The 144,179-nt window shown below is 45.2% G+C and overlaps 1 protein-coding gene and 1 pseudogene across 1 annotated transcript; one reads left to right on the top strand and one right to left on the bottom strand.

The window, feature by feature from the left end:
• Nucleotides 1-52,771: 52,771 nt before the first annotated feature.
• On the bottom strand, nt 52,772-134,189 carry SH3BGR (SH3 domain binding glutamate rich protein). Its single transcript, XM_044287465.1, is given in 8 exon segments — nt 52,772-53,050; nt 56,102-56,192; nt 58,484-58,570; nt 59,462-59,545; nt 79,260-79,340; nt 127,385-127,447; nt 127,449-127,571; nt 133,973-134,189. Coding segments are annotated over 7 exon segments (543 nt in total). The 5' UTR covers nt 134,018-134,189; the 3' UTR covers nt 52,772-53,050; nt 56,102-56,132.
• Nucleotides 79,730-79,828, top strand: LOC122933595 (annotated as a pseudogene).
• Nucleotides 134,190-144,179: the final 9,990 nt, after the last annotated feature.

Raw genomic sequence — 144,179 nt, 5'->3', positions numbered from 1 at the left:
ACAAGAAGTGATGAAACTGGGATCGAATACTATGCATTAAGGAAACACCCTCCTGAGTTTAGTATCATTGTGTGGTCATACATGATAAATATGTATAAAAAGTATAGGTATGGCAGGGACAATTAGGTTTCTGAGCTGGATTGTCCTCGGTGGGCTGGACACTGCTATCATGCTACTTACTCTACATATGCGAGAGGAGTAAGCATCCTAGGTCACATACCGTTTACATGTCTATCCCAAAAAATAGACACAGAAGGAAGATTTATATGTTTGCAATGCAACATCTACACTACCCAATGCATCATAATAGGTCTATATGTGCCACCGCCATATTCCCTACAGGTGATAAGAAGTGTTCTAGACTTTGTGACAGACTTACTGGCTGATCCAGTTATACTATTGGGAGATTTCAATAGTGTTATCCATGCTGACATGGACAGAATGAGTGTGGGTTCGCAACCTATAGTTGGCGGAATCACTTTCTTTGGAAAATTAATTCAGGAAGTTTTTCTGTTAGATTCCTGGAGAATGAAACGTCCGCAAACTAAACAGTACTCATGTTATTCTAGTAGTCCTGGTAAAGGATAGATCTGATACTGGGTGATGAGAGTATGGGACACTTTATTCAAAGTGTGGAATACTTACCACGCAGAATTTCAGGTCATTCTCCAGTGGTGGCGGCTGTAACTGACTTCTTGCCCTCCCAACAGAGGGGCAATAAAGTATGGAAATTCAACCCTTATTAGCTGCACGTACTGCCAGATATTGGTGGAATTGGGGAAAAACGGAGGGAATTTTTTGTATATAACAGCCCAACAGCCTCTCAATTAGTAGTCTGGGATACGATGAAAGCGTTCTTGAGAGCTGACATAAAATTTTTTTAAACTGAATCTAGGATTACAGTACAGAAGTCATTGAAGGAAGTAGACACTTCAGAGGCGGAGTACATTGTTACTCCTGACGTGACGCTTGAAAGGAATTGGCAGGAGGCACAACAAAAGTTAAATGACAACCTATTACTAAATGAAAGGTTTTTCCAAAAACAAACTTACTATGAAGAGGGAGAAAAAGAAGCAAGCAAATTTCTAGAAATGATCTCCAAAGCCCAACAATGTACAACATATATAGCTGCCCTTAAAAACAAGGAAGGGGACATTCATCACCAGAGCACTCAAAATCATGCACTCATTTTATTCTCCTCTATATGAAGCTAAGATGTTTGCATCGGATGAGGAGTTACAGAGATTCCTTCAACCATTACACATAAACACCCTCTCTGAGGAACAAAGAATCATGTTGGATGGCCCTATTACGATAAAGGAAATGGAAATAGCCTTGAGTGATATGTCCACTAATAAAGCCCCAGGGAAAGATGGGATACCGGCAGAAATATATAAAACATATGCTTCCATACTCTTACCCCAGTTATTGGAAGTATGCAAGGAAGCTAAAGAATCAGGCAGATTAGCGCCATCTATGAATGAGGCCATAATTGTGTTATTACCGAAGCCAGGTAAAGATGTTTTGGAAGCAGACTCCTACAGACCCATATCTTTACTTCCGGGGGATGTGAAGATATTAGCAAAAGTGCTGACAAACCGTTTGAATATGGTAATAACATCTCTTATCCACACTGACCAAGCCGGCTTCATGCCAAATATGTCAACATCGGTGAATATCAGACGATTGTATTTAAATATTCAGGCGAGTCAGGATCACACCTCGAGTGCGGCGGTTGCATCTCTAGATCCGGCCAAAGCATTCGATAGTGTGGAATGGAATTACCTGTGGTCACTACTCAGGAGAATGGGATTTGGCCCTGAGTTCATAAAATGGGCACAATTATTATATACATACCCCAGGGCATCGGTGAGAGTGAATGGTAATCTTTCCGATTCGTTTCAAACATATAGGGGAACAAGACAGGGATGTCTGTGAAGGTTCTCATTTATCCAGGTCATGGTATATCTGTAAAGAATAAATCAAGGCAACTGGACGTACTGTAGATTTCTTGAAAACGTTTCACTCGTTCTTCCAACGAGCTTTCTCAATTCTGAGTGACTGTACAAAAATTCTGGGAATAAAGACAGGGATGTCCACTGTAGCCGCTATTATTTTCAATGGCAGTGGAGCCTTTGGCTGAAGTTCTGAGAACTGCAGTATCAGTGAAGGGTTTTCAATATGGAAATCACGCTGAAAAGGTCACATTATATGCGGATGACTTACTTTTATTTTTAGAGGATTGGGAAACATCTCTTCCAGAAGATATTAAAGTCATAAATGATTTTGGCAAGTTGTCTGGACTGACAATAAATTGGTCAAAATTTGTCGTAATGCCTCTGCCTAACAAGGGAAATTTAACTTTGATAGTTGAGATGGATCTCAGAGTTGTCACATCGTTCAAATATTTGGGGGTGAGAATATCGGCTGATACACGGGAATTTGAAGAACTAAATATGATACCGTTACTTGATCGGTTTAGAAATAAAATACAGGTGTGGACCAAGTTAGCAGAGCCAATCTTATCAAAATTATTCTCATGCCTCAGCTGTTATATCTCATTCACAATGCACCAACACGGATTCCACTTAGGTTCTTCTATTGGGTTAAAGCGATCTTTAGAGATCTAATATGGAAAAAAGGTATCCCGCGCATAAAACGATCTACACTACAGAGACCTAAAACACAAGGAGGATAGCCGTACCAGACCCTTGGGCATACTATATTGCAGCTCAATTACAACACATTAGGGGTTGGGGAGATAGGGAAAAAATGAACACAGCAGGGCAAATAGTGAAACATCTTATTGGTAGACAATGCTTAATATCTGCCTTGGAAGACGGTACTTTTCATAGTAAAGACAACCGATATCAGATACTGGGTGTAATACACAAAATTTGGTGGAAAGCCAGAACTATAGCTAAAATATCTGTATATACGGTGTATACCCCGATATGGCCCAATTATATGTATAAAGAAATAACCAAAGTGTCAGAAACTAGGAAGCGGGAGCGATATGGTCTCAACAGGATGGCCCATTTATTCTCTAATAACACTCTAAAAGAATTTGCACAAATACAAAAGGAGTTTAATATACCGCACAAGTTTTTTTAGCTATATCTACAACTTAGACATGCTATACAAACTCAAGAAAAACAAGAGAGCATTACTCCGACACCAAAACACAGCATTATAGATATTACAGTAACCCATGGAAGCACAAATGGGGTAATATCTCTCCATTATAAAAACCCTCATAGAAATGCGACACAAAAATAGGCCATTGGGATTATATGAAAAATGGAAGACTGATATTGGAGACCTATATGGTATGAAGTATTGCAAAGTTCTCAAATACTGGCGGTGAGCGAGGCACAACGGGTGTCGCAATTATATTTGATGCATAGGGTATACCCAACCCCAGCACTATTGAAGAAGATGGGATACAGAACTGATGATAATTGCCCAAAAATATAATAGGCATAATGCAGACTTAAAGGGAGTCTGTCAGCAGATTTACCCCTTTTTAACAGTTGCCATTATGCTGTAGCCGCAAAACAGACGATTAACACAGTACCTTGATACGCTTTGGTGGACTTTTAAATCTGCCAAAAACGAACTTTGATGAGGGCTCGCAAGTGCCCAGGGCGGAGTCCACCGTGTTGGAGCCCAGGCAGCTCTGCCTCTTCGGCTCTTATCCCCGCCCAGCCTCCTCCTCTGCTCGCCTATCTGTTGTCTCTCCCCCTCAGCGAGATCCCGCGCCGACGCGATGACTTCCTTGGTCGGGGCATGCGCATAAGCTACTGCGATGCCGTGTCAGCAATGGGCATTGCAGTGCGCATGCCCCGGCCAAGGAAGTTATCGCATCGGCGCGGGATCTCGCTGAGGGGGAGAGACAACAGATAGGCGAGCAGAGGAGGAGGCTGGGCGGGGATAAGAGCCGATGAGGCAGAGCTGCCTGGGCTCCAACACGGTGGACTCCGCCCTGGGCACTTGCGAGCCCTCATCAAAGTTCGTTTCTGGCAGATTTAAAAGTCCACCAAAGCGTATCAAGGTACTGTGTTAATCGTCTGTTTTGCGGCTACAGCATAATGGCAACTGTTAAAAAGGGGTAAATCTGCTGACAGACTCCCTTTAATTCATCTAATGTGGAACTGCCCTAAACTTAGGAGATATTGGACAGAAGTGGTGGAATTGATAAATAACGTATTTACGGTAAATCAAATATAGAAGTTACGCCATTAGCATGTATTTTAGGAAGTGTTAAAGTATTGCCAGGTATGGCACACAAAAAAAATTAGCCATTATGCGCATTTTATACCAGGAGAGGAAAAGTATTGCTTTTCACTGGACGGACACAATACCACCAACGCTGCGAGAACTAATAAATAGGATAGCCCCTCTTCTGATATGTGTTTATCAGAAGAGGAGATTTATTAAAACGTTCAAGGTAATATGGTTCTCGTGGATAAAACACTATAATATTACCTAAAAACATAAAAGTGAGATAAAGCAATAATATTGCAAACAAGACTAGACGCTGAGGAAGGGAAGTATGGATGCTTACCGTAAGACTGGTGTGAGAAACGTGATTTTCCGAGGCTGAACAAAGTCGTACCAGAGAAATGTGATTGTATGAGATATGCATAAGGGGGTGTGGAGCTGATGTATAGTGATACGGGAATTACCATGGAACATCATTACTGGACTTTAAAAGGTTGCAAGACTGAAAGGGGAGGGGAAGGAGGGAGAGGGTGGAAGGGAGGGCGGGGATGGGTGGAGGGCTATGTTAATGCAATATTAAATGTTTTTTTTTTAATCTTTAATAAAAATTATCTGATAAAAAAAAACATATAACTGCACCGCACAAGGGCAAATAAGACATAGAAATATTTCCTTGTAATAAACCCTGTTAATGGCTGTGTCACACAGCACTTGCACCCCAATAACAAGAACGGTTTGCTGGAATTACAGAGCTGTATAATGGCAGTTTGGATCCCCAGTCAGTGCAGCAAGGTGTAATAGGATTGTTCCTATTACCCAGGCTGTAACCTTCCCTACTGAACCCTGTTCTACATAAATGCTGTGGAATGATTCCTCCCTATCCTTTCCCTACACCTTGAATAATCTTTCCCTGCACTTGTAAGTCATTTTTTTAGCACAATGAAGTCTTTCCTAGCACTGTCCCTAGCGCCTGCTGATGTCTCTCCCTGCACTCAATACACTGGAAAATAGCAGAATCCAAGATGGCCGAGGCTATTTATAGGGCTGTGACATCACAGGACTGGCTGGCTGCTGATTGGCTGCATGCATGGCATTGTGGGTGATCCCGCCTTCCCAGAGTTCCTTGCTCCATGTCCTCACACGTGCAGCAGCCATTTTTTTTTTTAATCAGATAATTTTTTCTCAATGTACATAAACAAAAAAAAAGAGAGAAAAAATCCCATCAGGAAATACATGAATGGGTGCATACATTTCTATTTGGCATTTAGGAAATTATCAAGGCATTTTCATGTATCACATCCAACTTTTGATACCCAAATTGCAAATCACAGGAAAATACACATTCATCTGTAGTACATAATAACATTGCATTAACCACCCCACTACCTCCCCCCCACCCATCAACCCACCCAACCAGCGATGAGACGGGCACCACCCCATCAAGTCAAGCATAATAGGACAGAGCACCAAGAAAAATATTGCCTCCACCAATATCTCTCCACCCATAAGTTCCACATCTGTTAAGTCTAAGATAAACTATTCATTCAGCACCTTCTCGCCTGGTCATCTTCCACACTTCCCCATTCCTGTTCTGGTTTCATGTATGCTTGCTCCAAAATCACACCTCTCTTTGAGGACACTCCTCCCACCTCATCCAAAAGTTCCATGTGTCAGGCTATATTGCCATAGTGCCATGTGTCCCATATTTTGGTATACTTGGCCAAGCATTGCCTTGCCACATGAAGAGAGCTGTGACCACCATCAAATCATTCCTACTGTGAAGCATGGGGATGGTAACATTATGTTTTGGGGGGGCTTTTCTGCTAAGGGGACAGGACGACTGCACTGTATTAAGGAGAGGATGAATGGGGCCATTTATTGTGAGATTTTGAGCAACAACCTCCTTCCCTCAGTAAGAGCATTGAAGATGGGTCGTGGCTGGGTCTTCCAACATGACAACGACCCGAAGCACACAGCCAGGATAACCAAGGAGTGGCTCCGTAAGAAGCATATCAAGGTTCTGGAGTGGCCTAGCCAGTCTCCAGACCTAAATCCAATAGAACATTTTTGGAGGGAGCTGAAACTCCATGTTGCCTAGCTCCAGCCCCGAAACCTGAGAGATCTAGAGGAGATCTGTGTGGAGGAGTGGGCCAAAATCCCTGTTGGAGTGTGTGCAAACCTGGTCAAGAACTACAGGAAACGTTTGACCTCTGTAATTGCAAACAAAGGCTTCTGTACCAAATATTAACACTGATTTTCTCAGGTGTTCAAATACTTATGTTCAGCAGTGCAAGACATATAAATTCTTTAAAAAGCATACAATGTGATTTACTGATTTTTTTTTTCCTGTCTCTCAGAGTTGGAATGCACATACAATGTGAATTTCAGACCCCTCCATGATTTCTAAATGGGAGAACTTTCAAAATCGCAATGTGTTTAAATACTTCTGTTCCTGACTGTATATACTTTTTTCCAGGCGCAGGATTTTGGCCACGCTGTTTAAAAATTCAGCCCTAGATGGGGGCTGAGGTCTAAGCCAGTATTTAGCTATTAGTCTCCTGGCCTGGAAGAGCAGACACTGCACCCCCAGACGTGAATTACTGTTTTAATGTCCAGCATTCCCAACACACATGCCCTTGGACCAGACGGGACCGCAATATGATATGCGTCTTTAATACAAGTTAGTACGCCTGTCCAAAGAGTCCTAAGCTCCGTAGACTCCCAGAACGTGTATCAGGATTGCTGGACTCTCCCCACATCTAGGGCAGGAGGCATCATTCCTAACCCCGATCTTGAACAAAAAGGATGGAGTCCAATACACCCGGTGAACAAGAAACAATTGGAACATACGCTGGCCCTCACATAATGACAGCTGAGGGGTCCGTGCCAATACTGCTTTACGTTGTTCCTCTGAGATAGAACCAACCACCCATTTTTTTTTACCACTAAGGAATCATGTTTCACAGATTTCACAAACAAGTTCCTATAAATGGATGATATTAATCAACTCGAGGAGTCACTGGTGAGAATGTGTTGTAGCAATGGGACTTTGGTACATGTAAGTGAGATTAACTTTACCTGAGCCTCGAATGCATGTCGTAACTGCAGATATTGATAAAAGGCAGTATGGCAGAGGGCAAACTCATCCCTGAATTGTTCAAATGATTTGAACACACCATCTCTTTGCAGCTGATACAAAAACCTCACACCTTTTCTTTCCCAAGAGGAGAACCATTCCAGGCGAAATATTTCAGATAGCTGAGGATTTCTCCATAGAGGAGTGGCCTGAGTGAAACCCTGTGTCAACAGCAAATCACGACACCTTTGCCAAACCTTATATATAAATGTAAGTGTAGTATATTCCAACAACTTATCGAAGAGACCGCTATGTTCCAAAAGGACTACAGGAGAGTCACTCTCTATGATGTGTGCTATCTCCAAGAGTTCTCCCCCAACCCCTCAGCTGTTGCATCTGCGAGGAAATAAAATATGGCCATGGAGAGGATCCTTTCCTCTCTGTAAGGTTTCTAATCGGATCCTGGCCCGTATTTTTACACCATATCAGGCTTCTAAACAGCCTTTGTATTCTAAAAAAGATCCGTTGTGGAATCCACACAGGGAAGTTATGTAGAACATACATAGGCTTTGGCATAAGAACCATTTTAAGGGAGATTACTTCTACCTATTTCAGACATTGGTAGTTTACACCAGGCATTGACTTTTTCAGACATTTTGTTCAGGAGTGGATCTATGTTATTTTTCACGTAATGCCCGATGTTTGATGAGACCATTATTCCCAAATACTTGAAGTTGCGGGCGGCCTGCAGCTCGGTGGACAAGAGGGAGAGGCCAGCAGGGACCGGGTCTAACGGACTTGTCCAAATTTATGCAGAGACCAGACCTGTCTCCAAAGTCCTGTATAAGGGACATTATGGGGCCCAGAGACTCCTTCACGTCACCCACATATATAAGCATGTCGTCTGCATAAAAGGGACACACGTTCCTTTCTGGCTCCCATGGGGAATCCCACTATTCTATCCAAAGGCCGGATTAAGCATGCAAGTGGCTCAATTGCAATGGCAAATAGAAGGTGGATAGCGGGCATCCCTGTCGGGTGTCCCAGCTCAAAGACTTATGATGTACCACCATTAGCTCTGATCCTAGCTTTGGGGCCACAATATAATAGTTGGACCCAGGATAGATAGGTATTCCCAAATCCCATGACTCGCAGCACCTCCAAAAATATTTCCGTTCGACACTATCAAAGGCTTTGACAGCATCTAGGGATAATATAGCCCGAACTCCTGCCGATTCTGACCGCCTCTGAATATTAAGAAATAGCCGTCTAAGGTTAATCTAGGTGGATTTATCAGGCATAAAACCCACCTGGTCACTATGTATAATGGTTGAGATAACTGCTTGTAACCTATTCGCTAGGATCTTTGCCAGTATCTTAACATCAGAAGTTAGTAAGGGGATCGGCCTATACGACTCGGGGAGAGTCGGGTCCTTCCCAGGCTTTGGCAGTACGACTATTATTGCCTATTTCATAGAAGCGGGCAGTTCACCTTTTTGAAGGGAGTCATTAAATACAGATAACAGCTATGGCAATAGTAGAGTGCTATATTTTTTTTAAGAACTCCGTCGGTAAACCATCCAACCCGGGGGCTTTTTCATTTGGAATTATTTAATCGCTACCTCTAATTCTTTCAATGAAATAGGTTGATCTAAATAGACCGCATGTTCCACTGAAAGGTGCGGAGTGGGGATCCCGCTAAGGTAGTTCGTGATATTTTGGGAACCAGCTGCTAACTGGGACTGATATAACTTTTTGTAGTACGTATGGAATACCGCCAAAATATCAGTATCTGTCGTAACCAAAGATCCATCAGGACCCAGGATGGATAACATTTTTGATGGTCCATCCTGTGCCCGAACGACCCTGGCCAGTGGTCTGCCAGAACTCTCTCCTGCCTCAAAGTATTTATGCTTAAGGTGCAGCAGCCATTTTTCGGAAAAAATGCAATTCGTTACCACGAAGTGTGAGGACATTCGAATTCTGCTGCGAATAGAATTTTTCCTGAAATTCAGATTGAATTCCACTTCGTCAACTTCGATTCGCTCATCTCTAACCACAACATTGGGATACATTGGAGGGGTGGGGGCTGATAGAAAAGGAAAAACTAATCCGCGGTGGTTTTGGGATCACAGTGCAGTATATATGTCAGGTTAGCTTAATTCTGTGAGTCCCTAGGATTATAGCAATACCAAATTTAAATAGTTTTTTTTATACCATTATACTACAGGGTGGGCCATTTATATGGATACACCTTAATAAAATGGGAATGGTTGGTGATATTAACTTCCTGTTTGTGGCACATTAGTATATGTGAGGGGGGAAACTTTTCAAGATGGGTGGTGACCCCCTTAGACTTTTATCTTTGGGGTCATCTGAAGGCAATTGTCTATGCTGTGAAGATACGAGATGTGCAGCACCTGAAACTACGGATACTGGAAGCCTGTGCAAGCATTTCTCCTGTGGTGTTGCTATCAGTGTGTGAAGAGTGGGAGAAGAGGGTTGCATTGACAATCCAACACAATGGGCAGCACATTGAACACATTTTATAAGTGGTCAGAAACTTGTAAATAACTCATGAAATAATAAAGTTACGTTAAAACCAAGCACACCATTGTTTTTCTTGTGAAACTCCCAATAAGTTTGATGTGTCACATGACCCTCTTCCTATTGAAAAAACTAAAGTTGGATTCAAAATGGCCGACTTCAAAATGGCCGACTTCAAAATGGCCGCCATGGTCACCACCCATCTTGAAAAGTTTCCCCCCCTCACATATACTAATGTGCCAAAAACAGGAAGTTAATATCACCAACCATTCCCATTTTATTAAGGTGTATCCATATAAATGGCCCACCCTGTACTTTTACACATTTTGTAGGGGAGGGAGAAAAAAAAACAGCAATATGCAGCAATATCAGCTATATCTCAAGTATATATCACCTCTCCTTTCAGTACAAAGATGGCTGGACCACTTCATATAACAATCAACTACCTTTTGTGTCACCCCTACTTCCTCATAGATTGTAAGCTCTTGTGAGCAGGGCCCTCACTCCCAGTGTTTCAGTTGTATATTAGGCGGTAATTTTGTGATGTCTTTTGTTTTGTACATGAACCCTCTGAATCGTAAAGTGCTGCGGAATATGGTGGCGCTATATAAATAAAGATTATTATTATATTAAATATGTGTATTGTTGTATTTGTTTTTGTAGATTTTTTAGTTAAAACATTTTTAATTAGGATTTTTGTGCTTTTCGAGATTTTTTTTATTTTTTGAGAATTTTTTTAATATTTTTTTTTAAACTTTTTTAGCCCACTAGGGAACATGACGAGGCAATAATTCTATATTACTGCATACTATGCCTGTCACTGTAAGGCCTGTTTTTCTCGGCCTCTGTTCCGTTTTTTTTGCGGATAGGATGGGGACCCATTAATTTCAATGGGTCAGCAAAAGAATGCTGATAGTTCATCCGTTTGTGTTCCACGTCCGTTGTCAGTGTTTCCCTTCAGCAAAACAAATAGTGCATGTCCTACTTTTTTCACATTTGCGGACAAGAATAGGCATTTATTACAAGGGATCTGTGGAAAAAAACGGATCCTCCCCAAAAAACGGATGCCGCATCCTTTTTTTTTACGGACTGCACAATTTGCGGACGCGAAAAACAACTGTCGTGTGCATGAGGCCCTATGCTAGCAGGCATCCTATTATGGTCTAATAGGAATTCAAGAATAGCAGACCTGAGGGTCTTCATTTGGCCTTCGTCTCCCATGAAAATGTATCAACTCAATGGGGTGACGGGAGAGCCTCCTCCCTCTGTCTAGCCTCTTAGATGGCATGGTCATTATTGACCACAGCAAATGAAATTAAGTGGGTAGGATCCTGGCCAGTGCAGTAGACGGACAGCTGACACCCGCTGAAGATGGTGTGGGAGTACTTCCAGTACCCTTTCCTTCCCAGTGTCATATACTTAGGGCACTAGTTTCTTACCTAACAAGCACCAGTGCCATAAATGTACAGATGATGGTGCCAGGGGGTTAATGAGATTTTCGAGTTGAATGACTTTAGAGTTTTATTCTTTATAGCAATGTGTTTACCTTGCAAAAGTAAGCACGCCCTCTTTATATCTTTGCTTTTATAAATCAGGACATCATGACCAATTTCCCAGTGTACACACTGTATTGATACTATCTCACATGTTACATGCCAACGTAGACGGCGTCATTATTTATTCAACAAGAAAACATGCCAAAATCAATACTCCATTCAGAGGTTTGAGAGATGTGGTATGCGGGGGCAGAGGTGTAACGTAACTTGACCCTAATAAGTACAAAGCCCTCTGCTTAGTATGTGCCATGTCATAGGATGTGTGTGTCGGCAGATAAGAACCATTTGGCCCATCTAGTCTGCCCAATATTCTGAACACTGATGTCCTACTTGAACCCGCTCAGACATCAGGGCCCAAAAGCAGACATTTACCCCCCAAATGATAGCAACAAGCTCGAGCTGTTGGACGGATTTCTCTGAGATCCACATCCTGACAAATTTATGAAGTTATAGAAGGATATGTCAAGGATAATACATGTTTTAAGGCTGTAATAAGATATATGAAGGTCTCGTGCAGGCAACACTTATATATAAGACCCCTGAGGGACTGGAAGTGATCCGTGTTATTTAGCAAGCCCCTGAGAAGCCAGTGCAGAGGATGAGATTGATTGTGGTCCTGATCAGATGTTATCTTGTGGTGTGCTCCCTCAGGCCATTGCTCTCTGAGATCGATGCAGTGGAAAGGTGGTTTGAAGAATTAGGTCAGGAGCACAAAGTGTCTACTGTAATACAGACTTGATGATAATATGGCTTGGTGGTTACTGAAGGTGATGGGTGTCTGAGCTGTAGTCCAATATAACAATCCAATAACAACAAGGACAGGCGCACTCTGCGATCTTCCTAATCCCTCAAACTGATGTTAAAATTGAGAGATCAGCAAACATGTCCTACCAGGAGGACATGTCTGAGCCTGAGCACCGCGCCAAGGTTTCATCAAGTAGCTCGGGTCCTAAAACTCACCTACCTGAGCCGTATGGGCAATTACCAGGGGCCAGTGGGCGAATTACAGGAGTGTGAGGTCCAACTCACTGACAACTCACCAGTTAACTCCAGCATCTACCATGCTAGCAATGGGAGGAGGAAGGAGTCTGCGAGTCCCACTCAAGACTAGCTGGTATGGCCCAGGCTTCAGAGGTGCACCTAAATGTAGCCTGTGGATGGAAAACAGGCACATTTAAATTGGAGTTTATACACCTCCATATGCAAGCAAACTAACAAGAAGAGCAATGGTGTTAAACAGGCAGGAAGTGCTCATACCCATATGCAGTTGTGCATATATATATATATATACAGGGGAGCAAATCCTGCACTTGTGGCCCGTTGCTAATGGCAATCCCCAGCAAAAATGCATACAGTGCAGGATGCCCGCAGCGGGCCACAAGTACCTACAAAGTAACATCCTACACAAGATAGTAAATATGTGGATGTGATAACCAATATAACAATCTAATAACAACAAGGACAGGTGCACTCTGCGATCTTCTGAGCTGTAGTCCCTCACTTGCAGCAGGGTCTCTAAAGCTGGGATTTTGCTGATCACTCTACTGTCTTTATACACTGTAGCTTCTTGGAAATAGTGTTCTGGAGAATTTAATGTGGTCCCTTGGAGTTGGGGCTCAGGCATGTGATACTTTACTCCTTACTGTCTTCTCAGGAACTCCCCCTCCTGGCAGGAAGCCCAATCCTACCAAGAGGGGATAAACAGGCTGGTTAGACCTGTTCCTGCCAACCATAACCTTCTCTTGCTGCAAAAAAACTGATTAAAACATATGAAAGTACACAATAATAAAACACAATGAAACATTTGCAGATACCCCAAGGCCTGGAGTACTCCAGTTACATAAGACATTCTAATGTAGGATTAGAAAGGTTCACTGAAGGGCAGATATCATGAATGGATTGACCTCTTGTGAGGAGTGGGGACGTGCAATAAGCAGGATACGGGTAGGCGCTGACGCCTCTTATGCAGTGGGTCAGGATATGGGTGGATAATAGTTTGTAGTTTGTTCGTGACGCCAATTGCAGCATGTGCGCAGGGTACTATCACAGGGCCCTCCCAAGGTGTTATAACGCACGTCCCAGGTTAGGAATGCCAGAGTGGTGTAATGGCTTATAATGTCTCTATAGGTGGTGATAATTGTGTCAATGGTGTCTCCTACCTGGGTACAGCTGGACTCCTGGCTCCTGGCTCACTTGCAATAAATTTGAGTGTAGTGATAGTAGGAGTAATAGAGGAATTTGCAGCAGAAATTATGTCCAGACCTTTAGGTGAAGTTCAAACTTTTCTTTACTGAAGATAACTTGTATCCAAGCAGTATACAGCTTTGGTCTCTGGTCCCAGCAGGTTTTAGCAATGGTTGTCAGGAATAAATCTTCTGCACTATAAATCTGGAGCTTGCAGGCTAATTCATCTGCTTAGCAGCTCTGTAATGGTGGCAGGGATTAATCTTCTGCACTTTTCTATACTTCTGCTGTATGGGGACAGACTAGCTGAGGAGGATATGGCTTCTTCTAGGTCTCTGGACTTACTCTCAGATGGTTTCTCAGGGAATGCTTTCGTCTTGAAACTCTGGAGGTTGTCTGCTTTCTTCTTATCCAGCTGAGGCTGCAGATTCTCAGGCTAGGGAGGTGATCAATGTCTCAGCCGAGACAAGATCCTTGCTTTCTTCCCTATACAGGGGGACTCCTTACACACACACACCCTACCCTTAGCAGGGGTTGGGCTACACTGAACCTAACTTCCTTCTCCTCCCATACTGCAGGATGTGGGAACAGTCCACACCTCCACAGAGGGGGAACTAAGATGGAATAATCCATTCCAGCTTAGATTTACTAAACAAGAACTAGTCCCTTACCAATGCATTGCTGCCACCTGCTGGTAAACATGGAAAATTACAAGGAAATGGAATTTAACATAGGTTTTAGATGCACAGTTGTGAAGACATAATATGACAATGTAATGGCTCTTAGAAGACAGTAGCAGGGTAGAGGCGTGTAGTAACACATCTCTGGGGTGTTACATTCCCACTTACTTTGAGTTAAGCCGCCCTCGGCTTATGCTTAGGGTGAGAGGAATAAGCTCTGGGGTACCCAAATTATTACAAAGTGCTGCATGAAGTACATATAAAGACCTACAAAGACAAACAGAAAACGGCTACCCTGAGGTTCCTGCCCGCATGAGTAGGGTGTATTAATTAACAGTTTCCCTCTCGGTATACCCAGTGAACCAAAGGACTGCACTAAGCAATCACTACTGACTGACTGAAGTATTGTCCACCGATACCAAAGAAAGCATGGGGGTGTCTTTACTCTATAATCCCACCATTATGTAATGAAATGCCCGCAAATAGAAGGGTGGCTTTATCCTGTATTTCCTTCCCTGCACCAAAGTCAAAATATAAGGCTTATAGCACGATCACTATGGTGACTATGGGTAGATAAAATGGCTCTAAGGTTGAGGCCTACACCTAGGCAAAGTCACAGAAGGGGAGGTATCAGCTTCTCCATGCACTTCTGGCAGTTACAAGAGGAGGGTATGATAATCCCATGAAACTCCTGGAAGACACCTCAGGATGGGAGCAATCCTGAACACATAACAAACGAGAAGGAGGGGGCAAAAACTCCTCTAACCATTCCCGAAGCAGTGGGGTTAGCCGTGTAGTTACTAGATCTGCCGGGACTTACCACTTGGTCCTACCCTGGGTACCTATGGGCATATAACACCGGGTGTAGGCCATTAGTATTAAGCGTCCAGATAGGCAGTCCGTATAAAGGGGGGAGAGAACAAGAGTTGTAAAGCAAGACACAAAAGTAAGGTGCTACATATCTTGCTAAATGCAAAAGTTAAGTGCAAGGTCACAAAAAGTGCATGAAGGTCACATTGCGGCACCTAGAAAAGAATACACACAAATGGGCATATAATACTTGAACGTTGCTTCATCTGTAAACTTGAGTGAATAAACAGTGCAATAATATAGCAATAGAGATCCTTTCTTTGGGTGCAAACATATAACGTTGCATAACCTGTAAATATTAGTGCAAAAACATAGTGCATTTTTTAGTGCAATCATACGCTCAAATATGACTTGAGTCCTTTTACTTAAAGTGCTTGATGTAGAATCCTCTGATGTAGAAACACATAAAGGTCAATTGTAATCCAATGGATGATATAAAATGTCATATAAAAACACATAAAACAGTAGCATAATGAGAACCATAGTTCCATCAGGCTCTCAAGTAACCTGAGAAAGGGGATAAAACAATATGAACTGGGGCATAAAACAGTAGTTGATGATGGGGGGAGTCCTCACAAGAGTGGTCATCCAGCTGAGGCTGTAACTTGTAGCAAACGGAAACAATAAAATTAGCCAACAGTTTCTCAGTCTTCAAGACCAGTCTGCGCTGTGGCTCCCATAAGTCTTTATTTTAGAATGAGGAGGGCATTTAGAGAAGGACTTCCAGGTCCTCCTCGCTGCTGGAGCTACTGAATTTCATCAGGGGGCGCTCTTGCCTTTGATAGCTCACTTTAGCAGCCGTAATGGTGCGCCACTGCCCTCTAGTGGTGTATTTTGGTAATGGCTGAGCAGTCAGCCTGGAGAACGCAGTGGTGACTTGCTGCAAGCCTGGGATCCCTAGCCAGTGCAGAGGTGGGCAAAACCTCCAACTGAAGGTGTTCTGGCAGGCAAACCGGGGGTGCCTGTGGTAGCTTCCATGGTAAAATGTAGGGTTGCACCCTGGGGTTAAAGGTTAAGACAGAATTGTTGATATGGCCTACCTGTAGTGTTGGGGGTGCTGCCAGGTCAGAGATCAGGGGCTCTGGTTCTGGCTGGGCCCGTTCCCTGAACCGCATCCTGCCATCTGGGGTCTCCTGTAAGCAACGGACCCTCCGTGCATAGTCTGGCTCTTCCTGCCAGGTCTCTGGGGTAAGGGCAGGGGATAATGGCTTGGCCAGTAAAGTCACTCCTGCGGCAAAGGGGCCTTGAAGGAACTGCATTGGGGTGTACTCCACGGGCAGCTGCGGGCTGGACCGGGGCCTCAGGGAGCAGGACTGCTACTTCCTGGTGTCGCAGGCCGAGCGACCCGCTTCTGGTGCCTCCTGCTGGTCATCTTGGGTGGTCGCAGCTGTCTTTGTAACAGCGGTCAACTCCTCCGAGGACACAGCTGCTTACTGGGCCGGGACGTCAGTCGTTGGCGATGAGGAAGTACTTGGCGGTGCAGACACTTCCAGTGTCTGGACGGCTTGGCAGGTAAGGTCTTCCGCGGGAGCGGGCTTGGGTGCGATGGCCATTTTGGTTGCTGGTTCGGCAGCTGCGGAGGGATGGGAAACCCGGATCTCCGGTGGATGCTTGTCGAAGACCGGTTCCTCGTTGACGATCATTTCTCCCCACTTGGGTTGTGGGAGCGCCATATTCCTTGCGTCTTCTCTCTCACTCAGTGCAGGAAATGAGGGTAGAGCCCAGAGGAAGGAGTCTCCACTCCCTTGGCTCACAGTGCAAAGTTCTTGGTGGGCAGTCTTTAGTTATCCCGCTTCTAGGAGGGCGTAGTCATCATTTTCGCACTCCTGAGAGGGCATTCTTGTATTTTTCCGCTTCCAAAGGGCATGAAGAAGCAGCGCCATTACAGGAATATGGCGGATTAACCCTTGGAGTGCCGGTGCGCACATTTTCAGGGTTTTGGCACAGTTCTTAGATCTTGCAGTACTGTTAGACATACAATTCAATCCTGTTGGCACACAATTCGATCCTGTTCCAGTAACGCCAAATTTGCAATGAGCAGGATAGGGGTAGGCGCTGACACCACTTATGCAGTGGGTCAGGATATGGGTGGATAATAATAGTTTGTAGTTTGTTTGTGATGCCAATTGCAGCGTGCGCAGGGTACTACCCCAGGCCCCTTCTAAGGTGTTATAACGCACGTCCCAGCTTAGGAATGCCAGAGTGGTGTGATTGCCTACAATGTCTCTGTATGGTGATGATAATGGTGCCAACGGTGTCTCCTACGGCCAGACTCCTGGCTCCTGAGTCACTTGCAATAAATTGAGTGTAGTGTTAATAGGAGTAACAGAGGAATTTTGCAGCAGCAATAATGTCCAGACCTTTAGATGAAGTTCAAACTGTTCTTTACTTAAGATAACTTATATCCAAACAGTATGCAGCTTTGGTCCTTGGTCCCAGCAGGTTTTGGCTATCATTGGCAGGAATAGAGGCTACTGCTTTGATCTGTACCTTCTGCTTTGTGGGGACAGACTAGTTGGGGAGGAATGGCTTCTCCTAGGTCTCCAGGCTTGACTCACAGTTTTATTCTCAGGGGATGCTTTCTTCCTGGAATTCTGGAGGTTGTTTGCAACTTTCTGCTTTTTGTCATCCAGCTGAGCTGCAGAGCTCAGACTGGGAATTTTATCAAGTCTCAGAACGAGACTTGGTCCTTGCTGTCTTCCTTATGCAGGGGAAACTAAAACTGGTCCTAACTGTTTTTTCCTCCCTTGCTGCAGGAAGATGGAAACCTCCACTTCTCTTCAGCAGCGGGGCAGAATAGAACAGGATTGTTCCACTCTGAATGGCCATAACATTAAAACTAACTCTACCAATGATGCCGCCACCTGTTGGTGAACATGGAAAATTACAAGGAAATGTACATTTACCATAGTTTTAAATGCACAATTGTGAAGACATGTCATGGTCTTACCTTCTCACTGTTCTCCTTCGTTTGACATGTGCTGGCGGCCATCTTGGTTTCTGGGTTTCTTGTAGCCTCCCACCCTGCGGCTTCTCCTTCCCACTGGGAGGAGCTGGATGCCCAGCTCATATATATAGGAGGTCTGTGGCTTCAGTTCCTTGCTTGGTCCTCCTGTGTTCACATGCTTCTAAGACTGCTGCTGCTTCTGGTTCCTGATCCTGGCCTCGTCTGACTACCCCGTTGGTTCCTGATCCTGGCTTCGTCTGACTACCCTTCTGGTTCCTGATCCTGGCTTCGTCTGACTACCCTGCTGGTTCCTGATCCTGGCTTCGTCTGACTACCCTGCTGGTTCCTGACCTCTGTCTACGCAAGACCCTGCTTCGGTTTAGCCATCCGTTTGGACTTTTGCTTACAGCTTGCTTTTCAATAAAGCCTTCTTATTTCCACTTATCTCTGTTGCACGTCTGGTTCATGGTTCCATGACATTAGGACCAAGCCATGAATTTTGACGGTACAGGGCCATCCTTGCTACCTACGCTGGTTGCCAGACTTGATCAGCAGGATCACCTGTTGGGTCGGTTCGCTGTGGCGTTGCAAACCCTGCTTGAACGCACGGCTCATTTCGCTTCCGTTGCCGATGGGTCGGTTGTCGCTCCAGGGCCCGCTCCTACTGCCGCTACGGTTGTTGCGCCAGAGTCTACCCCGACACCTGTTGCTGCGCCTGCGGTGTCTCGGGGTATGACCGGTTCTGCCCCCCTTCCACAGCGCTTTGGGGGAGAGCCAACTCAGTGCCGAGGTTTCCTTAACCAGGTGGGCATTTATTTCGAGTTGCTGCCACATGCCTTTCCTACTGAGAGATCAAAGGTGGGCTTCTTGATCTCGCTGCTCTCGGACAAGGCCTTGGCCTGGGCCAGCCCTTTATGGGAGAACAACAATCCGGTGGTTGCCGAGTTTTCCGGTTTTGTTGCTTCTCTTCGGAAGGTATTCGATGTGCCGGCTCGTGCTGCCTCTGCAGCGAAGCTCCTTATGTCCATCAGACAGGGTTCACGATCCGTAGCTGAATACGCCATTGAGTTTCGTACCCTGGCAGCAGAGGTGGGCTGGAATAATGAGGCTCTGGTCGCTGCTTTCTCTCATGGTCTCTCGGATGCCTTGAAGGATGAGGTTGCAGCTAAGGACCTACCAGTGGAGCTCGAGTCTCTTATTTCTTTCCTGATTTTGATTGACACCAGACTCAGGGAGAGACCTTCCTTTAAGGAGAGCCTGCGGAGGCCTTCTAACAGATTGGCGCCTACGTTTGCTGTCCCACCCGTGCCTCCCTCTCCTCCCACGCCTCCTGGGGATGACTTGTCTGGGGGTGAACCCATGCAGCTGGGGTTTGCTCGCCTGTCCGAGGGGGAGAGGGTACTCCGGAGACGCGAGGGCCGATGCATGTACTGTGGTCTCGGTGGGCATTTTCGGTTGGCATGTCCGAACCATCCGGGAAACGCTCGCACCTGAGATCCTGTCGGGGGCAGATCTTGGGTGGAGTCTCCTCGTCCCCAGTTTCCCGTGTTGACAAACCACTGATCACTGTTGTCCTCTCCTGGGTCGGGGGCTCGGTGACGACCCAGGCGTTGGTGGACTCTGGTGCTGGTGGTTTGTTCATTGATAGTGTGTTCGCTGCCGCCAATTCCATTCCTCTGCAGCCTCGAGGTTCCCCACTGGCTCTTGAGGCGATAGACGGCAGACCCCTTCTGCTGCCACACGTGACTCATGAGACCCTTCCAGTGGGGATAGCCATTGGTGCCGTTCACAGAGAGTCGGTCTGTCTCCAGGTGATTTCGTCTCCACACTACTCGGTGGTCTTGGGGTACCCCTGGCTCCAGAAGCATAATCCGACTTTCGATTGGAGATCGGCCGAGATCCTCTCGTGGTCACCGCAGTGTGGGGCTAGTTGCATCCATGGGCCTGTCAAGTTGCTGTGTACTTCCTCGGACTCTCTGTTGCCTCCTGAATACGAAGAGTACCGGGATGTATTCGATAAGGTGCGCGCGGTTGCCCTACCTCCGCACCGCCCATACGATTGTGCCATAGAGTTACAATCTGGTGCCGTTCCTCCTCGTGGCAAAGTCTACCCACTGTCGGTAGCGGAGAATGAGGCCATGGAGGAGTACGTGAGGGAGGCGCTTTCACGCGGACACATTCGCAAATCCTCGTCCCCGGCAGGGGCTGGATTTTTCTTTGTGAAAAAGAAGGGCGGTGAGTTGAGGCCTTGTATCGATTACAGGGGTCTCAATCGCATCACGATCAAGAACGCTTACCCGATACCCTTGATTTCCGAGCTGTTCGATCGCCTCAAAGGGGCCACGGTCTTTACCAAACTCGACCTGAGGGCGGCATATAACCTGGTAAGGATCAAGGCGGGCGATGAGTGGAAGACCGCGTTTAACACCAGGACCGGTCATTATGAATCCTTGGTTATGCCCTTTGGGTTGTGCAATGCGCCCGCAGTCTTCCAGGAATTCATCAACGATGTTTTCCGTGACCTGTTGCAGCAGTGTGTGGTGGTCTATTTGGATGACATCTTGGTATATTCTGAATCCATGGAGGCCCACATTATGGATGTCAGACGAGTGTTGCAACGGTTACGAGAGAACAGGCTGTTCGGTAAGCTTGAGAAATGCGAGTTTCACCGATCCCAGGTAACCTTCTTAGGTTACATCATTTCCGCTGAGGGGTTCTCCATGGATCCTGAGAAGGTTTCGGCTGTCTTACAGTGGCCCCAGCCCAGTGGTCTCCGTGCCCTGCAGCGCTTTTTGGGCTTCGCCAATTATTATCGGAAGTTCATCAGGGACTTTTCTATGCTAGCCAAGCCTCTCACGGATCTGACCAGGAAGGGCAGTAATTTCCAGGTCTGGCCGCTGGAGGCCATCCGAGCTTTTGAGGCTCTAAAGTCCGCCTTTGTGTCGGCTCCGATTCTGTCGCATCCCAACCCTGGGTTGCCCTTTGTCCTCGAGGTGGACGCGTCTGAGACGGGAGTAGGCGCCCTTCTGTCTCAGCGTAGGACACCCGAGGGTCCTCTGCTTCCCTGTGGGTTTTACTCCCGGAAACTGTCTTCCGCGGAGTGCAACTATCAGATTGGTGACAGGGAGTTATTGGCCATCGTGCAGGCCCTTAAAGAATGGAGGCACTTGCTCGAGGGTTCGGTGGTTCCGGTTCTCATCCTGACGGACCACAAGAATCTGACCTACCTTTCTGAGGCCAAGAGATTGACACCACGTCAGGCCAGATGGGCTCTGTTCTTGTCACGTTTTAATTACGTGGTCTCCTACCTACCCGGTTCCAAGAACATCAGAGCGGATGCCTTATCACGGCAGTACTCCGAGCTGTCCGGGGAGGAGTCGATTCCGACTTCGGTCATACCTCCGAATCAGATCCTGGCCGCCATTCGCACCAGCCTGACCTCTCCCCTGGGTGAGCAGATTTTGGCGGCTCAATCTGGTGCTCCCTCTGGGAGACCCAACGGCAGGTGTTTTGTGCCTGAGGAGTTGCGCACTCGGTTGTTGCGAACCTACCATAACTCCAAGGCCGCGGGGCATCCTGGGAAGAATCAGCTGTCCTGGGCTGTTTCACGTCTGTTCTGGTGGCCTTCTCTACGTTCCGACATTGCCGCATATGTAGCGGCATGCTCCGTTTGTGCCCAGAGTAAGTCCCCTCGGCACCTTCCGTTGGGCCTTTTGCAACCCATAGCCACCGGGGAGCGCCCATGGTCATACCTGGGGATGGATTTCATTGAGGACCTCCCTGCATCCCGAGGCCATACGGTCATCCTCATGATTGTGGATCGGTTTTCCAAAATGTGCCACTGTGTTCCTCTCAAGAAGTTACCCTCTGCACAAGAGTTGGCCACGATTTTCGCCAGGGAGGTTTTCCGGTTGCACGGTTTGCCCAAGGAGATAGTGTCGGATCGGGGGAGTCAGTTTGTGTCCAGGTTCTGGCGCGCCTTTTGCTCCCAGTTGGGGATTCATCTCTCTTTCTCCTCGGCCTACCACCCTCAGTCCAATGGGGCCGCAGAACGATCCAATCAGGCCTTGGAGCAATTCCTTCGTTGCTATGTCTCCGATCACCAAGACAATTGGGTTGACCTCCTGCCTTGGGCTGAGTTTGCCAGGAACACGGCGGTGAACTCTTCCTCTGGGACGTCTCCCTTCATGGCCAATTATGGGTTCCAACCTGCCGTGTTACCGGAGGTATTCTCTCCCCAGGATATTCCGGCTGTGGAGGATCACCTTTCCGTCCTACGTGCTTCTTGGGTACAGATCCAGAGGTCCCTTGAGGTCTCTGCGCAGCGCCAGAAACTCCAGGCTGATCGCAGACGAGCGCCCGCTCCTTCCTACCAGGTCGGAGACCGTGTATGGTTGTCCACCCGCAACCTCAACCTTCAAGTGCCCACTCCCAAGCTGGCGCCTCGCTTTGTTGGTCCCTTCCGAGTGCTTCGCAGGGTAAACCCGGCAGCCTATGCCCTTGCGCTTCCTCCTGGCATGCGGATCTCCAACGTGTTTCATGTCTCCCTGTTGAAGCCATTGGTGTGTAATCGTTTCACTTCCTCGGTTCTTCGGCCCCGTCCGGTCCAAGTGGGCAATCGTGAGGAATATGAAGTGAGCAATATCCTGGACTCACGACTGGTCCGCGGTCGGTTGCAGTTTTTGGTCCATTGGCGTGGTTATGGTCCAGAGGAGCGTTCCTGGGTTCCCTCCGCAGATGTCCATGCTCCTGCTTTGCTCCGAGCCTTCCACGCACGCTTCCCTCAGAGACCGTTCCTTACTCCGCGGAGGAGGGGCCCTTGAAGGGGAGGTACTGTCATGGTCTTACCTTCTCACTGTTCTCCTTCGTTTGACATGTGCTGGCGGCCATCTTGGTTTCTGGGTTTCTTGTAGCCTCCCACCCTGCGGCTTCTCCTTCCCACTGGGAGGAGCTGGATGCCCAGCTCATATATATAGGAGGTCTGTGGCTTCAGTTCCTTGCTTGGTCCTCCTGTGTTCACATGCTTCTAAGACTGCTGCTGCTTCTGGTTCCTGATCCTGGCCTCGTCTGACTACCCCGTTGGTTCCTGATCCTGGCTTCGTCTGACTACCCTTCTGGTTCCTGATCCTGGCTTCGTCTGACTACCCTGCTGGTTCCTGATCCTGGCTTCGTCTGACTACCCTGCTGGTTCCTGACCTCTGTCTACGCAAGACCCTGCTTCGGTTTAGCCATCCGTTTGGACTTTTGCTTACAGCTTGCTTTTCAATAAAGCCTTCTTATTTCCACTTATCTCTGTTGCACGTCTGGTTCATGGTTCCATGACAAGACATGAGCAAAATCATATCAGATGACAATATAAAAGCTCTTAGAAGACAGTAGCAGAGTAGAGGAGTGTAGCAACACAACTCTGGGGTGTTACATCAGGGTCTGCAGTAAACCAGTGTGCTTCTTTACTGGAGGAATGCAAGTGCAAAACAATACAGGCGAGGCACTGAGCTGGCTCCTCCAGTCTCCTGCCGGGCAGAAGAAGGTTCTATGCTGAGGAAAGGTCTGAGCTAGCTTTCCCTTTCTCTCTCTCAGAAGACTATTTCCTGGCCAAAATGCTGGTGACCAGGGTCTGTGGCAGAGTATCCCCGTCTCAGTATCTTCTTCTGGTCACTTATGCAGTCTGGCAGAGTCTCTTCTACTATGGAGTATATGGGGCGGCTCAACCTGATTTAGGATTTCTATGGTGCTCCAACTGAGGTTGATGCCCCAAATCAAGAGATTAGGAATGTGGCAGGATTGGTATATATAGAAGGGCACTCAACACATGGAGTCACATCGAAATTGGAAAATTTGAATATATAACTGTAACGGCACCGTTTCTGCAGACAAGGGGTTAAAATCCGTTTAGGCGATATGCCCCTTTCCGAGAGACAGGCACAGCTACTGCAGAACACCAACCTCCCGAACTGGATACAAAATAGCACTCCAAACTGGAACCTCACAAATAGCCGTCAGCAGACGAACAGGAAAAGCATTCAGTCGGCTTACACTCCTGGCAATCAGTCTCCAACAGCATACAGGGAATCCCCCCAATAACGAGACAAGGCTCCGTGTTGAGGGTCTAGCAGTGGTCTGATGTTCTGGCACACCCAGCCTGGTTTTTATTACAGTTTTTCAAATACAGAACAGCTACAACATATCCCCACAATGCATCATGGTTTCCTCCTCTCTGCCTGGGAGACGGCCGAAGACAATCCAATTATCTCTCAGGACAAAGGGGAGATCACCAATACACATGTGGAGACAACAGGACAGGAATCACCACCCAAACACACAATGGCACACCCCCACAGCAAACACAGACATTTAACATATCCCCAGATAGCTCAAGTCTGAGTGCATATCATTAGGTGAATGGCACTCAGAATACACGAATACAATAATATTAGCTATCTGGGTGCCCTCACATAACATACAATTTAACCGAACGCATAATAACATAAAATACAATTCTACAGACAGATTTAAGCTGTGCGGCCGGTCTGTTTTCTCCTTTAAAGTTACTATGGGCCATAATCCTGAGGCAAGAGGCTTTTAAACAGCCCTCTCCAAAACCCAGTGGCGAGGTTGGTTTCGCCACACATCTTCCCCCCCCAGGGAAGACTAACCAGATACCTGACCTCACGCCGGTCGGTACCTGAGTTAGTCTGGCAGCCCACCCACAACCCAATACTGGACCTGCTGAATTTAGTAGCCTGTCTCTGTCCAGTGAATCCACCAAGATTATATTTGTAGCTGGTACTCCCGGTCTCTGAGTTGCTCCCTGGCTTGGAGTGGAGGTTGCTTTGTGGGCAGGGATCAGCGGGACTCTGCCCTGGTACCAGCACTACCATGGAAGAAGCCTGGTTGGAGTCTGGTTGTTGGAGGGGGAAACCGACTGTCTCCCCTTTGGCTAAACTGCCCTGTTGCTGGGGGACAGGAACAACTGTCCCTACCCCCTGTGCTGTAAGTGCAGAGACCACAGTCCCATCTGCACAGTTGTGGGGCTTACTGTCTCCCCCTGGTGCGTTAAGCTGCCGCTGGGGAGAGGGGGTAACGAGCTCCTCTCCCATACATACTTCCAGCCGCTGGGGAGGGCGACCGACCGCCTCCGCTCCCAATACAGTGTCCTGCTGCTGGGGAAAGGAGACTGGGCTCTCTATTCCCTGTAGGACACTCTGCCGCTGGGGGACAGGACCGACTGTCTCTGCCCCCTGTAACTCCGTCTGCCGCTGGGGAATGGAGACTCGGCTCCCAATTTCCAAAAAATCATGCTGCTGCAGGGGGGCAGGAACAACTACCTCTGCCCCCTGTAACTCAGCCTGCCGCTGGGGAGGGAGGACGTTGCTCTCCTCTCCCTGCACTTCACACTGCCTTCCCGGCATATCACTCTGCTGCTGGGGGGCAGGAACAACTACCTCTGCCCCCTGTAACTCAGCCTGCCGCTGGGGAGGGAGGCCGCTGCTCTCCCCTCCCTGCACTTCACACTGCCGCTGGGGAATGAAGACTGGGCTCCCAATTCCCTGCAGGACCGGCGGAGAGACCTCGGTCCCATCTCTACCGGCCACCTGGGGTCCTTCCCAGTAACACTCTACAATATCTGCCCAGCTGAATGGGTCTGGATCTGGGTCTGTCACCTCACCGTCCTGCTGAGCCTTCTCAATGGAGTGGAAGAGATCTCGGTAGTCCTGCTCCAGTTCCCACTCCAGGGTTGCTAGGTGAGCCAGGTCTTGCTCTACCTCATGGGGGTCATCCCACTCATGCCTAGCCTCCCTCTCATAGAAAATGTCCTGAAGTCTGGACTGTGCAGGGCTCCCAAAGTCAGGCTCTGCAAAGGACTCCCATAACAAGCCAGGACCATCAAACTCCTCTCCCTCTGGCTTGTCATGCTCAGCTGTCCAGGGTATAAACTGTGCCACATACCACCAAAGCGCCTGGTAGGCATCCTCCAGCCATAGCTCCTGCCATACCCGGTGCTGTAGTTCTATCACCCATTCCTCCAGGGGCTGCTCTCCCAGGAAGGACATCCGCAGGGCCACTTGCTTCTGTAACCGCTGCTCTTCACTGGGGAGACTCTCACCTCGCTGGTATTGTACATTATCCAGGGCCTGGTACCAGATGCCTTTCCTTAATGCATCCCGGCCATCCAGGTCCTCCTCCTCGTATAACACTGCTGGTTCCATCCTGGTGCTTTTAGGGTCGCTGTACTGGGACATGCGTTGCCCTTAAATTGTAGAATCCAAAGAAATGGTGTCTCCTGTAGCTGTCCTCCTGGCTGTAGGAACGATCCCGCTGCTTGCCACCAATGTAACGGCACCGTTTCTGCAGACAAGGGGTTAAAATCCGTTTAGGCGATATGCCCCTTTCCGAGAGACAGGCACAGCTACTGCAGAACACCAACCTCCCGAACTGGATACAAAATAGCACTCCAAACTGGAACCTCACAAATAGCCGTCAGCAGACGAACAGGAAAAGCATTCAGTCGGCTTACACTCCTGGCAATCAGTCTCCAACAGCATACAGGGAATCCCCCCAATAACGAGACAAGGCTCCGTGTTGAGGGTCTAGCAGTGGTCTGATGTTCTGGCACACCCAGCCTGGTTTTTATTACAGTTTTTCAAATACAGAACAGATACAACATATCCCCACAATGCATCATGGTTTCCTCCTGTCTGCCTGGGAGACGGCCGAAGACAATCCAATTATCTCTCAGGACAAAGGGGAGATCACCAGTACACATGTGGAGACAACAGGACAGGAATCACCACCCAAACACACAATGGCACACCCCCACAGCAAACACAGACATTTAACATATCCCCAGATAGCTCAAGTCTGAGTGCATATCATTAGGTGAATGGCACTCAGAATACACGAATACAATAATATTAGCTATCTGGGTGCCCTCACATAACATACAATTTAACCGAACGCATAATAACATAAAATACAATTCTACAGACAGATTTAAGCTGTGCGGCCGGTCTGTTTTCTCCTTTAAAGTTACTATGGGCCATAATCCTGAGGCAAGAGGCTTTTAAACAGCCCTCTCCAAAACCCAGTGGCGAGGTTGGTTTCGCCACAATAACGATATATCGAACATAATCTAAAGTAGATGACAATGGCAATATAAAATCAGCAACAATAAAAACAAACAACATTCAACGATGTGTCATAGAAGCATACAATGGTAGTCAATGGAGCAATATAGATAATGTAAAAGTGATGTAAAAAGGGGGGTTCCGATTAAAATGTCCAGTACCACAAAAAACGCAGGTCAACACTAGTGTTGAGCGCGAATATTCGAATTGCGAATTTTTTTCTCGAATATCGCAATTTCGAGATTTCGCGAATATTTAGAATATCGTTCTATATATTCGCGAATTCGAATATTCTTTTTTTATTTTTTATTATTATATTTTTTTCTTTCCCACTTCTCTAAAGTTGTTCTTACCTGTCCTTTGGATTCCTGGCTGCTCCAGTCAGTGGCGTTTTCAACTTACTGCTATATTCAATATTAGCTAAATTACAATCTAATCTATATGTGTATTTTACGAAATTTCGCAAATTGCGATGCGAGTAATATAATACGAAATAATCGCATGAAGATTTCAACTTAGCACTGCTATATTCCATACTAGGCTAGAATATGGAATATAGCAGTGCTAAGTTGAAATCTTCATGCGATTATTTCGTATTATATTACTCGCATCGCAATTTCGGCTTTTGCAAATGTTCTTAATATTGCTCTAACTTCGTCTTTTACAATATTACGAATATTCTAAAAGACGAAGTTAGAGCAATATTACGAAATTTCGTAAAATACACATAGATTGTATTTAAGCTAATATACTGCTATAGTAATATTTTTTAATAGTGTACATATTTTACAAAACTTAAGTTCAGAAGAGGCAAAAAAAAATTAGAGGAAAAAAAAGGGATTATAGCACTATATTAGCTAAATTACAATCTATATGTGTATTTTACGAAATTTCGTAATATTGCTCTAACTTCGTCTTTTAGAATATTCGTAATATTCTAAGAGACGAAGTTAGAGCAAATCACGAAATTTCGTAAAATACACATATTAGCCTAGCCATAGTCAATTAGCATAGGAATGTTGCCTTATACTATCAAGATAAATAATCGCAATACGCGAAAAAAAAAATCGTATATTATTCGCGATAATTGGAATAATTACGAATATTCGATTTCGACGAATATAACACAAAAATTCATTCGAATATTCGCGAAATATCGCGAAATCGAATATGGCACCTCCCGCTCATCACTAGTCAACACCACATCCAGATTTAAATATTTCTGCTGTTCCGATTTTTTATCGCCATTCGAAAATGTGGGACGCCACAAAATGGTTTTACCATAGACGGCCTCAGATTATACGATTATTCACCACGATATCATTGAAAGTCCTCACACCTGCAGATTTAGGAACCTAATCTGGATGTGGTGTTGACCTGCGTTTTTTGTGGTACTGGACATTTTAATCGGAACCCCCGTTTTTTACATCACTTTTACATTATCTATATTGCTCCATTGACTACCATTGTATGCTTCTATGGCACATTGTTTATTGTTGCTTGTTTCATTGTTGCTGATTTTATATTGCCATTGTCGTCTACTTTAGATTATGTCCAATAAATCGTAATATATTGGAAGTTTCCGATTTCGATGTGACTCCATGTGTTGAGTGCCCTTCTCTTGTACTACGCACTGGTTTCTATATGCACACAACTGCTCTCCGTATTTGCAGTTTTTAACTAAAGTAGAACCTTCTAGTGGGAGGGGCGGTTCTATGAGTATCCATATAAATGGCCCACCCTGTATATTGGAGGCTTTGTGATTGTGTGGACACTTTGCTTATGTCCATGCAATCATCCTTAATGGTGGGCGGCTGTGATTGGCCCTGGAAAAAAAATACTAAAAGCCCCGTTTTGTAGTTGGGTCCAAATTGATGGAAGGCAGGGCCAGCAATATCATATTTTGGAACATTTTTCGACCCCAACAGAGACAAATACCACAGTGAAACACAAAATACTTCCAGCAGCACAAAATACATCCGCTAAAACTTCCACTGGCTGGCCCCCTGGGCATCGGCCCACCGGGAAATTTCCCTGTAAGGTCTATGGCCAATCTGCCCCTGGATGTTGTGATTAATAGCAATCACACCATCACAAGGGAGGGGATCTATTTGCGCCCGATCATCAGCCATAGTTATGGTTGCCACTTTCATCACCATAAATACCATCCAAGGTAAAAAAAAAGGGTGGTTTTGGGGATGCGGTTTGACAGAAGGTCTGATTACACATTTGTATCTATGAACTATTCATTGCTCGCAAAGTGTTTGCAATGGCCAGGTTGGAGGTGTTGTCCAAGACAGCACTGGATCCCCCAGACACCATTGAGGTGTTGCCACATGTTTCTGCTATCTGGAGGGGATGGTAAGACATGGTGCAACCCAATGGGAAATACATCAAGAGAGTCAGGGTTTGCACTTTGCAGTAAACCAGTGTGCTTCTTTACTAGAGGAACTCAAGAACAAAACAATACAGGCGAGGCACTGAGCTGGCTTCTCCGGTCTCCTCTCTGGTAGCAGAAGGTTCTGTGCGGAGGAAAGTCCTGAGCTAGCTGTCCCTCTATATCTCTCTCAAAAGGCTGATACTCTGGCGAAAGTGGCCCAGGGACTGCAGCTTAGTCCTCGTGTAGCGTATCCCCATCTCAGCTTCTTCTTGGAAGACTTGGATAAGATGCTGGCTTACTTAATATCCGAGTCGTGTCTCAAGGCTTATTTTGAGAGCTGAACATTGACTTATAGGATAGCTGCCTTATATCTGGTGGCATTAGAGGCAGAGCTTGTTAAGAATTTATTTGCATCCCTTCCTTCCTAAAATTCCAGAGGAGCATGTATGGCCTATAAGTCTCCTCACACTGATTAAGGTGCTCTCTCCTTAAGGAGAATTAGTTCCCCCCTGACGTGGACACAGACCTCTCACCCAGTTAAGCCAGTACTCTCTGCTTTGCACTGATGAGGGGCAATCACCCAAAAACAGCTGTCTGCAGATGAGGTGCTGGCTTATTTAATATCCAAGTCATGTCTCAAGGTTTATTTTAAGAGCTGAACATTGACTTATTGGATAGCTGCCTTACATCTGGTGGCATTAGAGGCAGAGCTTGTGTGGAGTTCACACTTCTGTTATTTGGTCAGTTATTTCCATCACTTATTGTGAGGTAAATTTAGGAGTCAAGTCTACTCTTGGAATATGTATCTGATGTGCACCTGCTTTAGGCTGACAATAATTGACCAAATAAGTAAAGTGTGAACTAAGCCTAACAGTGACGCACAGTCATTCTACATCTAACAGAAGGTATTCAAACGCATGTGATTACACTGCCACAACATTAATTAAAAGAACCTTTTTTTCTCACTACTTTATTGTAGTGTTGGGCATGAATATTCGAATCGCGAATATTAATCGCTAATATCGGCACATTGAGAATTCGCTAATATTTAGAATATTCTAGGTTTTTATTTCCATCACTAACCTCCCTTCTTGCTTGTGGGCCAATGAGAAGGCTACAATGTCTTTGTCTGAGCTTAGCAACATCCCTAGCAACCAATAGTAAAGTTGCCTACCCCTTACTATATAAGAATCTCCCCAGCAGCCATTTTCTACAGTTTTTTAAAGTTCTGAGAGAGAGAGCAGTGTTATTACTGTGCTCTGTGCTTTCCACACTACACTAGACAGATAGTTAGATAGCTTATACTGTATATACATAATACAGATGGTGGGAGATAGTCAGTGTAGGTTATATCCTGATATAGTGTAGCTGTTGCAGTGCAGGGTGTTAGGTAGTGTGATAGGGTCTGCTGTCCATACATACATGCAGACCTGCTAAAATGTGAAGTTTCACGTATTGCGCCAAACTATTCGCATCATTAGTGCCATTTAGCGCAATTGCGAATATATTGGAGCACTCTTAATGCATATAAAGCCATTTTTAATGTTCTGCCGTGACAACCATTTTATCCAGTCTCAGGAAACTTCTAGCAGCTTGGAAAATGTAGCAAAAGTGATTATTAGCAAAAGTGTTGCATTACATTGCCGATTTTTTGCAATCAAGAAAATAATCTCTAATTCACTAATTCGCGAATATATGACGAATATTCGCCCAAATATTTGTGAAATATCGTGAATTCGAATATAGCCCCTGACGCTCATCATTACTTTATTGGCGCTGCTTGCATGTTCTTATTTTGTTCCAGTAAAGAGTCATTAGGAGACATGCAGGGATGCGCAGCATGTTTATATTTTTTGCTTTACTGAAGGCTGCTGTATGCTTTTTTTTTTTTGTTTAGCTGGGGATTAGGTAGGAATGTTGGTGGCCTGCACGATGATGCGTGGATCCATATATGTGACCTTCCTGTCATTCAAACGCACAGTAACTGTTTGTCACCACCAGACATCTGAGAAGCTCTGACAGATGTCTTTCAGAACCTCCTCCTTGAGCTTCCTTTTGTTTTGCTTTCATTTTCTCATCTCGTTAGCCTCTCTCAGCTGTCATGTAGTTGCACTGATTGCATCCCTTTAAATCCCTTCCCAGACTGCTTCACTTTGCAGTTTATATTCCTTCCTGGAGTGTGTGCATGCTGATCCTACTTCTGAGTCTTCTACAGATAAGTTTTGTTCATTCATTTGTGTTTTTCTGTTTGCTGGATCCCAGGTGACCCTGACTCCCTCCGTATCAAGTGTAGGGAGCCGGTGGCCGTGTCCCCTCACTATTATAGGGTGTTCAGGTGTTATACAGTCGAGGTACGAGGATATGCGATCATCTACCATTGGGATTTTCGCATAGGCTGAGCAGTCAGGGAGAGAGCCAGGTCTGATGCAGGGCTCTCCCTTTTGTTCCTTAGTTTTGGATCCAGTGAGTCGGATATTCATTTTGTGTCTTCTAGTTTCCTGTACACCTTCCGTGACACCGTTTTGCTACAAGAAGGGACTAACTCTGCATGTTGCTGCACTGCACTATGATGTACACCAGGATAAATTCTTTCCAAAGTTTAACCCTTTCCCGACATCCACCATACATGTACGGCACATCAGGAAGTGACTTCCTGACAGCTGGAGTACAGGTAAGCGCGCTGATAGGGCGCGCGCAGGAGCTGCGCCTGCCTGATCAGTGGCATGGAGCTGGCACTTTCAGACAGCCGTGTCCCTACTGTATATGCCGACATCGGTGACGGTGAATACACCAACGCCAGCGCTTTAAACCTCTGTATGCCATGGTCAGCACTGACCACGCCATGTACATGGTTTGTGGAGGGAAGGGGCTCCCTCCCCGTTCCCATCGGGTCCCTGCGCTGCGGTTATGGGGACACAATGGCTGAAAAGCATCTGAGCTGTACAATGACAGGAAGCGGCGCAATCGCCGTTCCTTGTCATTGCACCCACTATTTACAATGAAACACGCTTTGTGCGAAGTAATTCTGTAAAATTCGGCGAAGCAGCTGAATCGAATTTTACAATACTCCGCTCATCTCTAATATTAGGTATCATTGCATCCATAATTATTGCCTCTAAAAAAATATCACATGATCTACCATGTTAGATGAACTCCGTAAAATAAAATAAATAAAAACCACACCAAAATAGCCATTTTTTGGGTCACTTTGCCTTACAACAAGTGTAGCAGCAAGCAATCAAAAAGTATCATGTACCCCGCAATGGTACCACTGTAAACATCACCTCATCCCACAAAAAATGCCCACACAGATCGATCAGCAGAAAAATAAAAAAAATACGGCTCGCATTTTTTTAAAATGTTTTTATTGTGTAAGACTGCAAACAAAAAAAAAAAAAAAACTGTCAAAACTAATTTTTTGGTCACCTTGCCTTACTAAGGGTACTTTCACACTTGCGCTGTTGGATTCCGGAACTGCCTGCCGGATCCGGAAATCCGTATGCAAACGGATAACATTTATAGACGGATCCGGATGCGGATGCGGATCTGTCTCACAAATGCATTGCAATACCTGATCCGTCTCTCTGGTGTCATCCGGAAAAACGGATACAGTATTTATTTTTTTCACATTTTTAAAGGTCTGCACATGTGCAGACTGGAAAACTGGATCAGTTTTTCCGGAACACTTGGTGCCAGATCTGGCATTAATGCATCTCAATGGAAAAAAAAGGCCGGATCCAGCATTCCGGCAAGTGTGCCAAATACCGTAAGAGTGACTGAACTGAAGACATCCTGATGCATCCTGAACAGATTGCTCTCAAATCAGAATGCATTAGGATCAAACTGATCAGGATCAAGATGATAGGCAGAAAAATTTTAAAAAAATATGGCTCTCAGAAAATTGTGACACAAAAACTGGATTTTTTTCAAAAATACTTTGTGCAAAAGTGTTAAAACATAAAAAAAACTATATAAAATTGTTATCTCTGTAATCTTACTGACCAGCAGAATAAAGATAATGTGTCATTTTTCCTGCATAGTGTTCGCCCCAATAATAAATCCCAAAAAGCAATGTCAGAGTTGCAGCCTTATCTTTATTCTACTTCCCAAAAAGCTTAATAAAAAGCAATCAAAAAGTTGTATGTACCCCATAATAGGACCAATCATAAAGCTCAGCTGAGAGAAAAATAAAATGTATGGTTGTCAGAAAATGTCTGCACTGGTCTCCAGAGGCTGATCAATAGCAACATGGCGCCCGTAAACCATTCTACCAAAATCTGCCCTTTAAAATCTATATGGCACTTCTTCTCTTCTGATCCCTGCCATGTGCCCATACAGCAATTTACAACTACATATGGGGAGTTGCCATGTTCAGGAGAAAATGCATGACAACATTTTTTATGCTTTTCTACCCCTTTTGAAAATAAAAAATGGGGGATTTTTCTGTGGGTGTGCCTTCAAATGTAAAACCTACCCTCCAAAAACCATATGGCTCTCCTTTTCTTCTGAGCCCTGCCGTGTGCCCATACAGCAGTTTACGGACACACATGGGTTATTTCTATAAACTTCAGAATCAGGGCAATAAAGGTTTGTTTGGTTGTTAACCCTTTCTGCCTTACAGGAAAAATTGAAAAAAATGTAAAATCTGAAACAAAAGTGAAATTTCGCCTCCATTTCCTTCAAATCTTGTGAAACATATAAAAGGTTAACCACGTTTGTAAAAACCATTTTGAATAACATGAGGGGTGTGGGTTCTAAAATGGGGTCATTTATGGATGGTGTTTACTAGGTAAGCCCCACAAAGTGACTTCAACTCAATTGGTTTTTAAAGAGGACCTTTCATGGGTCCGAACATTGTAAGATAACTATCTGGACATGTAGAGTGGCGCACAGGGATCTCACTGCACTTACTATTATCACTGGGCGCCGCTCCGTTCGCCCGCTGTGGCCCCGTTTCCTTCTTCTGCGCTGTATGGTAATTGCTACTATCGGTAAACCAGGGAGGAGTCTGCCCTGTTTCTCCCTGGGCATTCCTTCTTCCTGGCTGTAGCGCTGTCCAATCGCAGCGCAGAGCTCACAACCTGGAAGGTCCTCTAAAAAAAGTGGAATTTGGTAATTTCCTTAAAAATTTTAAAATTTGCTTCCCAAAAATCTGAGCCTTCTAACATCCTAAAAAAAATAAAAGAATATTCACTAAATGATGCAAACATAAAGTAGACATATGTGGAATGTAAAGTAATAACTTTTTATGAGGTATCACTAGCCAGAGAAATAAAAAATTTTAAAATAGTGAATTTTTCTCAATTTTCAGTAAATTTGGGATTTTTTTTATAAATAAAGGTAAAATATAGCAATTCAAATTTACCTTTAACATAAAGTACATTGTGTTACGAGAAAAAAATGTCAGAATCGCTTGGATAAATAAAAGCGTTCCAAAGTTAGTACCACATAAAGGCTCTGTCAGGAAAGTGAAAGTGCCCTGAAGGGGTTAACTGCAGGCTGGGATAGACCGGATTTAAAGCTCTTTATGATTAATCGAAGTGAATCTTTGTGGAAAATTTAGCAAAGCAACCAAATCTAAATTTTTAAAACTTCGCTCATTTCTAGTTCTGTCCATAAATTCCAGTAGCAAACACTGACCCCTGCTGGCCATATTTAGAATTACAACCAAAATGTAATTTGCTGGAGTTTGACCACATTTTTAAAAGTTAGCCTGTTCATTACTTGTATGAGATTGTATGAGATTAAAAAATGTCTGCTTGCTTTCTTGCAGTCTTGCTTTGTGTCTGCTACTGCAGTTTGTCTCGACTGAAGTAAACACGGCTGACCTCAGACGACTTGCAATACCATACACCACCTGGGTACAAGTGTGGCACTGTTTCTGGAAGAAAGCCTTCTAACTATTTTAGACATATGATCATGTTTATCTTAACCCTGTCCATATGTCCTTTGACATATGGACTTCATCAATGGGTGTCCTCTCCTTGGGACTTCACTCTGTGGGGAGCTGCTCCTGCCCTGGTGGGTTCATCCAGAATGGTGTGTCCATCTGTTTCCCTTCATAGTTACATTTTGGTTATATAATATGCCCCTCTATGGGTTGGAATGGCCTCTGGACCGCATACATTTTTTTCATTTGTCAGTTTTTCCCTTTAACTGGGGCATCTATAGGAGACTAGGGTGATCTGTACTGGACAGTGGGGGTCGAACCACTGTGCCAACTACCGTAACCAGTTTGACTTTGGTCTAACTCTAAGGGCATTGTTATGGTAGTCCCCTGGTATTCACCCTTTCACTCATTTACAAGGATCTGGATTTTGCTGCAGGAAACCAACCAGGCCACTACCTCCTGGAGTAGTCTCAGTGTAGTTAGAGGTGACCCCCGGGGGTCAGAAACACCAGTGCCATGTACGGAAGGAACAGACAATACTCGAAGTCAGGAGACAGGCCCAGATCAGGGCAGGCAGAGTTTGTGCATATCTATAAAACATGTGATTGAGGGTGTTTGTGCGGTTCCTGGACTCCCGATCATGTGACCGCTACATCGAACACGTGACTATCGGGAGTCTCGTTCCATAACTCGCGCATGCGCAGAGACATACGGGAGACGCCACTCATCACACTCATACTGCCAGATGGATTCTCTGCTCAGGTGCATGGTAGGTTTTAATTGAAGTACACAGCTGAGATTGCTATGCTGATATATTACTGAATGTTGTCACTTTAGAGCACGATTGGGTGAATATACAAGGCGAGGGTTTGACCTTTCTGTGGGACAACCCCTCAACCAATCCGGATTGAATGATACACCTATATATGTATTGAAGTTCACTTGTAAATCACATGTAGCTTGAGAAAGACCTATGTGTCGAAACGTTGCTGTATTTTTCGGTGTGATTAAACACTAAGTTTGGATTCAAGATTAACCACCTCAGGACCGCCGAAACGCAGGATTGCATCTTGGCGGCGGCCCTGCTATTCCTCCTGGACGCGCCGATGCGTCCTCTCGCCAGACGCGAGATTTCGAGCATAGCCGGCCTGCACATGCGCAGTGCGGGCCGGGAATCGGCAAAGGAGAAGTTCGTCACCAGCCTGCCAGCCAATGATCATCGCTAGCAGGCTGGTGACTTTAGAAAAATCAAATCAGAAGCCATATAACACCTTATATTTATAAATATAGTGTGTTAGGGCTGTTTCACACGAGCGGATGCCGTGCGTGACATCCGCTCCGTGAATGACAGCCAAGACCCGATGCAGACTGCAGAGGCACGGAGCAGTAACATGACTGATAACGCTCCGTGCCTCTCTGTGATCTCTTTACTACGAAATCACAGTGACAACTTTATCTCACTGTGATTTCGTAGTAAAGAGATCACAGAGAGGCACGGAGCATTATCAGTCATGTTACTGCTCCGTGCGTCTGCCATCCGCATCGGGTCTTGGCTGTCATTCACGGAGCGGATGTCACGCACGGCATCTGCTCATGTGAAACAGCCCTTAAATGGCTTCTGTGCTCCTCTGCTGGTTCCTTTTTGTCGCTTGGTTCCAGCAGAGAGCACACATCAGAGTGAGTACACCAAACACTACACACTTAGCCCCAGATCACCCCCCATCACCCCAATTAACCCCTTGATCACCCCTGTCAATCACTAGTGAAAGGGAAAAAAGTGATCAGTGTAAACTGTCACATTTTTATTTTTTTTACTATTATTGGCGGTTCGGTTTTATGTTAGTTTAGGCCCCTTGGTTAGGTAGTTAGCTTCAGTTAGCGCCCAGCCCACCGCACCGCAGTCACTGATTCGCTAATAAGCATTGGTACTTTTATAGTATCTGTAAGTGATCAGAACTGATCACAGTCAGATATAAATTAGTATTAGTGTCACCTTAGCTCGCCCTCCACCCAAAACGCAGTGTTTGCCCGATCAGGCCTGATCGGTCGCCCACACGTGATCAGGCCCACGCCCGCCCCGCCGCAGTGACAAAAATTATTTTATTTTTTTATCACTGCACAATTACTTTACAAGCTCTGCGGCGATAAAAATCAGTTTTGATATTTTTTATCAATCGCAGCGGCTTCCTGTACTTCGCTAGCCTCCAATTTGTAAGACAGGCTTGTTTTTTTTCTTGGGTAGTCTCAGGGAATACCCCCTAAATTTAGTTGACCAAATGGCAAGTAAGGGGTATTCTTCTGAAGAGGCCTACAGGCTTCTGACCCAGTCGGATGAGGAATGGGAACCCTCATCTGACGAATCCAGTTACCCGGCCCCGTGTTGCTAGACCACAGGTTGCGCAGGATCCGCTTCAAGAGCAGCAGAGTGGGGCTGGCGCTGTCGGATTACGTGGTGAGGCATACACCAGCAGCGCAGCCCTCCCTGGACCTAGTACCAGCACTGCTGTAGAACATGGTGAAGTGGAGAGCACCAGAAGGGCAGTTGAAGCTGGTAAGGTGGCACGTGCATTAGTTCCCTCATCGCAGCCACCACACAGACAGTCCCGTAGAGCCCCTAGAGTCCCTGAGGTGCTGGCAAACCCTGATTGGCAGCCCCCAACCTCAGCCGCACCAGTAGTTCCCCCTTTCACTGCCCAGTCTGGAGTTCGGGTTGAGACAACTCAGATCGGATCGGCACTGTTTTTTTTTTAGCTGTTCTTGACTGCGGAGCTCTTGGACTTATTCGTGGCAGAAACAAACCGGTATGCCACTCAATTTATAGCCGCCAACCCGGGAAACTTTTATGCCCAGTCTTTCCACTGGAAACCCGTCCAAGTTTCCGAATTTAAAACTTTTCTGGGCCTTCTCCTCAACATGGGCCTGACAAAAAAGCATGAATTGCGGTCATATTGGTCCACAAACCCAATTCATCACATGCCCATGTTCTCTGCTGCTATGTCCAGGACACGATTTGAGACCATCCTGTGTTTCCTGCACTTTAGTGACAACAGCACCTCTCGTCCCAGAGGCCACCCAGCTTTTGACCGGCTCAACAAAATTCGGCCCCTCATAGACCACTTTAACACCAAATTTGCAGATTTGTATACCCCTGAGCAAAACATCTGCATAGACGAGTAACTGATACATTTTACCGGTATAGGGTCAAATTGTATAAGCTCTGTGAAAGGGCCACAGGCTATACGCACAAATTTCGAGTCTATGAGGGTAAAGATCAGACCCTGGAGCCGGTCGGTTGCCCTGACTACCTGGGGAGCAGTGGGAAGACAGTTTGGGACTTGGTGTCACCCTTATTTGGCAAGGGGTACCATCTTTATGTGGACAAATTCTACACAAGTGTGCCCCTCTTCAGGCATTTCTTTTTAGAACAGATTGGCTGCTGTGACACCGCGCGACCTATTCACCAGGGCTTCCCCCAACTCGTCTTGCAAGGGGGCAGAGGGCTGCCTTGTGTAACGAAGAACTGCTTGCGGTGAAATGGAGAGACAAGCGTGCCGTTTACATGCTCTCCTCCATTCACGCAGACACGACAATCGAAATTGAACGAGCAACTGGAGTCATTGAAAAGCCCCTCTGTGTCCACAACTATAATTCGCTCATGGGAGGGGTGGACTTCAATGACCAGATGTTGGCTCCTTATTTACTTTCCCGCAGAACCAGACGCTGGTATAAGAAGGTGTCTGTATATTTAATTCAATTGGCTATGTACAATAGTTTTGTTCTCTACAGTAAGGCTGGGAGAACAAGATCCTTCCTCAAATTTCAGGAAGAGATCATCGAGAACCTCCTGTATCCAGGAGGTTCCGTGGCCCCAACCACCAGTGTAGTGAGCCGTCTACACGAGCGACATTTCCCCAATGTCGTTGCTGGTACCTCAAACCAAGCGCCACCCCGAAAAAAATGTTGTGTCTGTAGCAGGAGTGGAATAAGGCGTGACACCCGCTATTTCTGTCCTGACTGCCCTGACCACTCTGCCCTATGCTTAGGGGAGTGTTTCCGGAAGTACCACACACAGGTACACTATTACTATAAGGATTGCGTGACACAGGACAGGCACACAGGGCTCTTAGGGCCCTTTCACTCACAGCTGCTGCAAACCTCTCCTTTCACCTGGGACAAAGTGCATAATGTACTTCGCCACATCTCTGGGCGATTTGCGCTTTGCACATTGTCCCATGGGGAAGAAGAGGTTTGTCCTATGAAAGTTAAAAAAATTAAAAAAATCACAGATAAGCAAAAAAGATAATGTTTCAAAAGTTCAATAAAGCTAAAAGTTAAATAATGTCCTGTTTCAAATGTTATATAAAGTTAATGTTAATAAATTTATTGCATTGCGGCCTGTTTTTTTTTTTTTTACCTTCCAGGTGGACCAACCGATCGACCAGCTGCAGCACTGATGTGCATTCTGACAGAAGCATTGCGCTGCTGTCAGATTACACAAAAGTCGGTGTATGCGGCGCTGCAAGACGAGATTTCTCCTCTGCAGTAAAAAAGATACGTTTGCCGAGGCTTATGAGCTGAGGGGCCGTGTTCATATGCTTTGGCAAACATTTTTTATTATAAAAAAAAAAATTCCGGCAATGATTTATTCATCCACATCGATTGATGTGAATTGAGAAATCGGGTTTGCCAGGGCATACGAGCTAAGTGGGTTTGGATGTTGGGCGGAGCTCCTATGTCCTAGCAGATACCTTTCCCCTCCTTTTTTGCACATTTTTTGGCAGAGATTTTTTCATCCACATTGATCGATGCGAATGAAGAAATCTGTGCCGTTCATTTATTTTTTCAGCCCAGAGGCTGAACGGAAAAAAAAATCTCATTACCCGTATGCTCAATATAAGGAGAATAGCAGAAACTCTTAATGCTGGCCATACTTGTAATGATTGCGGAGACCCTCAAATGCCAGGGCAGTACAAACACCCCACAAATGACCCCATTTTGGAAAGAAGACACCCCAAGGTATTCGCTGAGGGGCATATTGAGTCCATGAAAGATTGAACTTTTTGTCCGAAGTTAGCGGAAAGGGAGACTTTGTGAGGGAAAAAAACAATGTCCGCTAACTTGTGCCACAAAAAAAAAAAATTCTATGAACTCGCCATGCCCCTCATGGAATACCTTGGGGTGTCTTCTTTCCAAAATAGGGTCACATGTGGGGTATTTATACTGCCCTGGAATTTTAGGGGCCCTAAAGCGTGAGAAGAAGTCTGGAATCCAAATGTCTAAAAATGCCCTCCTAAAAGGTACTCATTGGAATTTGGGCTGATTTGCGCACCTAGGCTGCAAAAAAGTGTCACACATGTGGTATCGCCGTACTCAGGAGAAGTAGGGCAATGTGTTTTGGGGTGTCTTTTTAAATATACCCATGCTGGGTGAGAGAAATATCTCTGTCAAATGACAACTTTGTATAAAAAAATGGGAAAAGTTGACTTTTACAGAGATATTTCTCTTACCCAGTATGGGTATACGTAAAAATACACCCCAAAACACATTGCCCTACTTCTTCTGAATATGGCAATACCACATGTGTGACACTTTTTTGCAGCCTAGGTGCGCAAAGGGGCCCAAATTCTAAAGAGCACCTTTACGATTTCACAGGGCATTTTTTACGCATTTGGATTTCAAACTACTTCTCACGCTTTAGGTCCCCTAAAATGCCACGGCAGTATAAAAAAAACACAAGTGACCCCATTTTGGAAAGAAGACACCCCAAGGTATTTCGTGAGGGGCATGGCGAGTTCATGTAAAATTTTATTTTTTGTCACAAGTTAGTGGAATATGAGACTTTGTAAGAAAAAAATTAATAATTTTCTAGGAACTCGCCATGCCCCTCACGGAATACCTTGGGGTGTCTTCTTTCAAAATGGGGTCACACGTGGGGTATTTATACTGCCCTGGCATTTTAGGGGACCTAAAGCGTGAGAAGTAATTTGGAATCCAAATGCGTAGAAAATGCCCTGTGAAATCCTCAAGATACTCATTGGAATTTGGGCCCCTTTGTGCACCTAGGCTGCAAAAAAGTGTCACACATGTGGTATCGCCGTACTCAGGAGAAGCAGGGCAATGTGTTTTGGGGTGTATTTTTACATATAACCATGCTGGGTGAGAGAAATATCTCTGTCAAATGACAACTTAGTATTAAAAAAATTGAAAAAGTTGTTTTTTTAGAGAGATATTTCTCTCACCCAGCATGGGTATATGCAAAAAGACACCCCAAAACACATTGCCCTACTTCTCCTGAGTATGGCAATACCACATGTGTGACACTTTTTTGCAGCCAAGATGTGCAAAGGGGCCCAAATTCCAATGAGTACTTTCAGGATTTCACAGGGCATTTTTACGCATTTGGATTCCAAACTACTTCTCACGCATATGGGCCCCTAAAATGCCAGGGCAGTATAACTACCCCACATGTGACCCCATTTTGTAAAGAAGACACCCTAAGGTATTCCGTGAGGGGTATGGTTAGTTCATGTAAAAAAAAAAAATTTGTCACAAGTTTATTACAATCATTTTTTTTGTCTACAAGTTTATTACAATCATTTTCCGCTAACTTGTGACAAAAAATAAAAACTTCCATGAACTCACTATGCCCATCAGCGAATACCTTAGGGTGTCTACTTTCCGAAATAGGGTGGGGTGTTTATACTGTCTGGGCATTGTAGAACCTCAGGAAACATGACAGGTGCTCAGAAAGTCAGAGCTTCTTCAAAATGCGGAAATTCACATTTTTGTACCATAGTTTGTAAACGCTATAACTTTTGCGCAAACCAATAAATATACACTTATTGCATATATTTTTTATCAAAGAGATGTAGAACAATAAATTTAGAGAAACATTTATATAGAAATGTAGTTTTATTTGAAAAATTTTACAACTGAAAGTGAAAAATGTCATTTTTTTTGCAAAAATTTCGGTAAATTTCGATTCATAACAAAAAAAGTAAAAATGTCAGCAGCAATAAAATACCACCAAATGAAAGCTCTATTAGTGAGAAGAAAAGGAGGTAAAATTTATTTGGGTGGTAAGTTGTATGACCGAGCAATAAACCGTGAAAGTAGTGTAGTGCAGAATTGTAAAAGGTGGTCTGGTCATTAAGGGGGTTTAAGCTAGGGGAGCTAAGGTGGTTAAGAGTGCCGTGACTTTCCTGAAGTTTTTTCTATGTTTGATGGGTCCCTGAGGCCGGGACCTGATGCCACGAGCACCGCCGCCATATCATGGACTATTTGTTCTAGTAAGTGGTGCTGTCTTATTCAATTTTTTATGTTATCTATAATACAAATATGAGGTCAGAGCAGGCATATAAGCAGACAGAGAGAGAAACTTCACCTTCACTAGGACTAGAAAACACTAGAATACCTAAAGCTCAGGCAAAGGGATGGAACCAACAGCCCCATATAAAAAGAAGACCTGATGAGCACCTTCGTCAACAGCTGGACAAAGAACAAGAGTAAAAGATTAACCTGAGCAGTACCACAGAGAAGATCACTGAGCACTAGCTCCAATACACACAGGGTGTGTGGAGCGACACCTGTGCCCATCTGGGATAGTGGAGCAGAGGCAGGCACTGGCCTCCAGGGTAACATGGTCCAGTGTTTAGGGCACTTTGCAAAAGCAGCCAGCACCTAAAAAACTTCACTTTAGTTATGTATATTTTTTATAATTCCACCCAAAGGCTAGACTTCCCATTACATCTGGAAATGGGGAGGGCCTTGTATCTCTGCTCCTCTCCTGCCATCTCTGTGGTACAAAAGAGCTCTACCTTGTGGTAAACATACCAGTATCTCAGCAGCCTGGACCAGATAGGAGGGGGCCAATAGCAGGTCACAGCAATACAAGAAGCGCTCAGTCCCACAATGTGCCCACCCTCTCTAGGACCTTGAGAAACTTACAGTGCCTTCCAAGAGTATTTCATCCTCTGTGTTTTTCCTGTTTTGCTGCAATATAGTCTGAAATTAATATTGACTTTTGGTGGGTTTGCACCATTTTATTTATACTTGCTGACAAGTTAAAGGTACAGGATATTTTTCAGGTTAGCACATCTACACACTGGGATTTTGCGCTTTCTCTTAAGCAGAACTACTACTTCCTACCAGTTAAATCTTTGTGTTGGTGTCCAGGAGGCAACAGAATCTCCATTCTGGGCTGTTTAGTTCACTGTCTGCTGGAAGGTGAACCTCCATTTCAGTCTCAAATCTCTGGCAGACTGAAACCGATTCTAATCTAATCTACTCTCGCTCTGTATTTACTGCACCTGACATCCTTAAATCCTCACCAGTTTTCCAGCTGCTGACAATGAAATTTATCCCTAAAGCATGATTTTGCTGTCACTATATAAATGTGCCATACAAAAAATACGTTGAAAAGCTGTTCGATGTAAAATGTGCTCAAAAGACAAGGGGCCGCTGCCTCCGACTGAGGAAGAAAAAGTTCAGTCTCCAGAAGCGTCAAAGCTTCTTTACTGTAAGAACTGTGAATCTGTGGAATAGACTTCCTCAGGACGTGGTGACAGCAGGAACAGTGGACAGTTTCAAAAAGAGTTTAGATGAATTCTTAAAATAAAAAACATTAATGCTTATGAAAACGTGTAGAAATCTGAGTCTCACTTCCTTCTGGGATTCACGTCTTCACCTATCCCTTGGTTGAACTTGATGGACGTTTGTCTTTTTTCAACCGTTTGTAACTATGTAACTATGTAATATTGGAACAGTGTTCTTGGGGTCATGGACGTCCTGCATTTCAACCACATAGCATTTCCCATAATGTCCTCAAATGACCAGAGACCGTTTTACCATGTGTTTGGGGAGTCTGCAAAATGAAGTTTGCTAAACTCCAAACTTATTTTCTTATGGTTTTCTTTAAAAAGAGTTTCTTTTTTCTGCCTCCTTCTCCATGAAGCCCCATTTAGATGGGGGTACGGCTTATAGTGTCCTATGGACAGAACTTTCCATCTCCTCTGTGGAGTGTACGGCTTATAGTGTCCTATGGGCAGGTCCTTCCATCTCCTCTGTGTAGTGTACGGCTTATAGTGTCCTATGGACAGGTCCTTCCATCTCCTCTAAACAGTGTACGGCTTACAGTGTCCTATGGACAGATCCATCCATCTCCTCTGTGGAGTATACGGCTTATAGTGTCCTATAGACAGGTCCTTCCATCTCCTCTGTGCAGTGTACGGCTTATAGTGTCCTATGGACAGATCCTTCCATCTCCTCTGTGGAGTATACGGCTTATAGTGTCCTATGGACAGGTCCTTCCATCTCCTCTGTGGAGTGTACGGCTTATAATGTCCTATGGACAGATCCTTCCATCTCCTCTGTGGAGTATACGGCTTATAGTGTCCTATGGACAGGTCCTTCCATCTCCTCTGTGGAGTGTAAGGCTTATAGTGTCCTATGGACAGGTCCTTCCATCTCCTCTGTGGAGTGTACAGCTTATAGTGTCCTATGGACAGGTCCTTCCATCTCCTCTGTGTAGTGTATGGCTTATAGTGTCCTATGGACAGATCCTTCCATCTCCTCTGTGGAGTGTACGGCTTATAGTGCCCTATGGACAGGTCCTTTCATCTCCTCTGTGGAGTACACGGCTTATAGTGGTCCTATGGACAGGTCCTTCCATCTCCTCTGTGGAGTGTACGGCTTATAGTGTCCTATGGACAGATCCTTCCATCTCCTCTGTGCAGTGTACGGCTTATAGTGTCCTATGGATAGGTCCTTCCATCTCCTCTGTGGAGTGTACGGCTTATAGTGTCCTATGGACAGATCCTTCCATCTCCTCTGTGCAGTGTACAGCTTATAGTGTCCTATAGACAGGTCCTTCCATTTCCTCTGTGCAGTGTACAGCTTATAGTGTCCTATGGACAGGTCCTTCCATCTCCTCTGTGCAGTGTACGGCTTATAGTGTCTTATGGACAGATCCTTCCATCTCCTCTGTGCAGTGTACGACTTATAGTGTCCTATGGACAGGTCCTTCCATCTCCTCTATGGAGTGTACGGCTTATAGTGTCCTATGGACAGGTCCTTCCATCTCCTCTGTGCAGTGTACGGGTTATAGTGTCCTATGGACAGATCCTTCCATCTCCTCTGTGGACTATACTGATTATAGTGTCCTATGGAGAGCTCCTTCCATCTCCTCTGTGGAGTGTACGGCTTATAGTGTCCTATGGACAGGTCCTTCCATCTCCTCTGTGCAGTGTATGGGTTATAGTGTCCTATGGACAGGTCCTTCCATCTTCTCTGTGGAGTATACGGCTTATAGTGGTCCAATGGACAGGCCCTTCCATCTCCTCTGTGGAGTGTACGGCTTATAGTGTCTTATGGACAGATCCTTCTATCTCCTCTGTGTAGTGTACGACTTATAGTGTCCTATGGACAGGTCCTTCCATCTCCTCTGTGCAGTGTACGGCTTATAGTGTCCTATGGACAGGTCCTTCCATCTCCTCTGTGGAGTATACGGCTTATAGTGTCTTATGGACAGATCCTTCTATCTCCTCTGTGTAGTGTACGACTTATAGTGTCCTATGGACAGGTCCTTCCATCTCCTCTGTGCAGTGTACGGCTTATAGTGTCCTATGGACAGGTCCTTCCATCTCCTCTGTGGAGTATACGGCTTATAGTGTCTTATGGACAGATCCTTCTATCTCCTCTGTGTAGTGTACGACTTATAGTGTCCTATGGACAGGTCCTTCCATCTCCTCTGTGCAGTGTACGGCTTATAGTGTCCTATGGACAGGTCCTTCCATCTCCTCTGTGCAGTGTATGGGTTATAGTGTCCTATGGACAGGTCCTTCCATCTTCTCTGTGGAGTATACGGCTTATAGTGTCTTATGGACAGATCCTTCTATCTCCTCTGTGTAGTGTACGACTTATAGTGTCCTATGGACAGGTCCTTCCATCTCCTCTGTGCAGTGTACGGGTTATAGTGTCCTATGGACAGATCCTTCCATCTCCTCTGTGGACTATACTGATTATAGTGTCCTATGGAGAGCTCCTTCTATCTCCTCTGTGGAGTGTACAGCTTATAGTGTCCTATGGACAGGTCCTTCCATCTCCTCTGTGCAGTGTATAGGTTATAGTGTCCTATGGACAGGTCCTTCCATCTTCTCTGTGGAGTATACGGCTTATAGTGGTCCAATGGACAGGTCCTTCCATTTCCTCTGTGCAGTGTACAGCTTATAGTGTCCTATGGACAGGTCCTAACATCTCCTCTGTGCAGTGTACGGCTTATAGTGTCTTATGGACAGATCCTTCCATCTCCTCTGTGCAGTGTACGACTTATAGTGTCCTATGGACAGGTCCTTCCATCTCCTCTGTGGAGTGTACGGCTTATAGTGTCCTATGGCCAGATCCTTCCATCTCCTCTGTGGAGTATACGGCTTATAGTGTCTTATGGACAGATCCTTCTATCTCCTCTGTGTAGTGTACGACTTATAGTGTCCTATGGACAGGTCCTTCCATCTCCTCTGTGCAGTGTACGGCTTATAGTGTCCTATGGACAGGTCCTTCCATCTCCTCTGTGCAGTGTATGGGTTATAGTGTCCTATGGACAGGTCCTTCCATCTTCTCTGTGGAGTATACGGCTTATAGTGGTCCAATGGACAGGCCCTTCCATCTTCTCTGTGGAGTGTACGGCTTATAGTGTCCTATGGACAGATCCTTCCATCTCCTCTGTGGAGTGTACGGCTTATAGTGTCCTATGGACAGGTCCTTCCATCTCCTCTGTGGAGTGTACGGCTTATAGTGTCCTATGGCCAGATCCTTCCATCTCCTCTGTGGAGTATACGGCTTATAGTGTCTTATGGACAGATCCTTCCATCTCCTCTGTGTAGTGTACGACTTATAGTGTCCTATGGACAGGTCCTTCCATCTCCTCTATGGAGTGTACGGCTTATAGTGTCCTATGGACAGGTCCTTCCATCTCCTCTGTGCAGTGTACGGCTTATAGTGTCCTATGGACAGATCCTTCCATCTCCTCTGTGCAGTGTACGGCTTATAGTGTCCTATGGACAGGTCCTTCCATCTTCTCTGTGGAATGTATGGCTTATAGTGTCCTATGGACAGGTCCTTCCATCTCCTCTGTGCAGTGTACGGCTTATAGTGTCCTATGGACAGGTCCTTCCATCTCCTCTGTGCAGTGTACGGGTTATAGTGTCCTATGGACAGATCCTTCCATCTCCTCTGTGGACTATACTGATTATAGTGTCCTATGGAGAGCTCCTTCCATCTCCTCTGTGGAGTGTACGGCTTATAGTGTCCTATGGACAGGTCCTTCCATCTCCTCTGTGCAGTGTATGGGTTATAGTGTCCTATGGACAGGTCCTTCCATCTTCTCTGTGGAGTATACGGCTTATAGTGGTCCAATGGACAGGTCCTTCCATTTCCTCTGTGCAGTGTACAGCTTATAGTGTCCTATGGACAGGTCCTTCCATCTCCTCTGTGCAGTGTATGGCTTATAGTGTCTTATGGACAGATCCTTCCATCTCCTCTGTGCAGTGTACGACTTATAGTGTCCTATGGACAGGTCCTTCCATCTCCTCTGTGGAGTGTACGGCTTATAGTGTCCTATGGCCAGATCCTTCCATCTCCTCTGTGGAGTATACGGCTTATAGTGTCTTATGGACAGATCCTTCTATCTCCTCTGTGTAGTGTACGACTTATAGTGTCCTATGGACAGGTCCTTCCATCTCCTCTGTGCAGTGTACGGCTTATAGTGTCCTATGGACAGGTCCTTCCATCTTCTCTGTGGAGTATACGGCTTATAGTGGTCCAATGGACAGGCCCTTCCATCTTCTCTGTGGAGTGTACGGCTTATAGTGTCCTATGGCCAGATCCTTCCATCTCCTCTGTGGAGTATACGGCTTATAGTGTCCTATGGACAGGTCCTTCCATCTCCTCTGTGCAGTGTATGGGTTATAGTGTCCTATGGACAGGTCCTTCCATCTTCTCTGTGGAGTATACGGCTTATAGTGGTCCAATGGACAGGCCCTTCCATCTTCTCTGTGGAGTGTACGGCTTATAGTGTCCTATGGCCAGATCCTTCCATCTCCTCTGTGGAGTATACGGCTTATAGTGTCTTATGGACAGATCCTTCCATCTCCTCTGTGTAGTGTACAACTTATAGTGTCCTATGGACAGGTCCTTCCATCTCCTCTGTGCAGTGTACGGCTTATAGTGTCCTATGGACAGGTCCTTCCATCTCCTCTGTGCAGTGTATGGGTTATAGTGTCCTATGGACAGGTCCTTCCATCTTCTCTGTGGAGTATACGGCTTATAGTGGTCCAATGGACAGGCCCTTCCATCTTCTCTGTGGAGTGTACGGCTTATAGTGTCCTATGGCCAGATCCTTCCATCTCCTCTGTGGAGTATACGGCTTATAGTGTCTTATGGACAGATCCTTCCATCTCCTCTGTGTAGTGTACAACTTATAGTGTCCTATGGACAGGTCCTTCCATCTCCTCTGTGCAGTGTATGGGTTATAGTGTCCTATGGACAGGTCCTTCCATCTTCTCTGTGGAGTATACGGCTTATAGTGGTCCAATGGACAGGCCCTTCCATCTTCTCTGTGGAGTGTACGGCTTATAGTGTCCTATGGCCAGATCCTTCCATCTCCTCTGTGGAGTATACGGCTTATAGTGTCTTATGGACAGATCCTTCCATCTCCTCTGTGTAGTGTACAACTTATAGTGTCCTATGGACAGGTCCTTCCATCTCCTCTGTGCAGTGTACGGCTTATAGTGTCCTATGGACAGGTCCTTCCATCTCCTCTGTGCAGTGTATGGGTTATAGTGTCCTATGGACAGGTCCTTCCATCTTCTCTGTGGAGTATACGGCTTATAGTGGTCCAATGGACAGGCCCTTCCATCTTCTCTGTGGAGTGTACGGCTTATAGTGTCCTATGGCCAGATCCTTCCATCTCCTCTGTGGAGTATACGGCTTATAGTGTCTTATGGACAGATCCTTCCATCTCCTCTGTGTAGTGTACAACTTATAGTGTCCTATGGACAGGTCCTTCCATCTCCTCTGTGCAGTGTACGGCTTATTGTGTCCTATGGACAGGTCCTTCCATCTCCTCTGTGCAGTGTATGGGTTATAGTGTCCTATGGACAGGTCCTTCCATCTTTTCTGTGGAGTATACGGCTTATAGTGGTCCAATGGACAGGCCCTTCCATCTTCTCTGTGGAGTGTACGGCTTATAGTGTCCTATGGCCAGATCCTTCCATCTCCTCTTTGGAGTATACGGCTTATAGTGTCTTATGGACAGATCCTTCCATCTCCTCTGTGTAGTGTACGACTTATAGTGTCCTATGGACAGGTCCTTCCATCTCCTCTATGGAGTGTATGGCTTATAGTGTCCTATGGACAGGTCCTTCCATCTCTTCTGTGGAGTGTACGGCTTATAGTGTCCTATGGACAGGTCCTTCCATCTCCTCTGTGCAGTGTACGGCTTATAGTGTCCTATGGACAGATCCTTCCATCTCCTCTGTGCAGTGTACGGCTTATAGTGTCCTATGGACAGGTCCTTCCATCTTCTCTGTGGAATGTATGGCTTATAGTGTCCTATGGACAGGTCCTTCCATCTCCTCTGTGCAGTGTACGGCTTATAGTGTCCTATGGACAGGTCCTTCCATCTCCTCTGTGCAGTGTACGGGTTATAGTGTCCTATGGACAGATCCTTCCATCTCCTCTGTGGACTATACTGATTATAGTGTCCTATGGAGAGCTCCTTCCATCTCCTCTGTGGAGTGTACGGCTTATAGTGTCCTATGGACAGGTCCTTCCATCTCCTCTGTGCAGTGTATGGGTTATAGTGTCCTATGGACAGGTCCTTCCATCTTCTCTGTGGAGTATACGGCTTATAGTGGTCCAATGGACAGGTCCTTCCATTTCCTCTGTGCAGTGTACAGCTTATAGTGTCCTATGGACAGGTCCTTCCATCTCCTCTGTGCAGTGTATGGCTTATAGTGTCTTATGGACAGATCCTTCCATCTCCTCTGTGCAGTGTACGACTTATAGTGTCCTATGGACAGGTCCTTCCATCTCCTCTGTGGAGTGTACGGCTTATAGTGTCCTATGGCCAGATCCTTCCATCTCCTCTGTGGAGTATACGGCTTATAGTGTCTTATGGACAGATCCTTCTATCTCCTCTGTGTAGTGTACGACTTATAGTGTCCTATGGACAGGTCCTTCCATCTCCTCTGTGCAGTGTACGGCTTATAGTGTCCTATGGACAGGTCCTTCCATCTCCTCTGTGCAGTGTATGGGTTATAGTGTCCTATGGACAGGTCCTTCCATCTTCTCTGTGCAGTATACGGCTTATAGTGGTCCAATGGACAGGCCCTTCCATCTTCTCTGTGGAGTGTACGGCTTATAGTGTCCTATGGCCAGATCCTTCCATCTCCTCTGTGGAGTATACGGCTTATAGTGTCTTATGGACAGATCCTTCCATCTCCTCTGTGTAGTGTACAACTTAGTGTCCTATGGACAGGTCCTTCCATCTCCTCTGTGCAGTGTACGGCTTATAGTGTCCTATGGACAGGTCCTTCCATCTCCTCTGTGCAGTGTATGGGTTATAGTGTCCTATGGACAGGTCCTTCCATCTTCTCTGTGGAGTATACGGCTTATAGTGGTCCAATGGACAGGCTCTTCCATCTTCTCTGTGGAGTGTACGGCTTATAGTGTCCTATGGCCAGATCCTTCCATCTCCTCTGTGGAGTATACGGCTTATAGTGTCTTATGGACAGATCCTTCCATCTCCTCTGTGTAGTGTACAACTTATAGTGTCCTATGGACAGGTCCTTCCATCTCCTCTGTGCAGTGTACGGCTTATAGTGTCCTATGGACAGGTCCTTCCATCTCCTCTGTGCAGTGTATGGGTTATAGTGTCCTATGGACAGGTCCTTCCATCTTCTCTTTGGAGTATACGGCTTATAGTGGTCCAATGGACAGGCCCTTCCATCTTCTCTGTGGAGTGTACGGCTTATAGTGTCCTATGGCCAGATCCTTCCATCTCCTCTGTGGAGTATACGGCTTATAGTGTCTTATGGACAGATCCTTCCATCTCCTCTGTGTAGTGTACGACTTATAGTGTCCTATGGACAGGTCCTTCCATCTCCTCTATGGAGTGTACGGCTTATAGTGTCCTATGGACAGGTCCTTCCATCTCTTCTGTGGAGTGTACGGCTTATAGTGTCCTATGGACAGGTCCTTCCATCTCCTCTGTGCAGTGTACGGCTTATAGTGTCCTATGGACAGATCCTTCTATCTCCTCTGTGCAGTCTACGGCTTATAGTGTCCTATGGACAGACCCTTCCATCTCCTCTGTGGAGTGTACGGCTTATAGTGTCCTATGGACAGACCCTTCCATCTCCTCTGTGGAGTGTACGGCTTATAGTGTCCTATGGACAGATCCTTCCATCTCCTCTGTGCAGTGTACGGCTTATAGTGTCCTATGGACAGGTCCTTCCATCTTCTCTGTGGAATGTATGGCTTATAGTGTCCTATGGACAGGTCCTTCCATCTCCTCTGTGGAGTGTATGGCTTATAGTGTCCTATGGACAGATCCTTTCATCTCATCTATGGAGTGTATGGCTTATAGTGTCCTATCGACAGGTCCTTCCATCTCCTCTGTGCAGTGTACGGCTTATAGTGTCCTATCGACAGGTCCTTCCATCTCCTCTGTGCAGTGTACGACTTATAGTGTCCTATGGACAGATCCTTCCATCTCCTCTGTGGAGTGTACGGCTTATAGTGTCCTATGGACAGGTCCTTCCATCTCCTCTGTGGAGTGTACAGCTTATAGTGTCCTATGGACAGGTCCTTCCATCTCATCTGTGGAGTATACGGCTTACAATGGTCCAGGCATGGGATGCTAATAATGTGGTGATATGTGTGAGATGGGGAGGACAGGTGGGAGGTTAGGGATAAAATACTCAAAGAAGGGTCATAGTTTACAAAGTATTTCAGGAAATCTCAGGACAGTGACTTTTCCTATACTTAAATTAGTAAGGACAGGTCTGTATGCACAGGCAGAGGGAGAAGCAGGGTCACCCAGTAGCACAGAGCATTTAAGGAGAGGACTGTACTGGTCTTGCTTTAAGCAGCAATATGTCGACTTACGTTGTTGAGTTAGTCATGACTGGACTATACTTGACAACCATATCATGAGGACACTGGGAATGTGGGTTTGTAAAAATTTCCATTGAGTAGACACAAAACTATAAAAAACACAAATTTTCCAAGTCTCCTTGAAAAAGAAAATCTGTTTTATTTCTAACTTTATTATAAATCATGTCCACAATACCCAGCATATAAGAAATCCTGAGGATATCCAGTGCAATGTTCACCACCGCCAATGATTTCATCCCATGTGAAAATCCCTGGTGAAGTAAGAGTGAAAGTGCCAGAAAGGGGCTTAGCAGGGCCGCTCTCAGTCCTTATGATAGGCCTTGTGTCAAATTTCGGAAAAATTAGATTAGTGGCCGAGTGCAGTTCATTTATGTGACAATTGTATCCAGTGACCTGAAAGAAAAAAAGAGAAGGTTATTTGTTAAAAAACAGACGTCAGTGGTGGAAGAGTCCTGGGGCAAGACCACAACACGCCATGTGTTTGTCACGTGGTGAGGTCCAAAAATTAAACTGTAGCTTCTACATGGTTATAGGTAATATTAGAGAAAAAAGGCCCTGGGACATAAGCAATGTGGGCCATAAAACTCAAATACTGCCATACAGAGCCAAATAATAGTTTTGATTCAATGCCCACACAATACTGCCACATAATCATACAATGCAAAATAATACTTCTATACAATGTCCACACCATACTGCCACAACAATGCTAAATAATGCTTCTATACAATGTCCACACCATACTGCCACATAATCACACAGTGCTGAATAATACTTCTATACACTGCCCACACAATACTGCCACATATGCTAAAAAATATTTATATGCAATGCCCACACCATACTGCCACATAATCATGCAATGCTAAATAATGCTTCTATACAATGCCCACACCATACTGCCACATAATCATGCAATGCTAAATAATGCTTCTATACAATGTCCACACCATACTGCCACATAATCATATAGTGCTAAATAATACTTCTATACAATGTCCATACCATACTGCCACATAATCATGCAATGCTAAATAATGCTTCTATACAATGTCCACACCATACTGCCACATAATCATATAGTGCTAAATAATACTTCTATACAATGTCCACACCATACTGCCACATAATCATGCAATGCTAAATAATACTTCTATACAATGTCCACACTATACTGTCACACCAATGCTAAATATTACTTCTATACAATGCCCACACAATACTGCCACATAATCATACAATGCTAAATATTACTTCTATACAATGTCCACACCATACTGCCACATAATCATACAATGCTAAATATTACTTCTATACAGTGCCCACACAATACTGCCACATATGCTAAATATGTCTATGCAATGCCCACACCATACTGTCACAATAATCATACAATGCTAAATAATACTTCTATACAGTGCCCACACAATACTGCTACATAATCATATAGTGCTAAATAATACTTCTATACAATGTCCACACCATACTGCCACATAATCATACAATGCTAAATAATACTTCTATACACTGCCACACTGTTAATTTTTGTCAGGGAAGTGAAGGTTTTTATGCTCCTCTCTGAGGTTGTTCTTGAGGTTGTCCACACTATACTGTCACAACAATGCTAAATATTACTTCTATACAATGTCCACACCATACTGCCACATAATCATATAGTGCTAAATAATACTTCTATACAATGTCCATACCATACTGCCACATAATCATGCAATGCTAAATAATGCTTCTATACAATGTCCACACCATACTGCCACATAATCATATAGTGCTAAATAATACTTCTATACAATGCCCACACCATACTGCCACATAATCATGCAATGCTAAATAATGCTTCTATACAATGTCCACACCATACTGCCACATAATCATATAGTGCTAAATAATACTTCTATACAATGCCCACACCATACTGCCACATAATCATGCAATGCTAAATAATACTTCTATACAATGTCCACACTATACTGTCACACCAATGCTAAATATTACTTCTATACAATGCCCACACAATACTGCCACATAATCATACAATGCTAAATATTACTTCTATACAATGTCCACACCATACTGCCACATAATCATACAATGCTAAATATTACTTCTATACAGTGCCCACACAATACTGCCACATATGCTAAATATTTCTATGCAATGCCCACACCATACTGTCACAATAATCATACAATGCTAAATAATACTTCTATACAGTGCCCACACAATACTGCTACATAATCATATAGTGCTAAATAATACTTCTATACAATGTCCACACCATACTGCCACATAATCATACAATGCTAAATAATACTTCTATACACTGCCACACTGTTAATTTTTGTCAGGGAAGTGAAGGTTTTTATGCTCCTCTCTGAGGTTGTTCTTGAAGGTCCAGTCCTTGGGAGCCTCTTAGAAATTGAGGGCCCTGAGCAACTGCCCAGCTTGCTACCACCTGAAACTTGAACTACTCTTCTTTATACCAGAATATTGACCTGTGTACATGTTGTGGAGGGGAGTCAACTGATCATACGTGCAACCATTTTTTTTTTTTAGCTATTTTTGCTTTGTTTTATTTGAAAATGTTATCATAGATTTTATTTTACTGCTGAATTTTTAGGAAAACAACTTTCGGGGTCTGATTGTTCACCCTGCACATGCAAAGGTTATTTTTCTTCCAGTGTTATGCCTCATTCACATGCCAGTGTTCAGTCAATGTAGAGCCAGAATCAGATGCGGTTCTAAACACAGAAGAGGAGCAGAACTTTCCCTTATACCTCATGTCTGTGGAGGCTCCGATCCTGGTTTTGGCTCACAATCACTGATGGAAACCACTGACCAGAACACCGATGTGCTGCTATATTACAGCACAACTATGGTCACTGACTACGGCTGCAATGTCTGATAGAAGTCTGTTCACTATCTTATCAAAGGCTTAGTCTGCTGCTCCTCCTACCATGCTTTACACTGCAACTTGTTGCTTATTTATGCAAACAGAAGGCCAGGGATGAGCTCACTTACAGATGCATCTCAATAAATTAGAATATAATCGAAAAGTTCATTTATTTCTGTAATTCAGTTAAATAAGTGAAACTCAGATCTTCTATAGATTCTTTACACACAGAGGGATCTATTCCAAGCATGTATTTATTTTAATGAGATCCTGACTTTTGGGTTTTCATTAGCTGTAAGCCGTAATCATCAGCATTATAAGAAATAAACGCTTGGAATAGATCCCCCTGTGTGTGATGAATCTACAGAATGTAGGAGTTTCACATATTGAATGGATTTTACTGAAATAAACACATTTTTCGATGATATTCTAATTAATTCCATTCGTATATCATTATAATGGTTACAGGCAGGTAATAACCTAAGAACAATGTATCCAGGATATCGGTGAGGATGATGGTCTCCAAACAATACCTGAATAATAAACCAGAGACTGTGCTGATCTCTAGGATTCTTCGTCCTCCTCTTCCTCACCTTCTTCTTCGTCATCTGCTTCTGCTTCCTCCTAAAAGAATAGAGAGAACAATAGTAAGGGGCCCAAAAGTAGAATCTAAGTCCAGGGTCACAGTGAGGAGTGCCATGAGGGGCGCCAATGACCCATGCCCAAGGCATTTAGAAACAGGGCTTGGGCAGCAATGGGCATCACTGGTGACTGTGATGCAGGTACTGGAGGACATTGCTTAGATGTTGGGGCTCTGTGGGGGTAACAGGGCACTAAATGGGCACAGAAAGGCACTATATCAGCATCGTATGGCACCACAGTTTGGTGTTATGAGTGGACTGTATGACACAATTGTGGCAAAAAAATCTGCTCTAGGGCCTCTAGGCAATGTGAAATGCAGTTTGTCGGAAGGGACAGGTCTTCATGGGAAAGGGGTGCGGACACAATTGTGCCACAATTCTGGAGGAAGCCAATCAATAGTTAGTACAGAGAAAAGTATCTATTCTTGCATCACATTTATCATCCTGAGCCACTGTGATAAATCTGGTGCAGGTCTGGGCAAGTATCTGGGCACTGTATAGCACTATCTATCTGGGCACTGTGCAGCACCATTTATCTGGGCACTGTGCAGCACCATTTATCTGGGCACTGTATAGCACTATCTATCTGGGCACTGTGCAGCACCATTTATCTGGGCACTGTATAGCACCATTTATCTGGGCACTGTATAGCACTATCTATCTGGGCACTGTACAGCACCATTTATCTGGGCACTGTACAGCACCATTTATCTGGGCACTGTATAGCACTATCTATCTGGGCACTGTGCAGCACCATTTATCTGGGCACTGTATAGCACTATCTATCTGGGCACTGTACAGCACCATTTATCTGGGCACTGTACAGCACCATTTATCTGGGCACTGTATAGCACTATCTATCTGGGCACTGTGCAGCACCATTTATCTGGGCACTGTATAGCACTATCTATCTGGGCACTGTACAGCACCATTTATCTGGGCACTGTATAGCACTATCTATCTGGGCACTGTGCAGCACCATTTATCTGGGCACTGTATAGCACTATCTATCTGGGCACTGTACAGCACCATTTATCTGGGCACTGTACAGCACCATTTATCTGGGCACTGTACAGCACCATTTATCTGGGCACTGTATAGCACTATCTATCTGGGCACTGTATAGCACTATCTATCTGGGCACTGTACAGCACCATTTATCTGGGCACTGTACAGCACCATTTATCTGGGCACTGTATAGCACTATCTATCTGGGCACTGTACAGCACCATTTATCTGGGCACTGTGCAGCACCATTTATCTGGGCACTGTATAGCACTATCTATCTGGGCACTGTACAGCACCATTTATCTGGGCACTGTACAGCACCATTTATCTGGGCACTGTGCAGCACCATTTATCTGGGCACTGTATAGCACCATTTATCTGGGCACTGTACAGCACCATTTATCTGGGCACTGTCTAGCACTATCTATCTGGGCACTGTGCAGCACCATTTATCTGGGCACTGTACAGCACCATTTATCTGGGCACTGTACAGCACCATTTATCTGGGCACTGTACAGCACCATTTATCTGGGCACTGTACAGCACCATTTATCTGGGCACTGTACAGCACCATTTATCTGGGCACTGTATAGCACTATCTATCTGGGCACTGTACAGCACCATTTATCTGGGCACTGTATAGCACCATTTATCTGGGCACTGTACAGCACCATTTATCTGGGCACTGTATAGCACTATCTATCTGGGCACTGTACAGCACCATTTATCTGGGCACTGTACAGCACCATTTATCTGGGCACTGTACATCACCATTTATCTGGGCACTGTACAGCACCATTTATCTGGGCACTGTACAGCACCATTTATCTGGGCACTGTACAGCACCATTTATCTGGGCACTGTACAGCACCATTTATCTGGGCACTGTACAGCGCCATTTATCTGGGCACTGTATAGGACTGTTTATCTGGGCACTGTATAGGACTGTTTATCTGGGCACTGTATAGGACTGTTTATCTGGGCACTGTACAGCACTATTTATCTGGGCACTGTACAGCACTATTTATCTGGGCACTGTACAGCACTATTTATCTGGGCACTGTACAGCACTATTTATCTGGACACTGTACAGCACTATTTACCTGGACACTGTACAGCACTATTACCTGGACACTGTACACCACTGTTTATCTGGCCACTATATAGCACTTTTCATGCATGACAGTATGACAGGATATTTTTATATAAATATGTTGTTTATGGTCCTTGATGAGGCAGCTCTTATTGTTACTGGTCCCATTTTACCTCCACAGCTGCTTCTGCTTCTTCTTCTGCTTCTGCTCCTTCTTCTGCTTCTGCTTCTTCTTCTGCTGCTGCTGTTTCTGGCTCTTCCTGCAAAAGTTATAAACGATAGTAAAAACATTTAAGGAGGAGTAAACCCAGAGATACATGAGAGTAAACTGAAAATGAATATCCCCACTGTGTTTGCAGGATTGCTATTTTTCTTTATTACTTGTGGGCCTATCACAGGGAAGAATAAAAGGCATTACCAGATAGAAATGTAGCTGCTGTATTACAAAACTAGTGCCATATCTGATGAACAACCATTTCAAAGAGGCCCCATCACCTCTGCTGATATTTCTGTTTTAGTAACTACTTTCATTCTAAATAAAATTCAAATTCTGGAGCATATACCCAGCTGTACCTTTATTACAGACTGCTGCCAATGTATTGATTACCTTCTAGTAGGAATAATAGAGGAACTGCAGTCTGCACAGAGTTATATTAATCGAAAAACAAAGGCTATATTTACATCACATCTGATGGCCTGACATATGCCAGAAGAGTGTGGTATTGACATTCACCGGGCCAGCGTAGCTTTATTTTACTATACAGTATAACATAGTACACTATGCTGTTCAGTGCAGAGGCATCCAGTAAAAATAAAAATAAAATACTGCACGGTATACTTTTAACAATGGCTCCCTATGGTCAATGCATGCCACTGTATGTCTACACGGTGCATGCGTCAGAGCCTTCCATTGGAGGTGCATATTGGGGGAGACATGGAGGTCTCTGCACCCAGGGGCATACCTTTAGGGGGTGAAGAGGTAGCAATCACCAAAGCCACATAAGAAGACCCCAGTATTATAAACGGCATATGGTAGGCGGGGGCCCTGTTACAGATTTTGCATTGGGATCCTGGCGCTTCCACTCACGAATCTGCACATGTTTAGAGATTCCCTTCTAATGGCTGCTCAGTATAATGAATGTATATCATACCAGCTTCTCTTCAGGAGGATTAGCATCGGACTCTTCTTGCTTTTCCTCTATCTTTTCGTCACTTACAGAAGGCGTGTCACTAACCTAAAAAGCAGATGATACAGATCAGAGCAGGATGAAAGTTATTATGGCTGAGTGAGGTCACCTTGCTGTGGCGGGTGGGCTTGTGCAATTTAATCAAAATGCGCACTGAGAACCTGAAAAAAAGTGAAGTGCTTTTTAAAAAGAATAAAATTGAGAGACAGTTCAGGCATTTGAGGATGCGGTGATGATCTTTATTTATTTATTGCTTATTTTTATTATGGGGAATCTGTAAAAAAAAAAAAAAATTTATTTTTAAAAAAAATTATTGATTAATTTTATGATGAATTCAGTCTTTTCCTATGGAGCCCTGCAGGCCTCCATAGGAACTACAGCTATAATACCATGGATTTCTTCACAGAGACCCAGGGTATTAGAAACAACAAAATGGCTCCCCCCCCCATCACCACACGCGAAAGCAGTTTTGGCCCCCGGAGTGCAGCGCGAGTAGGGAAAGCTGTTTCAGATGCCGTGAATACAACTGACCGCAGCATCAGAGGGGTTAAATGTCTGCAGTTGACGTTATCGCCCATTGCAGATATTAGTCCTGGGTGTCTGCCACCAGGCACCCGGTGGCTATGACGCCTGCATCGGAGTGTGCGCCATCTTTAAAGATCTGACATGGAGGCCGAGGCCATGAATGTTCTGGAGAGGGGGCGGAAACTGAACTTCTCCTGCTTTTTTACATAAATCTATGGTATTTTCTCCCAATAGGGGGAGCTGAGTGCAAACAGATTTTTACAGATGCCATTGAGTTTAACGGTAACTATAAATTCCAGTGCCGCCCAGTGTGGGCTACAGGCATCAGGGAACTGTATGGGGGAGATTTATCATTATATTTATGCCAGTTGTCTGATGTAAACACACTGAAAAATATGAGGAAATTTATTACAAGGGTCATTTTTTAAGACGGGTTTTTCTTGAGTCTGCGTTTCCAATAATTTTTGCCAAATTTATCAAAAGTGGAACGTTGCTGGATAAAAAAAACATAACACTTTTGTGTTGAGATGTTACTCCAGTTTTTTCTTTTATGCCAGCTCCCTACTGTAGTAAGGCCTCTTGCACATGAACGTTGTGTGCCCGTGGCCGTATTGTGTGCCCAGGTCCGCAATACACGGGCACTGGCCCGTGTGCACTCCGCATCACGGATGCGTCACGGATGCGGACCCATCACGGATCCGCACCGCAAAAAAATAGAGCTTGTTCTTTTCTTTGCAGTGCGGACGGATCACGGACCCATTTAAGTTGAATAGGTCTCGATTCATCGCGGCCGCTGCATGGACATTGCCTGTTCATTGAGGACCGCAAATTGAGGTCCCCAATGCACGGAATGGATGCACAATGTGCAAGAGGCCTAAGATCATGGGCATAGCTAATGGCTAATGGGACCCTGGTGCAAGAGTTCAGCTTGGGGACCCCCTTCCCTCAGTGCTTTGTGGCCAAGGGCAGGAAGAGCATAGCCTTCGTGCTGCCCGAGGCTAAAATTGAAACGGCACCCCTGCCCCCATGCCAAATTCTTGATTTAACCCCCTTCCCTTGAGCCAGAGGTGTAACTTGACCAGTATGGACTTTCTATAATACTGTTGTCTTCTTATGCACCACAAGGGTCTTTGGGCCCCCTCAGGCTCCTGGGCCCGGTAGCGACTGCTACCTCTGCACCCCCTATAGCTACGCCCCTGCCTAAAATTGTGACTTTTTTATTTTTTTTGCAGCTTTTTAAAAATTCAGTTGATAAATTTGCCGTATACCACCTAACATAACAAACCACGCCCACTTTTCTTACCCACATATTTGGTATTTTTTTATGTGGGGTGAAATCGAAAAAAATTCCACCATGTTTTTTTTTTGTTTCGTTTTTGCTGTCACTGTGCGCCAAAATGACCTTAGTGAGCCAGTACGATCACCATATTTATGTCGTTTTATTAGGTTTAACTCTAAAAAAAAAGTTAAAATTTTTTCTTTGCATTGCTGTATTCTGACACTCATATATTGTTTATATTTCTGTCTAAAGAGCATTTTGAGAACTTTTTGAGGGGACAACTGTAGCTTTTATTGGAACAATTTTGGGGTACATATGACTTTTTCATCACTTTTTATTCAACTCTTTAGAGCAGGCATCCTCAAACTGCGGCCCCCCAGATGTTGCAAAACTACAACTCCCAGCATGCCCGAACAGCCTACAGCTATCAGCCTACAGCAGGGCATGCTGGGAGTTGTAGTTTTACAACAGCTGGGAGGGCCGCAGTTTGAGGATGTCTGCTTTAAAGGTTGAGGTGACCCAAAAATTAACAAGTTAGCCTTTTCTTTATAGCTTCCTGCACACTATAATAATTTTTATCATTCGTTTCATTTTTGGATGTGGGGACACCTGCCATGTTTATTTTTTATTGTTTATGTTATGTGTAAAATTGGGAAAGTGGGTGATCTGAAATTTGTATGTTTTTGTGTTTTTTATATAAAATACAACTTATTTTACTGTCATTTTTAGTCTCCTTAAGGGGCTTGTACGTGGGATCTTTTGATTACTTATATCATATACTGCAATAGTTTAGATAGACTTATATTAAAGGGGTATTAAATGGCATTTATCATGTAGAGAAAGTTACCAGGCACTTACTAATGTATTGTGATTGTCCATATTGCCTCCTTTGCCGGCTGGATTTGTTTTTTTCATCACATTATCCACTGATCGTATCCAGGGGTTATGGCCACTGCTGCAGCACATATGTGCGCTCCCACATCATTTTTCTACAGTGTTCAAACACGACCACCGCTGCTGGATTACAGGGTGGTCGTAACCATGGAAATGAGCAGTGTATAAGGTGATGGAAAAATGAATCACGCCAGCAAAGGAGGCAATATGGACAATCACAATGCATTAGTAAGTGCCTTGTAGTAACTTTCTCTTTGTGGTAAATGCAATTTGCAAACTTAACTTGACTAAACAGGCAACTTACTCTGACAATCTTAAAATAAATACCATGTTGAATATTGAGGGCCTAGTAACAATTTTCAAATAAAGCCTATAGAGATAAACGAAGGATCCGTACACAATAATACCAGAAAAAATATATAAAATATATCATAATATTATTGAAACACAAATAATAAATATAAAGAAGGTATAAAAAAGGGGGGGGGGACACAGATGTAAAAGATCGCACTATACCCCTGCAGTGCAAACACAGACTCTGCCAATCCTAAATAATTGATATAAATCCTCGGCAGTGATCGCCTCTGGCCCCTATTTGGTATGGACTGGTCACAGTTGGTAAAGGTCTAAAAGCACAATTGCAAACCAAGCAACAAAAAACATATAATGATATAATTGATAGTATAATGTAATGAGAGTATCACTAGCTGAACACAATAACAAATGTGCAAAATCAATGATATTATAAATGTATCAAGTCACGATGATAGAGAAGGAATATAACCTAGTGATAACACTGCAGCATAGAATCAAAAATACAGATCATCTGCACATATTACCTATGTCCGGAAGCCGTCTGGTCCACCTGGCCAATGCTGATACCTCGACGCACGTTTCACCAACCCAATGGCTTCGAAGCCTTCACAAGGCTCCGGGCTGCTATAGTGACTAATTGGATTTCCCAGTTCTGATTGAAAAACAGACGTGTATCTAACTGCTCAGATGCTGCGGTCACTATTAAATGTGACATCTGAAGACCGGGATCAAAGTAGTCTCCAATCCCAGTCATTGAGGCCAGGTGTCAGTTGGCATCTACCACGTATGGCGTGGGCTCAGCTTGGGAGCCCATTCCATACACCCTTACAGTTACGTAATTTTGCATCAAGGGGGCATTCACACTACGAAAGGTATGGAGCCGTGCCTGGTACACAACGAGGGGAGTGTGGCATTTTCTGGGCCGTCATGGCCCCTTCAATCTGGGGAGGTGGGGGGGGGGGTGCCTATAGATTGTCATTGGTAAGCTATTAAAGGGAAAGGCCATCAATGCTCTAGTTTCGGAGAACCCCTTTAATAAATTGGCCAGTGGTTCCTCTTCTAGGGTACTCCACAAATATCCCCCCCCCCCCCCCAGTTATTACCCCAGGCCTAAAGGTAGTGAGAGTGAAGTGGTCCCGCTTTACAAGAATTTATATAAAGCACCTAACCATAAGATAGACCATGAATGTAAATTTGTAGAAAGGTCTGTCCCAGGTGTCACTGGAAGAGGAGCCAGGACAGCGAGCAAACAGGGAAATCTGCTGCGTGTCAATTTACGCCGTGGCTTTCACCATTTGCAATGAACAGTGAAGCAAATCTGCTACAAATGTGCATCGATTTTGCAAAATTGGTTACAAAGATGGACATACCCTTTAAATCTTAGGCTACATGCACAGGACAGTGAAAAACGGTCGAGTGACAGCTGTTATTATGACGAGATGGAAGTTTTCAGAACCATTGCAGTCTATGGGGCTATTCATATGGCTGTTTTTTAACAGCCTGTGAATACTGGCCGTCAAAAAATAGGATATGGTCCTATTTATGTCTGTTTTCACAGCCAGACAGACCCCATTGAAATAAATGGACCAGTTTTTAATGGGTCTAATGGGTTAAAATGCCTTTCAGGAATAAAAAATAAATAAAAAATAAAAAAAATATATATATATATATATATATATATATATATATATATATATATATATATATACGTCCAAAGAACAAGGCAGCACTCCAAATCCTCATGAGGGGGTGGTGACCCAAATTTATTACCCAGGCAACGTTTCGGCCTACTCAATGAGGCCTTTGTCGTTCTTTGGACGTATTTACAGTGGAGGAGAAGCCTGTATTCCCTGAGGAGTTGCACCCTATTCACACCGTCTGACTGTGCTGCTGCTCTATCTGTGTTGATATATATATATATATATATATATATATATATAGTGACACAGTGAGGGGTTGTGTCTGGCAAGGCAGGCATTTTCCTTCTAGCATGTGCGGCTGGGCTGATTTCCAGCCAGATGAGGTCAAATACCGGACCAGAGTTTTAGTGCCGGTCCGGGTTTTAGCAGCACCTGGCTGTCCTTAAATAGGCAGCTGGGCTCAGCAGAGATGTCTCTGCTTTTGGGATCTGAGGCTTTGTGCCGTGCTGGAGGGCTGAGAGCCGCATGCTGGGGAAACAGGCCCCCTAAAGCCTGCTGTGGACTACTGGAGGCAGAACTGCCAGAAAGGTGACTTGTGTTATATGAACTATCCATTGTGTGTGAATTAACACCAAGACTGCAAAGTTTTGTGCTGTTTTGTGCAATTACCTCAAGTGTGAATAAACACTGATGTTTTGAGTTAAGAACTTGTATTTTGCCTCTGTACTGCGGCCACTTACCCTATCTACCAGAGCGAAACCCCAATATATATATATATATATATATATATATACTTACCTCATCCACTTGAATGCGCAGACACTCGCTCTGCACTAGAAGGACCAGCGTCATGACCAGGGGTGCACCACCAATGAGACCAGGTGAGGCAATCCCCTCAGGCAGCACCAGGTGGGGGTAAGAGGGGGAAAGCGGAAGGGCCATATGGGCAATGAACGCTTTCGCTGTGGCAAAGAGGTTAGGTTAATATATTGGCATTGGGGAGGGAGGGGCGCCATTTCAGTTTTCGCCTCAGGCAGCAGAAAGGCTAGGTGCACCCCTGGTCATGACGTCACATGTGACAGGTCCTCCCAGTGCAGAGTGGGTGTCAGCGTCTTCAAGTGGATGAAGTGAGTATTTTTTTACCTTTATTTTTTGCACCCAGCAAAAGAGTGACTAATTTACAATGGAGACACTATTGGGGTCATTTTATATACTGGCGGGCACTGCTGGGGGGGGGGGGGGGGGGGATTTCATACATAAGGTGGCACTATTGGGCGGTATTTTATACTGGGGAACACTATTGGGGGGATTTTACACACATGGTGGCACTGTGGGGGACCTTATATATACTGGGGATACTATGGGGGCATTAAAATCTCTGGGTGCATTACATGGGGGCCATTATATATATTTGGGGCACTGTGGGGTGTACTGAGGGCACTGCAGGGGTTGGGATGCTAAAAAAAATGAACTAAAGAAATGTATCCCTTTCCATTGGTCCGTTTAAAAAAAACAAAACGTCCATTAAAAACTGACAAACGGACAGAAAATGGATGCACACATGGATGCAGAATGGCCATGAAAAACTGACAGCGTGTCCGATTTTAACATGCGTTTTTTTTCACTGTCATGTGCCTGCAGCCTTACATGGTCATACATCATCTTCTGGAGACCTGGATGTTATAAAGATACAAAAAGTTAGGCCTCATGCACACAAACGTATTTTGTTTCCGTGTCCGTTCCATTTTTTTTGGCGGCTAGGATGCAGACCCATTCATTTCAATGTGTCCTGCATAAAATGCGGACAGCACACTGTGCGCTATCCGCAATCTGTATGTTCGTTCTGTAGCCCCGCAAAAAACAATATAGTGCATGTCCTATTTTTTTCTAGTTTGCGGACAAGGATAGGCATTATTTCAATGGATCCGCAAAAATAGCAGATCCGCAAAAAAAAAAAAAACAGATGCCATACGGACGTCATCCGTTTTTTTTGCGGACCGCAAAACACATACGGTTGTGTGCATGTAGCCTTAATTAAATAAACTCCAATTGATCATTCTGATGTAATATTCACATGCAGCCACAAGGAGGCGAGCTTGTCCCTCGATACAGCAGAAGCGCAGGAGACATTAGGTCCAGTAAGATGACTACAGGGGAGTGTCGGAGGTTTGCTGCTGGCGGCTTGATCCCGCCATATTTAATCACTCCAGAAGAGACGACCCATTTCATACAGGAATGTGACATATTGGTCATGACTGCGGCTAATCAGGTCTAATCTGATCTGCATGAGACACATGACAGCAGCCATCTGCCAGCACAGATACATGCATATTGTATGACATATAGCCTGTGCCACCTCCTCTGCCATTAGTGAGGCTGCAGCCGTCATACAGTGTGCTGCCTGCTCAGCCCTATTTAATAGGATAATGAATACACGTACATGTTTATACCCCGCAAACCGCAGGAAGGGAATCTGCTTAAAGGACCATTAACCCCCCGGCAGCTTGTTTGTGCCTACATACCACCAAAATGCTTTCCAGAGTGCCCGTATAATACCACCATGACATGCTCACATATTACCATTGTAAAGCATACTACTTCCCACATAGTGCTGCTGTAAATCTCCTATATAATACCATCAAACAGTGACTACAGTCGTGGCCAAATGTTTTTTTGAGATTGACACAAAGTTTGTTTTTCACACAGTTTGCTGCTTCAGTTTTTCTGAAGTTTGCATTATCTCTAGATTGTTAAGAAGAGATAATTGCAAAGTCATTTCTTGCAATGAAAATTTAATTAAAGGGGTCGTCTCACTTCCGAAAATGGCATTTATCATGTAGAGAAGGTTAATACAAGGCATTTACTAATGTATTGTGATTGTCCATATTACTTCCTTTGCTGGCTTTATTCATTTTTCCATCACATTATACACTGCTCGTATCCATGGTTATGACCACCATGCAATCCAGGGATTGGACTGCAGAGGACTAGGGTCCCGTGCCATGAAAATTAGGGTTGTTTCGATACCAAAATTTAGATTCGGTTTCGATACCATGAAAAAGTATTGCAATTATTGCAATACTCGATACCATTCGATACCACGCGAAAAAATTAAACACTATAATATTTTTATAGTTTGGACTTTTCGGACGTGGCAATATGTGATATGTTTATTTATTGTTTATATAGTTTATATGTAAAATTAGGAAAGGGGGTGATTTATACTTAATATTTTGTTTTTTTAAAACTTTTTTTACTGTTTATTTATTTACTATTTCCCCCCTTAGGGGCTAGAACCTGGGATCTTTTGATCCCTTGTGCTATTCCCCCTAAGGCTGAGTTCACACGAGCGTGACAGATTTGGTCCGGATGCGTTCAGGGTGCGTTCAGTTAAACTCGCACCATTTTGCAAGCAAGTTCAGTCAGTTTTGGCTGCAATTGCGTTTAGTTGTTCAGTTTTTTCCGCGCGGGTGCAATGCGTTTTGATGCGTTTTTCACGCGCGTGATAAAAAACTGAAGGTTTACAAACAACATCTCCTAGCAACCATCAGTGAAAAACGCATTGCATCCGCACTTGCTTGCAGATGCAATGCGTTATTAATGCAGCCCCATTCACTTCAATGGTGCCAGGGCTGCGTGAAAAACGCAGAATATAGAACATGCTGCGATTTTAAAGCATTGCAGAACTGATGCATGAAAAAAAACGCTCATGTGCACAGCCCCATTGAAATGAATGGGTCAGGATTCAGTGCAGGTGCAATACGTTCACCTACTGCATTGCACCCGCGCGGAAATCTCGCCCGTGTGAACGCAGCCTAATAGAGCTCTATCAGGGTGAATAGGACTTCACATTCTCCCTGCTGCCCTGTGTATAGTACACACGGCAGCAGGGAGATTACCATGGAAGGCTTCAGTAGCGTCCTGGCTGCCATGGTAACTGATCGGAGGATTACACAGGATTACACTGCTGGGGCTCTGATCAGAAGCTGGCACTGCCACCAATGAGGAGGAGGGGAGGGGACCCTGCGGCCACTGCCACCAATGTTTCTAATACTGGGAGGGGAGAAGGGCGCACTGCGCCAGCAATGTTTCTAATACTGGGGAGGGGGGGAGAAGGGCGCACTGTGATCAGGGAGCTGCGATCAGTGGCAGTTAACCCCCCAGGTGCGGCACCTGAGGGGTTAACTGCGGCTGATCGCAGCGCCGTGTCATAGAGGCAGGGTGCCGGCTACGTGATTCTGCCTCCTCCTGTATTTGTATTAGAAGTTAACTTTCATTAGTGGCGCAGTGCGCCCGTCCCTCCTCCTCCCGTCTCTCCTCATGGCAGCGGCAGCACAGGGGGGAGGAAGAGACTTCTTCCTTCTCCCCTGTGCTGCTAAGGGAACGCAGCCCAGTATCGAAAAAATGGAAATCCCGGTATCGTATCGAAACTGATACAAAAGTATCGATTGGGTATCAAAATTTCGATACCCGAAACTACCCTAATGCCAACAGTAAAGCATTCAGACACAATTCATGTGTGGGGTTCCTTGTCATCCAAGGTAGTGAGCGCACCCACTATTTTGCCTAAGAACACTGCCATGAATAAAGAATGGGACAAGAACATCATCCAAGAGCAACTTGGGCACCAGGACAACTCTTTTAATATGCATCCTTACAAATGTGGATGTAACCAGGATAATTCCATTCCATGATACTAATAATACAGTTCCCCTTAAAATGCAATATTCCCAAATATCCTGAAACTCCTGTGAGTCCTCCGAGTTCTGTGAAGCCATTTCTTAGCTATATATAATTATGTTTCTATGAAAACTGGGTGACTGTCACAGACGTTCCCGCGACAAGGTGGCAGGAGATCGGTGAGACTGGCAACACGTGGTTTGATCTGACATGTTTTCCGATTGGATTCAAATGATGTCTGTGTTGTTTCTGGTGCTTGCCACACCTTATTTCCCCAGGTGTGGCTATTATGGTCATTTAACCTTCTCTATTTATTATTGTTTCTCCCACTATTCTATGCGTTTTTTAGCTTCTGATTGAGTTGTGGATAGCTGGTGTGTGGATCTCGGCTGAGCTTCTGGTGCTGCCATAGCCACTTGAAGTTAAGTGTTTACTTTCCCTTTTGTATTTGTTTTGTGTTATTTTGTGTGTTTCTTTTCCCTGTCATTTGTATTAAGGCCTGAGGGAGACTCCTGTTTGTCCTTCCTTTTGGAGGAACCGGTTGTCTCAGTCCTGACATTAGTATTAGGGTCCTATAGAGCGAGTTAGGACACTAGGTATTCCTGTGTATGAACTCACCTACCTCTGGGGTCTGTTCATACTGGTAGTTAGTTAGGACTTTGATTAGCGTTTTACTAGGAGGTGTCCATCTCCTTTCCCTAGTTTCCAGGCCTTATTTCCTCACCCCTTTCCCTCCTATGTTCGGTGTGGGGTTTCCATCCCACACCCGAACGTGACATTATAAACCACCAAAACAGTCTTTTGTTTTGCTTGTTTCAGTACAGCCATGGATCCTATTGCTGCACTGGCCGGAAGGCTTTAGGGGCTGTCTTTGGAGGTAGCTGACCTCCGCACAACCGTCTCACAGATCTAGAGACCACAGGCTGCTGGTCCTAGTGGTGGTTACCAGGCCTGTCTCGAACCTAAAGTTGCCCTCCCGGACAGATTCTCTGGGGGAAGTGATAATTTCATTTTTAGGGAAGCGTGCAAATTGTATTTTAGGCTACGTCCACACTCATCTGGGGATGAGATTCAGAGAGTTGGTGTGGTTATTTCGTTGCTTAAAGGGGACGCTCAGTCATGGGTTTTTTCTCTGCCGACCAGATCACAGTCTCTCCGATTGGTGGATGAATTTTTCAAAGCTCTGGGTCTCATCTATGATGACCCGGATGGGACCTCCCGGGTGGAGACCAAGCTACGTGGCCTTTATCAGAGAAAGCGTTCTGCTAAGATCTATTGCTCTGAGTTTAGGAAGGGGGCTACGGATACTGAGTGGAACGATCCGGCTCTCCATAGTCAGTTCTGTCAGGGATTATCAGAGAGGCTTAAGGACGCTTTGGCCTTTCATGAAAATCCTGAGTCTCTGGAAGCCGCTATGTCTCTTTCAGTACGCATTGATAGACGCCTGAGAGAGAGATCCAGGGGCCCCACTCTCAGGACGTACTATCACATAACGTATTGTCTTCCTCTGACACTTTGGGTGAAGATTCTCTTGGCTTTATGTCTGGGGACGAACCCATGTAATTCGGGGGAGCTACTCCCAGATCTGCTTTTCAGCGTATTAATCATAGGAAGAGAGTGTGTTTTTTCTGCGGACAAAAGGGACATTTTATCAATGTATGTCTATGCATTCAGCGTCAAAAAGAAAAAAAAAAAAGGGATATCTAATTCCAATCTGACTTTTGGAGGGGTGAGATGAGAGTCAGAGAATGTGCATTTGTCTTAGACTGGTAGTACCCAATTTCTCCTGACTGCCGAGGTGGCGCTAGAGTCCAAGACTGTGGGAGTTCAGGTGTTTATCAACAGTGGGGCAGGGGTGAACCTGATTGATGCTCAGTTCGTCCATATGCACGGGTTGTCACCAAGTGCATTAGAGAAAAACATTTCCATTTTTGCTATTGATTCTGCACCTCTATCTCGGAAGTGTTTATCTTAGATGGTGCATGACATCCGATTAAGAGTGGGTGACTTTCATCAGGAGTTCATTTTGTGTTTTGTGTTGGAGGGTCTCCCTGTTCCGGTGGGTTTACCATGGTTAAGCAAGCACAATCCAACCATCGATTGGCAAGCTAGACAGATTCTGGATTGGGGTGATTATTTTGTTCACAATTGTCTGAATACATCTTTTTTTGCTTTAAAGGGACACTGACAGGCCCTATAAACATATTTAGTTATTCCTATGCAGTCATAGATCTATTAAAGTGTATTCCAATGTTATAAGAGTACCCCCTGTCCGCATTGTAAACCATGTAAAAACAACTTTATATTCATCTGTCAATCACATTTCTTTATGCCCAAGAGGCGTTTTTTTCTCATACCTTTCTGCCCAGCCGCGCCTCAACTGTCGATTCCTACCGCCGCCCAACTCATTATTATTCACTGCGCTGGGCGGCTCTTACATTCCCTGATCCTGTCAGCAGAGAGATTTTCTTGGCCGGCGCAGACGCATTAACTATCAGAATTTCTGATGACATCACGCTCTGGAGTGCTGGATACGAGTGCTTTGGAGGAGAGATCGGACGCAGGCGCATTCAATTACAGGCTTGGGAGGGTGCCGGCGCATGCGCAGATGGTCCGATTGAGGCCGATGCCCATAAGTCTCTATCTATCGGGCATGCGCGGGAACTGACAGGATCGGGGAATGTAAGAGCCGTCCAGTGCAGTGAATAATAATGAGTTGGGCGGCGGTAGGAATCGACAGTTGAGGCGCGGCTGGGCAGAAAGGTATGAGAAAAAACGCCCCTTGGGCATAAAGAAATGTGATTGACAGATGAATATAAAGTTGTTTTCACATGGTTTACAATGCGGACAGGGGGTACTCTTATAACATTGGAATACACTTTAATAGATCTATGACTGCATAGGAATAACTAAATATGTTTATAGGGCCTGTCAGTGTCCCTTTAACCACTAAAACATTACCCTCTTTTATATCTGATTTTGCCAATGTATTTTCTGAAAGTGGATGCCAGGATTTACCTCCGCATCGGGAATATGATTGTCCTATCAACCTTATTCCCGGAGCTAAGTTGCCCAAATCTAGGTTGCATAACCTTTCAGGGCCCGAAAGACTGGCAATGAGAGGGTATATTACCGAGAGTTTGGCTAAAGGACACATAAGACCTTCCAAGTCTCTAGTGAAAACAGGGTTTTTCTTTGTTAAAAAAAAAAGACGTAACTCTTAGGCCATGTCTGGATTTCCTTGAGCTCAATCGGATTACTGTCCGTGATCCTTAACCCCTTCCTTAGATTTCTTATTTGTTTACCAGATTTTTGATGCCAAGGTGTTCTCCAAGTTGGACTTAAGGGGGGCATATCATCTGGTCAGGATCAAGAAAGGGGATGAATGGAAGACGGCTTTTAATACCCCAGAGGGTCACTTTGAGAACCTGGTCATGCCTTTTGGGTTGACCAATGCTCATGCGGTTTTCCAGCATTTTGTGAATGACATTTTTCATCACCTAGTGGGGAGGTTTGTTGTCATGTATTTGGATGACATACTAATTTATTCTCCAGACATGGAGGCTCATCAGGATCATGTTACACAGGTGTTACAGATCCTATGAGATAATAAATTGTACTCAAAATTAGAGAAGTGTGTTTTTGCTGTACACAAGGTGCAATTCTTGGGCTACCTGCTGTCATCTTCAGGTTTTCAAATGGATCCAGAGAAAGTCAGTGCTGTATCACACTGGGATCGACCCGAAAATCTAAAGGCTCTTATGCGGTTTTTGGGGTTCACCAACTATTACCGAAAATGTATTCAGAACTATTCGACAGTGGTGAAACCCTTAACTGACATGACTAAGAAAGGGACAGATGTTTCAGTGTGGTCTGATTCGGCGTTGCGAGCCTTTTCTGCATTTATGGAGTGCTTCGTTTCTGCCCCTATATTGGTGCAGCCGGATGTATCACAACCTTTCATTGTGGAAGATGATATGACAGAGGTCGGGGTAGGAGCAGTCTTATCGCAGGGCCCGTCACCTGGTGAATGGCGCCCATGTGCATTTTCCCCTAAAAACTCTCTGTCGCAGAGAGAAATTGTGATGTGGGTAACAGAGAGTTGTTGGCCATTAAGTTAGCTTTCGAGGAGTGGTGTCATTGGTTGGAAGGGGCGATTCATCCAATCGCGGTGTTCACAGATCCCAAAAATCTGACTTACTGAACCCAAGGCTGGCCTTTGTTTTTCACCAGATTCAATTTCATTGTCACTTATTGTCCTGGGGTTAAGAACGTCAAGGCAGATGTCTTGTCACATAGTTTTTCTGGAGGTAGTGATTTTGAAAATCCGAATCCGATACTGTCGGAGGGGGTGGTGATATCCACTCTTTACCCTGACCTAGAAGGTGAAGGTGTTAGAGGCTCAGGGAGACGCACCGGAGTCTTGCCCCTCTGGGAAATTGTTTGTTCCATCAGAATTGCGTCATAAGGTGTTTGAGGAAGATCACTGTACGGTTCTTACGGGACACCATGGGAGTAGATCCACTGCCGACCTTATCTCTCGTAGATTATGGTGGCCGGGGTTGCGTAAGTGTGTTGAGGACTATGTGTTGGCCTGTAGTATCTGTGTATGCGCTAAGGTGTCCCATCGACCTTCTGGATCTCTACTTCCATTGCCTATACAGTCCAGACCATGGACTCACTTGTCTATGGATTTTATTACTGATCTGCCTAATTCTGAAAAGACAGTTATTCTGGTCGTAGTTGATCGTTTTAGTAAAATGGTGCACTTTATAGCGTTGCCGGGCCTACCTAATGCTAAAACACTTGCGCAAGTGTTTGTTGACATTGTGAAACTTCATGCCATTCCCTCTGACATGGTCTCGGATCATGGGACTCAGTTTGTGTCCAGATTCTGGAAGGCGTTCTGTACTCGGTGGGGGGTACAACTGTCTTTTTATTCTGCTTTTCATCCTCAGATGAATGAACAGACAAAGTGCACTAATCAGAGTCTGGAGACTTACTTAAGATGTTTTGTCTCTGAGAACCAGGAGGAATGGTCCTCGTTTTTGTCTTTGGCCCAGTTTGCCATAAATAATTGCAAACAGGAGTCCACTGGTAAGTTGCCATTTTTTGGGGCATATGGGTTTCACCAACAATTTGGCACATTCTCTGGTTTGCATACTTCCGGTATCCCTGAGTAGGAACGTTTTTCGTCATCATTGTCTTCTATATGGCGGAAAATTCATAATAACATGATGAATATGGGCAACAAGTATGAACGTGTGGCTGACAGGAAACGTATGAATGGTCCGGACCTAAGTGTGGGTGATTTTGTGTGGATGTCCACAAGAAATATTAAGTTGCAGGTTCCTTCTTGGAAGTTGGGTCCAAGGTTTATTGGTCCATATAAGATCACTGCCATTATTAATCCTGTAGCTTTTCGTCTTGAACTTCCTCAGGCTCTGAAAATTCATAATGTGTTTCACAAATTTTTGTTGTAGAGATATGTTGAACCTTTGGAGTCATCCCCCTTGCCACCTGCTCCTGTCATGGTGGACGGCAGTTTGGAATTCCAGATCGCCAAGATTATCGACTCTCGAGTTCTCCATAGATCTCTTCAGTATCTTGTTCACTGGAAGGGTTATGGACCAGAGGAGAGGAGGTTTGTACCAGCATCTGACGTGAATGCCAGCCGTTTGGTGAAATCCTTACACAGGTCTCATCCGGATAAGGTTGGTCCTTGGTGCCCGAAGGTTTTCCCTTTCATTTGTATTTAGGCCTGAGGGAGACTCCTGTTCGTCCTTCCTTTTGGAGGAACAGGTTGTCTCAGTCCTGACATTAGTACCAGGGTCCTTTAGGGTGAGTTAGGACATTAGGTATTTCTGTGTATGAACTCACCTACCTCTGGGGTCTGTTCATACTGGTAGTTAGTCAGGACTTTGATTGGGCTTTTACTAGGAGGTGTCCATCTCCTTTCCCTAGTTTCCAGGCCTTATTTCCTCACCCCTTTCCCTCCTATGTTCGGTGTGGGTTTTCCATCCCACACCCGAACGTGACAGTGACAAACAAAATGGATTGCATGAGAGATCCCACTTCAGCTGTCACCCAGCTTTTCCACAATTCTAAATGGCAATTCCGCCTAGTTATGCTTTGATACATTATAAGAAGAAAAGTGTCCGGACACACATCTTAATCGTTGAATTCAGGTTTGATTCAGTCCTGTTGCCACAGGTGTATAAAATCCAGCCCCCAGCCATTCAGTCAACTTTCCAGACATTTGCGTTCTCAAGAGCTCCCTGAATTCCAGCGTGGTCCTGTAATAGGATGTTATCTCTGCCACAAGTCACTTCCTGAAATATCTTCCCTCCTTGATATTCCACCATCACCTGTGTGCAGTATTATAAAGTGGAATGAATCACAGCAACTCAGCCATGAAGTGGAGACCATGTAACGTTACAAGTGGGGTCGCTAAGTGCTGAGGAGCATAAAGCATAAAAGTCACCAACGCTCTGCTGACTCCATAACGGCAGAGTCCAGACCTCCTCCGCCATTAACATCAGGACAAAAACTGTGCTGTGTCGGGAGCTTAATGGCATGGGTTTCCATGGCCGAGCAGCTGCATGCAAGCATTACATCACCAAGCACAATGCTAAGCATCGGATGAAGTGATAGAAAGCATGTCGCCCCTGGACTCTGGAGCAGTGGAGATGTCTTCTGTGGAGTGATGGATCATACTTCTCTATCTGTCAGTCTGAGGGACAAGTCTGGTGAATGCCAGGAAAATGTTACCTGCCTGACTACATTGTGCCAGCTGTAAGGTCTGGTGGAGGATGGATAATACTATTGGGATGTTTTTCAGGGGTCGGCCCCTCAGATCCAGTGAAATCCAAATGTTTCGGCAGACCAAGACATTTTGGACAATTGTTTGCTTTTAGCTTTGTGGGAACAATTTGGGGAAGACCCTTTTCTCTTCCAGCATGACTGTGCCCCAGTGCACAAAGCAAGACCCATAAAGGCATGGTCGGGGGATTTTGGTGTGGAAGAATTTCACTGCACAGAGTCCCTGACTTGAACCCCATTCAGCACCTTCGGGGAGAACTAGAATGGAGATTGCGAGCCAGGCCTTCTCCTCCAACATCAGTATCTGACCTCACAAATGCTCTTCCGGATGAATGGCCAAAAATTCCCGCAGACACCCTCCAAAGGGGGACCAACTCAATATTAATTCCCATGGATTTAGAATGAGGGGGGGGCGGGGGTCAGTCCGCTCATGTAAGATACATCTCTTTGCAGATTTTTAGGCCTAAACCAGTGGTGTCCAACCATTTTTCGTCTGAGGGCCGCACTAGACTTGGTATAAATTTTGCAGACCGGAACCAGGTAGCTTTGCCAGAAAGAAATGCAAACGCTGTGAGGGGCACGTGTAAGCATTACTACTGTGAAGAGGGCACATATCTAGGCATAACTACTGTGAGGGGGCACATATGTGGGCATAATTACTGTGAGGAGGGCACATATCAGGGTATAACTACTGTGAGGAGGGCACATATCAGGGTATAACTACTGTGAGCTGTGAGGAGGGTACATATCAGGGCATAACTACTGTGAGGGGGCATGAGTGAGCATTACTACTGTGAAGAGGGCACATATCTGGCATAACTACTGTGAGGGGGCACATATCTGGGCATAACTACTATGAGGGGGCACATATCTGGGCATAACTACTGTGAGGGGGCACATATCTGGGCATAACTACTGTGAGGGGGCACATATCTGGGCATAACTACTGTGAGGAGGGCACATATCAGGGCATAACTACTGGGAAGAGGGCACATATCTGGGCATAACTACTGTGAGGGGGCATGTGTGAGCATTACATCTGTGAAGAGGGCACATATCTTGGCATTATTACTGTGAGGGGGCACATATCTGGGCATAACTACTGTGAGGTGGCATGTGGGAGCATTAAGTCTGTGAAGAGGGTACATATCTTGGCATTATTACTGTGAGGGGGCATGTGATGTATACATGTGTGTATGTAGTGCAGTATGTAATTATCACACACTGCACTACATACATTACACACATGTATACATCACATACTGCGCTGTCACCTTCTTCTGCAGGTCTACCTTGATGTCTGGTCTTTAGGCTTCAGTCAGATCCTCCACCGCCATGCTTACGCTGTGTGCCCGACACCACCAGGAGCTGGCCCCTCCTCCTTTCATCTCCCGCCGGCTTCTCCTACAGCAGGGCGCTCTATCGCTTCCAGTGCCCGCCCAATCTTAACAATCAGGGGCGTAGCTAGAAATGACTGGGCTCCATAGAAAAATAAATTATGGCCCCCCCCTCCCGGCTCTCCCACCCCCACATACCTATTGGACCTCCCACCCCTTCTAGAGTTTTCACCCAAACACCCCTCCAGGACCTCCCACCCCAACACAGATCCCCCTTCAGTGTCCTCAACAGATCTCCCCCTTCAGTGTCCTCCACAGATCCCCCCTGCAGTGTCCTCCACAGATCCCCCCTTCAGTGTCCTCCACAGATCCCCCCTTCAGTGTCCTCCACAGATCCCCCCTTCAGTGTCCTCCACAGATCCCCCTTCAGTGTCCTCCACAGATCCCCCCTTCAGTGTCCTCCACAGATCCCCCCCTTCAGTGTCCTCCACAGATCCCCCCCATTCAGTGTCCTCCACAGATCCCCCCTTCAGTGTCCTCCACAGATCCCCCCCTTCAGTGTCCTCCACAGATCCCCCCTTCAGTGTCCTCCACAGATCCCCCCTTCAGTGTCCTCCACAGATCCCCCCCATTCAGTGTCCTCCACAGATCCCCCCTTCAGTGTCCTCCACAGATCCCCCCCTTCAGTGTCCTCCACAGTTTCCCCCCTTCAGTGTCCTCCACAGTTTCCCCCCTTCAGTGTCCTCCACAGATATCCCCCCCACCCAGAGCCGCTTCCTAGCTAATTTATTCACTGCACTTGCCTCTGTGAACATGAAGAGAAGCGCCATAATCTCGCACAGGCGCACTGGCAGAGACCAGGAAGACGGTGCATGCGCACTTCGATGCCTCTGCCAGTGCGCCTGTGCGAGATTACAGCGCTTCTCTTCAATTTCACAGAGGCAAGTGCAGTGAACAAATTAGCTAGGAGGCAGGGCTGGGCGGGGAGATTGCAGTCACAGGCAGCATCGCTTTGCTGATAAAGTCCGGTCACTGCGTGGGCCGCATTTAGCCCGCGGGCCGTAGGTTGGGCATCACTGGCCTAAACATTTGATGAACATGCTGAGCTTGTACTCTTCATCCTTCCTTTATGGTGGCTCCAATGAACAGGCATTAATGGAAGGAAGAGAATCAACAGACCCATACAATCTCTCCCCATCCTCTAATGATAATGAAATTATTCTGCTGATTCTGTCCCAGTCTACACAGCAAAGATGGAAAGTGAGCTCCAGAGTACTGGAAGAATCAGCTTATTGTGCATTATCCATTTAAGGAAAAAAATTAGGAAGTCCTTTATGTGCATTTTTTAATGTTCTGGGGTTATAGTCCTGTGAAGACTGACACAGCCACATCCATAAGATAGGAGGGATGGTGCTGTGGACTGAGGGAGGGGATTTCACTGTACTTTTTCATTATTTTTATGTACGTTTATGGGACTGTGCCTATGGTACCCACCAGAGGGCACTATGCTCATACAAAGGCAAAAAGCGAAACAAAACCCACTGATATTGTGCCATTGTATGAAAATTGTCAAAATAATAATAAAAATGATATTTGAATATATATATTTGAAGTGTATGTCCCACAACGAAATATGACATTTTTCTCTTAGGTGACAAAACGCATAACATTTGTTAATTGGAATGATTTTTATAAAACGCCCCCTGTGTGTGGATATTGCAGTTACATACTCGTTATGGCGCCCCCTGCTGGTCTTTTGATTCCCACTCAGAAAGTCCACCAAATGTGTCCAGTGTTGGTGAGCAGAAGTCTCTTCTAGTGCGTTAATTATTATTGGCTGGATGCACAATAGCAGGAATAACTCCGCGGCCCGTACACCAGAGGATCTGGGAGGAGGGACCGAGCTACTGAGCATGTGTGACCACCAGCACTGGTCACATTAGGTGGACATTCTCAGGGGGAATCAATCAAACACTGCGTCATAACAAACATGTAACTGCATCATCTGCATAAAGTGAATATTTATTCATGGGACAAACTTCAAATGGCTAAAAATTATAACTCCCCACAAAACTATTATTTCAGCCATTTCTGTGCAGCATGACACCAGAGATGATGTTGATACATATTGTATATAAGCTCTTGTGAGTATGTAGAGAAAAATGTGAAATATGACCAAACCAGATGTACGAGAGGCACGGGGCAATCAGGAATATCAATATACTGTAATATAAGAAAATGCAAAAATAATGTTATAGAATATAATGTACCTTTGCAGATGCAGCAGGAGCCAGACCCAGGAACACATAGATTTCATTCCCTTCCTTAGCATCAAAAAAAGACTCGAAGTCCTAAAAAAGAAAAACACCAGACTGGTTTTAAAAATTACATCACAAAAAAGGCTACATGCCCATGGCTGTGCAGTTTATGCAGATTTTCCATTCAATTTTTCTATGTGGATTTTGCACCAACTCCATGCCATACTTGCCCCAGATTTCTCCCTTTGCAATCTGCATGGAAAATCCACACAAAAAATGTATAAGCCTCAAATTGCTACATCCTCACCGCAAGTCAATATCCTCACATTAAAGAATGTACAGTATATGAATTGGAAAATTCTCTATTAACTCTCTCATTAACTTTGCTGGTACTGTTTTAGGCTGCAGATTGTCCGCAAGAAAATCTGCACAGAATGATAAAAATTCACAATATTTGCATGTAGCCTGCCTCTAACGGCTGAATCGCTTCTCGGCGTTTTGGCTAAGATCAAGTGTAGTAACTGTTCTTATCATTTCTGGAGGTTGAATCGGGCCCCTAGAATGTAAGGCAGAGAACCACACAGCATCCCTAGGGTGTACGGCTTGGGCCATTAGTGCCCTATGCTAGGGGACCAAGGGCTCTGCTGGATCTAAGCCAGGGCCAAAAGTGCCCCAGGAGTGGTGACCCTGGGGTGCCTAAACTCACTGGGGGTGGGAGCCCACTGAGTGATGGCACATTTGCATGCATTTCACTTTCTCACATTTTGAGCGCACACGCCTCTATTCTTTGCCCGGCCATCAGGCCTGGCATAAGGTGGAGGAATTTTTATAGTTCTGGCCGGATGTTCGGGCTGAGCGTCAGCACACATTCACTATTAATTAAAAATTTTTGTTCACTGTGTGTTCACTTTCCACGTTTGTTTGTCACAAGGATTTCTTGGGTTGCGGCGTCCTTATGGGTAACCCCTAGAGGGGCTATGTGTGGTTATCTTGGTTCCGTACCCCCCTGCAAAACCCCTTGGGTTCTCCATCCGGGGAGAGTCCAGCGCAGTTGTTGAAGCTCCGTGCCGACACCTTGGGTGGCAGCCGGAGCACAGATTTGGCCAGTGGCGTGCCCAGGGGGGGCGGTGCGCCCCGGGTGCCAGCTCTGACGGGGGTGCCAGCAGGCCCAAAAGCAATGAGCGCCTCCATCAATACAGATGGAAGTGCTCATTGCTGAAGCGCTGACACCCGTGACCCAGTCCCACATACTGCGGCGGGGCAGGGAGCGGAGCGCATAGTTCCCCGCCCCGCCGCCGATCACCGCCATAGGCTTCAGACCCAGTAGGCCTGAAGCCTTTGCGGTAGTGAAATCCCGGCACAGGTGCGCGTGATGATGTCATCGTGCGCGCCTGTGCAGGGACTCAGCAGCACAGTGCCGGGACTCTGCAAGCAAGTGCAGGTAAGTATTTAGCTTTTAGGGTTTCTTTCTTTCTTTCTTTCTTTCTTTTTTCTTTTATGTGCCAACTTTGGGGGACATGAGGGGGCCGGGGTGCACACAGGACAGAGGACGTGTGGGGGCAAACATTTATTTTATTTTATAATGTGGCAACTTTGGGCGGCATGAGGGGGCCAGGGTGGACAGAGGACGGGTGGGGGCAAACTTTTATTTTATTTTATAAAGTGACAACTTTAGGGGACATGAGGGGGGTGCACACAGGAGGACGTGGGGGGAATATGGTGGGATACTGTGTGGCACAGTGGGGGGGCAATTTATTATGGGAGGGATGGCAATGTGGGGGACACTACTGTGTGGGGGACACTACTGTGTGGAGGGCAGCTTGGGGGACACTACTGTGTGGGGGGCAGTGTGGGGGACACTACTGTGTGGGGGGCAGCGGGGGGGACACTACTGTGTGGGGGACACTACTGTGTGGGGGGCAGCGTAGGGGACACTACTATGTGAGGGGCAGCGTGGGGGACACTACTATGTGGGGGGCACTACTGTGTGGGGGAAATTACTGTGTGGGGGGCAGCATGGGGGCCTTGCTATTGGGGAGGCACTGTAGAGGCCAGTCTATTATTTCTGGGGACACTATATAGGGATTATTACCTGGAGCACAATATAGGGTGTTATTATTATTACTGGGGGCACTCTAGGGGACATTATAACTGCTGTGGACACTGTAGGAACATTTAGGGTCATTTATCAAACTGGTGTACAGCAGAACTGGCTTAGTCGCCCATAGCAGCCAATCAGATTCCACCTTTCATATTTGACAGCTCTTTTGGAAATCCAGTTCTACTTGACACCAGTTTAGTAAAGACCCCAATTATGTCTATAAGGGTCACAATTTTTTCAGCAGTATAGTACCTGGGGCATTGGGGGGCACAACAGGCACAGTATTGGGGGTGGCAGCAGGATGACACTGTGGGGACACCAGGATGGGGAGGTTGATGGAAAAATTGAGAAATCTAACGTGTCTGTGTAACAAACTCTGTAGAGACGAGATGCGGCTGAAAGAATTTGTCATGGCGGTCTAACGGAGGAGAAGAGGAAAGAGAAGGTCTACATGACAGGAGATGTCCCTGGATGTAAGAGGTATGTGGTCAAGTATTGGAAGGGGTGCCAGAGAAATGACCCGCCCCGGGTGCCAAACACCCTGGGCACGCCACTGGACTTGGCATACTCCCGGCTTCGGCTACGGGTTGCCTGTTTTGTCTCGGTCTCTTGCAGGAGACTTCTGGCCCGGAGGTAATGGAGGTAAAGGTTTATGGGGGGCCCTTCTCCTTTGGGAGAGGGCCTGTCATGGACTGTAACCTTGTGCACGTTTTTGTGTGGCACGCTGCATGATTTTGTTGCACGGGTTTAAAAAAAAAAAAAAAACTCTAACAGCTGACAATAAATTATAGTTTATAGACACAGAACATAAGTTTTCTAAATACATCAAATTACTATATGATACCATTAGATTATTATCCTGTACCGAGTTACATCCTTTACTATATTCCAGAGCTGCACTCACTATTCTGCTGGTGCAGTCACTGTGTACATACATTACATTACTTATCCTGTACTGATCCTGAGTTACATCCTGCATTATACTCCAGAGCTGTACTCACTATTCTGCTGGTGCAGTCACTGTGTACATACATTACTTATCCTGTACTGATCCTGAGTTACATCCTGCATTATACTCCAGAGCTGCACTCACTATTCTGCTGGTGCAGTCACTGTATACATACATTACATTACTTATCCTGTACTGATCCTGCGTTACATCCTGTATTATACTCCAGAGCTGCACTCACTATTCTGCTGGTGCAGTCACTGTGTACATACATTACTTATCCTGTACTTGTCACGACCATGGTCATGGTCGTGACTCCTGAACCGTATGCTGTTGCCTGCGGTCTGGATTGGTCGTTCAATCACAGGTGAGGGCCGCTAGTTTGCTGTCTCACTTGTGGTTGCCGCTGGCAACATAAGGTATGTGGCAGTAGAGCAGCTGGAGCTGCTTGCTAGGCTCCTCGCTGTCATAGCATGCGGTTGTCTCAGGCAACAGGTGAAGTGTGTGTTTGTGTGTACTTCCCCTTTAAGTGGCCGTCTTCCCTTGCTTTGTGTTGGAAGGGTTAAATCCCTTCTGTGTGTGTGAACACTGGGTGTGTCTGTGTGGGTGTGGCTACTTGGGCCTATAAAGCCTCAGTGAAGATCACTAGTCCCCATTACTAGTGAATATCAGATTTGGATCAATAGAGAATAATGGTGACATTCATCCATAAATAGCACCATTTATTCTTTACTATATCATCCTGGAGCATTTATTATTTAGGGATTTTTAGGGACCGGTTAGCACTAGGTTCGGGGACAGGGAACCTCCACCATCAGGGGGCCGCCCTGGGCACAGCAGACCTCTAGGGATTCTAGGGGTAGCTGGTTCTTGTTTCTAGCCCTGCAATCTAGCGGGCTAGAATAATTTCTCCGTACCCATCTAATTAAGTGTATACCCTGTCACTACGTGTGTTTTTCTTCTTGGGGGCTACTACTCCCCCACTGAGTAATCTCAGTAAATGTAGTTTTTTCACTGTTGGTATATACATACCTATACCCACTTAAATATTTAATAAAGGTATTTTTAAAAGTCACTTCCTTTTCATACATGCCCTTACCTCAAAAACTATTGTGACAATATATCTCATTTAAAAAATTTCAATACGGATAGTAAATTTGAGGGGAATACACCGTGAGGACTACAACCACCCTTATTACCACCGCCATCACTACCTTCCTTTCCTACTCCTTCCTTCCCCTGTTGGTCAGAACGCTGCAGACAGATCGAATAGATAGATCTGATAGATTAGACAGACAGACAGATAGACAGATAGACAGATAGAGAGATGATATTGGGCTCTTTTCACATTGCATTTTGCAGGGTCTAGTATGAGGGCATTAAAGGGGATTAAATACCACAGATTGGCAGCTGCATATGCAGATAAGTGCATGACAATGACGGCCCATGTATAGGAACACTAGACACTGTTGGGGCTGCTCATTTGTCTGTAGGAGGGTAATTGGGGTGCTCAGAGGTTACAAGCCAAAGAGAGTAAAACTAACCCTAAAATGTTCTTCAATTATATAAATGTTAAAAAGTATAAATCTGAAGGTGTCGGCCCGTTAAAGAGTAATGAGGAGGGAGTCGCAGAGAGCGACGAGGAGAAAGCAAAGCTGTTAAATATTTTTATCTCCAATGTATTCACTGAGGAAAATAAACTGTCAGATGAAATGCCGAATGTTGAAATACATTCCCCGTTAAAAGTGTCCTGTCTGACCCAGGAAGAAGTGCAACAGCGACTTAAAAAGATTAAAATAGACAAATCGCCAGGACCGGATGGCATACACCCTCGTATCCTAAGGGAATTAAGTAATGTCATAGCCAGACCCTTATTTCTGATATTTGCAGATTCTATACTGACAGGGAATGTCCCACAGGATTGGCGCATGGCAAATGTGGTGCCAATATTCAAAAAGGGTCCAAATACAGAGCCTGGAAACTATAGGCCGGTAAGTTTAACATCTGTTGTGGGTAAACTGTTTGAAGGTTTTCTGAGAGATGCTATGTTAGAGCATCTTAACGGAAATAAGCAAATAACGCCATATCAGCATGGCTTCGTGAGGGATCGGTCATGTCAAACTAATTTAATCAGTTTCTATGAGGAGGTAAGTTCTAGACTTGACAGCGGCGAATCAATGGATGTCGTGTATCTGGACTTCTCCAAAGCGTTTGACACTGTACCACATAAAAGGTTAGTATATAAAATGAGAATGCTCGGACTGGGAGAAAATGTCTGTATGTCGGTAAGTAACTGGCTCAGTGATAGAAAACAGAGGGTGGGTATTAACGGTACACACTCAGATTGGGTCACTGTCACTAGTGGAGTACCTCAGGGGTCAGTACTGGGCCCTATTCTCTTCAATATATTTATTAATGATCTTGTAGAAGGCTTGCATAGTAAAGTATCAATTTTCGCAGATGACACTAAACTGTGTAAAGTAATTTACACTGATGAGGACAGTATACTACTACAGAGGGATCTGGATAGACTGGAGGCTTGGGCAGATAAGTGGCAGATGGGGATTAACACTGACAAATGCAAAGTTATGCACATGGGAAGGAATAATGCAAGTCACCCGTACATATTAAATGGTAAAACACTCAGTAACACTGACATGGAAAAAGATGTAGGAATTTTAATAAACAGCAAACTAAGCTGCAAAAAACAGTGTCAGGGAACTGCTGCCAAGGCCAATAAGATAATGGATTGCATCAAAAGGGGCATAGATGCCCATGATAAGAACATAGTCCTACCACTTTACAAATCACTAGTCAGACCACACATGGAGTACTGTGTACAGTTCTGGGCTCCAGTGAACAAAGCAGACATAGCAGAGCTGGAGAGGGTCCAGAGGAGGGCAACTAAAGTAATAACTGGAATGGGGCAACTACAGTACCCTGAAAGATTATCAAAATTAGGGTTATTCACTTTAGAAATAAAACGACTGAGAGGAGATCTAATTAATATGTATAAATATATCAGGGGTCAGTACAGAGATCTCTCCCATCAGCTATTTATCCCCAGGACTGTGACGAGGGGACATCCTCTGCGTCTGGAGGAAAGAAGGTTTGTACACAAACATAGAAGAGGATTCTTTACGGTAAGAGCAGTGAGACTATGGAGCTCTCTGCCTGAGGAGGTGGTGATGGGGAGTACAATAAAGGAATTCAAGAGGGGCCTGGATGTATTTCTGGAGCGTAATAATATTACAGGCTATAGCTACTAGAGAGGGGTCGTTGATCCAGGGAGTTATTCTGATGCCTGATTGGAGTCGGGAAGGAATTTTTATTCCCCTAAAGTGAGGAAAATTGGCTTCTACCTCACAGTTTTTTTTTTGCCTTCCTCTGGATCAACTTGCAGGATGACAGGCCGAACTGGATGGACAAATGTCTTTTTCGGCCTTATGTACTATGTTACTATGTTACTATCAGGCTTTCATACATAAGTTTGTGCTGGTGTTTTTTTCTTTACTTTTGCATTTCCAGTGTTTTTTTGCAGCCAGCTCCAGATGTTATCTGAAGGTCTATGGTAGGGGTACTCAGCTTGTGTAGCTAGCTGTCTGGACCCCTCCTCAGGATACAGGTACAGTTGAACACAGTGCTCCCTGCTTCACCGTTCCCCTGCCACCGATGATTCAGTGCTGACAAGAGTTATTCAAAGATGACATCACACCTGCTGCGCAGAGCCACTGACAGCACAGAAAAAAACTAAGGTTTGCTCCTCAACTGTGATGTCTATGATGTCATCACATTGCACCTGCCAGCACTGAATCACTAATGGAGAAGCAGGGAGCTAACAGCAGGGGAACATGTGGCAGGTGAATATTTAAAAGCGGCTCTGTCACCACGATCACCACTATTAAACCAGACATACTGCCTGCTGGGTCTCATAATGCTGATTAAAACGATACCTTTCTTTTGTCTGTACGATAAACAGCTACAGAGAAATCTGCGTTTTTATTCATATGCAAATGAGCAAATTGAGCACCAAGAGGCGGGGCTGAATGCTTTGAGCACTGCTTTGTAACACCCCCTGTGCTCTGCACACCTCCCCTTGATTGACAGGGCTAGATATGCTGAGGGCAGAGCTGTGTCCTAGAGCTGTGTGCTAGCAATATCATATCACTATGTACTATAGCTTCACCACACTGAGATCTGCTCATAAAGCTAATCTACATATTACTTTATTCACACACAATATATGATTATACAGACACCAGTAATTTGTGTTAGCTCATAAGCAGAGAAAAAAAAATACATTTCTATGTGGTAATGATATAGCTTAGAGGTTAAAGGGGTTGTCTCATCATAGACAATGGGGGCATATCGCTAGGATATGCCCCCATTGTCTTATAGGTGAGGGTCCCACTGCTGGGACCCGCACCTATATCGAGAACGGAGCCCCGCAAGTGAAGGAGGGCGCACTGCGCATGCACAGCGGCCCTCCATTCATTTTCTATGAGGCTGGCGAAAATAGCCGTCAGCCCCATAAAAAATTATAGAAAGAACTTATACTTCTCGTGGGACTTAAACCAAGAATTTCTATATACAAGATAGACCACTATACCACTATACTATTCTGTCAGAAAGGGTTAACTGTCTAGCTGGGTGAATCCTACTTTTTTACTTTACTTTGTGTCAGTCATCTAACCCTTATCTCTAAATTACTAAGAAGTCATAAGCACTTATTTAAGCCACATTCTTATCAGTAAGAAAAGAACTGAGCTATAATGAGTGTTTATAATGTCAGAGAGCAGAGATAAGGAGCCCGTCAGATTAGCAGCTGACGGAAAAGACAGAAAATTCGTATCCCTCTATTACAGCAATGATAATGAAGACCTGGCACTCTGTATGGTAGCTTATAGAGTTGCTTTTAATTGTCACATATCTCTGATACTGTGATGTGTTTCGGCAATGATTATGCCTTTTTTACAGTGTGCAAGCACAGAAACAGATTCATTTAAACAGCCCGCCCCAACAAAACAATCAATTACCTGTAGACGTCACGTTACCGTAACGGCAAGGTAGACATGCAAATTAAAGGGGGGGGGGGAAAGGAAAAAAAGAGAGAGAAACTTTATCAACAACAACAGATGTTGCAAGGTCCAATTTGTTCTTTTCATAAATAGTCTCTGAATATTCTGGTAATCAAGATCATTGAACTTCAAAAATACTGTTGGAGATCATAAAACAAGGAATTTAGATAAAGACCTATAAAAAACTATTCAATGCATAGTCGCGATTCAGACCTTTGGGTTCTAGGGTCTGGAGGCGGTATATCAATATGCTTCGCGTTTCAATAATCGGGCATTTCTATTCCCCCCCCACGTCTAGGTTCTGATATTTCCTCAGTGATTTGAAAGCGCAATTGTGCGATGGTGTGTTTCGGTGAATGAAAGTGATGAGGAATTGGTAGTAGTAGGTTGCCTTTTGTAATGGTGGATTTATGTTTGCTGATACGATCTTTCATGCGCATTGATGTCTCTCCTACATAGAGTAACCCACATGGACATTTAAGGATGTAGATGACAAATTTACTGTCACAGGTTAAAAAAAATACCTTGTATTGGAATTTTTTCTCCTGTGTGTGGGTGGGTTAAAAAGGAGCCTTTAGGAACACTGGAGCAGTGCATGCAATTCAAACATGGATAAGTGCCATGTTTTGTTGTAGAGAGCACACTTTGTTTCAGTGTACTTTTATTACTGCCGATATCTGATATTGTCTGCTCTCTTATAACAAAACATGGGAAAATTCTTGAATTCCTCGATTTGCGGGTAAGATTTTTGTACCATGCTCCAATGTTTATTAATGGTTGTTCTTACTTAATGTTTAGTTTTTTTCTAGTGTAATGCTTTAGTTTAAATGTCAGTTCTTGTTCCTCTGTCCATGGCATCTAGGATTGCTCCAAACAACATTTCATTGTATTGTACATTGTATTACATTGTATTGTACAGTGACAATAAAGGCATCTTATCTTACTTTGTTCATCAATGGATGATATTTCACTACAAAAGGTATGCAGGGTTTTTTGTTGGTTTTGTCCTGAGTGTGAGCTTCATAGATTCTATCCCTTTGTTGTTGCAATAAATGTGGGGGATATCCTCTTTGTCTGAATTTCAGAGTCATTTCATCCAATCTAGTTTCACGTGTGATGGAATCACTCACGATACGCTTGACTCTCTGATACTGGGAGTAAGGGAGTGATTGCTTGGTAGAAGCTGGATGATTACTAGTGTACATGAGTAAGGCTACTTTCACACTAGCGTTCGGGGCTCCGCTTGTGAGTTCCGTTTGAAGGCTCTCACAAGCGGCCCCGAACGGGGGCCCCGTACTGCCCTAATGCATTCTGAGTGGATGCGGATCCGCTCAGAATGCCTCAGTCTGGCACCGTCTGTCCTCCGCTCCGCTCAGCAGGCGGACACCTGAACGCTGCTTGCAGCGTTCGGATGTCCGCCTGGCCGTGCGTAGGTAAACGGATCCGTCCAGACTTACAATGTAAGTCAATGGGGACGGATCCGTTTGAAGTTGACACTATATGGCTCAATTTTCAAACGGATCCGCCCCCATTGACTTTCAATGTAAAGTCAAAACGGATCCGTTTGCATTATCATGAACAAAAAAATTGTAAAAAATGTATTTTATTTTTTTGTTCATGGTAATGCAAACGGATCCATTCTGAACGGATCTAAGCGTTTGCATTATAGGTGCGGATCCGTCTGTGCAGATACCAGACGGATCCGCACCTAAACGCAGGTGTGAAAGTAGCCTAAACTATTCAGATCTGTGTTTTTGACATAAAGATCAGTTTCCAATAAACCATTTGCTCCCCTAATAACCCAAGTGTCTATCAATGGGATTCAACATTTGTCAAAGTGAAGAGTGAACCAGCAGCTACATCGCAGTGCCGACTGACTACTGTTACGCCCTCTATTACAGCATCTCAGCTCTGTACAGAAAAAAGGGCTCCATATTTGTAATAAAGACCAATTTAAAAAATGATTTTTAGAACATAATAAGTACAATGCAGTAATAAGAAAAATGCCCCCAAAGGTGTATATAGCTTTTAACCCCTTAGTGACCAGCCTGTTTTGGGCCTTACTGACCAAGAGTTTTTATTCATTTTTTCATCGTCATCTTCCAAGAGCTATAACTTTTTTATTTTTCTGTCTATATAGCTGTATGAGGACTTGTTTTTTGCAGGAAAAGTTGTACTTTTTAATGGCACCATTTTGGGGTACACATAACTTTCTGATTAACTTTTATTAACTCTTTCTGGGAGGGAGATGGGAAAAACAGAAATATTGTCACTGAGTTTTTACGTTATAAATTTTACGACGTTCATTTTTAGGTATAAATAACATAATATATTTATTCTCTGGGTCAGTACGATTACAGTGATACCAAATACATATAGTTTTTTTTTACATTTTACTACTTTTCTACAATAAACCCCCTTTAAAAAAAAAAAGAAGGAAAACAATGTTTTTGCATTGCTACTTCCCAAGATCCATAACTTTTTTTTTTTTTTTTTTTCTATAGAGTTGTGTAAGGGCTCGATTCTTGTAGGAAGGCTTGTATTTTTCATTGGTATCATTTTGGAGTAAATTATGCTTTTTGATCGATTGTTATTAAGCTTTTCGGTGGCAGCTAAGAATAAATTAGCAATTTTGGCCTTTTTTTTTTATGGCATTCACCATAGCGGATAATTTAGAAGATATTTATGTAGTCTGGGTCATTATGCACAGGGCAATACCAAACATATGGGGGACATTTATTTCATTGAAAAGCCTATTTTCAATGGGGAAAAAATGCATATTTTTTAAAGGATTTTTTATTTATTTAATAAAGGTGTTTAAAAAAAAAAAAACCACTTAATAGTCCCACAAGAGGACTATAACAGACAACATTCAGATTGATTTTAAAATGCAATGCATTATGCCTATAGTGCATTGCATTTTTAGGTCAATGTTATACTGACATTGACCAGCAGGCTGCGCCAGAGATGCAATGCCTGCTGGAAACTAATCAAGGCAGGCTTGGGGCCTCCATATGACCCCAGCCTACCTTTACACACATCAGCACCCCGCGATCTCATTTGGGAGACAGAGAGAGTCCACTCTCTCTGCCAGCGCTTTACATGCAGCGGGCGCAATTGCCCGGGGCATGTAAAGCGCTAAACAGCCCGGATCAGCACTACTCCTGTCGGTCCGGCCTGTTAGAGCAGGGCCGCGGCTCCCATGTGAGAGCCGGGTTCCCACTTCCTGCTGCATGGGGGTCCCGTGCAGCAATTAGACTGAGTCGCCGTAAAAAAAGCAGCGGCCCAGACTAAGGCCCCTTAGGCCTCTTTCACACGGGCGTCAGTTTTTTTGCCCGGATAAGAGCCGGGTGCGTTGCGGGAAAATGCACGATTTTTCAGCGCGAGTGCAAAACATTGTCATGCGTTGCACTCGCGTGAGAAAAATCGCCCATGTTTGGTACCCAAACCCGAACTTCTTCACAGAAGTTCGGGCTTGGGATTGAGGTTATGAAGATTGTATTATTTTCCCTTATAACATGGTTATAAGGGAAAATAATAGCATTCTGAATACAGAATGCATAGTAAAACAGCGCTAGAGGGGTTAAAAATAAATAAATAATAATTTAACTCACCTTAGTCCACTTGATCACGAAGCCCGGCATCTCCTTGTGTCTCCTCTGCGCTGAACAGGACCTGGGGTGAGCTGCTGCATTAAATAGAGGTTAAGGACCTTTGATGACGTCACTCCGGTCATCACATGGTACGTCACTTGATCTTTTACCATGGTGATTCACCATGGTAAAAGACCATGTGATGACCGGAGTGACGTCATCAAAGGTCCTTAACCTGTATTTAATGCAGCAGCTCACCCCAGGTCCTGTTCAGCGCAGAGGAGACACAAGGAGATGCCGGCTTCGCGATCAAGTGGACTAAGGTGAGTTAAATTATTTTTTAAAAAAATTAACCCCTCTAGCGCTGTTTTACTATGCATTCTGTATTCAGAATGCTATTATTTTCCCTTATGACCATGTTATAAGGGAAAATAATAATGATCGGGTCTCCATCCCGATCGTCTCCTAGCAACCGTGCGTGAAAATCGCACCGCATCCGTACTTGCTTGAGGATGCTATGCGATTTTCACGCTTCCCATTCACTTCTATGGGGCCTGCGTTGCGTGAAAATCGGACAATATAGAGCATGCTGCGATTTTCACTCAACGCACAAGTGATGCGTGAAAATCACTGCTCATGTGCACAGCCCCATAGAAATGAATGGGTCAGGATTCAGTGCGGGTGCAATACGTTCACCGCACGCATCGCACCCGCACGGAAAACTCGCCCGTGTGAAAGGGGCCTTAGTGACTGCCGTAAAAAGGCGTATGGGTGGTCACTAAGGGGTTAAGGGGACATCACTGGGAGAGGACACTTAATGTGTGGGAGCCGATTAAAGGGGTTGTCTCACCAGCAAATGGCATTTATGATGTTGAGAAAGTTAATACAAGGCACTTACTAATGTATTGTGATTATCCATATTGCCTCCTTTGCTGGCTGGATTCATTTTTCCATTACATTATACACTGCTCGTATCCAGGTGGTCATGCTTGCACACAATAGGAAAAAGCGCCGACCTCTCTGGTGGCCGAGGCAGCACAAGTGCACATAGGCCGTCGCCTTTACCTAAAGTGTGCAAGCATGACCACCGCTGCTGGATTACAGGGTGGTCGTAACCATGGAAACGAGCAGTGTATAATGTGATGGAAAAAATAAATCCAGCCAGCAAAGGAGGCAATATGGAGAATCACAATACATTAGTAGGTGCCTTGTATTAACTTTGTCTGCATGATAAATTCCACTTGCTGAAGTTAAACAACCCCTTTAAGGCTACATGCACACGACCGTATGTGTTTTGCGGTCCGCAAACTGATGACATTCTGTATTGCATCCGTTTTTTTTTTGCTCATCTATTTTTTTTTTTGCGGATCCATTGTAGAAATGCTTATCCTTGTCCGCAAACTAGAAAAAAATAGGACATGCACAATTTTTTTTGCGGAGCAACGGAACGGACATACTGATGCGGACGCGGACCACTTTTTTTGCGGACCCATTGAAATGAATGGGTCTGCATCCTATCCACAAAAAAAACGGATCGGACACGGAAACAAAATACGGTCGTGTGCATGAGGCCTAAAGCGAAATAATACTGTGTGGTGGGAACTTAGAGGGCATTACTTTGTCTGGAGGCCATTTAAGAAGTCATCATTCTGTGCGGGGGCAGAATAGATCATAATACTGTGAGGGAGCCACTTAGGAGCATCATACTGCGTGGGGGACACTAAGAAGCATCATACCCTGGGTGGGGCACTAAGAGGGCATCATACTGGAGTGGAGGCACTAAGGAGCATCACTATTGTGTGGTGGCACTAAAGGGACATTCTTATTGTGGTGGGACCTTAAGGGTATTGGATGGAATTAGAGGCATTGCTTATTGTTAGAAAAAACTATTTTCTGCAGCGAGACCCTGAAGAGATGGCCCAGAGCATGGGAGTGGTAGTAGCCCTGATGAGATGTTGTGTCACGTTTTACTCCCACAGGCCGTCGCTCCCTGGGGATCAGTGAAGTCAAAAAGGTGGTATGAAAGGATCAGGCAGACATAGAAGAACATCAAACGTTTGTCTTTACTGAGTGCAAAGGATGAGTTACAGTACAACCAGCCGTAGTCTGTACAAGGTGCAATGTCTCTATCCACAGATGTTGAGGTATGGTGACAGACGTGATGACATACAATAGCATTCTAGTCATTCTCTTTCCTGATTTCCCTTCGCAATAAGCTGGCACTTGTGGCTATAGGTATCCGCCTGTGAAATGCAGGCTTGAGTGTGCCTGTCCTGAACTGTGGGGATGGATGACTTCACTTGTTATCCCCTCACCTGCAGCAGAGTCTGTAGCTTGCAGATCTTCTGTTACCCCAGGGTACCTGGAGTAGTGGTCATCACAGTCAGGCCTCATGCACACGACAGTTTTTTTTCACGGTCCGCAAAAACGGGGTCCGTGGGTCCGTGATCCGTGACCGTTTTTTCGTCCGTGGGTCTTCCTTGATTTTTGGAGGATCCACGGACATGAAAAAAAAGTCGTTTTGGTGTCCGCCTGGCCGTGCGGAGCCAAACGGATCCGTCCTGAATTACAATGCAAGTCAATGGGGACGGATCAGTTTGATGTTGACACAATATGGTGCCATTTCAAACGGATCCGTCCCTATTGACTTTCAATGTAAAGTCTGGAGTTCTTTTATACCATCGGATTGGAGTTTTCTCCAATCCGATGGTATATTTTAACTTGAAGCGTCCCCATCACCATGGGAACGCCTCTATGTTAGAATATACTGTCGGATATGAGCTACTTCGTGAACCTCAGATCCGACAGTATATTCTAACACAGAGGCGTTCCCATGGTGATGGGGACGCTTCAGGTTAGAATACACTACAAACTTTGTACAAGACTGCCTCCTGCTGCCTGGCAGCACCCGATCTCTTACAGGGGGATATGATAGCACAATTAACCCCTTCAGGTGCGGCACCTAAAGGGGTTAATTGTACTATCATATTCCCCTGTAAGAGATCAGGGCTGCCAGGCAGCAGGGGGCAGCCCCCCCCCCCCCCCCAGTTTGAATATCGTTGGTGGCACAGTGTGCGCCCACCAGCGCCCCCCCCTCCCTCGATTGTACTAAATCGTTGGTGGCACAGTGTGCGCCCACCATCGCCCCCCCTCCCTCCCTCTATTGTATTAAATCGTTGGTGGCACAGTGTGCCAACCACCATCGCCCCCCCCCCTCCCTCTATAGCAGTAACATTGGTGGCAGTGTGCGGTCTCCCATTCCCCCCCCCCCCCATCATCCCATCATTGGTGGCAGCGGAGTTCCGATCGGAGTCCCAGTTTAATCGCTGGGGCTCCGATCGGTAACCATGGCAACCAGGACGCTACTGCAGCCCTGGTTGCCATGGTTACTTAGCAATAGTACAATTGTAGAAGATTCATACTTACCTGCTTGCTGCTGCGATGTCTGTGTCCAGCCGGGAGCTCCTCCTACTGGTAAGTGAAAGGTCTGTGCGGCGCATTGCTAAAGAACTGTCACTTACCAGTAGGAGGAGCTCCCGGCCGTTCACAGACATCGCAGCAGCAAGCAGGTAAGTATGAATCTTCTACTGTTGTACTATTGCTAAGTAACCATGGCAACCAGGGCTGCAGTAGCTTCCTGGTTGCCATGGTTACCGATCGGAGCCCCAGCGATTAAACTGGGACTCCGATCGGAACTCCGCTGCCACCAATGCTGGGGGGGGGAATGGGAGACCGCACACTGCCACCAATGTTACTGCTATAGAGGGAGGGGGGGGCGATGGTGGGCGCACACTGTGCCACCAACGATTTAATACAATAGAGGGAGGGAGGGGGGGCGATGGTGGGGGCACACTGTGCCACCAACAATTTATTACAATAGAGGGAGGGAGGGGGGGGGCGATGGTGGGCGCACACTGTGCCACCAACGATATTCAAACTGGGGAGGGGGGGGGGGGGTCTGCCCCCTGCTGCCTGGCAGCCCTGATCTCTTACAGGGGAATATGATAGTACAATTAACCCCTTTAGGTGCCGCACCTGAAGGGGTTAATTGTGCTATCATATCCCCCTGTAAGAGATCGGGTGCTGCCAGGCAGCAGGGGGCAGTCTTGTACAAAGTTTGCAGTGTATTCTAAATAGAAGCGTCCCCATCACCATGGGAACGCTTCTGTGTTAGAATATACTGTCGGAAATGAGTTTTCACGAAGATCAGAAAAAGCTTTTATGCAGACGGATCCGTCTGTATGAAAGCAACCTACGGCCACGGATCACGGACACGGATGCCAATCTTGTGTGCATCCGTGTTCTTTCACGGACCCATTGACTTGAATGGGTCCGTGAACCGTTGTCCGTCAAAAAAATAGGACAGGTCATATTTTTTTGACGGACAGGATACACGGATCACGGCCTCGGCTGCAAAACGGTGCATTTTCCGATTTTTCCACGGACCCATTGAAAGTCAATGGGTCCGCGAAAAAAAAAGGAAAACGGCACAACGGCCACGGATGCAGACAACGGTCGTGTGCATGAGGCCTAAGTATGTGGACATTTACAAAAAGTACTTGAGTACCCCTGGTCTAAAGGAAATTTGAAATTCGGGACACACAAGTGCTTGTCTTGCTCTTGGGCATTTTGATCATTAGGTGGTGTTTTTTGTCTTTTTGTCTTCCTTTAAAAAACATAACATGCTGGTGTCCTTGGGGTTTTTTAAGGCATTTTGACATCATCTTCTTTGTAGGGCAAAAACACCAAGAAGAAACCGCTAGTGGTAAGACATACTGGGTTAGATTTATCAAGACCAGAGCTTTTTACACTGGTCTTGATATGTCCTGCATCGCTGGAGGATGTACTTAATTTATGAGAATCCGAGGGGCGTGGCTTCGGCATGGCGGCGTGAGGACGCGCACACTGAGAGCTCCATGATCCCCTGCAGCAGCCCGGCCAGAGGAAGCACTTAAACAGCTCCACCACGGCCATGACAAGAGGCAGACGGTCCGGGTGCCAGCCTACAGTCCCCTCAGGCCAGGCATTGGGCCGGTTTCTCCGCTCCGGCCCCGCTCATCCACCCGCCGCAGAGATTCCCAAGATGGCGGATGCACCGCCGGAGCTGCGGCCTACCGGGCCGCCCTTCTCCCCGGCGCTGGCGCACAGTCATTGCGCCCCTGGTAATGAGACCTCAGGAGGCCACATCTTTACTGACCCCGCCACACAGCAACAAGGAACCCAGGCTCCAATGCGGGGATCCGCTTCTGCAGCACGGCCATCCACACAGACGGGCCCCTGCTCTTCAGCTATGTAGGTACCACCTTCTCCTCAGACAGTGGCCGAGACCCCCTCCCTTAGCCAGGGTATGCCGGCCATATTCTCTCCCACACCACAACCACCGGAGGATAGACTGTGTGATTCACCTCCACCGCCATCACTGGACCGCACGTTGGCTAAATTATGGGGGATGGTGAGGGCTCTACCCACTAGAGCTGACCTAGAGGCACATGTTGCCAGAATTGAAGCTAATCAAACCCAGCCCTTACAGGCTGTCCAGGCCACAGTACAAGCCATAGATGAGCGTGAATCGACTCTAGAACAACAATTTGAGGCGTCTTCATCTAAATTGGCCTCTCTCTCGGATGTGCTGTCCTCACATACTTCTCGAATGAGAGACTTTTCACTCCACCTGGACGACGTGGAAAACAGGGGGTCGCCGCAACAATCTTAAGGTTTGCAACCTACTTGAATCAGTTACTGGCAACCGCCTTTACGCCGCAGTGGTGTCCATCTTTAACACCGTCCTGGACCGACCGCTACACAGTGAGATTGAACTGGACAGGGTCCATCCATAGGACCGCAGGCCCCGGAACCCGGGATCCAAATAAACCACGGGATGTCATATGCCGGGTCCATTTTTCTAGAGTAAAAGAGGACATCCTGCGCAAAGCCTGGGAGAAAAAAGAAATACTCTTTGAGGACTCTTTGGTTCTGATCCTGCCGGATGTTTCCCGCCTAACCCTGTACATGAGACGCTTGGTTCGACCACTCCTGGAGGCCGTCAAACAGACAGGTGCTACATATCGCTGGGGCCACCTGTTTTACATTATTATTAGGAAATTAGGAGGCCAATCCTTTCCTGCTCGATCTCCAGAGGATCTTCTGGAAGCCTTCGCATTCCTAGGTATCCCGCCAGTTTCTGTCCCTGACTGGACTGCTCCCCCCATGTTCCAATCTCGGACCTTCCCGGGGGACCCATCTGGAAGACCTCAGCATCCTCTACCACCACGCTCGTCGGGTGATCGTCTCCAAAACTCATGGGACCGCCGACGACGTTTATCCCTGCCGAGATCCTCTCATACTCCACCCCGCTGATGGCCCTGACTTAACGGCTGACTGAACTTTATTTAGCCGGACACCCGCAGGACATTCGGTTGGACTTGGTCCGCAGTCATCGTCGGTCACCTGGGTGACCACTTCTACCCTCAAGCCTTGTTACTTCCACTTGGCCATCCTGGCTTTTCTGCTAGAGGCGAGGCTGCCTGTTACAATCTACTCTGCAGAACTGTGTGCTTCCTCCTCACATTGTTTCTCTACTCTGAAGATGGGGGGCTTACGGTTGCTCTCATTATGTTTATGTTTCGGGTTTATCCAGTTGTACTACCGCTGTCAGTTGTTCCATTTCCCCCACCAGGGCACTGTGCACTCTGCCACTTCTGGTCGTTTCCCGGAGTGGACGAAACACAGTTTATTAGCAATATTGCTACCGATTAGTATTGTCTTTGCTTTTTGATTGTCCCTCACTAATTCCCAGTTTCCTATAATCTTGCCTTCCCCCCTCTCTCCTTCCTACTCACTTCCCAACCACTCCAATCTCCCATTTCTCTTCTTTGCTTTCTTACTCTTGGGTCTTCTAACTGCAACTTGCCTACAGTAGCCATGTCTGATATTCTGTTGATTTCTCTTAACGCACAGGGGCTCAACATTCCTGAAAAACGATCCTCCCTCCTCAGACTCCTATGGAAGAAGCGTGCGCATGTTGCATTTATTCAGGAAACGCACTTTCGCTCGGACACTATTCAATCTCTTACCGAACGCCAGGTTTCCACATGTGTATCACAGTACCTCTCCTGACTTCAAGACGAAGGGAGTCTCCATCTTAGTCTCCGGTGCCATCCCGTGGGTCTTGACTGAGGTTCGTGCTGGTGGAGCGGGGCGCTCCCTCTTCCTGAAAGGTGCCTTAGCGGGTAGAAAGATCACACTTGCCACACTTTATGCACCCAATTCGGGTCAGATACCCTTCCTAGATGAGACTCTTACTGACCTGGAAGGATTTACAGAAGGGGCCCTGATCTTGGGGGGCGACTTTAACCTACTACTGGACGCGACTGTAGACTCTTCAAGGAGACACTCTTGCCTTTCCCGCTCTTCACAGACTAGGGTAAAGATTTATTATACACACATCAGCTTTTGGACACGTGGAGGACATTACATCCAACTTCTAGAGACTACACGTTCTACTCTATTCCTCATGATACATACTCTAGACTCGATTACTTTTTTATCTCACATTCCAACTTGGAAGTCTTGAAAGGGGCCCATATAGATCCGATAATGTTCTCCGATTACGCCCTTATTTCTATCACTCTCTCTGCCTACTCATAAACCTAGGGCCTGGCAATGGCGTCTGAACACAGCCCTTTTACATGACATTCAGGTGCAGACAGAGATTCGCAAGGAACTGACTGACTACTTCTGCATAAATGTGTCCCCGGAAAGTAGCCCGATTACTACTTGGGAAGCTCATAAATGCTTTATCAGAGGGATCTTCATTAAACTAGGGGCCCGCTTCAAAAAAGAGAGGACAGCCACTCTGACTGCACTGATTTCTAAACTACATGTTCTTGATAGACAGCACAAGACCACCCCGGTTGATCAAATAGGAACCGAAATACGTCTCTTAACAGAACAGATCCGCTCGTTATGCCTGTCCAAAGAAAGAGCTTCCATGGTCAAATGCCACAGGCATTATTATGAGCATGGGAATAAACCAGGCAGGACGCTGGCACGGGCACTCCGCAAATCCAGGCTGAGCTCATATGTCCCCTTTTTGACTGACAACTCAGGTAACCGAGTCACCTTGCCCTCGAAATTGGCTGATACTTTCAGGCAATATTACCACTCACTTTACAACATTGACGCTTCCTACACTGATCCAGACGGCCACACTACGGACATACGAACCTATCTCTCCACTTCTGGCATATCTCGCCTCCCTCCTGAGGCGATTGACACGCTGGAGTCGCCATTAACTGATACAGAATTAGCTCAAGCCATTAAAGAATCCCGCACAGGAACAGCCCCTGGCCCAGATGGCCTGCCCTTGTCGTACTATAAGACGTTAAATTACCTATTGGCCCCACAATTCCTAACTGCTTTTAACCCCTTAAGGACACAGCCCTTTTTCACCTTAAGGACCAGGCCATTTTTTGCAAATCTGACCAGTAGTCACTTTAAGTGCTGATAACTTAAAAACGCTTTGACTTATCCAGGCCATTCTGAGATTGTTTTTTCGTCACATATTGTACTTCATGACACTGGTAAAATGAAGTCAAAAAAATAATTTTTTTTGCACCAAAAAATACCTAATTTAACAAAAATTTGGAAAAATTTGCAAATTTCAAAGTTCCAGTTTCTCTACTTCTGTAATACATAGTAATACCCCCAAAAATTGTGATGACTTTACATTCCCCATATGTCTACTTCATGTTTGAATTATTTTGGGAATGATATTTTATTTTTTGGGGATGTTATAAGGCTTAGAAGTTTAGAAGCAAATCTTGAAATTTTTCTGAAATTTACAAAAACTCAATTTTTAGGGACCAGCTCAGGTCTCAAGTCACTTTGCGAGGCTTACATAATAGAAACCACCCAAAAATGACCCCATCTAAGAAACTACACCCCTCAAGGTATTCAAAACTGATTTTGAATACGTTGTTAACCCTTTAGGTGTTGCACAAGAGTTATTGGCAAATGGGGAGGAAATTTGAGAATTTTATTTCTTTGTATAATTTTTCATTTTAACCCATTTTTTCCACTAACAAAGCAAGGGTTAACAGCCAAACAAGACTGTATCTTTATTGCCCTGACTCTGCCGTTTACAGAAATACCCAATATGTGGCCGTAAACTACTGTACGGCCACACATCGGGGCGTAGAGTGAAAGGTGCGCCGTTTGATTTTTGGAAGGCTGATTTTTATGGACTGGTTTATTTACACCATGTCCCATTTGAAGCCCCCTGATGCACCCCTAGAGGAGAAACTCCCTAAAAGTGACCCCATCTAAGAAACTACACCCCTCAAGGTATTCAAAACTGATTTTACATACGTCGTTAACCCTTTAGGTGTTGCACAAGAGTTATTGGAAAATGGCGATGAAATTTGAGAATTTCATTTTTTTGCCTAATTTTCCATTTTAACCCATTTTTTCCACTAACAAAGCAAGGGTTAACAGCCAAACAAGACTGTATCTTTATTTCCCTGACTCTGCTGTTTACAGAAACACCCCATATGTGGTCGTAAACTACTGTACGGCCACACAGCGGGGCGTAGAGGGAAAGGTGCGCCGTTTGTTTTTTGGAGGGCTGATTTTTATGGACCGGTTTTTTGACACCAAGTCCCATTTGAAGCCCCCCTGATGCACCCCCAGATTATAAACTCCATAAAAGTGACCCCATCTAAGAAACTACACCCCTCAAGGTATTCAAAACTGATTTTACAAACTTTGTTAACCCTTTAGGTGTTGCACAAGATTTAATGGAAAATAGAGATACAATTTCAAAATTTCACTTTTTTGGCAGATTTTCCATTTTATTTATTTTTTTCCAGTTACAAAGCAAGGGTTAACAGCCAAACAAAACTCATTATTTATGGCCCTGATTCTGTAGTTTACAGAAACACCCCATATGTGGTCGTAAACCGCTGTACGGGCACACGGCAGGGCGCAGAAGGAAAGGAATGCCATACGGTTTTTGGAAGGCAGATTTTGCTGGACTGGTTTTTTGACACCATGTCCCATTTGAAGCCCCCCGATGCACCCCTAGAGTAGAAACTCCAAAAAAGTGACCCCATTTTAGAAACTACGGGATAGGGTGGCAGTTTTGTTGGTACTAGTTTAGGGTACATATGATTTTTGGTTGCTCTATATTACACTTTTTGTGCGGCAAGGTAACAAGAAATAGCTTTTTTGGCAGCGTTTTTTTTTTTTGTTATTTACAACATTCATCTGACAGGTTAGATCATGTGGTAATTTTATAGAGCAGGTTGTCACGGACGTGGCGATACCTAATATGTATACAATTTTTTTTATTCATGTACGTTTTACACAATGATTTCATTTCATCAAGAGCCATTGTTTTTTCAGTTTTTGGGCGATTATCTTAAGTAGGGTCTCATTTTTTGCGGGATGAGATGACGGTTTGATTTGCACTATTTTGGGGTGCATATGACTTTTTGATCGCTTGCTATTACACTTTTTGTGACGTAAGATGACAAAAAATGGCTTTTTTTACACCGTTTTTATTTTTATTTTTTTACGGTGGTCACCTGAGGGGTTAGGTCATGTGATATTTTTATAGAGCCGGTCGATACGGACGCGGCGATACCTAATATGTATACTTTTTTTTTATTTATGTAAGTTTTACACAATGATTTCCTTTTTGAAACCAAAAAAATGATGTTTTAGTGTTTCCATAGTCTAAGAGCCATAGTTTTTTCAGTTTTTGGGCGATTATCTTAAGTAGGGTCTCATTTTTTGCGGGATGAGATGACGGTTTGATTGTTACAATTTTGGCGTACAAGCGACTTTTTTGATCACTTTTATTACCTTTTTTTGGGAAGTAAGGTGGACAAAATTTCAATTTCATCATAGTTTTTTATTTTTTATTTTTATGGCGTTCACCGTTCGGGTAAAGTAACATGACCGTTTTATAGATCAGGTCGTTACGGACGCGGCGATACCAAACATGTGTAGGAAATTTTATTTTTTTAATCAGTGATAAATGTGTTTTTTGATTTTTACCTTTTTTTCACTTTTTTTTTGACCCAGACCCACTTGGTTCTTGAAGATCCAGTGGGTCTGATGTCTGTATAATACAGTACTGTACTCTATATAGGGCTCTGTACTGTATTTTACTTACACTGAACAGATCTATGCTTTCAGCACAGATCTGTTCAGCACCATGGACAGCAGGACGCCTGATCAGGCGTCCTGTTGCCATGGGAACCTTCCCCGTCTGCTCAGTAGTGGTCAGAACTGCGCAGACGGGGAAGGGTAAGGACGGGGCTGCGGGGGGCTGTCTGGGGGCTCTCTCCCTCTCCATCGGGGGGCTGCAAAGGCACTGCAGCCCCCCGATCGGAGAGGGAGGGCGCTCCCTCTTACTGTTAACTTTTTCCATACAGCGGTCCGTATGGACCGCTGTATGGAAAGGGTTAAACGGCTGACATCGCATCACCGATGTCAGCCGTTTATACCAGGGTGCCAGCAATGTGCTGGCACCCTGGTATACCCACTCTACACCAACGATTATTCAATGGGAGGCGGGCGGGGGATCGCGATCCCGCCTGCCGCACCGCCCGCCTCCCGCACCGCCCCCACCGCCCGCAACACCCCCCCTGCACCTCCCACCGGGCTAAAATCATTCAGAGGTGCAGGTGGGGGTGATAAATATATATTTTCGCCACACTAAAGTTTCTGATCGCCGCGGTCAGGGACCGCAGCGATCAGAAACTGCAGAAAGCGCAACAAACCGCAGGTCTGAATTGACCTGCGGTTTGTTGCGATCGCGGACATGGGGGGGTCACGGGACCCCCCCGCGCATTTAGCCGAGGTGCCTGCTCAATGATTTGAGCAGGCACCTTGTTCCGATCACAGCCGGCCGCACGGCAGTGATCGGAACAACACATGACGTACCGGTACGTCATGTGTCCTTAAGGACTCGGGAAACATGCCGTACCGATACGTCATGTGTCCTTAAGGGGTTAATAGTTTTAATACTATACAGACCATCCCGCCAGATACCCTCAGGGCGCACATCTCTGTAATCCCCAAAGAGGGGAAAGACTTATCCCAATGCCAGAGCTACTGCCCGATCTCGTTAATTAACGTGGATCTTAAATTATTCTCAAACATTTTAGCTACCCGTATGATCCCATACTTGCAACACACTTAGATCAGACTGGCTTTATGCCCTTGAGAGAGGCCAGGGATAACACCACTAGAGCCATCAATCTAATATACCATGCAGTATGGACTAAACTTCCCATGCTCTTGTTCTCAACAGATGCCAACAAAGCATTTGACAGGGTGAACTGGCGTTTTATGTTCGAAACCCTGAGATACATAGGCCTAGGGGACACCATGATGGCAAGAATCCATAACCTGTATTCCACCCCCTCTGCCGCAGTTAAAGTGAACGGACAGTTTTCTGCCAGTTTTCCCATTACTAATGGGACTAGACAGGGGTGTCCCCTTTCCCCTCTAATCTTCATCCTCTGCCTAGAACCATTGTTAGGGCATATCAGATCGAATCCAGATTTCTCGGGTGTACAAATAAGGGGAACCCACCATAAAGTTGCCACTTATGCGGACGATCTGCTTTTCTTCCTCTCTAACCCCAGAATTTCTATCCCGAACCTCTTGCAAGTCCTAAAAACCTACGCCCACTTGTCGAACTATAAAATCAACTTACAGAAGTCGGAAGCGCTTTATATCACACTACTTGCTGCAATGATTAACAACCGGTCGGTCGGATTTCCCGTTAAATGGGCGCGATCATCTTTAAAATATCTGGGCATTCGCCTAACCCCCACACTGGCCGATCTTTACCCAGAGAACTACCCCCCCCCCCCTTCTCCGCCAGATGCGAGCTGATCTAGATAAGTGGCATACAGGTAAGTTTTCCTGGTTCGGGAGAATCTCGATCTTTAAGATGAACATCCTACCTAGGATACTCTATTTCTTTCAAATGCTCCCTATACACATTCCCAGACTTTTCTTTTACACACTCTTAAAAATGTTCATATGGGCAGGGAAAGCCCCAAGGATTGCCCGCTCCCTCTTGTTCCGCCCTAAACACAGTGGAGGTCTAGGACAACTCAGGTAACCGAGTCACCTTGCTCTCGACCTAATGCGCATCATTGACTGGTGCCGGCATAGTTTGCATAAACAGTGGGTTCAAACTGAACAATCCTTTATCCCCACTTCATTGGCGGCTACACCGTGGTTGGACGCACATGTCCCCTTACAAGCACGTCTCTATCCAACCATTGGCCCGACCCTTCGCTCCTTCTCCTCCACTGCGGATAATGCGGACATTTCACCCTCGCCTTCGCCGTTGTACCTGATCTTGGGAAATCCTCAATTTACACCTGGGCTTGAACAGGGTAATTTCAGGACTTTACTATCTAACAATGTCTTCCGGCCACATCACTTTATCGTTTACGGACTTTGAGAAACTATGTGATCAAAGGGGTATCCTCCGACACACTCTCTCCAGCATGTACTGTTTCCTGAACTCTCCTTCGGGTCTCTCTCCCCCCCCCCGAAATACATGACACAATGGGAACAGGACCTGGGAGTGACGTTCACGACCGAGCAGAAAGACAGGATATTTTTTTTATGCGCACATAAAACCTCTATAGCTAGTAACAGACAGGAAGCAGGGTTTAAACTACTCTCTAGATGGTACCCACCAGATTGAATGCCATATTCCCTACAGTGTCTCCACTATGCTGGCGCTGTGGCGAAACCAGGGGACCTTGTTACACATCTTTTGGTAATGCTGGGCACTAACACAATTTTGGGATAAGGTGTGGCAGGTCACGTCCAAATTTACCACGCTCGACCTCCCAAAATCACCAGCATTCTTCCTGCTCCACCAGTGCGACCTATCCATGGCGACTTATAAAAAAATCTATGATGCGACATTTGGTCAATGCTGCTCGGGCATGTATCCCATGCCTTTGGAGGCAGACGACTGTGCCTACGATGTCTTTGTGGCTGGGTAAAATTTAGGAAATAATGAGGATGGAGGACCTAACCCCTTCGCTAAAGAACACCGAAAATACGTTTCTTAAGACATGGAAAAGCTGGATGACATTTCAAACTACCCACGACTATAAACTTCTTCTCGCTGCATAAGATGTGAGGCTCTTTTTTATATCTCTCTTGGCCTTTCCTTCCTTCTCTGCTCTTTCTGGACTGTTGTCTTTCTATTTCTGTCCCCCCCCCTTCCCCTCTTACCCTGTTTTTTTCTTTCCCCCCTACTAACTACCTGATGTTTCTTGTTTACTGGGCTGCACCTTTAATGAAGGAATACCCTGATATCGCCCGGCATATGCTGGTATTGAATATTTGTCATTCAATTTTCCTTGGTGCCTTCCTGTTACATATTTTCTGTTTACTTCTTATAGCACTTTATGTTTTTACTATTGTATCACTTATGCCTTATGGAGGTAACTCTCTTGGGCTGCGTCCCGAGGCATCCTCCTCTCGTGATATGTTTTTTTAAATGGAAAATTTTAAAAAAAGAGAATTTACCAAAAAAATAATTTATGGCAATCCATGCACCCGCCTAGAACAAAATCTACACCAGGTTGTCGCTAGAATGAAATCTACACCAGCCAGTCATGTTACACCAGAAATCTTGCATAAATGATGATAGATTAGCAGGGGCCAATGGCCCAGACCATGCCCAACATCACTCCCTCTTGTCAGAAATTGTTCAGAGTGGAACCCAAACAGCATTTATGCAAAAAAAATCTAAAAATAAAAAAAAAATTGTGCAAGTGGCACTTAAAAAGTCATAAACCCAGGCTGTTTTTGGTAAGTTGTACTAACAAAATGTATAAGGGGAGAAAAAACTGCCTGGGAAAGGAAATTAAGCTTTGAATAACTAACATGTACTAAAAGGGAAGATGATGCCCATAAGGATTCTGTGTGGCTATAGGCATGCCATGCCTATGGGTTATATTTTCAAGCTAGGTCTATTGTATATTTTTAACGGATGGAAATCCCTTTAAGCCCTATAAATTCAGAGGCATATGGAGGTACAATATGGGCCAATGCCAGGATTTATATCATGGACACTTACATAGGCCTTTTATAGATCTAGCAAAAAAAGTTACATGGGTTTTAGACCATGAGAATATTGAGTACAACTGGCCGTACATTCGCCCTGTTGGCTCTATGGTATTGTATTGTAAGGGTATTTTTAAGTACTGACTGGTTATGTCCCCTTTAATTCTGTACTGTTTGATACTGTGTGATACTCTGTGTAATAGTTTACAAGTTTTCCTTGTAATGTAATGGGTTAGAGATAGTACCCATCTCCCATTGTGCTGATAAGAACACATTCCTGAGTGATCTCAGAGACATGCGTGCTGCACACCGGAGGAGGGGCAGATGGGAATAACTGTGGTCTGCACTAACATTTATTTGGGATTCCACGTGGAACTTCATTCTAGGTACGATGTAAGTATTGATTTGCCCTATCTTTTTTACACCCTCGGGTGTCGGTCATGTGTTATAACTTGGTAGACAGCCATGTGTTATAGCATGATTGATAGTCTTCACCCCATTTAGGCTTGTGATAATTACTTACTTTTCATTATTATTTGGTTGTGTTATTGTATATATTTAATCACACTTAGTGAATATATATTTTTTCCTTTATTTTTATTAGAAATTCAAACCATACAATTCAATAAAAACAACATTATTATAATCTTTTCCCCCTATTAACCCTTAGCCCCCTAGATCCCTCCCAACCAACCCTCTCCCATACGATGCGTCTCCCATTCCCCCCATCGAAAAAACAATAAGGGGGGATAATGAAGGAATAGGGGCAGGAAAGCATTAGAACTTCCATTCTCCCCAAATTCTAGTCCATTTTTCCTCAGTATTTCTTTGTTGATATAAAATATTTTTGTATCTCTTAATCTTATTAACAAGGTTTAGCCATATAGTAATACCTGGAGTATTTCGAGAGAACCAAGCTCATGCAATCAAAAGTCTCGCCATTATTTTGATTGAAAGGATCCTTTTATATTTATGACATCCTTCCTTGGAGAGGTCACTTAGTACCCAACCTTCCACCGTGAATGGAATCCCTACTTTTAATTTCTGAGTAATAAAATTATAAATTGCCCCCCAATATTGTTTCAACTCTATACAAGACCAAAACATATGTAAATAGTCCACCCCTGGTGAATCACACCGTGCACAGTTAGAGGTAATCCTTAAACCACATTTATTAAGCCATAGAGGTGTAATAAAGATTCAGTTCAAAATATAAAATTAAACCAAAACTTAATTAAAGTTATAAGACACTAAACTTAAAGTCTCCAATATATTATCCTAGTGTCACCACCAGGCATCTGAGAAGCTCTGACAGATGCCTTTCAGAACCTCCTCCTTGAGCTTCCTTTGTTTTTCTTTCAGTTCCTCATCTCGTTAGCCTCTCTCAGCTGTCATGTAGTTGTACTGATTGCATCCCTTTAAATTCCTCCCCATAGTGCATCAGTGTGCGGTTTATATTACTTCCTGGAGTGTGTGTGCATGCTGATCCTACTTCCCAGTCTTCTACAAGATAAGTGTTGTGCATTCATTTGTGTTTTTCTGTTTGCTGGATCCCAGGTGACCCTGACTCCCTCCGTATCTAGTGTAGGGAGCCGGTGGTCGTGTCCCCTCACTATTATAGGGTGTTCAGGTGTTATACAGTCGAGGTACAAGGATATGCGATCATCTACCATTGGGATTTTCGCATAGGCTGAGCAGTCAGGGAGAGTGCCAGGTCTGATGCAGGGGTCTCCCTTTTTGTTCCTTAGTTTTGGATCCAGTGAGTCGTATATTCATTTTGTGTTGTCTTGTTCCCTGTACACCTTCCGTGACACCTAGTCTTCGAGACAAATCCTTGGACAGTCAATTTGCCATGCCTTTTGTCCCGGAGAACGTGTATTATTAAATCGTGTTTTAAGTAAAAGTTTATAAAGCTGAGAAATCTTAACCTTCTGACCAACATTCCCTATCAAGTGATTCAAAGGCGTAGAAGTGTCTATCTCAAAAAGCACTTTTTTCTTTACACTCGCAAGTGCCGATCGTAACTGAAAATACCTAAACCAGGATAAATTCAATATGTTTTCTCTTTGTGCTAACTCCAAAAATTAAAGTATATCCCCATTCCCAACCACTTGTGCAACATAAAAAATATAATTTTTTTGCAAGTACTGATCACTAGCCAATTCATCTAAAGCTTTAAAATAATAATTATACCAAAGAGGGGCACAACAAAAAGAGCCTTTTATTCCCAACCAGTCTCTAATAGTACTCCACAAGTTAGTAAATAACTTCCCAGCGGCTCTATGGTCCTTTGGAGAATCAATTAGTTGACCGGATTCTAATAAGGTGAACATATTGTCATACTGAGATTTCCTCACCAAGGTACTGCAAAGTGGACCATTCTTCCATTCACAAAAGAACCACAGCTGTACAGCTATAAAGTATCCCTTGAAGCAGGGAAGGTTAAGCCCTCCCTGCTCCATCGGCTTATAGAAATACTCCAATTTAAGCCTTACCTGTTTTCTCCCCCAGAGTAAGTCATTAATAATTCTCTCAATTCATTTGAAGAACTTGTCTTCAATCCATACTGAGAAGTTCCTGAGGATATAAAGTAGTTGGGGCAGAATCACCATCTTCACTAGGGATATTCTATCGGCTCTCGATAGCAGAAGCTGGAGCCATATCCTTATTTTGGACCTCAGTTTATTTATCAATGAAATAAGATTAAGCGTAGAAAGTTTTGAATCTTAGGAGATATTATTATACCCTGATATTGAAAAGAGTCAGAGAGCCTCAAGATATTTGAGGACCCCTCGTTGGAAAATTCAAGTCTATCTAAGGGCATGAGACTGGTTTTTGACCAATTTATATCAAGACCCGAAACTTCACCAAAAGAGTTAACAATTTGAATACATTTTGGGAGTGTAATATTTGTATGTTGTATGTAAAATAAAATATCATTGGCATATAGGGAAATACGATCTTCTACTCATAATACCCCAAAACCTTCAATCTGAGAGTCTTGTCTAACACTAGCAGCAAGGGGCTCAATATTGATATCAAATAAGAGCAGGGAAAGAGGGCATCCCTGCGGGGTATCTCTACCCAAAGAGATACTCCTTGTAAGGAAGCCATTTATATTCAATCTTGCACTAGGGAATCTATACAAAAGCATAATCATATTTATAAATCTAGTATCAAATCCCATCTTCTGTAACACTCTCCAGAGGAAATTGCAGTTTACCCTGTCAAAAGCCTTAGAGGCATCTAAAGAGAGGATGGACCGAGAGACCCCCCGGGGGACTGTATATCGGCAAAAAGACAGTGCAGATTATAGTAAGTACCCTATTAGGAACATTTAGAGACACTTAGAGAGCCTTGTAGCAAGAATCCTTGAGAGAAGCTTAACATCAGTATTAAGAAGAGAGATGGGTCTGTAGGACCCATTATCAAGGGGATCCGTACCCTCTTTCAATATTACTATTATCACAGCTTCTGTCATTGATTCTGGAAGGATACCTTCTTCTAGTGACCCAGTAAATACCTTAAAAAAAAGGGGAAAATAACCTCCCTATGCTTGTGATAAAATTCATATGGGAATCTATTAGATCCAGGGGAAGAGTTTCCTGAGCAGGCCTTTATTGCATCCTCCAACTCTTGAAGAGAAAAATCCACCTCAAGGTATTCTCTTTGACTATCTGTAAGAACTGGAAAAGAGATGGAATACAAATATGAATCAATCGCTTGATCTGAAAAGATATTATCTGATTTATATAATTCCGAAAATAATTCACAAATATTTCCTTTATACTGTTGTGATCTTCAATAATAATACTGTCCTGGGACCGAATACTAAGAATCTCTCTTTTTTTTTTTATCCTGATTGGAGATCACTAGTGTTGGTCGAGCACCAAAGTGCTCGGGTGCTCAAGTAGAACACCTCGGGATGCTCTAGTGCTCTACCGAGCACCCGAGCACAATGGAAGTCAATGGGAGTACCAGAGCATTAAACCAGGCACCCCCTGCTCTGAAGAGGGGAGGGTGTCTGGTTCTTAGTAAAAGGTCATAAATAGGGATGAGCGAACTCGAACTGTATAGTTCGGGTTCGTACCGAATTTTGGGGTGTCCGTGACACGGACCCGAACATTTTCGTAAAAGTCCGGGTTCGGTGTTCGTCGCTTTCTTGGCGCTTTTGTGACGCTTTCTTGGCGCTTTTTGAAAGGCTGCAAAGCAGCCAATCAACAAGCGTCATACTACTTGCCCCAAGAGGCCATCACAGCCATGCCTACTATTGGCATGGCTGTGATTGGCCAGAGCACCATGTGACCCAGCCTCTATTTAAGCTGGAGTCACATAGCGCCGCCCGTCACTCTGCTCTGATTAGCGTAGGGAGAGGTTGCGGCTGCGACAGTAGGGCGAGATTAGGCAGATTAACTCCTCCACAGGACTTGATTAACTGATCGATCTGCAGCTGTGGATCATTGAGCTGCTGATCCTCAATTGCTCACTGTTTTTAGGCTGCCCAGACCGTTTGTCAGTCACATTTTTCTGGGGTGATCGGCGGCCATTTTGTGTCTTGTGGTGCGCCAGCACAAGCTGCGACCAAGTGCATTTAACCCTCAATGGTGTGGTTGTTTTTTGGCTAAAGCCTACATCAGGGTGAAGCTGTCACACCAAGTGCATTTAACCAGCAATAGTCTGTTTATTTTTTGGCCATATACTACATCAGGGGCAAGCTGCGCCCGTCACCAAGTGCATTTAACCCTCAGTAGTGTGGTTGGTCAAGCTATCACACCAAGTGCATTTAACCAGCAATAGTCTGTTCATTTTTTGGCCATATACTAAATCAGGGGCAAGCTGCGCCCGTCACCAAGTGCATTTAACCAGCAATAGTCTGTTCATTTTTTGGCCATATACTACATCAGGGGCAAGCTGCGCCCGTCACCAAGTGCATTTAACCCTCAGTAGTGTGGTTGGTCAAGCTGTGACACCAAGTGCATTTAACCAGCAATAGTCTGTTCATTTTTTGGCCATATACTACATCAGGGGCAAGCTGCGCCCGTCACCAAGTGCATTTAACCCTCAGTAGTGTGGTTGGTCAAGCTGTGACACCAAGTGCATTTAACCAGCAATAGTCTGTTCATTTTTTGGCCATATCCCAGTCTAATTCTGTCACTAAATCCATACCGGTCACCCAGCGCCTAAATACTAGGCCTCAAATTTATATCCCGCTAAATCTCTCGTTACCGCTGTCCTGTTGTTGCTGGGCAAGTTATTTAGTGTCCGTCAAAGCACATTTTTTGTTCTGGGTTGAAAAACAATTCCCAATTTAGCAATTTCATAATTTAGTGGTTTCTGCTGTATCAGAGCTATTTGAAATCTATCCCTAAAAGGGTAGATCATATTGAAGGTGCACATAGGGTCATTCAGAATAACTTCACACACACGCTACTGTGCATTTCCCAGTCTAATTCTGTCACTAAACCCATACCTGTCACCCAGCGCCTAAATACTAGGCCTCAAATTTATATCCCGCTAAATCTCTCGTTACCGCTGTCCTGTTGTGGCTGGGAAAGTTATTTAGTGTCCGTCAAAGCACATTTTTTGTTCTGGGTTGAAATACAATTCCCAATTTAGCAATTTAAAAATTTAGTGGTTTCTGCTATATCAGAGCTATTTGAAATCTATCCCTAAAAGGGTATATAATATTCAAGGTGCACATAGGGTCATTCAGAATAACTTCACACACCCGCTACTGTGCATTTCCAAGTCTAATTCTGTCACTAAACCCATACCGGTCACCCAGCGCCTAAATACTAGGCCTCAAATTTATATCCAGCTGAATTTGAATACAATACATTGGGCCAAATAATATTTTTGTTGTTGTGGTGAACGATAACAATGAGGAAAACATCTAGTAAGGGACGCGGACATGGTCGTGGTGGTGTTAGTGGACCCTCTGGTGCTGGGAGAGGACGTGGCCGTTCTGCCACATCCACACGTCCTAGTGTACCAACTACCTCAGGTCCCAGTAGCCGCCAGAATTTACAGCGATATATGGTGGGGACCAATGCTGTTCTAAGGATGGTAAGGCCTGAGCAGGTACAGGCATTAGTCAATTGGGTGGCCGACAGTGGATCCAGCACGTTCACATTATCTCCCACCCAGTCTTCTGCAGAAAGCGCACAGATGGCGCCTGAAAACCAACCCCATCAGTCTGTCACATCACCCCCATGCATACCAGGGAAACTGTCTCAGCCTCAAGTTATGCAGCAGTCTCTTATGCTGTTTGAAGACTCTGCTGGCAGGGTTTCCCAAGGGCATCCACCTAGCCCTTCCCCAGCGGTGAAAGACATAGAATGCACTGACGCACAACCACTTATGTTTCCTGATGATGAGGACATGGGAATACCACCTCAGCATGTCTCTGATGATGACGAAACACAGGTGCCAACTGCTGCTTCTTTCTGCAGTGTGCAGACCGAACAGGAGGTCAGGGATCAAGACTGGGTGGAAGACGATGCAGGGGACGATGAGGTCCTAGACCCCACATGGAATGAAGGTCGTGCCACTGACTTTCACAGTTCGGAGGAAGAGGCAGTGGTGAGACCGAGCCAACAGCGTAGCAAAAGAGGGAGCAGTGGGCAAAAGCAGAACACCCGCCGCCAAGAGACTCCGCCTGCTACTGACCGCCGCCATCTGGGACCGAGCACCCCAAAGGCAGCTTCAAGGAGTTCCCTGGCATGGCACTTCTTCAAACAATGTGCTGACGACAAGACCCGAGTGGTTTGCACGCTGTGCCATCAGAGCCTGAAGCGAGGCATTAACGTTCTGAACCTGAGCACAACCTGCATGACCAGGCACCTGCATGCAAAGCATGAACTGCAGTGGAGTAAACACCTTAAAACCAAGGAAGTCACTCAGGCTCCCCCTGCTCCCTCTTCTGCTGCTGCCGCCTCGGCCTCTACTGCTGCTGCCGCCTCGGCCTCTTCCTCCGCCTCTGGAGAAACGTTGGCACCTGCCGCCCAGCAAACAGGGGATGTACCACCAACACCACCACCACCACCTCCGTCACCAAGCGTCTCAACCATGTCACACGCCAGCGTTCAGCTCTCCATCTCACAAACATTTGAGAGAAAGCGTAAATTCCCACCTAGCCACCCTCGATCCCTGGCCCTGAATGCCAGCATTTCTAAACTACTGGCCTATGAAATGCTGTCATTTAGGCTGGTGGACACAGACAGCTTCAAACAGCTCATGTCGCTTGCTGTCCCACAGTATGTTGTTCCCAGCCGGCACTACTTCTCCAAGAGAGCCGTGCCTTCCCTGCACAACCAAGTATCCGATAAAATCAAGTGTGCACTGCGCAACGCCATCTGTAGCAAGGTCCACCTAACCACAGATACGTGGACCAGTAAGCACGGCCAGGGACGCTATATCTCCCTAACTGCACACTGGGTAAATGTAGTGGCAGCTGGGCCCCAGGCGGAGAGCTGTTTGGCGCACGTCCTTCCGCCGCCAAGGATCGCAGGGCAACATTCTTTGCCTCCTGTTGCCACCTCCTCCTTCTCGGCTTCCTCCTCCTCTTCTTCCACCTGCTCATCCAGTCAGCCACACACCTTCACCACCAACTTCAGCACAGCCCGGGGTAAACGTCAGCAGGCCATTCTGAAACTCATATGTTTGGGGGACAGGCCCCACACCGCACAGGAGTTGTGGCGGGGTATAGAACAACAGACCGACGAGTGGTTGCTGCCGGTGAGCCTCAAGCCCGGCCTGGTGGTGTGCGATAATGGGCGAAATCTCGTTGCAGCTCTGGGACTAGCCAATTTGACGCACATCCCTTGCTTGGCGCATGTGCTGAATTTGGTGGTGCAGAAGTTCATTCACAACTACCCCGACATGTCAGAGCTGCTGCATAAAGTGCGGGCCGTCTGTTCGCGTTTCCGGCGTTCACATCCTGCTGCTGCTCGCCTGTCTGCGCTACAGCGTAACTTCGGCCTTCCCGCTCACCGCCTCATATGCGACGTGCCCACCAGGTGGAACTCCACCTTGCACATGCTGGACAGACTGTGCGAGCAGCAGCAGGCCATAGTGGAGTTTCAGCTGCAGCACGCACGGGTCAGTCGCACTACAGAACAGCACCACTTCACCACCAATGACTGGGCCTCCATGCGAGACCTGTGTGCCCTGTTGCGCTGTTTTGAGTACTCCACCAACATGGCCAGTGGCGATGACGCCGTTATCAGCGTTACAATACCACTTCTATGTCTCCTTGAGAAAACACTTAGGGCGATGATGCAAGAGGAGGTGGCCCAGGAGGAGGAGGAGGAGGAGGAGGAAGAGGGGTCATTTTTAGCACTTTCAGGCCAGTCTCTTCGAAGTGACTCAGAGGGAGGTTTTTGGCAACAGCAGAGGCCAGGTACAAATGTGGCCAGACAGGGCCCACTACTGGAGGACGAGGAGGACGAGGATGAGGAGGAGGTGGAGGAGGATGAGGATGAAGCATGGTCACAGCGGGGTGGCACCCAACGCAGCTCGGGTCCATCACTGGTGCGTGGCTGGGGGGAAAGGCAGGACGATGACGATACGCCTCCCACAGAGGACAGCTTGTCCTTACCCCTGGGCAGCCTGGCACACATGAGCGACTACATGCTGCAGTGCCTGCGCAACGACAGCAGAGTTGCCCACATTTTAACCTGTGCGGACTACTGGGTTGCCACCCTGCTGGATCCACGCTACAAAGACAATGTGCCCACCTTACTTCCTGCACTGGAGCGTGATAGGAAGATGCGCGAGTACAAGCGCACGTTGGTAGACGCGCTACTGAGAGCATTCCCAAATGTCACAGGGGAACAAGTGGAAGCCCAAGGCCAAGGCAGAGGAGGAGCAAGAGGTCGCCAAGGCAGCTGTGTCAATGCCAGCTCCTTTGAGGGCAGGGTTAGCATGGCAGAGATGTGGAAAACTTTTGTCAACACGCCACAGCTAACTGCACCACCACCTGATACGCAACGTGTTAGCAGGAGGCAACATTTCACTAACATGGTGGAACAGTACGTGTGCACACGCCTCCACGTACTGACTGATGGTTCGGCCCCATTCAACTTCTGGGTCTCTAAATTGTCCACGTGGCCAGAGCTAGCCTTTTATGCCTTGGAGGTGCTGGCCTGCCCGGCGGCCAGCGTTTTGTCTGAACGTGTATTCAGCACGGCAGGGGGCGTCATTACAGACAAACGCAGCCGCCTGTCTACAGCCAATGTGGACAAGCTGACGTTCATAAAAATGAACCAGGCATGGATCCCACAGGATCTGTCCGTCCCTTGTCCAGATTAGACATTAACTACCTCCCCTTAACCATATATTATTGGACTCCAGGGCACTTCCTCATTCAATCCTATTTTTATTTTCATTTTACCATTATATTGCGAGGCTACCCAAAGTTGAATGAACCTCTCCTCTGTCTGGGTGCCGGGGCCTAAATATATGCCAATGGACTGTTCCAATGTTGGGTGACGTGAAGCCTGATTCTCTGCTATGACATGCAGAATGATTCTCTGCTGACATGAAGACAGATTCTCTGTTACGGGACCTCTCTCCTCTGCCTGTGTGCTGGGCCTAAATATATGCCAATGGACTGTTGCAGTGGTGGCTGACGTGAAGCCTCATTCTCTGCTATGACATGCAGACTGATTCTCTGCTGACATGAAGCCAGATTCTCTGTTACGGGACCTCTCTCCTCTGCCTGTGTGCTGGGCCTAAATATATGCCAATGGACTGTTGCAGTGGTGGCTGACGTGAAGCCTCATTCTCTGCTATGACATGCAGACTGATTCTCTGCTGACATGAAGCCAGATTCTCTGTTACGGGACCTCCCTCCTCTGCCTGTGTGCTGGGCCTAAATATCTGACAATGGACTGTTGCAGTGGTGGCTGACGTGAAGCCTGATTCTCTGCTATGACATGCAGACTGATTCTCTGCTGACATGAAGACAGATTCTCTGTTACGGGACCTCCCTCCTCTGCCTGGGTGCTGGGCCTAAATATATGCCAATGGACTGTTGCAGTGGTGGCTGACGTGAAGCCTCATTCTCTGCTATGACATGCAGACTAATTCTCTGCTGACATGAAGACAGATTCTCTGTTACGGGACCTCTCTCCTCTGCCTGGGTGCTGGGCCTAAATATATGCCAATGGACTGTTGCAGTGGTGGCTGATGTGAAGCCTGATTCTCTGCTATGACATGCAGACTGATTCTCTGCTGACATGAAGACAGATTCTCTGTTACGGGACCTCCCTCCTCTGCCTGGGTGCTGGGCCTAAATATATGCCAATGGACTGTTGCAGTGGTGGCTGACGTGAAGCCTCATTCTCTGCTATGACATGCAGACTAATTCTCTGCTGACATGAAGCCAGATTCTCTGTTACGGGACCTCCCTCCTCTGCCTGGGTGCTGGGCCTAAATATATGCCAATGGACTGTTGCAGTGGTGGCTGACGTGAAGCCTGATTCTCTACTATGACATGCAGACTGATTCTCTGCTGACATGAAGACAGATTCTCTGTTACGGGACCTCTCTCCTCTGCCTGGGTGCCGGGGCCTAAATATCTGAGAATGGACTGTTCCAGTGGTGGGTGACGTGAAGCCAGATTCTCTGCTATGGGACCTCTCTCCAATTGATTTTGGTTAATTTTTATTTATTTAATTTTTATTTTAATTCATTTCCCTATCCACATTTGTTTGCAGGGGATTTACCTACATGTTGCTGCCTTTTGCAGCCCTCTAGCTCTTTCCTGGGCTGTTTTACAGCCTTTTTAGTGCCGAAAAGTTCGGGTCCCCATTGACTTCAATGGGGTTCGGGTTCGGGACGAAGTTCGGATCGGGTTCGGATCCCGAACCCGAACATTTCCGGGATGTTCGGCCGAACTTCTCGAACCCGAACATCCAGGTGTTCGCTCAACTCTAGTCATAAATTGATGGAAACACCACAGAAATGGTTCGGGAACAGCATGGGGAGGATGTCTGGATGCATCTTGGACTCCCAGGTCGCTGCTGGGAACGATGTTGTCCGAGTAGTACGCCAATTTTACAGACTGACAATAATATGCACAAACCCGAAGATAAAATCGATATTAGAGGAAAAATTGTTAGGAAACATTCTTTCCTGTATATTTACTTGTATATAAAGTGTAAGTGCTGCCACAAAGGAAGAGGCACTCCGATACAACCTGTATATCACATAAAGGAGGGCCTCATTCACATTGTGGTACAATTGTTCAGGTAGTGGGACTCCTACACTCATAAAGCCTATGCACTAAGTGAAAGGAATGCCAAAAATTACAAGGAACCGGCAGTCCAAAACACCCTTTGTTACACATAAAGAAGGGCATCATACACCCTTGAAAAATTATGATAGATGGCCTGCTGGTGACCCTCAAAAATATTAGGTGCAAGGGCCTGCTGATCTGACCATCTAAAACATTAGGGGCGAGGGCCTGCTGCTGATCTGACCATCTAAAACATTAGGGGCGAGTGCCTGCTACTGATCTGACCATCTAAAACATTATGGGCGAGGGCCTGCTGCTGAGCTGACCATCTAAAACATTAGGGGCGAGGGCCTGCTGCTGATCTGACCATCTAAAACATTAGGGGTGAGTGCCTGCATCTGATCTGACCATCTAAAACATTATGGGTGAGGGCCTGCTGCTGAGCTGACCCTCTAAAACATTAGGGGTGAGTGCCTGCTGCTGATCTGACCATGTAAAAAATTATGGGCGAGGGCCTACTGCTTCCCCACTGCAGTGCTACACTGCTTCCAGCTACTGACTGATGGCTTACTGGTGCTTCAAGATGATAATTCAGAGGTGTAAGTGGAGAAGGAGGCGGAGGAGAAGGGGGGGGGTTGCAGCCACTAACGTAGGTGGCGGCGGAAACCCTGATGGAAGTAGGGCCCACAATCCTTGGCGTTGATAGCACCTGTGCCATCCCAGGGTACGACTCGCTCCCGGCCTCCACAACTTTTACCCAGTGTGCCGTCAGGGAAATGTAGCATCCCTGGCTAAAAGCACTTGTCCATGTGTCAGTCGTTAAGTGGACCTGCCCAATAACTGCATTGGTCAGGGCATGGGTGATGTTACAGGACACATGCTGGTGTAAGGCTGGGACTGCACACCGTGAAAAATATTGGCAGTTGGGGACAGAGTATCGCGGGACAGCCGCCGCCATCAGGCTGCGGAAAGCCTCAGTGTCCAAAAGCCTAAATGGCAACATTTCCAGGGCCAGCAGTTTGGAAAGTGGCCATTTAGTGCTATGGTCTGTGGGTGGGTGGCTGGGTATTTGCGCTTTCATTCAAAGGCCTGGGGTATAGACATATGTTCACTGCGCTCGGACGCCAAAGTGGATGTGCTAGCTGATGGTGCTTGCAAAGGTCCAGGTGCATGGCAGGAGGCATCCGGGCCTGCATCTTGGACAGGAGATTGGCCAGCACGTAACACAGGGGAAGAGGAGGCAGTGGTGTGACCCGCAGACACTGATTGTGGACCCAGGTGTTCAGCCCACCTATTAGGGTGCTTTAATGCCATGTGGCGGATCATGCTGGTGGTGGTGAGGTTGCTAGTGTTGACGCCCCTGCTCATTTTGGTATGGCATAAGGTTGCAAATGACAATTCTTTTATCGTCCGCACTTTCCTCAAAAAAGCGCCAGACGGCGCAACACCTATCCCTTGGCAAAGGAAGTTAGTCGCAAGGGGGTGCTCCGGGGAACAGTTGCAGGCGTGTTTGGTGTGGCCCGACTTCTCTCTTTTGCCACCCCACTGCCTCTTCCAGCCTGTTGCGGTGCTGTGGATCCCTCCCCCTCTGTAATGCTGCCCTCGCTCGGCTTGCCATCTTCCCAGGTTGGGTCAGTGACTTCATCGTCCAGCACCTCCTCTTCCACTTCCTCACTCTGCTCATCCTCCTGACTTGTTGACCTAACAACTACCTCAGTTATTGACAACTGTGTCTCATCCTCATCATGAAGCTCTTGAGACACTAATTGCGGTTGACTTTTTGGCAACTGTGTCTCATTATCATCATCCACCTCTTAAAACACTAATTGCCGTTCCCCACCGTCATCTTCTGCCTGTGGATGCTACAGAGTTTGGGAATCAGGGCACAAGATCTCCTCATGACCCTGCTTAAGCGGGCTTGGCGAGAGGCCAAAATTAAGGAATGGCGCTGAAAAGACCTCCTCGGAATATCCGAGTGTGGGATCACTTGTTTGCCAAGACTCTCTATGGTGGGTGGAAGGAGTATCAGGGTGAGGATTCTGTTGACCAGACTCTTGGCTACTGAGACTGGACTTTGTGGAAGACAGGGTGGTGCTTAACCGACTGGAAGCATTATCTGCTGCATTCCAACCACCACCTGGTCGCACTGGTCTGACTTAGAGAGTGGTGTCCTGCACTGCCCTGCAAACTGGGACATGAAGCTAGGTATCGTAGATGAGTGTGTTTCTTGTGCTCTGGTGTAGTGTCCCACTAGGTAAAGGTGGGCACTACACAAAGGGGTTAATGTGTTTACTGCCTTACTGTTATGTGTATGCATTTCCTGTGGAACTGGGTGTCAGGCCTGTCAGGGTGCAGTTTAGCCTCCCAGGCGTTAGAGGGAGCTAAAGAGCCCTAGATATATATAGGAAGGCCCAGACAGGGGAGAGTTAGTGTATTCCAGGGGACTAGAGGAGTCACCTAGTCAGCCTGAAGCTCCTGGGGCTAAGGATAGCTCAGTTGAGATACCCCAGTTGCAGGACAACACCTCCTGGGAGAAACCTGCAGCCACTTTTCTCATCCATTAGTCATCGGTGCTATATAGCACCTGATGACGCTTTCCGGCCAGCCAATCACTGTAATGCCAGTAGCCAACATGGCTACGGCATTACAGTGAATGGCAGTACTTACCTGCACATTTTTTGGCAGCGTAGCAGCCAACAAACGTGCGGGGAGGAGACTCGAGCATCGCGCTTGAGCACACGCAGTATTCGGTCGAACACAGCGATGTGCCCAGCATCGATGTGCCCTCGAGTAAATTTAGTATTCAGCCGAGCATGCTCGCCCAAAACTAGAGATCACCGTAACCAGCATTTTCCCTGGACGACCCGATTCTGAATTTTTGTCCTCTAAAGAAAAGCCTCTGCTGGGCCTTATTCAGGAGATAGTCAGAATAAGCCTGACTTGTCTCCTGCATAATTCCCCTATTTTCTTTCAAATTGCAAATATTACTAATAAAAGACCCCCCTCATAAAGGCCTTAAATGCATCCCACACCAAATGGGTCTTCACTGAGCCATAATTTCTGTCCCTGAAGATATGATTTCATTTTTTATCAGATCATGAATATCCATTATGGAAATCCAATGGAGATTCAGTCTAAATGGGGGTCTTACATTAAAGTTATTATCAGCCATACATAACTACACCCAAAGAGGTACATGGTCTGATAAAGACCTTGCCTCATATTTCATCCGTTTAATACAATTCAAATAATTTTTATTTATCAAGGCCAAATCTATCCTGGACATAATATTTCTGGATTTACAGGAATAAGCTCTTTTCCCTTCGCCAAGAATTCCCATACATCCACAAAGCCCGATTCCTGACAGAAACGTGCCAATGGGGACCCTTGAACAGAAGTATAAATATTCCCTCCCATGGATATCCTATCTGTCTCTGGATTAATAACACAATTAAAGTCCCCATTCACTATGGAAGGACATTCAAGCCACTGATCCATAAAAGTTAATAGTATGTAAAGAGAAAAAGGAGGAGGAATATAGATAAAGGCCAAAATACAAAATTTCCCAACGAGTTCTCCATAGAGAAAAACATATCTCCCCTGCTTAACAATAGAGGATGCCAAACATACAAAATCAATCTTCTTATGAATTAATACTGTCACTCCTCTGGAATAGCCAGTAAAGGTGGAGTGATAGATCTGCGCAGCACATCCCCCACCAAGGCGGGGGATCGTGCCCTGAGTAAAATGTGTCTCCACCAGACTAACAATCGCTGGTAGGCGTCTCCGAACCAGGTCAGAGACCACCTGTCTTTTTAGCCTATTACCAAGTCCCCGGACATTCCAATTGAATATTCTAACCGACATCAATCAATCCATAGATTCCCCCAGTACAAAATTACCCATATTTCCTTCCCACTCCCAAAAGGAGATGCATCGCAACCCACCCCAAAGATTGTAAACCCCCACAAACTTCTTGATTCGCCACATTCCTGTAACAGATCTCTAAACTAAGACCTTCCCCCCTCCTCCTGGTCATCCCCGCCAAAACTGCCCATATATTATTCCGATCAAGCCAGTCTACCACAAGATCCGCTGTTAAAGATTATCCGCAATTTAGCCGGATAGACAAATGAGTACTTAATGTCCTTTTTCTGGTGACATTTTTTAATTTCCATGTAACTACCGCATTTTTCGCCCTATAAGGTTTTTAAGGAGGAAAATAAGAAAAGAAAAAATGTTTAACCAAAAGGTGTGCTTTTGGTGGGTTTTGAACTAATGGTGGTTTGTGGATGGCACTATTATGGGGGGATCTATGGCTGACACTGTTATGGGGGGATCTGTGGATGGCACTGTTATGGGGGGATCTGTGGCTGACACTGTTATGGGGGGATCTGTGGCTGACACTGTTATGGGGGATCTGTGGCTGACACTGTTATGGGGGGATCTGTGGATGGCACTGTTATGGGGGCGATCTGTGGATGGCACTGTTATGGGGGCATCTGTGGATGGCACTGTTATGGGGCATCTGTGGATGGCACTGTTATGGGGGCATCTGTGGATGGCACTGTTATGGGGGCATCTGTGGATGGCACTGTTATGGGGGCATCTGTGGATGGCACTGTTATGGGGCATCTGTGGATGGCACTGTTATGGGGGCATCTGTGGGTGGCACTGTTATGGGGGCATCTGTGGGTGGCACTGTTATGGGGGCATCTGTGGGTGGCACTGTTATGGGGGCATCTGTGGATGGCACTGTTATGGGGGATCTGTGGATGACACATATAGCATCTTGTGCCATGTGTCATCCACAGACACCCCCATAACAGTGTCCCTGTGTAGTGTGAATGACCCCCAATACAGAGGGTGGGGGCCAGCGTCTAGTTTTGTAATGACAGCGGGGCCTGGTGCAGTCACTGTATTCTATTGCACCGGGCCCCGCTCACTGTAGTAATCCTATTTATAACTGTAGGCATTGTTTAACTATAATAATCTTCAATACAATCCAATAATCTTCACTTACTAACGTCCGTATCAGGCAGGAGGCCGGGCGGGCACTGGCAGCATAACTCACTACGTCACGCGCCCGCGCCGCCTACTTCATTCATAAAGTGGGCGGAGCAGGCGCATGACGTAGTGAATTACGCTGTCAGTGACCGCCCGCCCGGCCTCCTGCCTGATACGGACGTTAGTAAGTGAAGATTAATGGATTGTATTGAAGATTATTATAGTTAAACAATGCCTACAGTTATAGATAGGATTACTACAGTTAGCGGGGCCCAGTGCAATAGAATACAGTGACTGCACCGTGCCCCGCTGCCATTTAAAACTAGATGCCGGCCCCCAGCCCCTCCTCCCTCCCTACTGACACACCCGCCGACCGGTGTATCAGTGTAAACTGCAGCATTCGCCCCATAAGATGCACTGCCCCCTGGGGGGGGGGGGAAAGTGCGTCTTATAGGGCGAAAAATACGGTACGTCTTTTATCTTGGATATCCTTGGAAAAATTTGGAAAAAAGGACAATCTGTTTCCATAGGGGGCACTCCCTCCCCCTTCTCAAAATCATGTCCCTATCTCGTGAGACGAATATCTTGACCAAAGTATCCGAGGCTGCCTTCCAGGGATTGGTTTACCCCCTGGAACTCAATGTGCTCTTTCCACAAAAAATAATGGAGAAATGCTCCCTTTCAAACCTCTCCAAAATTAAATCTTTTATCATATCGCCAGGATTATCTCCCTCCATGCCTTTTGGTAAACCAATGTCACGGTGGGGAGTAGGGAAAAAACCCACCGTACAATGTCAAGAATAAAGGGGAAGACCATATGCAGCAACAGAGTCGGCAGGTAAGAATACCAGAAACACACTTACCTGCCGCAGCCACCACGACTGGAACACGTGCATAAGTACAGGTGCCCACACACCAAATAGGACACCGTACAAACAACACCACACACAGGTATCCAGCACTCCTGATACTGCCTGGGCCCCATACAGCAAGGTGCACGACAGCCCCAGGCAGCACTGCATACAAACTTATGGTTCACCCCTCCGGGAAACCAGCCCCCTCACGGAGGTAGACAAGTAAATGTCTACCATACATGCTGGATGACATCACCAAACATGGTACAACAAGCTAGACAAAACATCACACCACAAACCTAACCCCACACCAAACATACACCACATGTAAGGGAGGGAAGACATAGCTAGAGGACCCGGGATGACATCGCAGATGACATTGATGTCCTACAAGGTGGCCTTCAAGGACTGGACAGATAGAACACCCTGGACTGGAGCCGAGCTCCAGCACCAACAACAGCTGAAGTACAACCGACTCCAGCCATGAAGCCACAGGAGATAAAACCCAAGTGACCACACCCAGTCAGGGAGTTAACCCTTACTGCACCACACAGAGGGAGACTACAACTTAAAGGGGAAGTGCACACACCAGCCAACAAGCAACACGTTACAACCGGCAACAGCATGCGTGGCAACCATGTCACGGCGCACACAGCAAAAGGCGAGACACTGCCACAACATGCCATAACAGCAACACGTTGCCACGGGCAACTGCAAGCGTGGCAAAAGTGTCACGGTGCACACCAAAGGCCGTGAAAACCAATAATTCTCACATTGGATCCTCTCGATCTATCTTCTAATTCCACAACCTTTTTTTTTAAGGTATTGGCCTCCAATATCAGTGTGGGGATTTCAGTTTTAAGCATTTTGACCTCCTTCTCCAATACCCCCACAGTTCTTTCTATAGTTGTCACTCTGTCTCTTATCTTTGTAACATCATCTCTTATCAGGACCACATCAGACTGAATTAGTCCAAGCTGCATTGAAGCATCTTGTATTAATTCCCCATTTCGTTTTACCGCCATCAAGATTTCCTTTAATGAGGACGGTCCATCCTTTGTCAAATCATTTACTTCCTCTCTCTCAGCCCCCTCCCCCTGAAAATATCTAATACTCCTTCAGCACCAAATCCAACAGTTTTTTATATATATATATATATATATATATATATATATATATATATATATATATATTCAATTCTTCTACTCCTTTTTGTCCTGCTTTGGTAATTACATTTGAGGACTTCAAGAACTGATCAATTTTGGCAGATTCTAGTGGTTCTTGCCCCATTTTGGAGGATGAATATTCCGCTGATCTCCTATTTTGCTTGGGAGACATTTTTCTTCCCCTTTTCCCTTTTTCCCTTTTTTCCTTCCCCCTTTTTTCTTTTCTTTCTTTCCTTTCCTTTTTCTTTTTCTTTCCTCCCCTTTTCCTCCTTTTTTCCTCTCTTGATTTTCTTCTTACTTTACTTCTTTATTTTATCATTCTCTATTAAGGCCTACATAACAACCACGTCTTAGCAGTCTTGTTATAATGAGCGAGAGAAAAATAAAATAAAATTGTGACAAAAAAAAGCTACAACAGTTCATCCATAACAGGCCAACATGGAACCAATGTTAGATTCTGGGGAGGAGGGAAAACATATCACTGAAACGACAGTACTAACCACAGGAGGATCAGGGGAATAGTTTGCGAGATACAGGGAGATCGAGGAGATGGTTATGAGGAGCAGGGTGGAAGGTGGATTAAACATGGAAGCAGGGGAGAACACGAGGCAACATATATTCGTAGCTTCAAACCTGCACCAGGTACCGGCAGGGACTGAAAATCAGAGGAGCGGCAGAGAGAGGAGAAGTCGAAAGCAGTCAGAGGGGGTCGGTCACTTCATCAACCAATGAGGCAGCAAACAGGCGGCAGTTAATCAAAGGGGAACAGCACAGAAGGTATTCCGAGACTCCGGTCGGGTAAGGTGGAGAAGGCTCAGAGGTAGGCGTATACCGCAAATCAGGTAGAGCAGCTCATATCGTGAATAGTGCGGCGGGGAAGGACAGGAGGAGGGAGGAGCGATGCAGCAAACCTACGTCATTACTGAATATATTTATTCACTTAGCCTCCATAAGCTTATTCATTCTCAGATCTTTTGAATTCATGTTACATTACAGGTATACACATTATATTCTGTAGAACATACACCGAGTAGCTGATAACCATCTACCCTTGCATATAAAAAAGGAGGATCAGTGGGTGCTGATCTCACAGTCAGGTGACCACCAGCTTTCGCCTGCCCTGCTGTGCCACTGTGGGTCATTCCTATTCATAGGGTTGCACCACTGAGTTGAAATGCTGTGCCTCTCTGGGTTTCGCAGCCACTACGCCATTACCTTTCACATATTTCCTGATTCAGATTTCCTCAGCAGCTGTGGGCGTGCACTGTGCAAGAGTACAGTCCACGGCCATGGCATGGTTTGCATAGTTACAGTCCAAGTCCTTAATAGATTGTACCTTGTTGCCAGCATTCCCAACAAAAAATACTGGCCAAGTATACAGGGGCAAAAAGGGGGTGTGATTTGGGGTGTGGATTAATGCAAGTGTTTTTTTGTCACCGGTGGTTTGATCATACTTTGATTCAAACTTGAGATTTGCAGCATTTTTTTCAGTTGTTTTTAAAATAAAATTTAGCCTCATGTGTGATCAGGTGTAATGAATGACCTCTTACGTAGAAGCAAATAACCATAAAGCCAGGAAAAATCCATCTCCTCCACCTAAAGTGCATTCGGAAAGTTTTCAGACCCTTTCATCTTTTCAAAATTTTATTTTGTTGCGACCTTGCGCTTTAATCAAAAAAGTTCGTTTTCCCCCATTAATCTGCACTGAATACCCTAGAATGAGAACATTTTTGAAAATGTATTAAAAAGAAAAAAGTAATTGAAGCTGTGAGCGAAACGCGTTGAGATGCAACAGGGATCACATTACCTTATACTATGTAACTGCCTGGTCTGTATTATTTTTTTTTATATATAGCATGCACTTTATTAAATAATATATTTTCATGCCCTTATCTAATGGCACTTCCAGTCTGGGACTTCTTATAATGCAGTATTTCTAGTTTTATATTATTATGAATTCATATTGCTGGATTTTATTACTGCACTTCATGTATTTATTTCATTTACTTTATTTATCCTTATATATCTTTGAAACATTTATAGGGAACTATTAGCATAATTGTTTACACGGCACACAATATTATTTTTGTAAAATTATTTCAGTATAAATTATAATTACGTTAATTGATAATATTTAACCATGATATGCACTGCCATGGTCCCCGATATATGAATTTAATCTTGATTGAGATTTGGATTATTTTTTATCATAAATAAATAAAATAAATTTATTATATTTGAGTATTTATTTTATGATGAGATTTTTTTAGGGGTGCTTTAGTTTTATTTTGTAAATTCTTGGAGTAATAGGGCAATATCTAATATATAGGTGTTTATTATCCTTTAGGAAAATGCAGCTAGGTGTGGTTGTGGTATCTCCCTCAGCTTCAGGCTTTTTTTTTTTTATGGGAGTACCTCCTGTCCTGCTTACTAAGCGGACCCTCAGCAGTCCTTCCTGGCACTTCACATGGTTACTCCACACACGCTGGCACCAGATTCTGCTCTTTTTAACCACTCTCTTGCCTTCACCTCTCAGAGTATTGGCACTCAGAGTCAGCTCATCAGCATCAGGCTCTGCGTGGGCCGTCATCTTCTCCTCCTGCAAGTTACCACCATTTTCCCTAATCCCCAGCAACTCTGGCGGGATTTGGCAGGCCCACCAACCCTTTACAAAATAAGGGCTACAACTTTTAAAGGGAAACATGCGTTTTACATAGGGAGGAGATATGAGGTTGGCCCTTCGACAGGTTTAACAGCTTAGAAGTGCCTCATCCAAAGAAATAGACGCTAATGACAAGTGAATTCTCCAAAGTCACCTCCAAATGGGTTTATTTCTTTTGGCCCTTTCGGGCTCATTATAATGGGCCGATCCAACAATGTCTTAACAGTAAGTAATTGACTCCAAAGTCACTGGAAAATGGGGTTGTTTCATGGTGAACATTTGAGACCCATTAATGTTTGAAAGTGACCACCAGTGGACCTCTGATGGGCCACTATGACCCTGTACATTAGCGTTATATCCCTTACCCCACAGTACTGCTCCTCATTGAAGATCTGGGGAGGCAAAGGGATCCCGTTCTTGGGCTTTTTTCTCTCCCGGCACGTTGTCCCTCATCCATTGCCGGTTGTCATCATTACACGCGATATCTTTTTCTTCAAAGTCAATTCTGTTCGCTTCGAGAAATCCGACCACTTCTTGCTGTTTCTTTTTGATCTGAACATAAAACGACAGATTGATTTATTGTGGTAAGTTGACAACAAGGACTTACCTAATATTATATTTTTTTTATTAATTATTAGGGCTCATGCGGTCCGCAAAAAATACGGGTGACGTCCGTGTGCATTCCGTATTTTGCAGAACGGAACAGCTGGTCCCTAATAGAACAGTCCTATCCTTGTCCATAATGTGGACAATAATAGGACATAGTCTATTTTTTTTTTGCGCAACGGAAATACGGACATACGGAAACGGAATGCACATGGAGTAACTAGCCCCAGTGTTGACTTAACAGTGTGTAGAAGCCTTAGATGCCCCTATCAGTGCCTACAGGTATAGAGTCGGACATGGGGCCACGCCAGGTAACAGGGTAGCTATAGAGGGTGTTGGGAATGGCACTTCGGTCCTGGTGATTGCCGAGGCACTCGAATGTCACATGGTGGGGTGGGCAGATAGCCATAGACTGATCTCAGTATCATTGAGAGAACGTTTCATATATCTGATAAGAGCTTTCTGTTACCAGAGAAAAGTGCATTGTGGGAGTTCAGAGGACAGTGGCATGGTTAGAGCTTTGCTGCTAGGTCACATGACTGACAGCAGAGTGGGGATGACCTGCAGTCTGTTTCCAAGGGCAACCTATACAATTTTCAAAGAATTAATGGAGAAATACACAATATAATTTAAAATTGGCGAGATAAAAAAAAAGTCTAGTATTTGTGGGGATCATAAAGAGGCTGATGTGCGCTACTCAGGGCCACACCTCCAGTTGAAAGCAGTCAAGAGGGGTCAAGTACAGTTTTTAGAACAAATGGATCCCCCAAAATACCATATCACAATGGCAGTACTATGCAACTGTGTGGCCATACACAGTATATCGCATCTATAGGCATAATTGTGCGGATCACAGCCCCCTGTAAAAGATCGGGTGCTGCCAGGCAGCAGGGGGCAGTCATGTACACAGTTCTTAGTATATTCTAACTTGAAGCGTCCCCATCACTATGGGAACGCCTCTGTGTTAGAATATACTGTCGGATCTGAGTTTTCACAATGTGAAAACTTAGCTCTGAAAAAGCTGTATGCAGACGGATCTGCGGATCCGTCTGTGCTAAAGTAGCCTACGGACAGGATCACGGACGCGGATGGCAATCTTGTGTGCACTCCGTGTTTTTTCACGGACCCATTGACTTGAAATAGGACAGGTCTTATTTTTTTGACGGACAGGTCATATTTTTTTGATGGACAGGAAACATGGATCACGGACGCGGATGACAAACGGTGCATTTTCCGAGTTTTCAACGGACCCATTAAAAGTCAATGGGTCCGCAGAAAATCACGGAAAACGGAACAACGGACACGGATGCACGCAACGGTCGTGTGCATGAGGCCTTAGGCCTAGTTCACACGAAAGTATGGCTTTTATAGTTTTTTGTGGTCAGTTTTTCACGGATCCGTTGTTCCGTTTTTCAGTTCTGTTGTGTTTACGTTTCCGTTGCGTTTTTCCGTATGCCATGTACAGTATTCAGTAATTACATAGAAAAAATTGGGCTGGGCATAACATTTTCAATAGATGGTTCAGAAAAAACGGAACGGATACGGAAGACATACGGATGCATTTCCGTATGTGTTCCTTTTTTTTGCGGACCTATTGACTTGAATGGAGTCACGGAACGTGATTTGCGGGCAATAATAGGACATGTTCTATCTTTCAACGGAACGGAAAAACGGAAATACGGAAACGAAATGCCTACGGAGTACATTCCGTTTTTTTTTGCGGAACCATTGAAAGGAATGGTTCCGTATACGGACCGTATACAGACCACAAAAAAACGGCCCGTACACTCGCAAAAAAAGCGTTCGTGTGAACTAGGCCTTAAGCTAAGGACAAGACCTTTTGGTTTCTTCATACTGAGCTTCCTGTTTCAAAAACCAGTGCAAATGTACAATAGATACAAAAAGTGTCCACAGTAGCTGCTGGCCGAATGATTGTTCGTCCCTCAACTATTCTTCCCAACTTTTCCATAGACATGTCCCCTCACCTTGGCTGAGCATGCATGTGTTCTCACTGGGGAAAGGGTAGTAATTCGCTGCCAGAAATATCTGGTCAGCACACCCCAATACAGGTTAGGCCTCATGCACATGACAGTTGTTTTTCTCGGCCTCCATTTTTTTGCGGATAGGATGGGGACCCATTCATTTCAATGGGACAGCAAAAAAATGCTGATCCATTTGTGTTCCCCGTCCGTTGTCCATGTTTCCCTTCAGCAAAAAAAATTGTGCATGTCCTACTTTTTTCACATTTGCAGACAAGGATAGGCATTTATTACAAGGGATCTGTGGAAAAAAACGGATCCTCGTGTGCATGAGGCCTAAAACGCAGTGTCACCAAATCAGTGGGTTTGGCCAATTTTAGTCTGTGTGTATGAGCATCTAAACGGTGGACTTATGCTGGTGTTTTTGTGGTGTTTTTCATCCCTTTACGTTTTTAGTGGTGTTTTTTGCATCCAGATGTTAGCTGAAAGTCCACAGGATATATGAAAATGCACAAGAATTTTGTTTGTTTTTTACTACTGGAGTTTTTGTTAATTAGGTGTCTTTTTGGGGGATCTGGCATTTTTCTAAAACACAGCATGTTTAAGCTTTTTTTGTGGTGTTCTCTTGAAAATGCACCCGGTCGTTTAGAAAAAAAACACAGCAAAAAAAATACCATAAAAGCTGTTTGTGTAACTGTACTTTTACACTTGCGGCAGAGGATTCCGGCAGGCAGTTCCGTCGCAGAATCCGGCAATACGGACCCAAACTGATGGCATTTGTCATATCCTGATCCGTATGACAAAAGCATTGAAATGCCGGATCCGTCTCTCCAGTGTCATCTGGAAAAACGGATCCAGCATTTATTAGCAGACCGTAATGCCGGATCCGTTTTGCCGGAACACTCGGGGCCGGATCCGGCATTAATGCATTTCAATGGGAAAAAATGCCGGCATTCAGGCAAGTGTTCCAGAATTTTGGACGGAGATAAAACCGCAGCATGCTGCGGTATTATCTCCGTCCTGAAAAGTCAAAAAGACTCAATGCCGGAAAAGAATAACGCTAGTGTGAAAGTACCCTTATGGAAAAATACTCAAGGGGATTCTATGGCATTTTTTTTTACTGAGCAAAAAATGCCAAAGCAAATGTGTGTGTGTAGGGGGTCTGGAGGCCCCTACATACATGAATTTGCTCTGGCGTATTCCTCGTCGGAACAACTTATCGCTTTTTTGGTTCTTTCTTCTTCTTTGGTTTCAGTCTTTCTTAAAAACTTTGTGAGACACTTTTTTTATCAGCAATTTTTTTACCTATACAGAAAAAAAAACACCAGAAAAAACGCTAAAATCTTCATAATGCTGCATTTTTTAAAAAGAAGCCAGAGATTTAAAAAAAAAAGAGCCACCTAATTAACAAAAAAAAAAACTCTTGTGTGTCCTGCATTATATATTTCCCATAGACTTTCAGCTATCATCTGGAGCTGGTGTTTTTACCAGGTACAAAAAAACTCACCAAAAACCAGAAGTGCAAGAAAACGTAACAAAAGACACTAAATTGCACAAAAACGCCATTAAAAACCTATGTGTGAACCCACCCTAATGCAAGAAGAGCAGTAGTGAATGACCACAAAGTGCGGTCATGTCGCGGTTGTGACGCAGCTGTGGTCAAATACGGGGCTCTAAATAAACTAATGAGGACCGCGCTGCCTGTAATGGCCGTGCAATATTACGGGTGCCACATGGCCATTAAAAGTAATCTATCAGTACATACCTTGATATAAATCCAGCTGCTGTGGGAGATGTGCACAGAGTAGCTGAATGCAACCCGATTCGCCCCATGTTGATTTGTGGTGCCAATCCAGAGATATGAGCGATTTTATATTATGCTAATTAGACCCTTGGTGCAATGAGGGCGCTGCCATTGCACCGCATGCTCCAGTCAGTGTGTACGTCGGTTCACCGTGAGTGACAGGGCCAGGCAGTGTAAAGGTGATCTTGGTAGGCCCTGAAATCTCTCAGCAGTGCGCGAGCCTCTTTGATCGGTGCACGTGCTGTACAGTAAGGCTGGGTTCACACCTGAGCGTTTTACAGCGCGTTCCTACGCGCTGTAAAACGCTCAACAAGGAGAAACCAATGATTCCCTATGGGAATGGTTCACACTTGGGCGTTTTACAGCGCGTACGATCGCGCTGTAAAACGCCCGACGCTCCAAAAAGTACATGAGCGACTTTTGGGGTGTTTGTGGCCATAGGACACTGTAGTGAATCACACAAACGCGCGTCAAACGCGCGTTTACTATTACAAAAACGCGCATAAAAATGCGCGTCAAAAACGCGCGTAAAACGCGCGTTTGCGCAACGCTCAAGTGTGAACCCAGCCTAATGAAGCTCACCGAGAGGATGGAACCTGTACTGCGCATGCGTATACTGTATGTGCACTGATCAAAGTGACACTCGCAATGCCACAAGATTTCAGAGCCTGGAGAGATTTCCTTTATGGTGCCTGGCGATCATAGCGGAGAGGGAGCGTGGCTGGCGCATACACTGATTGGAGCTCCGGGTGCAACGGCAACACCCTCCTTGCACCGAGGGGCTAATTAGCATAATACCCAATTGCTCATATTTCTGGATTCTCACCAGGGAGCTACATGGGACATGTTGGGTTGGGTTCAGCTGCTCAGCGCACATCACCCACGGCAGCTGGATTTATGTACTGACAGATACTAACAAAGCGCTCCTTATTAGTTTAACGGGAGACAACTCAGGCCTATGCGGCCACGCGATACTCGTCCACTGAGTGGCCGCATCGCAACAGCAACATGACCACACCGTGTGGTTGTACATAAAATTGGTAGGGAAGAAGCTGCTACAGGTGATTTAGAGTGAAATTTACAGAGTGAAATTTACAAAAAAAATTATTCAGCTACATCCATTTCAGCTACATCCAGCGCGAAATCTCGCACGGTGCGTGATGACATCATACATCACCGTGCATGAGATTTTGCACGGGATCTTCAATCAAGATGGTCGTGACGGCCTCTTCGCACTCAAGTGGATGAGGCGAGTATGATTTTTTTTTCTCCCATTTTAGTGAAAATTGATTAGTTACCATGAAGCACAAGGAAATTCGGCTTCACGGCAAATCCAATTTTCCCTGAAATTCGGATCGAATTCCACTTCGGATACTTCGATTCACTCAACACCATTTATGACCAAACACTCAGGGGCTTCTGATCATTTTTATTGTTTTTGTAAAATATTCTAAGTTCTATAGCAATTCCTTCTGGTAAGAATTGGTTTTCCCCTTTCCTTCCGAACAAGTTGTCTGGAAGTTTCCAAGCATTCCTCCGATATCTCCGGCAGCTCCACGAGAACTGTCTTTGAGTCGTTGATACATACTAGGCTCAGATTCATCAGAGATCAGCTGTCAAGCAGGGATATATAAGGAAACAGCGGCCCTTCCCCCATGCAGCCTCCCTCCCTCTCCCTCGTTCTCTCACTTTCCTCAAAGACTCATTTACAACATTACATTACTCTACATTTTACACTAAATTCTGCAAAAATAAAACAACATACACGCGATCCGCTATGTAGCGAGAGACACGGGCCCATTATCCAGGACCTAGGGAGAACATGATCCCCCTGCGGATGATATTACACACAAGAGCAACTTGATCTGCAAACTCAAGTGACCAGAAGGCCAAGTTTCTGCAATGTACTTATTACTGTACATGCGTTTCCAAAGTTTTTATGAGTTTTATTGAGCGTTGGGGGATCTGATCTGAAAAAGTGCAGTGGTGTAAAGTTATTCTTTTTTATTTAATTTTTTTATGGGGTTGGGATTAAAAATAATCTAAACCCACTGATGTGACATAAATTCATTTTTTTATCATTACTGTACAATAAAATAAAAAAATACAATAAAAAAGAAACATTATCCAATCATTCCTGAAAATCTGGGAAAAAAAATATTTTCTTATTAAATTAAAAAGACATTATTATTTTATGGACAAAAATGTCAACAAAATCAAATGCGTCATTAGTTGCTTTTTTATTTTATTTTCCTGTTATACTCCTAAAATAATAAAAATGTGAAAAACTATTTCATTTATGCATTATTGTAGCATGAAATGCCTGTAGTCATTTATCGCTCTTTCTGCTTTTTATATGTTTAATCTTCACTTTAATTTCTTTATTTTTCTCAATCATTTACAATGTTATTACTTTATTAATGCTTATTTTCCAGTTTCTAATACATTTTTATACTGTTTTTGTTGTATATTATTCCCCATTAGAACTTTTTAGGTAAAGCTACACATAAAATATGAAACAAAATACCAACGCAAGGAAGCTTGGCAATGGTGGACGCACTTACCGCGGTTGATCCGGCAAGGGTGGCGACAAATACCTTGATGACCATTTTGTCTGCAGCTTTTTCAGACCCTGTTGATACGTAACAAGGATCCCGAGTGTCTTCCACAGACAGAATCCCAGTGCAGTGTGTGTAAACCTAACCCACCGCAGCCTGTGCACACTGCAACCTGATCATTGGCCTGGGGATATTTTGGGAGCGATTGGTTCTCACGGGGCATCTGTTGTGCTGGCAAGCTAGCAACTGCATCTAATCAGGTTAGGTTGGCCGCCGTCCTTAAAAGGTTAGGGAAGACAATACACCAATCAGAAGGTTCTTGAAGGGTGGAATTGATTTATAATGCCCTGAGCCTTTATAATAATATAATTGCCTAAATGGTAATTCCCTAATGTTGCACCCATTAAAAAAAAGACAAGCCATGCTGATCACACATCTCCGAGGCAACTTGTAATATAAATTATAATAAAAGGTACATTATTCCTCATCGTACACACCTCAGCTGCTGCAGAATCTCTTTATGAAGAAGAATTAGGAGCCTCATCTGAGCATAGATTACTGACCCAGGTTAAGCTCTGTTCACAATCCACCATAAAAATTTGGAAGAAATCGAAGAAATGTGCTGTCATTCAATGGGGCTAATCCTAAGCGTTTCCGTCTGAAATAAATATGCTACATATTTCGGCACAAATATTATTTTTTTCTTCAATGGTGGGGCCAAACATTCACCTGGAAAAATTTTGTTGCATGTGAACATGGTTGCAAAAACGCCCGATCAGGCAACAAAAACTGCAGGAGATTCTTCAGTCACTTGTGAACCCAGCCTTACAGTGCCGCCACTGTGCGCACCTATAAAATTCTTCCACGGTGTCCCCCAGGGTCGGCCACAGAAAACAGAATTCCAGTTTCAGACACAACGGGGAAATTTTTGGAGTCGGTTTTCTGTGAGTCTGTGCTGTCGTAATTTGTGCCAAAATGTATCAAACATCACATGTTGTTTAAGAAATTTGGTGAGTTTAAATATAACACTAATCTCTGAAGAGGCTATAAACACAGAGATAATATACACAGTGATGTCACAGTACAGGGATAGTAAACACAGTGATGTCACAGTACAGGGATAATATACACAGTGATGTCACAGTACAGAGATAATAAACACAGTGATGTCACAGTACAGGGATAGTAAACACAGTGATGTCACAGTACAGGGATAATATACACAGTGATGTCACAGTACAGAGATAATAAACACAGTGATGTCACAGTACAGGGATAGTAAACACAGTGATGTCACAGTACAGAGATAATAAACACAGTGATGTCACAGTACAGGGATAATATACACAGTGATGTCACAGTACAGGGATAATAAACACAATGATGTCACAGTACAGGGATAATAAACACAGTGATGTCACAGTACAGAGATAATAAACACAGTGATGTCACAGTACAGGGATAATATACACAGTGATGTCACAGTACAGGGATAATAAACACAATGATGTCACAGTACAGGGATAATAAACACAGTGATGTCACAGTACAGAGATAATAAACACAGTGATGTCACAGTACAGGGATAATAAACACAGTGATGTCACAGTACAGGGATAGTAAACACAGTGATGTCACAGTACAGGGATAGTAAACACAGTGATGTCACAGTACAGGAATAATAAACACAGTGATGTCACAGCACAGGGATAATAAACACAGTGATGTCACAGTACAGGGATAATAAACACAGTGATGTCACAGCACAGGGATAATAAACACAGTGATGTCACAGTACAGGGATAATAAACACAGTGATGTCACAGCACAGGGATAATAAACACAGTGATGTCACAGTACAGGGATAGTAAACACAGTGATGTCACAGTACAGGAATAATAAACACAGTGATGTCACAGCACAGGGATAATAAACACAGTGATGTCACAGCACAGGGATAATAAACACAGTGATGTCACAGTACAGGGATAATAAACACAGTGATGTCACAGCACAGGGATAATAAACACAGTGATGTCACAGTACAGGGATAATAAACACAGTGATGTCACAGATGTAATGCAGGGATAATAAACACAGTGATGTCACAGTACAGGGATAATAAACACAGTGATGTCACAGATAATAAACACAGTGATGTCACAGTACAGGGATAATACACAGTGATGTCACAGTACAGGGATAATAAACACAGTGATGTCACAGTACAGGGATAATAAACAGTGATGTCACAGTACAGAGATAATATACACAGTGATGTCACAGCACAGGGATAATAAACACAGTGATGTCACAGTACAGAGATAATATACACAGTGATGTCCCAGCACAGGGATAGTAAACACAGTGATGTCACAGTACAGGGATAGTAAACACAGTGATGTCACGGTACAGGAATAATAAACACAGTGATGTCACAGCACAGGGATAATAAACACAGTGATGTCACAGTACAGGGATAATAAACACAGCGATGTCACAGTACAGGGATAATAAACACAGTGATGTCACAGTACAAGGATAATAAACAGTGATGTCACAGTACAGGGATAATAAACACAGTGATGTCACAGTACAGGGATAATAAACACAGTGATGTCACAGTACAGGGATAATAAACACAGTGATGTCACAGTACAAGGATAATAAACAGTGATGTCACAGTACAGGGATAATAAACACAGTGATGTCACAGTACAGGGATAATAAACACAGTGATGTCACAGTACAAGGATAATAAACACAGTGATGTCACAGTGCAGGGATAATATACACAGTGATGTCACAGTACAGGGATAATAAACACAATGATGTCACAGTACAGAGATAATAAACACAATGATGTCACAGTACAGAGATAATAAACACAATGATGTCACAGTACAGAGATAATAAACACAATGATGTCACAGTACAGGAATAATAAACACAGTGATGTCACAGTACAGGGATAATAAATATATATATTTTTTTTAAGTCACGGTTGATTATTCTTGCTTAAATTAGTTATTTCCTCATATAAACTGAAGAAGATGTGAAAAGATGACTTTTATTTGTGGGTGATGTGATTTCAGAGGTTCCTGCCTTGTAATCCTGACTGGCAGTGCCCTCTTGCACACTGCAGCACTACAGGCGATAGACAGATATATTACTCACACTCTGCATTTTGGTCGTCTGACTACACACAAAGTTTGCCAGATCTGAATGTTTACCTCAGTACTAGGCAACCCAAAGAAGTCCAGCTCTTGTGGGCCTACAAGTCCCAGCATGCCCTGCCCGCTGATAAATGAAGAAAACCAGCACACACAGGTGGATTCAGTGAAAGTCTATGTCATAGTGTAACACCCCAGAGTGGTGTTACCACTCCTGCACCCTGCTACTGTCTTTAATGGGCTATAACACAGAGTCATCTTTGTTTTTTTCTCCAGATCCTCCACAATATACATTCCTAATCTTTTTAATAATAATAATAAAAAAATGTATTTATATAGCACCAACATATTCCGCAGAGCTTTACAAATTCATAGGGTTCATGTACAAAACAAAAATAACTGGCTAATATGCAACTGAAACACTAGGAGTCAGGGCCCTGTGGATGAGGAATTGGGGGGGACACATAAGGTAGTTGATTGTGATAAGTAGGATTTGAGCCATTATTGAACTGACAGGAGGGGTGCCGGCCGATCAGCTTCGGGTTTGGGACTACTAGAGCAGTGTTTCCCAACCAGTGTGCCTCCAGCTGTTGCAAAACTACAACTCCCAGCATGCCTGGACAGCCTTTGGCTGTGCGGGCATGCTGGGAGTTGTAGTTTTGCAACAGCTGGAGGCACACTGGTTGGGAAACACTGTACTAGAGGATCGAGTTCAGGACAGAGGAGTTGGTGGGGGAAAGGTTTGGAGTTGTGAAATGACCTAGTATTCCGGGGCAGAGTATTCCAGAGAGTAGGTGCAGCTCGAGAAAAGTCTTGAAGACGGGAGTGAGAGGAACGAATTATGGAGGTTATTAATCTTAGGTCGCTAACAGAACGGAGAGCACTAGTAGGGTGGTAGATGGAGATGAGGGAGGAGATGTATGGAGGTGCAGCACTGTGGAGAGCACGAGTAGGGTGGTAGATGGAGATGAGGGAGGAGATGTATGGAGGTGCAGCACTGTGGAGAGCACTAGTAGGGTAGTAGATGGAGATGAGGGAGGAGATGTATGGAGGTGCAGCACTGTGGAGAGCACTAGTAGGGTAGTAGATGGAGATGAGTGAGGAGATGTATGGAGGTGCAGCACTGTGGAGAGCTTTGTGGGTGAGGGTGAGAAGTTTGAACTGTATTCTGTGGTGGATGGGCAACCAGTGAAGTGACTGGCACAGACTAGTAGCATCAGTATAGCGGTTGGCTGGATAGCTGAGACTGGCTGCAGCATTTAGGACAGACTGAAGGAGGGGGAGAGTTTAGTGAGAGGGAGACCGATTAGTAATGCGTTGCAGTAGTCAAGACGAGAATGAATCAAGGCAACAACAAGAGTTTTTGCAGTTTCCATCGTTAGAAAAGGACGGATTCTGGCGATAATCTTGAGGTGCAGATGACAAGAGCGTGTAAGTGATTGAATATGGGGAACAAAGGAAAGATCAGAGTCAAATGTGGCCCCAAGATAGCGGGCATGTTGCACAGGAGTTATGATAGTGCTGCAGACAGAAATTTAAATATTAAGCTTAGGTGAGTTAGTAGATGGGGGAAAGACAAGAAGTTCAGTTTTTGAGAGGTTCAGTTTTAGATACAGAGAGGACATGATGTTAGAGACAGCTGCCAGACAATTACTGTCTTACAATTTTGCAACTGTTATGTTTATGTAATATGCCTGGTTCACCAGCAGGTGGCAGCAAACACGGCAGAGCTGTACTTAGATAGAATGGAACTTACCATTCCATTCTAACCCCCCTCTGGAGAGAAGTGGGCCAGCCCCACTTCCTGCAGGAAGGGTGGGAACCAGTTAGTTCCAGTCTAGTTTACCCCCAGCAAGGGGGAGGGTGTGCAGGGGCACATCTCTGCTGGCCACGGAGGCAGAAGTCTAAAGCTTCAGGAGCCAGGAGGAAAGCTCCCTGGCATAACCTAGAGCAGGGATCAGCAACCTCCGGCACTCCAGCTGTTCATAAACTACAACTCCCATAATGCGCTGTCTTCTGCTAAGTAGCAGGGATGAGATCAAAGCATAGTGTGTGGATGTGCAATCCAGTTCTTTTTCTTTTTTTGTATATGCAAAGCCAGCAAACTGTCGTGGACTCAATTCTTTTCAATCCCTCATTTATTTATCTATCTATTTCTTCTAAGCCAAAGCCTGGGGTCCAGCAGTATCCAGGTAGGAGCACCGTGACACATGAAGAGACATTTAGGCCGCACTATACCACTTGAAATTCCTACTAAACCTGGGTGGCGATATAGAGGGGCCCTAGGGGGAGGCGCCCGTTGCAATAGCACAGACGATGGCACCTTCTTTATTCAGTCTCCAAACACCTTACTGACACGTTTTATACTGAGCCTGAACTTCATACTAGTGAGCCTTATTACGTTTACTTTATGGCTACCGCCCGGGATTGTCGACGCCTTCGACCACACACTAACTGGAATCACAAATTTGACCATTTAGGCATTTGTACAAAGGGCCCAGAGACCATCTTAGTATGCCTCCCAACCATTGTGGGCCTTGAAGAGGCAGGGCTTATGCAAATATAACCAAAAAGGCAATTTCTGGGCAGAACTTAAAGGGTTAAATACTAATGGCCTATCCTCAGGATAGTCATCAATATCTGATGGGTGTCAGTCCGAAACCTGGCACACCCGCCGGGCAGATGTTTGAGGATGCTCTGATGCTCCTTCTGTGAGATGGAGAAACAGCTCTCCTTGTCTGAACACTGTGCAGATTAAATTAAATGTTCTGAACTGACATTCTGCTGTTTGGCCACAAGATGCCGCTGTTTCCTAAACACAGCTACAAACTGCACATATATCTCCATATTCATGGGAGAAGTGGGGTTACACACAGAGCCTGGAGAGCAAGAGAAAGAGAGCAGCCATCTTAGAGTAAGGTGAGACTAAGGAACTGTGTGAGCAGAGAATCTGACGGCATGCAGGTGTGAGAGCATCACTCAGTAACCAAAGCTGCAGTTAAGTGAAGCTGATCGTGTCCAAGACCCTGATCCTGTCCAGAGGAAGGAAGATTGCTGTCAGGAACGCTGATGAGAGCAGAGGAACAAAGCAACATACTCTGCTGGTCCGCATGCTTGTTGGAGAGACATTTGTTCTGTTCAGAGTCACCAGCGGATGCAGAGCAGACCCGGGTCGGTAAGATCGTGCACGCACCTCATCACAGTGTTGGCGCCTAGAGAATGAGACCAGGTCTGTAGTTAGTTAGTTAGGGTTTCTGTTTGTGTCAGGCCACAAGTGTTACTCCTGTTCATTTCAAGGACTTCATAACTTAAAGCGACATTTCACATTGGGAGCTGATAAAATTCTCACGAACTCAAGCCAGGCTGGCGTTTTCTTGCTCAGGAGGAATACTCAAGCACATGCTACAGGACCAGATATGGAAAGGGGGGATATTGTAGAACTTGTTAAGATTGTAAGCTGTTGTGCTGCACCCAGGGCCGTCTTTATTATTGATTTGACCCCGGGCAAGAGGGAGAACACGCATTCATGGGTCCATACTTTATTAACTAAGTAGCAGGACATGTAGGGCATACATGGGGGAAGTCATTGCACTTGCTATTATTTCTGGACGCCGCTCCGTTGCGCCGCCGTGGCCCCTGTTACATTCTTCCACGCTGTATGCTAAGTAACAGCATCGGAACACCAGGGAGTAGACATCGGCTTCTCTCTGTGGGCGTTCCTTCTCCCTGGCTGTAGCGCTGTCCATTCGGTGAGTTGGAGAAGGTGAGTTTTTTTTCCTCCCTTGTTCAGAGAAGGAACGCCTGATGTCTCCTCGCTGGTGTTCCGATGCTGTTACTTAGCATACAGGGAGAATGTAACGGGGGCCACAGCGGCACACCGGAGCGGCGCCCATAAATAATAGTAAGTTCAGGGACATCCCCCATGTATGCCCTACATGTCCTGCTACTTAGTTAATAAAGTATGGACCCATGAAAGGTCCTCCAGTGGCCAGCGGGGCTCAAGAGGCAGTTGCCTTGGGCCCCCCAGGAGCAACTGGGCCCGGAGCAGCTGCCCCTTTTGCTCCGCATTAAAGACGGCCCTGGCTGCAAGGCAGGATAGCCCGTAACACACACCCATACAGTGGTTCTTGTTTTTAGGGTAATAACAGGTAAGGTTTGTCAGTTTATTTGTGCCCGCCTGCAGGTAAATTACTTCACTTTTCTCCTTCATCCATCGGAGGGCGCCGTGCTGTGCCTTTGGGCTGGGTGTATGTAAATTGATTGTATGTTTCCAGGATTTGTGGTTGTGTTTATTGCAACATCTAAGTAAAATTCTGTTTTGCCAAAAGCTGGTGTTGGTTCCTCGTTCGTGACTTCGCTGTATCCTGGGGAGCCTACCCCGGTACACGGCTTACACTTCTAGGCCAATGCCACCATGTTCATCACCAATTCCATCACAGGACCTAGGGGCAGCTTAATCCCATTCATAGGACTAGGCCTGGGAGTCAAATGTCCCGGGATCGTCCTGCGACATGGACCTAAGAAGGGGTGAGGCTAATTCAAATATGCAACAAGATGGTGTCTCTGCGATGTTCTGCGACTGTTCCTGCGTGGATGAGTCCGATACATATTTCTATGAACATCCAGTAATCAAGAAGATCTGATAATCCGGCACATGCTGGTCCCATCAATGACGGGTGATCAGATCTGAGAGAGTTCTTTACTCGTAATTTGGATATTGATCATTATTTTAAAATTTTATTAAAAAAGATATAATAATAAACGGAAGAACACTAAAATAAGAAGAGCACTGGTATATACTGGCCGAGGACTGTATCATAAACCGGCATCTCTTCATGAGCCGGCAGATCTGGCCACAAGATGGAGTCCTGGCTCCAGGAACTACACCTCCCAGCATGCACAGCAGATGCTTCGGTTTCCTGTCTCCATAGCAACCGGATACAGGTTGTTGTTTTTTTTTTCTTCTCTCCAGTGAAACATCTGTTGGAAACTGTTGGAGGGAATTGTGCCGAGCGCAGGTAACGGAGGATAGGGGTTGTAGTCTCTGTCATATACAGAGACAAATAAATGAGGGGTGCACGACCTGGATCCAACTTCGTTCTTGAGGTCCTCAGCTACGTACTACATGTTACTGGAAGCCTTTAGCAGTCATGGCAGACTGGCAGTTAAGACCCAAGCTAGTATATATACCCTTATATTACATATATATAGCATCTATACTGTTGTAGCAGAGCTGAGTTTGACATTTAGCACAACTATATGTGGTTAATCATACCTAGTCTTTCTAAATTATCTGAGCTCAGTGATGTAATATGAGTTGAAGGATGCATTCTGCTATGCTTTACCTGAGATGTAGCAGAGTTGAGTTTGTCACATGCAGCAAAGCTACGTTATGATATCTATCTTAAGACTGTACACTAGTATCTTCACTCAAGGATGTGCTGCTGTGCATTAAAGGTATGATAAATTCAGGTGTCCCGCATGTAAGATGTAGCTGAGACAACTTTGTCGCATGCAGCAGTGTTGAGTATGTCAGATGCAGCTGAAAGAATTTCCTATTTGGCAGAAGTCATGATAAAATTATATCTGGAGTTTTTCATGGGCCTGCCGGTAAACCTACTGCACCCTCGACTTAAAGGGGTATTCTGGTTACATCAAGCTATCACACATCTACAGGATAGGGAATAACTACAGTACATGATTGTTGGGTGTTCAACCACTGGGACAGGGACCTCTTACCTCATTGGGACCATAGAAATGAATGGAGGTCGAACATGCACACTGCCGCTCCGTTCAATTCTAGGGTCTCATAGTAATGAATGAGTGTGCATGCTCGATCTGCCTCTCCATTCATTTCATGGTGGGGGTTCCAGCAGTCAAACCCCCACCTATAGTGGATTGGGGATAACCAGATTTAACCGAACTACCTCTTTTAAGCAGTTGTTTCATCATAATGACCCAATTCACATGGGAGACAGTGCAGCAATCAGCTGATTACTTACCGTTTGACCACTGAGTAAGCCCTGAGTAAGTGACCCCTGAGTAAGCCCCCTGATTTTGCCAGTGGAAGCTGCTGCTGCCAGGCAAGCATTTCCCCTGCTGCGGCTGCAGTAGTATTACATGACGGATACTCAGATGAATGAGTCCGCCAGAGTGAGCTTGGCTGCTGTTTGTGGTGCCAGCTCTCTAGCCTTTGAGGTGGTGTTCCAATGGGCGAGCGCCACCCACCTCCACTAGCTAGCTAGCTACCACACTGCGTGCAGCTGGTTCTCTCCTCCACCAGAATTTGCAACATCTGTTTGCTGCCTTACTGTGCTTGACCACTAGGTCCTCTGAGGTACCTCTACTTATGCCCTCCCTGCAATTCTGCGTGTGCACTCCCACAGTGCACTCTCTGTGCCTCTGTGGGGCGCCGTTTTCTCCTCCTGAATAAAAATGCGTCATGTGATGCTGCGCATCATGTAAAACCGGTTGGCACCCAGACGTACAGGCCCAATAAATGCCCGTAGACTTCTACAGGCTCCCTATTGTCATAAGTGATGCAAGCTGGCCAACCTCCTTTTTTATTTTTTCTACCCAATTTAGCCAGAGATCACAAACAGACAAAATATTTCCCCAAAATATGAATGAAAAGACGAGACGTGATCTGTATAGCTCATATACTAACAAGAACATGAGAGCATCTACTATGACCAGTAAAGGGGATGACTTACACAAAAACATGCTCCTCCAGCTTTAAAACTATTAGGGATGAGCGAATTGACTTTGGATGTTTCATCCGAAGTCGATTCGCTCATCCCTAACAACTATCACAGACACAATGCAGAAGTCCCTTATTATTATGGACTGTCCATAAACTTACAGACATTTGACATTCCTGGATCCTTACTTAGAGAGTTCATCGAAGAGTTAAAGCGGTAGTCCGTTCTTAGACATTTTGGCATGTCCACCTCCGGGATTGTCCCCTATAAGATTTACCAGGGTCCGCTGATGCCCGTTGTCGCCATATTATCTATACACTTTTCTGGAGAGGCACCCAC

Source organism: Bufo gargarizans, chromosome 3 (assembly GCF_014858855.1).
Source record: "Bufo gargarizans isolate SCDJY-AF-19 chromosome 3, ASM1485885v1, whole genome shotgun sequence".
In the NCBI taxonomy this organism is placed as follows: domain Eukaryota; kingdom Metazoa; phylum Chordata; class Amphibia; order Anura; family Bufonidae; genus Bufo; species Bufo gargarizans.
Note: the sequence above shows the minus strand (reverse complement) of the source record. Positions and strands in the feature narration are given on the sequence as shown.